Source organism: Eretmochelys imbricata, chromosome 2 (genome assembly GCF_965152235.1).
Source record: "Eretmochelys imbricata isolate rEreImb1 chromosome 2, rEreImb1.hap1, whole genome shotgun sequence".
NCBI classification, from domain to species: Eukaryota; Metazoa; Chordata; order Testudines; family Cheloniidae; genus Eretmochelys; species Eretmochelys imbricata.
The window spans coordinates 257,658,140-257,802,318 of record NC_135573.1 but is presented as its reverse complement, the minus strand read 5'-3'; the positions used below and the strand labels follow the sequence as shown (position 1 = coordinate 257,802,318).

Here is a 144,179-nt window from a genome sequence, read left to right as displayed (position 1 = left end):
TGCAAAATGTCTTTTAATTTTAATGCAGAACCCCAACGGCATAAAAGAAATGAAGTTAAATCTTATACAGCCTGCAGAGAGCTTGGATGTTGCCTATTTGTTACTTGGCTCATTTCCTTTTGAAGAAGCCTTGTGGGACGTTATGCTCGGGTAACTCGAAATCCTTTTCCCAGCCTTGCTTCTAGTGGGACTATTTCACCTGCTCTCTTTTAACAGCCTGATCTTCAGCGGGGCCACCGCACGCAGCTCCAGGGGAAGGCAGTGAGATTGGCAGGGGCTGAAAAACCAGGCCCTCTATTTTGGCTGTGACCATGATGCCTTGGTTTAGAGGGACGTGGCTCTGCTTGAGCTTCTGAAGGAGGCTCAGTGTATTCACGGTGAGCAGGAAGCACTTGCTCATGCTCACACTCTCTCCCTCCCCCTCCCACCCACTGCACTCCCGAATGGCTCAGCCCTGGGTGGCAATAACCTTTGGCCGTTCGGCTCAGTAACCATATACACAAATAAATCTCACCAAGGTGGTCGAGGGATACAGCCTTTTCCCCTAGGCTGTGCATGCTGCCGCTCTGATAAGAGGCTGCTGGGAATAATTCTAACCAGAACGGCTTCCGAGGAAAGGAGGAAGTGGAGTTAAAAAGAATCCAGTTGTGTTTCTTGCTGCATAACTTGGGCGACTCTTCCAGCCTGTAATGTGCCATGTAGTTCTGCCTCCAGATTCAGTCCGGGTACTTAGGCAGAACCCGTTCCATTACAGCAGAGTAGGAAGGAATCGAGAGAAGGAAAGATTTGTTCATGATAAATTGGCAGCTTTATTCATCTCCGAGTTTGCTGCTCCCCTGGAACTGATCTGTATCCTGTTACTGAATCAATAATCTCTTCTTTAGACGCCACAAAGGGGCCGCTACCCTACCCTTATTAGAGGTTAAGTCAATCTTCATCTCTCTGTGCATTTGAAAACAATGCACCCAGCAAAAGGCCTGGAGAGTCCTCACACCAGTACAAATGTTGACACAGAGTTTGCACAAGGCAGATTCTTGCCAGTGGCTCTCAGTGCCAATCTCCTCAGAGGCAGGCCTAGAGAAAAATGTGTCCCTGTTCTGAACACACCCCAGCCTTGTCTGCTGCTTCTGTCTGCTTTGACATCCAGAGAGCCCATGTCACTTCTTGCAGATACTTGTCACCACCCCACAAGGGCCTAGCATGCCCAGAGATCCCACGGGAGCGTGGGTGGCCAGGGCAGGGATGGTCATGGGGAGGAGCCCCCAACCAATGATCATGGGGAGGAGCCCCCAACCAGATGGTCTCTCTGCCTCCTTCCCTGGGTTGCAGGGAGGATCAACTGCTTCTCTCCTTGTCACTGGTGCTCTCATCCCAGTTGCGCTCCGGCCTGTGCTCCACCCTGGGCTCTACCTCGCCAGCTTCAGGACATGCTGATGGTTAATGGTATGGTGTCTCCACACAATGTCACTGACTGCCAGAACTGGGCAAACTCGTTATTTGAGACCTATAGCTCCTTTGTCTGCTCACGACTAGACTAGGTCAGGCTGCTAATAGTTGGTTCATTCTTTGATGCTACTGAATAGTGGCTACCAAAACCTCTGAGCCTGTAGAATGGCTCCAACACAGGCTATTGGCCAGGGCTATTGCTACAAGTATTCACGAGTTATAACTCATTATTGGTGCAATGGGGGAATCACCCAAGTCACATGGTAGGGTTCCTGCTTTCTGACAGGATGGTGTCCAATCTTCTCCAGATCCTCAGAATGGCCACATTAGCATGTCTAGTGTCAATCTGTAAGAACATTTCTAGCTCTTACCTTTTCCCTCAAACATCTTATGTACAAAAATGTTCCTATAGGAGTGTTTTCGGGAAGCCAGAAAAATGGGTCACAAATACCATCATCCGTAGTTTTCATTCAAAGAAATGCTGTACTGGCAAATACTGCAAACCACCCCTTCCCCCCCCCTGCCAAAAAAAGTGTATTCCCCAGATTTAATCATCACATTGCAGTGTGGTTTGGGAGTATGTTGAGGTCCAGTGTGCTTTGGTGTGAGTATTTGCCTTGCCTGTGGGAGAAGATATGAGGCCTCCAAAAGGTGCCTATTATATAGGTACCTTCTGTTTTCCCACTCCCTGCAACCATCCTCCTCAACGTCCGATGAAGTGAGCTGTAGCCCACGAAAGCTTATGCTCAAATAAATTTGTTAGTCTCTAAGGGGCCACAAGTACTCCTTTTCTTTTTGCGGATACAGTCTAACACAGCCGCTACTCTGAAACCTGTCATTATGCAAGGCACTGAATTTAGCCGTATGGAGTATCCATCAATTTCATGAAAAAACTCGTACAGATACAGACAGACATGGCATGCATCCGATGAAGTGGGCTGTAGCCCACGAAAGCTTATGCTCAAATAAATTTGTTAGTCTCTAAGGTGCCACAAGTACTCCCTCCTTTTTGTGTATCTTTTTTTTGAAGGGGTCAGGCAAAAAAAAATAGCCTCGGGGAAGAATGGTTGTTCGAGTCAGGAGTCGACATTGACCAGAGCCCCAAACAAAGCAGACAAACCCATTGCTGGACCTTTGTGCAGAACATTTCCATTTGGACTGCAGGCTGCTTTGTCTCCTTCTGGGACATGCTAAAAGCTAGACGAGGCGCAAAGAGGGTGGTCTGAGGGGGGGCGGTGCTCCACAGTGTGCTCGCGGGCTGGGGCTGGTTCACTCGACATCAGCACCGGTGTATTCAACAGACTCTGATTTATATAGGAATGCTCAGGTGCATAACACATATATGTGTTTGTAGGATCGAGGGTAAGTTGCCAACCAGCATAGACAGGGCGTAAGCAGTTCAACAGCCGAAGACAAGAATATCCAATACCAACTCAAATATTACCTATAATCCTAGCTTTCAAATTGGCACAGCCTGTCAGAAAGCACGCCCATGTCATAGTTTCCTAAGGCTTTACAGCACGTTAGTCATTTTGTTTGGGGCTCTTATTGTCCGAGTGCTGTTGAAATACAGAAAAGCCAAGTCGCCGTCAATTCAGACTGTTCTTTGGGTGTTTGACATGAAGCCCAGACACCTTTCTGGGGTTTTCATTCCCCCAGCATTCCATGAACCCTGGAGAATGTGCCAGGATTTGAGACTGTCTCTATGTTTTTACCAAGTAATACACCTCCCAGAATGAAAAAGTGACTGCCGGCATGTCCATTGAACTGTTATTTATTCACCGTTCTTGGGAGTGACCCTGACAGGTTAGTCATCTGCTCCTTCCTGGAGTAAAATCACACCCCCACACAAGGGAGGCACTGAATCTGGCGCACACAGCGATGAGTACTGCTGTGGTTCTAATGTTGTACGATGGGAGTGTACTCTGCTGAGACGTGTGCGTTACAGGTCCCCCGCTGGGCTGATCGGCAGAGGATGCAAGTTTCTGCAGCCCACAGCTAAGGAGTTTGGGCTGTTTAGCTCAAGCTGTAGCCGCTCAGTCATTTAATTCTGGCCGTCGCCCATGCAATCCCCCGTGTGTTGGCCAACAAGGCAGTGGCCGGAGGAGCATTAAGGTTTCCAGAATCTGCGGCCTCAGCCCGAGAAGTGTTCTGCAATTTTCTGTTGAATTTACTTATTCTCTACTATCTGCAGGGGTTGTTGGTATGTAGGTGGGGTGGTGAGTGCCGCTCACTATGCCAAATGGCAGTGGAACAATGAGGCTAAAACAGAATTTTTGGCCAAGTGGCTGAAGCTTCCTGTGGGCGGAGCAAGAGGAGACTCTCATCTGCTTCTGCCTTTTATGGCTGGCCCCTCAATGCTTGAACAATCCCTGCGCCACTTAGAAGAGCTGGGGTTGACCAAGGACAGCTGCTATTGGATGGTGGGTGTACTGGTGCTGCTCAGGGGGAGTGACTCAACTTCCCAGCCCTTGCCTTGCAATCTGGAGCTGGTTGTGGTGGCCATCGCCTCTTCTCTGCTACAGTCCATTTCTTCAACTTATATCGCCAGCCTCCTGCCATTGCTACTGTCACTGTGGCATTTACAGGACACGTCTCCTCTCTGTGCATTCACACAAACCACCCATCTGTAGGGATTGTATATGCCTGTGAGGAAGCTGTCCCAGCTGCACCTGGATCCCTCCTCCATCATCCATGCCAGGAGTGCCTAGTCAGGTCAGAGCTTCCAGACGTCACCTGTCTCTGGCCAAGGACACATGTCCCACTCCACTCTGCTGCGGGGGGCTTAAGGCCGCACAGCCCTCTACCATACATTGTGGTGTCCCCAGCAAGCCAGTCTGCCTCACGACCAGTCCCTGTGCATTGCTTTCTCTCCAAGGGCTATGAACAGTGCGCCAGCCGTTACCAGTCACCATGCGGCTCTTGCTCAGCAAAGTGTATTTCGTCAGGATTAAACATAAAGCACGAAAAGCATTGACACGCTCACTCCACAGATCAGAAATTGTCCATCCTCCACAGTGGGAGTCTGGTAGGCTAACATCCCTTTCCTCAAGGCTGGGGGCCTTTCCTTGGACAGAAGGTCCTGTCTGTTTGCTGAATGAAAAGACAGTCCCTGAGTCTCCCCACATTCAGCCGTTCTATGCCCCCAAAAGCCCTTTCTACATTTCTTAGGCTTCAAAACCCATGCAAATCGCCCAGGGGGTGGAACGGCTCTGGAGCTGTTTAAGATCTCAGGGGTCATCACCCCCTACTGTTTTTCGTTCCTGTAGGAGCTGTGGTAAGCCCCTGCTCCCATACACAATCCAGGCCATTCACAGGAATAAAAATTTCACTGCTTTTGAAGGGGCACTTTCTGTGCCCCCCAGCAGCCAGAGGGGCTGGTTCTCCCCCTCCCCCTCACTCTCTATGCCCTGGCCCTGGAGGGGTTCTGTGCCCCCACTGGTTGAGGGGCCCTTGCCCCTACTTGCCCCCCACTTTGCGCATGCCACAGCAGACAATCACACAGAAAACATCAATACATTGAATACAGTGGTCCTCAAAGATATTGCCTGGGGTTGCAATATCTGTGGCAGAAGTGCCCAGCCCTTCTCAAAAAGAAAAGGAGTACTTGTGGCACCTTAGAGACTAACAAATTTATTTGAGCATAAGCTTTCATGAGCTACAGCTCACTTCATCGGATGCATGCCCTTCTCAGTGACTGGCTTTTGCCCTTGAACAGGTGAAAATGCTCAGGGCTTTGAGGGATACTTTTTCCTAGTGGAGTTTACTCATGTCTCTTCTCAGTTTCAGAGGGGCAGCCGTGTTAGTCTGGATCTGTAAAAGCGGCAAAGAGTCCTGTGGCACCTTATAGACTAACAGACGTATTGGAGCATAAGCTTTCGTGGGTGAATACCCACTTCGTCGGATGCAGTTCTCAGTTTGTGTTTCATCTAGCATTGGGCAAAACCAGTTTGGGATACAGTAAGAACCAACTTGCATCTTCCCTCAATCCTCACAATTAAGCCAAATGTCTAGAACTTTATAAATGTTTCCATACTTCCTGCTTGTGGCAAAGACAAGACACAAGCAACTGGTTTTTGTGTCTGGACAGGGGTTGAGTTAATGGGAACACTCACACTACAACTCACATTAAATCACTAGTGAAGACAAGCCCCAGGACAGAAGGTTGTTTTCATGGTATTTCAAGCCTGACCACAAGCAGAAATAAACCTGAAATCTCATGAAAACAGCTGATCTTCAGTGAGGTTGCTATCTCATCACTGTTTCTAGACCAGGGGGTTGTGTTTGCTCTGGTCTTAATAGGGGCAGGGAGCAGGGAATAACAGAGGGGCTCAGTTTAGGAAGGGAGGTTCTTGGTGTGGTAAAGATTAAGCATCACTGTTTTAAACCAGGTTTCAGAGTAGCAGCCGTGTTAGTCTGTATTCGCAAAAAGAAAAGGAGGACTTGTGGCACCTTAGAGACTAACCAATTTCTTTGAGCATAAGCTTTCGTGATGAAGTGAGCTGTAGCTCGCGAAAGCTTATGCTCAAAGAAATTGGTTAGTCTCTAAAGAGCCACTAGTACTCCTTTTCTTTTTGTTTTAAACCAGAGATTTGGATTATAGTTTTTAATAAGCATCTAAGCTTCTGGATGCTAGTTCAAGCTGATTATCTGAGCTCAGCTGACGCCTGAGATCTTTTGAGCTAACCCGTTTGCTAAAGAGAAGTGAATATTGTCCAAACACCTGAGTTCTGCTGTGAGCTCTGTGGCCTATAATGTAAAACATTTGATGCTCTGCCAAATTCAGATCCAACAACAATATTCTGTGATCTGATATATAATACATGCAGCTTAACAAAAGACCAGGAAGCACACCAGGGGCAGGACTGGCTGGCTGTAGTCAATGCAGGCCTTTCATTCGGCAGGAAGATAGGCAGAGAATAAAATGCAGTCAAGGTATTTTTTTTAAACTAATATAATAATTAACTATGTTGTAACTTAATTGAGCGGAGAATTTGTCCCAAAGATTGTAAATACAGTAATGAATTGGCTGGTGCATGTGCATTCTACTGCCATCTACTGGAGAGCCTGAGAACTGGTCACCTGCGTGTCATAGATCTTATACTGATACGACACCGTTTGTTTTAACTCCGTGGTAATAGCCTGTGCTTACAGAGCAGGAGGATCTACATTCTCTGCCTCCTGCTGCTTGGATGTTCTGAATAACAACGATGATGGCAATAAAGCTCCCAGGTGTCTGGGTTTGTTACAATGTTCCAGCTCAGGTATTACTTGAAATAAGTGGGGGGTTAGCCCCAGTACCCTGGTCAAATTGCATTCTAACTTCCCCCTGCAGTGTCTACTGGCTCTTGTATCCCTGTTTGCTTGCTGCTTAAACTGTTCTGCAGTGCTGAACGGTTGATTAGCTGTTGGGTCCTACCCCAGAGGTGGCTGCATGTCACTGGTGGATTAAGTGAATGATCTGTCTATACACTGGGGAGCCTCCGGAATGAAAGACGTTTGATACATGGACATAATCATAAGGGTGCAAGTGCAAGACTTGGAGCTATTTTTTTTTCCTAAAGAGAACCACAGTCCTCAGCAGATGTAAATTGGTGTAGCTCCACTGGATTCGATAGAGCTATGGCGAGTTTCACCCACTGAGGATCAGGTCCCATAGCTTTTAACGTTACCCCGTCTCTCTCCTGGGAATCGCCGTTTGTTTTACTCACACAAAAGAAGGTTGAGTTAGTGCAGAATGGGGGCGAGGGGAGAGTCCTGGGTTTTGCATACAGCAGAAGCTCCTGTCTGCCCCGGGGGTGAGAAAACCTGGATTTGTGCTGGAAATGGCCCACCTTGATTATCATGCACATTGTAAGGAGAGTGGTCACTTTGGATGAGCTATTACCAGCAGGAGAGTGAGTTTGTGTGTGTGGTTTTTGGAGGGGGGTGAGGGGGTGAGAGAACCTAGATTTGTGCAGGAAATGGCCCACCTTGATTACCATGCACATTGTGTAGAGAGTTGTCACTTTGGATGGGCTATTACCAGCAGGAGAGTGAGTTTGTGTGGGGGGGGGGGGGGTGTGTGTGGAGGGTGAGAAAACCTGGGTTTGTGCTGGAAATGGCCCAACTTGATGATCACTTTAGATAAGCTATTACCAGCAGGACAGTGGGGTGGGAGGAGGTATTGTTTCATGATCTCTGTGTGTATATAAAGTCTGCTGCAGTTTCCACGGTATGCATCTGATGAAGTGAGCTGTAGCTCACGAAAGCTCATGCTCAAATAAATTGGTTAGTCTCTAAGGTGCCACAAGTACTCCTTTTCTTTTTGTAAGAAGCATGACGACTTGTAGGCAGGGCCAGCGTTCTGCTCCAAACTCCTTATTGTGCATTTGTGGGTACGATCCCCTGCTCATGTTGTGCCTGGCATCTTGTCTGACCCTTTGGCCCTGTTCAGTGTGGGGCCAAATCTGAGCGTGGGGCAGCATTTTATCTATCCCCATTTGAAATGACACCACAAGGTGAGGAATCAGAGCCACAATCTGTTGTTTAAATGGCTAAATCCAGCAAAAGTCTGCAGAGACTTTTGTTCTTATGGATGAATCCATGTTATAGGAGCCTCGCTGCCACTTGGCTTGGAGTTTTATCAAACTGGATAGTTACTCCACTCTTCATCTTTCTCCCCTTCAGTTCAACCAGCAGAATGACAGAGACTGACCTGGGCCTCCCCACTATCGAGAGAAAGCCGGGGCTGCAGATATGGACCATCGAGGTACGGTGAGAGGAGCGCATCCTTCGCAGACTGGGGGTGTATGGGGGTGTTTTACAAGAAAGAGATGCTGTGAAAATTGCTTGGTGAGAGAGGAAAGATGGTCTTGTAGTTAAAGACAAAGGAAGACTAGGAATCAGGAGCCCCAAATTCTATTCCCAGCTTTATCCCACTCAGTGTGCAACGTTCAACTCACGCAACGGCTCTGGGCCTCAGTTTCCCCATCTGTAAAACAGGGATAATACTGACTTAGGAAACAGGAATGTTGTGGGACTAAAGTTGATACTTTATTACCATAGCAACCAGAGACTCCACTGCACTAGATGCTGCTGGTACACTCTGTAATAGACAGTCCCAGCCTTGTACAGCTTTCAATCTAAATAGACGAGACCATGGATGGGAGAAAGGAAGCATTACTATTCCCACATTACAGCTGAGAAATAGAGGATTTAAGTGACTTGCCCAAGGTCCCGTAGTGAGTCAGTGGCAGAGTCAAAGACTGAGCCCAGCTCTTCTGAGACCACAAGACTATCTTTCCTCTCCAGAGCAAATACTGTTGTTCACAGCAGCACTGATATGACTGTAGACATGCCTGAGCCCTGTCTGCACTAGTGCCTTAGCCTTGGTACCGACGGCCTGTTGCCAGCTGTGACGGTAAGACAGGTGCTAGGGAGATGCTGCAGATAGCGGGTAGGCCTGACCAAAGGCCTTGCATTCAGTTCTGAACATGGCTAGTGCCTGGCTCGGCCTGTTTTCCCCAGAAGGGTGTTCCACGGCTGGCTTGCTGCTGCTGAGCATGCCCCAAACAGGAGCCCAGCCCCAGGCTTAGAGAGCAGAGCCCAAGGAGCTGAGCAGAGACTTAGTCGTGTGACTCTCGCTGGCAGGGACTGTGCAGTGAAACCTACTTGGTGACGATGTTGCCACTGGGAATGATCGAAAGTCATTGCAGTTCCCTGTTTGTTCACGTGGCATTGCGCCACTTTCCAGGGGAACTGTAATTAAAAGCAAGTCTGTTCCCTAGGGACATGCTGGTATGAGGGGAAACCAGTTGGGCCACCAGAAAAATGTATGGCTTGAATGCCACGGAACCGGTGTGAGCTGCAGGCTCGTGGAGCAGCTCAGCACAGCCATGTGTGTGTGTGTGTGTGTGTAAGTAATGTTGGAAGGGGTTCTCCAGCTTGTAGTGCCCACCAAAGCTGCTTGTTAAACCCCCTCTCCCACCACCAAAACTGAACGTAGGCCAGGGCCCATGCAAATGTGGGAAGCGATCGACTACTGCCTTGACCCTCAGATCACCCTGTCACAGAGCTGTGAGATTCAAGAGGCAGCTTGGAGCAGGAGGTGTAACTAACGCTCTGAAGTATGTACACGCACTGATCCCTCCGCTGCCTCGCCCATCCCCACCTTTAGTACGCTCATAATTTCCAGGCTACATACCGTGAGCAGAAGAGATTTAGATCAGAGAAATTGGAGATGGAAATGCCTCTTAAATCATCCAGTCCAACCACCACACCCCTTCCCCCCCCCACCCCCAAGCCCCATGCAGGCTTGGTTATTCATTCATTTGGCTTTAAAATGTCCCAAGCAATGGAGTCTCCACCGTTTCTGCACGGAATACTTAGTGGATCACATTGTCAGGCCCTTTCTCCTGGTATTCACCCCAGTCCTTCCTTTCTGAACTTCATTCCATTCCTTCTCGTTAGACACGCTTGTATTGCCCTGAATAGGTCGCTTTCACCCTTCAGATACTCGTTGACAGGGGAGGCGAGTTATGTGGACCATGGTGCCCGTGCTCCTGGAATATTCAGGGCCCAGGGGTCCGGGTCCACCACTGTGTGGGGCCGGGTCTCTCTCCCGGCCCCGCCCACCATCCCCGTGCACCTCTCCTGGCCCCACCTGCTGCCCCCAGGCAATTTAAAAAGCCCCAGCAGCCCCCAGCCACCACCACCAGCAGCGCAGCGGGGCTAAGGCGGCTTTCTGTCCGCCCTCGCTCCGCACCACTCCCGGAAGCAGCCGGCACGTCCCTGCGGCCCAGGGGGAGCAGGGTGCCTCCACGTGCTGCCCCCTGCCCTGAGCGCCGACCCCGCAGCTCCCATTGCCCTAGAACTGCAGCCAAGGGAGCTGCAGGGGTGGTGCCTGCCGGCAGCGGCACATGGAGACCCCCCCAGCCCCTCTGCCGGAGCCACTGCCAGAACAGTGTGAGGGTCGTTTTCAGGAGCTGCCCGAGATAAGCACCACATCCCTCACCCTCTCCCTCACCCCAACCCCCTGCCCCAGCCCAGAGCCTGCACCCCACACCCAAACTCCCTCTCAGAGCCTGTCCCCCACATCCCCTCCTGCACCCCAACCCCCTGCCCCAGTCCAGAGCCCACACCCAAACTCCCTCCCAGAGCCCGCACCCCTCCCGCACCCAAACTCACTCCCAGAACCTGACCCTTCACTCCTCCTGCACCCAAACTCCCTCCCAGAGCCCGCACCCCACACCCTCTCCTGCCCCCCATCTCCCTGCCCCAGCCCAGAGCCCGCACCCCAAACACCCTCCCACACTCAAACTCCCTCCCAGAGCCTTAGGTAGGTGTGGGGGGAGGGTAGCAGGACTTGGACCCATTTTGGGCACCACCAAAAATTATACAAACCTGCCGCCCCTGCTCATTGATCATAGTTTTGAATCCCTTGTGGTTCATCGATTCATAGAACTTAAGACCAGAAGCAACTAGTATATTGCCTCAACTTATCTACAGGCCATAGCCTTTCACCCAGTGCCCCTGCACTGAGCCCAGTCACTTGTGTTTGGCTAAACTCTTCCAGAAGGGCATCCAGTCTTGCTGTGAAGACTCCGAGAGAGAAACCACTGCTTCCCTGGGTAGCCTGGTCTAAGGGTGCATCACCCTCGCAGTTGTAAAAATGTGTGCCTTCTTTCTAACTTGAGTGTGATCCCCTCTTGATTGTCTAGCACTGTGTTAATAAAAGGCGTGATATGGAACAAACCAAACCAGAACATTTGTTTGGGAAATTACAGTAATATACCCTTGTGTACATAGTATGCAGTATGTACAGTGTACGCGGTCAATATCTGCCTACACCCATAGCACACAGAAATCAAGCTAACCCAGGACTGTGCTCTATAAATAGCGAGTGAGTCATAAACCACACATCACTGGTCTGAATTTCTGCCCAGTGAGTTTGTCCAGTTTCATATTTTTGTTCGAAGTGAACTGGAAAATTCAATGCAAATTTGAATGGAGCCCAGAAAGCCATGCTGCCTGTTCTCTGCTCATCTGAGTGAGAGGACACAAGGGGGCTCTCAGCATGTGGCTTACTGACCTTCCAAATGCTAATTCTCTGCCTCTATGAAGCCCTCTGTCTCTTCAGTGTTAACTAGGTAGGTGCCAGGAATGCTCCATTCTGGGCCGGCACTGCCCCAAGAGGTCAACTGCAGCAGTCAAATCCTCTGGAAATGGTGAGCCTGGATGCTGCTCAGGCCAACAGCAGGGTTTGGACTCAAGTCTTTCAGCCGTAAAAGTATGAAGCTCTGTCACTTGATTTAACAGACTAAGGGCCTGAGTCAATGCCTGTTGAATCACATGGGATTTGTCCCAGGCTTGAAGCAGTAGGAGACCTTTACTTCTGCTGATAATCATAGATAAGATGAGACATATACTGCGCATTGGGTTGCTTTGTTATTTATTCATTCCCCAGGCGCCTCCCTGGGCTGGGCACTGTACAAACAGCTAATGAGACAGTCCTTGCACTAAAGAACTTAGCAACAGCAACTCAGGGGCACAGTCGGGAATAGAACCCAGGTGTCCCAAATACTAGTCTAGCACTCGTCCCACTAGACCACACTGCCCCCGAAGGGAAGCGGCGTACTTCAACAGAGGCTCAAAACAGATAGAGAGATCTATTTTAAAGGTCCATTAAATCATAGAGGGAGAATTCAGGCTGTACTTCTGGGCTTCAGCTAAAACTGAGTTAAGTTAGCAGTCCATCTTTATTAATCCTTGACAAATTTAGGGATGGATTTTCCCAGCTAGGGGACCTAACAAATTTTCAGTTGCTCTCTGATCGTATAGCGATGGGTGGCATGTAAGAACTTAGAAACAGAGGCCAAGGCATGAGTCATTCACCCACCCTCCAGTTCAGAGATGAAGTCCTTTGGCTTGCTCTGCTCTGCACGTTAGAGACGTGCTGTGAATAGAATCTCCAGTTCGGCACCTGTTGCTAGCACTATGCAAAATCTTAGAGCCTAATATTTTCAAAAGGTGTTTGTTTTGTTCGCACGTGGTTTACCCAGCTTGTGTCTAGAGTACAACAACTGGTCTGGAAGCATCAAAGAATTTATATTCTGGGGTGTGGGGACCTGCTGGGGTGTCTGGGTAGGTGGCTAGAGTCTCAGTGTAGCGGCAATATGGTCTTTCTGCAAAGGTGAACTCAATGGCACAGGCCGTAAACAGCAGAAAGACATGATGGTTCTTGGAGCAAGACTCTTGGGTGCTTAGTGTGAAATCCTGGCTCCCCTGAAGTCAATGGCAAAATCCCCATTGATTTCAGTGGGGCCTGGATTTTGCATCTTTGCCGCTTCCCTCTTTTGAGCCAGGCTTATGGCATATACAGAGGAGAAGAGGATGCCCCATTTGTTACCGCAGCAAACTCACTGTTGTCTCTTGTCCAGGCCTTTTTTTTACTGTTGCTTTCTCCGATTTCTTGCAGAAAATGAAAATGGTTCCCATTCCCGAAAAGGCTTACGGGAGCTTTTTCAAAGGAGACTGTTACATCATATTATATGTAAGTCAGTCAAGCAGATGTTGGTAGGTTTGGAAATGCTCTGCACTGTTTCATTAACCTCCCTTGGACTGGAGCTCAAGTCACTCCTTTGCCTGGTTCCAGCAGCACTGTTCTAAAACATAACCTATTCGCCAGCCCATCAACCGCCTGATTTTAATGCCTGAAATTGCATATTCAGTATGAGAGAGGCCAGAGAAGCAACAAGAGAAGGAAGTGCATGAAAGAGACGATCATCTCTGTTATGGCCTCTTGAAATAACCCTCATGCTCTGCGCTCCTGCGGTGCATTCCACTCCCCCACCCCACCTCCAGGGATCGCGAAGGCGAAGGCCTATAGATTGAAAATGGACAAACTGGATTTTGGGTGTGCCAAGGGCCCTGTTTTGGCTACCTTAAAAAGGAGCTGGTTTTCAGGGGTCGGGTGATCAGCCCTTTTCTTGAGAATCAGGCCCCTCTAAGGTGTCTCAAGTTGGGTTCCTAGAAATTCAGGCAGCCAAAATCACTGGTGGTTTTTGCAAAAGTAGGCCTTCGTGACTTGTCCACGGTCTCTCACACAGTCCATAGCAGAGCTGGGAATAGAAGCCAGGTCTCCTGCATCCCGTCCTGTGCTGTAACCACAGTATTGTATAGTGGTAAGAAAACTGGAAGGGGAGTGAGGAGAGCTCATGAGTTCACTCAGAACTTGAGCCAGGCTCGCTTGCAATTTGACCTCAAAGGCTGAGGCACTTCAGAGAACCTAGGCTGAGCAGCTGGCTTGTAGCAGCAGAAGTGCCCTGCCTTCCCAGGGTGATATTCCAGGGTAATGTGCTGTACTGGGGCTTCTTTAATATCTCCCCAACTCTTCTTCATTTGCATAGACCATTCCAGGTTCAGAGCATAGGTGCTGGAGCTAGAGGTGCTGGGGGGACAGCCCAGTGGTTTCCATCATAAACAGTGTTTACAGTTTGGTTCACAATTCTCTCAACTCCCCGGCCATACACATTGTTCCAGCACCCCCAGTTCAGAGGCCTCCTTGGGTTCACTTTTCCATTTGGCAGCTGTTCTGAGCAGTGCTCCAGGTTGCAAAGGGATGAAAGCCTCTTTGATGGACTTAGCTCACGTCCTAAAGCGGGTGTGTGGGGGGGGGAGGGATAACTTCTCTCCTTCCTCCATCATCCCTGCAACTCAGGTCTTCCACCCTCCATACTGGGGGAATTGCTGGTAGACCCTCATGGTCAGTGGGCCACAGACCCACCCAGTGGTGAGCTGGAGCCGGTTGTTAAATTTAGAAGCCTTTTTAGAACCGGTTGTCCCACGTGGGGCAACCGGTTCTAAAAGGGCTTCTAAATTTAACAACCAGCCAAAAGTGGTGCCTTAGGCGCTGACTCCACGGGTGCTCCGGGGCTGGAGCACCCAAGGGGAAAATTTGGTGGGTGCAGAGCACCCACCGGCAGCTCCCCTCGTCCCCGTCTCCAGCTCACCTCCGCTCCGCCCCTGCGTTACGCACCGCCCCGCTCTGCTTCTCCGCCCCCCCCGACTTCCCGCGAATCAGCTGTTCGCGTGGGAAGCCGGGGGGCGGCTGAGAAGCAAGTGGCAGCTTCGCGCTCAGGCCCAAGGAGGAGGAGCGGAGGGGAGCTGGGGCGGGGGGGCATGAGGAGGGCCGCCCGCACCGCAGCAGGTAACTCAGGGGGCGCACAGAGGAACCGCTCCCCGCCCCAGCTCACCTCCGCCTCCCTGGGCCTGAGCACGAAGCCGCCACCTGCTTCTCAGCCCTCCCAGGCTTCCCGCACGAACGGCTGATTCGCGAGAAGTGGGGGGGGGCCGGAAAAGCAAAGCGGGGCGGCTCATTCAGGGGCAGAGGCGAGCTGGGGCCAGGGGCAGGGTGGGGCGGGGAGCTGCCAGTGGGGGCTCCGCACCCACCAAATTCTCCCCGTGGGGGCTCCGCACCCACCAAATTCTCCCCGTGGGGGCTCCAGCCCCGGAGCACCATCGGAGTCGGCGTCTAAGGTGCCACTTTTGATGTGATCGGTGGGGGGAGCAGCCGCTCCCCCTGCTCCCCCGCTAGCTATGCTACCCCGCCCCTAGGAGCCAGAGGGACCTGCCAAATGCTTCCTGGGAGCTGCCCCAGGTAAGCACCATCAGGACTCCTCACCTCGCCCCCCGGCAGGTCCCTCTGGCTCTTGGGGGTGGGGCAGAGTGGGCACCCACTACTGTGGCTCACGAGACCCTCCTGCCCCGTTCTGGGGGCAGTCAGAGGAGGGGGGTGGATGGGGCAGGGATCAGGGGGAGGGGAGGACTGCGACCCCCTCGTGGGGTGAGGGGGGAACCAGTTAAGATTTTGGCAGCTCATCACTGGATCCACCCCTTCTCTGCCAAGTCCTGCTCACATTGCACTGGTACATGAGGAGCTCAGACAGAGCCGTGTTTTCCCCCAGATCCTGCCCTGCCTTCCTTATGGAGGGGAAGCAGAATTATTCCTTTGGTTTATTCAGGGCCGGGGGTGGACTCAAATGGGTCTCTTCTTCCCACCCGTCAGGCTGATGCAGCTGCACATGGACTAAGCCCAGGTTTATTGGATGGAGGAGTGTTTGTCACTCCAGCATTAGAAGAATCAGCTTGTTCGTGCTGGGACATGTTTCATTTTCCTGGCCAGGCATTGCCTGAATACAGCCTGCCTGCTGCTCAGTGACTCATAGGGTGGCACCCTTGGGATCTTTAACAAAAGGGAAGGCCCGCTGTGCCCTGCAGCTAATCATATTTCTCAAGCAGATGCTTTATGAAAGCAAACAGCAAGGCTGGCTAAATCTCAAACACAGCCATGTGTGCTCGGAAATGAAAGCACCCAGCTGCCATTGACTTGAATGGAAATTCTGCATGAGGAAACAGAACTTAGCCCTTAGACAGGGCTAGGGAGGAAAAGTGGGGTTGTGTTGAAGAGTTTGTCTACACTGCAGTTAGACACTTACGGCTGGCCCATGCCAGGTGATTCAGGCTAAGGGGCTGCTTAATGATATAGACGTTTGGGACCCTCTTACCTCACAGGGTCCTAGAGCCGGGGCACCAGTATGGGCCCGAATGTCTACACTGCAATTAAACAGCCCCTTAACCTGAGCCCCACAAGCCCCAGTCCACTGGCACAGGCCAGCGGCAGGTTTTTTAACTGCAGTGTAGACATACAGATGGGCAGTAGACTAAGACTTTGTCTTGGGTATGGAGGTCGCAAACTGGGTACTGATTGTCTCTAGAGCAATGAAGCTCTGAGCTGCTTGCAGGATTGCACATTAAATGGAGTGATTTCATTGCACATTAAGCAGCTATATCTAAAGAAATCAAGTTCTTCTCTATTTGGGCTCTTAAACCGGTGCTCACCAGTGTTATCTGAGCACTTTCCACAGAACAAAACAGATCAACAGAACTTAGCTTCAAACCATTTTATAAAATAAGTCTCTATTAGCTTTCCTGCACAGTGGATGATGGAGTTTAGATGAGAAATGCCGGCACCATTCACAAAACACCTGCCTTCAGAGGGCTTGCCTTTTCTCTTTAGGCTATTTGGCTTCACACACCAGGAATCACAATAGGAGCTGTATGGACCTCAAACCACATGGAGTTAGACCTGTGTTTGAGAGTCAGCAGGGTTTCACATACCATTTGTAGTCACTTTGTATTTATTGTGTGTGTATAATATATATGTGAATAGAATCATAGAAGATTAGGGTTGGACCTCCCCCACTGCAACTTGAGAACATTGCTCCTTGTTCTGTCATCTGCCACCACTGAGAACAGCCGAGCTCCATCCTCTTTGGAACCCCCCTTCAGGTAGTTGAAGGCTGCTATCAAATCCCCCCTCACTCTTCTCTTCTGCAGAGACATTGAGCCATTGATCACCACCTGTTGAGCCCGATGATCTATATTGTGTACAAAAAACTGCATTCAGTGAATGTTATTTAGGCTGCAAAATCAATCACTCAAAAATTAGGAAATGCCAGATGTACAGATGCCCCTGCAACTGTCAGTCTGCCACCTTGTACTCGATGAGCCAGGGATCCTGTGGGGAAAAACAGTGGGTGATCATGTAATTGAAGACTGTATCCTCATAATGCACATGTGTAAGAGCGTTTTGTCCAGGGATCCAAAAGCACGTAGGAACATTCATTAAATAACCAATAGAACACTCACCAAACATGAGAGTAAGGGCAGCTCGCAAGTTGCCGCTCTCAGGCCCTGATCTAGGATAGGGAGGGAAAGGGTGGGTCTAGTAGTTAGTATTGGTCTGGGGCATGGGAAACCTGGAATCAAGGCATTGTTCTGCCACAGGCTTCCTGCGTGAATGTAGGCAAGTCACTGAGCCTGTGCCTCCATGAAATGGGGATAATAGCACCTCCCTACCTAGCAGGAGTGTTGTGAGAACAAATAAATTGAAGATTTTGAAGCACTCCGTTACTATGGTAATGGGGCCATATATCTACCTGAGACATAACCAGTAAGCACATGCTAAAAATGTAGGCACGTGCCTAAGTCCCATTAAGTGCTTGCCTGAATCAGGGCCTTCCAGCGTTCTTTATGGCTCAAATCCTGCTCCCATTGAAATCACTGGCAAAATTCCCAGGAGCTTCTGTAGCACAGGGCTGGGCCCTAGAAGGACAGCTTGACCTCAGGCAGGTTTTTGCATGCAGAATATTAAGGGTAAATCCTGTTTCCCTTGCTCGGGGAAACTTCACTGATTGCACGGGAGTTTGGCCTGAGTAAGAGCGCCGCGATCTGGCTCTCTAGTTTATACCAGTTCTCTTCTGTCAGAGGTATTATTCACAAGATGCCAATCACTCTTTCAAGCTGGCTTGGTTCCTGGATTGCAGATCTAAGCAGATCTGCGTGATTCCACTGAGTGAAGCCTCTCAGTGCAATGAATCTCACCCTGACCTCCTCTTTATACTTTTGTCTTTCCAAGAATAAGAAGACCTCAAACGGCTTCATGATGGACCTGCACTACTGGATTGGGAAGGATTCGTCTCAGGATGAACAGGGCGCTGCGGCCTTCTATGTCACCCAGATCGATGACATGCTTGGGGGGAGCCCAGTGCAACATCGAGAAGTGGAGGGACATGAGTCTGAGGTCTTCAAAAGCTACTTCAAAAGTGGCATTATGTGAGTGGAAATAAATGGAGACTGCCAGGCTGGTCCAAGCACTCAGGCTAGGCTGTAGGTCTGGTCAAAAACATTTTTTTTTTAATTTTTTTCCCCTGTTTTGTTCCAAATTTTCAAAAAATTTAATCACCATTTTAAAATCTGAAACATTTTGGCCAGCCTCAGAGCTGGTCAAAATCAGGGGAAATTTTCATAAACTCCTTCCTCAAATTTTTCTCCCCAGTTTTTTTATTTTGGAATGGGAAACATTTCCCCCATCTCTACTAAATCCTTTGAATCTTTACTGTACACGCAGGGTAAAAATTGGATGGGCCAAAACTACCTCTTTATTAAACCCCAGCAGGCCTGAGTCTCATCTTAGCTAACCAGAACACATCGTTAGGACCTTCATAAAACAAACTCAGCACAAGGGACAAGATTCTAATTTCACATTGGCAGTAATCAGGAGTAACTCCACTGGAGTCAATCTCTGTCTATTTTAGGCTTCTTTGTGACCTCCATTACCACAGTATATGAAAGCTTTACAATCTCTAATGTATTTAGACCAGTGGACCATCCTTTCTCTCCGGGACTGCCGCATACCTTGTGTAGTTAGCCATACCTGTGCAAAGCTGGGCTAAAATGCTATGAAATCTGAATTCCCGCTCACGTTGCTGATAGCATGTTATTAACTATGTTAATAACTATTATTAAATGTTATTAATTATTATTAAATTTGTGGACCAAGTTGAAATATTATGTTACTGGTGTGTTCCCAACGGGGCTAGAACTATTATAAAACCCCAAAGCTACATCTTTTCTTTCCAACACAGGCATGCACATTGCTGAGACTTAGTGCAAGGCCTGATACATGTATGTGAGGTGTTAGGTTGTGCAAAATGCATGGTGATCATGATAGGGTGCCACCCATCCCACTCCATGCTGGTGCACCCTACAAGCCAGGAAAACAGCTCAGGAATTGTTTCTGATCGCTTTGTCATCTTGGGATGCGTCTGGGTCTTCATCATAAAGTTTCAGAGTAGCAGCCGTGCTAGTCTGTATTTGCAGAAAGAAAAGGAGTACTTGTGGCACCTTAGAGACTAACCAATTTATTTGAGCATAAGCTTTCGTGAGCTACAGCTCACTTTGTGTTGGGAGGAACTAATGACATCATGCCTCGTGACAAAGATGTGGGGCAAGGGTACCCCAGTGTCATGAGGCACCTCGCTACCACCTGCCCAGGAGCATGGATCAGCGTTCAAGTCACACTCCTGGTCAGTATCTGGCCTGAGCCGGGGAAGCTAACGGTTCAACTAGTGGACCAAATTCAGTGATGAATCCTGGTCGCGTGCCAATTGAGGCGCGTTGTGCATACACTAAGAAGAAGAAGAAGAAGAAGCGAGAAGCAGTCAACAACAAAATAGGAACGGCCATACTGGGTCAGACCAATGGTCCACCTAGCCCAGTATCCTGTCTTCCGACAATGGCCAATGCCAGGTGCTTCAACGACAATGAACAGAACAGGGCAATTATCAAGTGATCCATCGTCTGTCGTCCAGTCCCAGCATCCGGCAGTTGCTGTGTATCAGCAACCTGAATCCACCAGTTTCTGTCAACACAAGCACTTCCCTCCAGGCCCCTCTCTCGCAGTACAGGTTAGCGGTAGGCACACACCAACCTCCAAGTCGTCCGAGCATCCCGCTGAAGTGCTCAGCCCCTGTTCCATGGAGCACGCATAGAAGTCTCAGATTTACTACTCCCAGAGCAGTAGTACACCAAGCTTGCAAGGTTCAACTCAGCATCACCATTTACTTTACACACAGCTCTCCACATATTGATAAACTTTTCAAAGAACAGAGATTCAAGTGGTAGAAAGTAAGAATATTGGAAACAAATGGTTGCTTAGAAAAAAATCATAAAACGCTTTCCAGAGCCTAAACTTAACTCACAAGACATTCCCTGTCTCCTACAGGGTGGCTTCCCCAAATTCCTTTTCCCAGCCAGTTCTCATAAGATCAAGTTTGCTGATGGCTTGTCATCACACATTGAAAGGAATAACTCGGGGGGAGGGGTTCCACCTGCATCCCCAGATCGAGTTTCAAAAGTTCATTGTCTTCAAAACAGGATAAACCCTGGCTGGGTTTGCTTTTTCCTGCAACCTCCGTAATCTATTGATTAGAATTTTGCTCAGACTGTAAATGGATGTGAACTGTACAACATTTAATTTACATGTAAACAGACCGAGAAACATTTCTTGCCTGAAAAAACACAACTGCTTTTCACCTTCCTGATGACCAGTCCCTTTGTCACAGACTTTAAGTATGTAATTGTCAGTTTATATATGTAACTCCTTACCCAACATCCATATGTACACCTCACAATGGTTATGATGACCAGTGTGACACAGGATTTAATTGGAAACCTTACATGACATTCTTCTAGTGAACCCAGTGGATCCTTGTACCCTATATGCCCCGGGCATTCAGTGGTTCTAGGGTCACACTAGGACCTGCAGTCAAACATTGTGATTCACATGTCCCACAGCACAAGCACAAATAGCTTACATCAGAGAGGAGGGTGGCATCCTGAGTCCCTGCAGAATGCTGTTTTAATTAGGGATGGTCAAAATTTTTCCATCAAAACTGTTTTTTGATGGAAAATTAGATTTTTTTCAATACAATGTTTTCTATTTGCAAAAAGCGCCTGGGAACTGAAATATTTCAATTCCGAAATGCCCCTGCAGTGCCTCATGGGAGAGACACTTCAAGTGGTCATGAGCCTATTCTCCTCTATGGGCCAGGTTCGCCATATGGATGCCACCTCCCATGATGCACCACAGCCACGCAGGACCGTCCTTACCCATATGCAAAGTACGCAGCTGTGCAGGGCACCTGGAAATTTGGGGCACCAAATTTCCGGGTGCCCTGCGCAGCTGCGTGCTGCTCCAGCCCCTGCTCTGGCTCTTCCCGCCCCTGCTCTGCCCCAGCCCCTCTCCCACTCCCCTGAGCATTGCAGCAGGGCCGGGCCTGCACTCACCGGTGGCGGGAAGTGCAGACACAGACCCAGCCACACCGCCAGTGAGTGCTGGGGGGTGGTTCTCCCTGACCCCCAAGCCAGCCCCGCCCACCCCCCGCAGAGGCCGGGGGACAGCCCCCCCGCAGAGGCCTGCCCCACCCCCCCCCCCGTGGGGGAGCTGCGTAGGGCCCCAGAATAGCTAGGGACAGCCCTGCAGCCACGTGAGCCCTAGGATACAAGAGGGAAGATCATGGTGCATCATGGGAGATGTAATCTGACCAGAGAACCTGGCCTGTTGAGGAGAATGGGAGCATGAGGATCACAAACTACAACTCCCTTGAGGCACTGTGGCAGCATTTTCAAATACAAACTTCTGGATATTTTGGATTTGGGGGGTTTTTTGCCAAAAACTTGACATTTTCCTGGGAAAAAACCCTCATTTTCTTACCTGCTCTAATTTTAACCCTCAATTCCCTGTTACCCAACAGCTACAAGAAGGGAGGCGTGGCTTCAGGATTCAAGCATGTGGAGATCAATATGTACAACATCAGACGCCTCCTTCATGTCAAGGGGAAGAAGCATGTGTCAGCCACAGAGGTAAGGGCAGAAGCGCTTGATTCGTATTAGTCACTCGTGGTGAATTTCATAGGAGCAATGCTGTTGGGTAATGGTCTGGCATACCATATGGCTTTCCAGTGGGAGAAAATCTGGGTCCGATTCTGACCTCGCTTCGGTTTTATACCCATGTCACTCAATAGGACCAAATCCTCAACTGGTGTAAATCACTCTGATTCCAATGAAGCCAATGGCGCTGCATCAGTTTGAACCAGCTGACTATCTGGGCCATAGATTTCAGTGGATTTACGTCTTACACCAGCGTGAGATCCAAATCAAGCCCTCTGAGCAATGGCTGCAAATGCAGAGCCTCATTCTCATCTTCTTTACACCAGTGTAACTTGATGTTGAAGACAATGGAGTGACACTGGTATAAGTGGAAGCAGAATCAGACTTGCAATCCTTCCAGCCGAAGTCATGGATTTCTTACACAATTAAAACCAAGCCAACGATTAACTTGATTTTGTAGCCGCCTTGTCATCTGAAGCTGGAGAAAAATGGTTCCAGTTTTTCTATGCATTTCCTTAGGGCCTACTGCAGGTGGTTGTAATAATAACGATTACATACGATGCTATCATGTTTCATTATGCATGATTAACATATTATTCAATACTGTAATATTATTGTATTTTTAAGACCGCATTGGCTTGCCAAGACATGCACATGTCTAAGCTGAGTCACCACACTGCTGCATTGCTGTAACCCTGGCTGTCCCTTCCCTCCCCCACTCAGCGCTAATATTCGGCCCCGATCCTTCAGAGGCTTGCACACATGCTTACCCTTGTGCTGTGCTAGGAGTCTCATTGGCACCAACTCACACAGTACGCGCAGAGCTTCTGACCCTGCTTTATGCAGGATCGAGACCTTGGCTTGTATATGTGCTGTTGGGCACTGCACTCTTAAATGGGTGAGCTTCCCAGACAGGGAGCCTGGGGGAGGAGTTCTGTGGAAGCCCGTGCTATAGAAGCCCATGCTCTGTCATGCAGAGGCAGCTGGGACTGCAGCACTGAATATAAAGGGTCTCTTTCAAGCAGCAGCGTTATTGCTCATCCCCACTGTAAGCTCCTTGGGTCAGGGACCGTGCTCTTTCTATTAGTCCTGAAACTTTTCCATGGGGGCGGGGCGAATCCATTTTCCGATCAACTCTACTCAACTGATCATCACCATTTGCAAATCCCTGCCTTACAGAATAAACAACAGTCAATAACTTACAGTGGATTTTACTATCCTGCAGAGAGAGAGAGAAGCTGGATATGAGTCAGCAGTGTGCTCTTATTGCCAAGAAGGCTAACGGCATATTGGGCTGTATTAGGAGGAGCATTGCCAGCAGACCGAGGGAAGTGATTATTCCCCTCTATTCGGCACTGGTGAGGCCACATCTGGAGTATTGCGTCCATTTTTGGGCCCTCCACTACAGAAATGATGTGGACAAGTTAGAGAGAGTCCCGCAGAGGGCAACGAAAATTATTAGAGGGCTGGGGCACATGACTTATGAGGAGAGGCTGAGGGAACTGGGCTTATTTAGTCTGCAGAAAAGAAGAGTGAGGGGGGATTTGGTAGCAGCCTTCAACTACCTGAAGGGGGGTTCCAAAGAGGATGGAGCTCAGCTGTTCTCAGTGGTGGCAGACGACAGAACAAGCAGTGGTCTCAAGTTGCAGTGCGGGAGGTCTAGGTTGGATATTAGGAAACGCTATTTCACTTGGAGGGTGGTGAAACACTGGAATGGGTTACCTAGAGAGGTGGTGGAATCTCCATCCTTAGCGGTTTTTAAGGCCCGGCTTGACAAATCCCTGGCTGGGATGATTTAGTTGGTGTTGGTCCTGCTTTGAGCAGGGGGTTGCACTAGATGACCTCCTGAGGTCTCTTCCAACACTAATCTTCTATGATTCTAAGCTGTTGGCCATTAGGCCCAGCTAATCATTTATTCCCATGCAGTGTCCTGCACAGAGGTTATTGTTGTTACCACAAAACTAGACTTTTAAAAGAAGAACAAGGAGATCCACACATGGGCCTGCACAACACATTCTTCCTTGAATTTTAAAAAATGCCTGGTGTTCCTATCCGTTCAAACAGGATAATAAATGATAAATCCCTGGTCATGTTATGGATAGTTAATGAATTTGCAGAGGAAAACAAGCACGTTGTTAATATCAGAGTGTTGTTCCTTCCCCAAGAGCCAGTTTTCTTTGACGATCATTGTTCCCTGGTAACATGCACTGTTTCGCTATCTCATGACAGGTGGAGCTTTCGTGGGACAGCTTCAATAAGGGGGATGTGTTCCTGATGGACCTTGGGAAAGTGCTGATCCAGTGGAATGGTCCCGAAAGCAACATTGCAGAGAAATCCAGGGTCAGTGTGGAAAACGCCATTGGATTTATTTGGGGCATTTTGAAAGCCTGAAAAACGAAGAGAAATATGACCGATGATGATTGCAAAATAGCAGCCTCCCCAGCACAAAATGAGTGATACACTGATGAGTATAAAACCCTAGCAGAGGGCTATTTTCCCATTAACAACTGCTACAGGAGTGGAAGAACAGTGTTGCAGTTATGACATAGGACGGGTTCAGGGGATGTGGGTTCAGTTCCTGGTTCTGCTCCAGATTCTGTGTGTGGCCTTGGGCAAATCACTTAGACCTAAATGATGTATAGAGAGGCTATGTGACATAGTACTTAAAAAGTCAGAAGCTTTGTCTACACTAGAGATCTCAGGGGTGGGGAAATTTGTTTTAAAAAAAGGTAGTGTGGACTAGTACAAAGTGACCAGTAGCAGAGGAAAAGCAGAAGCAGAAATAAGAAAACCAAGCTCTTACATATCAGCTTTCCTCCATAGATCTCAAAATATTTTACAAAAGTATCATTACCCCCATTTTACAGATGGGGAAACTGAGGCACAGAGCGGTGATGTGACATGGCCATGATCACCCTGCAGGGCTGTGGCAATGTTAGGAATAGAACCTAGTCCTCCCTGAATTCCTGTCCAGTGTGTCGTGTCCCACTGGACCCCACATTGCCTCTCTGTGGTTGTCAGGGACAATGCCATGGAAGGCCATCAAAAACCAGGAGGGCAATTATGAACCAGGTTCAGGGTGCATAGGGGAGGTGCCTGAGGTTGTGGGTGAACTCATGGCACCCCTTTATATGTATGAAAAGGCAGGCAGCATCTTTCTGCATGTTGTGGTACCCAGAGAGCTGGGCCTTGGGGACACCCTGGAGAAGATAGCAGCATGGTCAGGGTAAGGCAAGCCGCTGATGCTTTCAGCAGAGGTGGAGAGGAGGCAGGTTCCCCCAGGAGCAATGGGGAAGAAGGGCTGCAGGGCAGATCTGCAGGCATGGGAAAGGTGGCAGCAGGAGGAGGGTTTGCAGTGAGAGATGATGTCCAGATTTCCTTTGATGCTAGAATTCCAAGGCTGCTTGAAAACATTAGGTTTAAGCTATTTTGCAATGGAAAATTGGGTTTTCAACTCAACAGCTTTTTTCACACAAAAAAAGTCTTTCCGCAGAGAATGTAAAGATTTGGTTAAAAACCGAAACATTTCCATTTGGAAATGCTGTCGTGGTGCATCATGGGAGTTGTAGTTTGGGTGCCTCGTGCCCCCATTCTCCTTTATGGGCTAGGGCTGCCCAGGCAGACTGCATTGACCAAGATAATAAATTGGACTGAAATGTCCTGTGTGAGCATTGAAAGTCTGTCCTGACCCGGCACCTGCAGAGGTGAAAGGTGAGTCTTTTCATTGGCTAAATCAGGACCCATCTCTTGCAGGGACTGGCTCTGGCTCGTAGCATCAGGGATGGCGAGAGAGGCGGCCGGGCCCAGATTGGCATCATTGACAATGAGAAGGACTCCCCAGACCTCATGCAGATCATGAAAACGGTGCTCGGGGAGAGACGTGGGGCGCTCCGGGCCACCACGCCCGATGAGAAAGCCGATGAGCTGCAGAAAGCAAACGTCCGGCTCTACCAGTAAGTCTGGATTAGGCCTCCAAACCCAAGCCCTGGGAATGAGTATGTGTCCCCCAGGAGGATAGTCCCTTCTCCCCCAGCCCTCTGTGAATCTTTCTCTGCCCATTGCTTTCTCTAGTGTCTACGAAAACAACAACGACTTGGTGGTGCAGGAAATAGCCACCCGGCCCCTCACACAGGATCTCCTCCAGCACGAGGTAAGGTGCAGGGAAATGGGGGGAGATGCTAAGGTTGTCGGCTCTTTGTGATAAGAACTGTCACTTCTTGTCCTCTGCATGCACAGCACCTGCACAGTGGTACCTGGGTCCTTGCCTGAGGCCTGTAAGTTAAATGATCGTACAAATAATAATGAAGGCGGAGTATGGCAGTTGATGACCTGCCCGCCCTCGCAGCCCAAGGACCTGTTACCTCGGCAGTCACTAAAGGAACAGTCAAGTGTCTCAAGGCATTGTCAGAACAGAGATGATTAATAGCTCGTGTTCGTATACGTGAGGGAGGATCTGACTAAAATATGATAGTGAATTTGTTGCCACTAATTTCTTCACGCAGAAACCAGCCCACAAGATGTGGGGGTTACCATGAGGGAAACCAATATGTCTGTCAGCTGCCACCAACCCCTCTGACTAACCAGGGTTCTCGCCTCCCTCCCTCCCTCTGTTTCTAGCCGTAGAAGCATAAGGTGTTATCGAGGGTAGATCAGTGTACATGTCACCTCTGAATAGAAATAAGCAGTGCTTAATTTGTAATGAAAGAGGTGCTGGGGCTCAAGCAATTTTTTTACTTTCATAACTGATGCAGCAAGCCCAGAAGTGCCAGGCGCCAGGGCTATGAAATGCCAAGCCTAGAGGTGCCAGGGCTCAGCCCTGGCACAAATTAAGCACTGATTGAAAGGTTCTGCTTGCTTCTGGGTTGTTTCGCTTTTCCTTTAAAAACAAGAAGCTCAGTTCTCCGTCATTGTTTCCTGGTATGGTACCAGGATGCAGTTCGACTGTCAGGGATTTGAGGCAGAGTTACATGGCCCAGTTCTGATCTGGCACAGCTTGGTTCTGATGTTGCACTGATTTTACACCAGTGTACTCCTCTGGCTTCAGGGAAGTCACTCCAGACCTACACTGGTGCAAGAAAGGTCTAAGTCAGTCATTGCTTCGTACTCCTCTAGCTCCCAGTAGGCACTCTACAAATCAATACCACTCATTAGTCTGGCACAGTGGGCTGAGGGTTGAACTTTCAGGGCCTGTAGTTCTAGTCTCTCTCACCCCATGCTTTTGGGAACGGACCCATTGGTTGCTGATGTGTGCAAAGGACTCATTGCTGGGTTTGGAACAAGTGTCAGATACTCTCGGGATCAATTCAAGCTGGGTCTAGGGCAGAAAACATTGTACCCATTTTCCGGGAATAGTGCAGCTGCCTATGCTAGCTCTCAACCACCGCTAGCAACTGTGCACCCGACCCACTTGTGGAAAAGGGGCAAAACATTTTCTAGTCTAGACGTGAGTGCTGGGGACCCTTTGGATAAGGGGAGAAACCTGGCCCCAGCAGGATTTTTGATCTATCTATTTCCTGTGCTTCACTTCAGGACTGTCACATTTTAGACCAAGGTGGTTTTAAGATCTATGTTTGGAGAGGAAAAGACTCCAGCAAGGAGGAAAAGAAAGCCGCATTCAGCCGAGCTGTGGTGAGCCCTGTATTTAAAACAATCGGCCAGGGGAAGTAGCTAAGAACTAGCCCAGTTGCTGATAATTACAATGGAGCATTGATTGATGGGAGCTGGCCTGTTTTTTCTCGCATATTAACTGGATGAAATAAATGGGAGCTGTGGGGATGAGGCCACTTATTTAGGTACCTAAGAGCCCAATCCAAAGCCCACTGCAGTCGCAAAGAGTTTTTTCCATTGACTTCAGTGGGCTTTGGAATAGGCCTTAAATGGGAATTTGTAGTTGACATTTTCAAAGTAGCTAAGGGATTTAGGGCTTTGTCTTCGCTGGGGAAGAAGGTGTATTCATGAGTTCATGAACTTGAAGTGAAATCCTACTGAAGACAAGACAGTTTGTAGTTTTCACACAAATTAGTACATGAGGAACTGCAGCACAGAGAGGCTAAGTGACTCACCCAGGGTCACACCGGAAATCCGTAGTAGGGCAAAGAATTGAACCTGGGGCTACCAAGCGCTAGGCTGACACCCAAACCGCTGGATCATTCTTCCTCTCAACTCCTGGTGGCTCATCAGGAGCTCTATATGTCTATGAAGCAGGGGAAAAAGGGGGGCATTCCTAACTGGACATGGGCCCATGATGCCCTGGTCAGCCCTGGATATTGTACATCTCAAGAGTTTGTGGGTGTCTAGGTATGGGGTTTTGGCGCAGCCTTGTATTATAAAGGTCAGTTACAAAATTTAGGTCTAGCTCAGGGATTCACATTCCAAACTTCTTAAGGGTTTTGGGGGTATTTGGATCAGCGGGGTTGGTGTAGGTCCAGGCAACATTCAGTCCAGTTGTACTTCTGTACAGAGATTGGTATGAGCTAAGTGAAGTCCTTTTGGAATCCTCCCCCATAGGGTTTTATCCAAGCCAAGGGTTATTCTGCTACCACCAATGTGGAGGTGGTGAATGACGGCGCAGAGTCAGCAATGTTTAAACAGCTCTTCAAAAGGTGGACAGAAAAGGAGGAAACTCAAGGTCTTGGCAAAGTCTACACAACTAACAAGATTGGTGAGATCATCAAGAATGATGCTGATAAACTGGCGAGAGTTCAGAGAAGAGCCATAAGAATAATTAAAGGATTAGACAACATGCCTTGTAGCTATAGACTCCCAGAGCTCAATCTATGTAGCTTAACAAAGAGACGGTTAAGGGATGACTTTATTACAGTCTATAAGTACCTCCCTGGAGAACAATATTTGATAATGAGCTCATCAATCTAGCAGAGAAAGATCTAACATGGTCCAATGGCTGGAAATTGTAGCTAGAGAAATTCAGACTGGAAATAAGGCATAAGTTTTTAACAGTGAGGGTAATTAACCATTGGAATAATTTATGTAAGGTCATGGTGGCTTCTCCATCACTGATCATGTTAAAATCAAGATTGGATGTTTTTGAAAGAGATGCTCTGGAAATTATTTTGGGGAGGTTCTCTGGCCTGCGTTATAGAGGAGGCCAGACCAGATGATCACAATGGTTCCCTGTGGCCTTGGATCTGTGAATCCTCCAAGCCAGCAGTGGCTGATCTTTAGCTTACTTTATTGTCATTGATTTTGAGTTCTGTCTGCTTTCCTTATGAAAAATGAGGCCCAAGGAATATCTTTTACACTGATTGTTTCAAACCTTCAGTAGCTTTAAAGCCTTATTGCCCGTTCTTCCATAACCACATATCTTCCATCTTTGGTAAAATACAAAGGATTCAGCAATTTAGCAATAACAAAAATTGCTGATACTGCATGCTTACATAATAAAATAGCAAAACCGTCAGCTACGTCAAATGTAAATTGTGGCAATCAAGAAATCAGTTAGGAAACGAATCATAAAAATTTACAAAAAAAAAACCTTTTATCTTCAGAAATCAGTATCTATGAATCTAATAAGCAAATTTTGGATGAAAATCTGCTTTCATTTATACTGGCATAAATCTGATTCCGCTGAAGTCAATGGGCTCATTCTGGATTTACACTAGTATAAGCAAAAGCAGAATTTGGCTCACTGGCTTTTGTTGACATGAATATTAATTACAGTGAGTTGTCCCTCAGCTCAACGTTTTCCCTTTTGGAACAACAGACCTAGATGTGGACAGAAACATGAAGTGAATATGTGAATAGTTACATAGATATTGAATGTCATCTTCATAGTCCATCTCTCTCTCTCTCTCTCTCTCTCTCTCTCTCTCTCTCTCTCTCTCTCTCTCATTACCTTCAGAAATTTAACCATTTTTCCTTTTGAAAAGAACATTTAAAAGGAGGAAATAATCATGAATTGTTTGTTCAGGAGGTGAATAATACTTTGAATGGAACTCATTAGAGCCAATTAGGGTGTACTTTTTGAATATACAATGTGATTGAGTAATACTGGTCCGTAATTCTATTATTATTGGCCTCTTAGGAGGTCAACAAATAGAACCCCAAGCTCCATCAACAACAGACGTTTACTTTGAATCATAGAACCATAGGTTTAGAAGGGACCACAAGGGTCATCTAGTCTAACCCCTGCCAAGATGCAGGATTTGTTGTGTCTACTTACTCATGATATGATGGTTTTCAGATCATTACAAGCCAGGATTTTTCTCATGTATTTGCTAATTGTGTGTAGATATGAGGCACTGTACAGTACTTAAACTGTATGTTTATATGGTTGGTTAATGTGTATTCTGCTTATGTGTACAGCCAAGGTGGAGCAAGTGAAATTTGATGTCTCTCAGTTACATGCCAGACCAGAGCTAGCTGCAGAACAGAGAATGGCAGATGATGCCTCTGGGAAAGTTGAGGTGAGCAATCACTTTCCAAATCATTTTTCTCTTACGTAGGTTGCAGCCCTTGACATATTTCCAAACTGCTTCCATTTTTATGTGCAGCTGCTGTGCAGATCTCATGAGGTTCTGCACTAAGGCAGTGTGGCTGCAGCCAGAATGAACTCCCAGAATGCTGTGACTATTCAGAAGAGCTATTATAAATCCCCTCTCCCCCAAATATTCTTTTGGGGGAGGAGGGACATCTTATCCTATGGTCTTTGATCAGTGAGGCAAAAGAGTCAGCAGGTTTGTTCGTCTATCTCAGGTAAGGCACTGCGCGTTGTTAGCAGCCGAGAACGCACTGATAGAATAGGCTGTGGAAATCAGTGGACCCATGCAGCAAAACTGGAGTAACACAGCGGAGAAGTGGGCATTTGATATCGAGCCTACAGGCCTGAACTTCAGTGGGCCCCTGAAGAGGTGGCTCGTGTATATTTACACACGCTCACATTTGCACACACAAAATCCCACCTTTCTGACCAGGAAGTTTCTATGCAGGTGTGGCGGATTGAGGATCTGCACATGCAACCAGTGGATCCCAAGACTTACGGGCAGTTCTATGGAGGAGATTGTTACCTGATCCTCTATACATACCTGAAATCGGGCAGACCTCATTACATGATCTATATGTGGCAAGTAAGTAAAAGGCAAGCAGGAAAGGGCTGGATATAATTTGATAGAAGCTCAGAACCGAAGAAAATGCAAAAATAACCCAACCCCAAATGCTCACTCGCTCTTTGGAAAGCCCAGTATCTTTGGCTCTGTCTTGCACTTTCGAACCCCAGTTGAGCCAGCGGTGTGACCTTCTGCGTCCTTCCACATGGAGGTCTAGTGCGTTTCACTGAAGGGTATGATCGAATCAGGCTGCAAGTGGCAGCACTGGCTTCTACTGCAGTTCCTCAGAATGCAAGACCAGCCGAGGCTATCTGAAAGGAAGCCATGAATGCACTGCTTCCCTGAGACAATCAGAGGCTGCTGAAGAGCATGGTAGAGCTTGGAAAGGGGTGGGCATGCTACGCTTTGGAGGCATAGCAGCCCCATTCCCCACCATGCTGCCCATCAGAGAATGTTCTGTTCAGTCCTGGGCCTGAGGGGACTACAGATGTTTTCCTCTGGCAGGTGGGGCAGAGGGTTTCACTTGCATGACCTGCATTTTGTCTAAGCAACAGCAAGGATTGACCAAAAAAAAATTACCATTCCCCAACACACACACGCTTTTCATAAACCTGGGGGACCTGGCACCTTGTATAACCCTTTGTGCGCCAAATGAATGCAGAGCGTATGGCCAGCTGCCGCGCTCCACCCCAGAGGTGGCTGCAGGCACCCTCGCTTTGCAGAGAGGTACATGATGATACAAGATGCAAGGAAGCGGAGACTCAGGCCTGTGGTTTTTCTCCACAGCCACAACCCACAGTGGCAGTGTTGCTGATTCTCATGATTTGATAGCGAATCTTGCAATATTTCATGTTGTTCTTCGCAGCCCCAGTGCATGAGTCATGGGAACGTGAATCTCCGCTATCCCTTTTTAAAAAAAATATTTTCTATCGCTCATGGTTCTGGAGAAAAGAATGAAAACATGAACTCTAAAGGCTCTATGACCAAAAACCAAATAAAAGAATCCCTCATAGATTATTTTTAAAATCTCATGATACATAGACTCATAGATATTAAGGTCAGAAGGGACCATTATGATCATCTAGTCTGACCTCCTGAACAATGCAGGCCGCAGAATCTCACCCACCCACTCCTGCAATAAACCTCTCACCTATGTCTGAGCTATTGAAGTCCTCAAAGCATGGTTTAAAGACTTCAAGGTGTAGAGAATCCTCCAGCAAGTGACCCGTGCCCCATGCTACAGAGGAAGGCAAAAAAAACCCCAGGGCCTCTTCCAATCTGCCCTGGAGAAAAATTCCTTCCCGACCCCAAATAGGCAATCAGCTGAAACCCTGAGCATGTGGGCAAGATTCACCAGCCAGATACATAGGAAAGAGTTCTCTGTAGTAACTCAGATCCCACCCCATCTAACTTCCCATCACAGGCCATTGGGCCTATTTACCATGAATAGTTAAAGATCAATTAATTGCCAAAATCATGTTATTCCATCATACCATCTCCTCCATAAACTTATTGAGTTTAATCTTGAAGCCAGATAGGTCTTTTGCCCCCACTGCTTCCCTTGGAAGACTATTCCAGAACTTCACTCCTCTGATGGTTAGAAACCTTCATCTAATTTCAAGTCTAAACTTTCTGTTGGCCAGTTTATATCCATTTGTTCTTGTGTCCACATTGGTACTGAGCTTAAATAATTCCTTTCCCTCTCCGGTATTTATCCCTCTGACATATTTATAGAGAGCAATCATATCTCCCCTCAACCTTCTTTTGGTTAGGCTAAACAAGTCAAGCTCCTTGAGTCTCCTTTCATAAGACAGGTTTTCCATTCCTCGGATCATCCTAGTAGCCCTTCTCTGTACCTGTTCGAGTTTGAATTCATCCTTCTTAAACCTGGGAGACCAGAACTGCACACAGTATTCCAGGTGAGGTCTCACCAGTGCCTTGTATAACAGTACTAACACCTCCTTATCTCTACTGGAAATACCTCGCCTGAAGCATCCCAAGACTGCCTTAGCTTTTTTCACAGCCATATCACATTGGGGGCTCATAGCCATCCTGTGATCAACCAATACTCTGAGGTCCTTCTCCTCCTCTGTTACTTCTAATTGATGCGTCCCCAGCTTATAACTAAAATTCTTGTTATTAATTGGGGTTCTGCCTCATTGTTTGACTGCCTGGGGCAGTTTGTAACCATGAAACATTGCACGCGTTTAGCATCTCCTGAAATGCCTCTCCTGAACTGCGATACCAGGTATCTCTCGTTCGATCCTAGGGCCGCCATGCCTCCGTGGATGAAATCACTGCCTGTGCGTTCAATGCTGTGGAGCTGGACAAAAAGTACGGGAATGAGCCGGTGCAGATTCGAGTGACGATGGGCAGGGAGCCTCAGCACTTCCTTGCCATCTTTAAGGGCAGCCTGATTATTTATGAGGTAATAATGGCTTTGACTCCAGAAATAGCTGAAGTGTGTAAACACCAGGGTAACGCTGATGCCCCTAGATTGATGGTTAGTGGTGAGGATCACACCTGGGACCTCTGGATCATAGTGCATGATCCACTGCTGCCTGAGCTGAAAGACATACCTCTGTTAGCCAAACCTGCAGCTTGCTGATCAATTTCTAACTGGCCTAGCCGTCACTAAGAGAGGGACCAAGTACCATGCTGTGTAGGCATAGCTTACACCAGGAAGGAAGAGGAACTGTTTAGGGTGGTAGATGCGGGTATCCTGAGGAGAAATGGGACTGTTTAGGCTGAAATAGCCTGACAGTTAGGTCTATCTGGGCTGTGTCAGTCTCCCAAGAGAAGTGCTGGAAACCCATACTTCTGTCATAGGAACTTTTTCAGCCCCTGTTGCCATAATATCTTAGCCCCGCTCAGTCGTTAATGGATTTAGCCTCACAACCTCCTGGTGAGGAGGCAGGGCAGGGCTATTATCTTCATTTTGCAGAGGGGCAACTGAGGCACAGAGGATAAGTGACTTGCCCAAGGTCACACGCAAGAAGTCTGTGACAGAGCTGGGAACTGAAAAACCGCTGGGCAATGCTTCCCCTCTCCACCTGGCACATTTCAAACGAGGCTGAGCAAAGCACTAGTAAATATCTCCTAGGGAACGGGCCTAGACTAGACTAGTTTAAGCCCTCAGATCTTTTCCATCTCTAAAGTCTAATTGTTTTGTACAGCGTCTTGCATTCAAATTCTATCCCTGGATGCTCTGCAGAATTAAACACAAGACATTATGCCATAAATCACAGCAAATGTTCGTAGGCTGTCCGACAGCATCTTCCAGTATCCAGCCTCAAAATCCCCTGCAAGCCTTGTCCCGGCCTACGTGACTGCGGAGTGGTCGCCTGTTTCATAGGCTCTCTAGTTACAGCTACGCCTGCTTGGGGTTCCTGGACCCTGTGTCACAAGTGACAGATGAAATGGAGGCACGGGGAGAGCCCAAGGTAGCTCAGTGCTGGCCTAACGCTTGGCTTCGCTGGGAGCAGAGTTCAGCCAACACTGAGCATTGCTCATTAGCCCACCCAGGTGGCTTGTCCCTGGTTACACAGCAAGTCTGTGGCATGGCTCAGTGGTTCTCAACTAGGGGTACGTAGAGATCTTCCAGGGGCTACTACAACTCAACTAGAGATTTGCCTAGTTTTACAACAGGCTACATAAAAAGCACTAGCGAGGTCAGTGCAAACTAAAATTTCCTACAGACAGTGACTTGTTTATACTGCTCTCTGTACAATATACTGAAGTGTAAGTACAATACAGTACAGACCCATTTACGTGCAAATCCACTTAATGCGCAGTAGCGCCATGCCTCCCAGTGCTACCTATTTAACATGCGAGACTCGTTAACGCGCAGTACAGGAACTTGCTACGTAGTGCTACAGATTTGCTCACCAGCTCACTGACATAGAAATCTACAGGAAGTGCGGAGGGGAAACATGTTGTACGTCTTCACCGATATTGGTAAAGACGTATCAGGCACGCTTAGTCATTGTCATGCTAGAGGGAGAGATAATATATAGTAGTTACAGAGTAATATATACACTACATTAGAAAATTTTAACCGTAGGCCTAAAATAATGGTAGAGGGCAAGCGTCAGCGTTCCTACACTGTAGAAGAAAAGCTAGCTGCAACAGATCGAGTAAATAGCGGAGAAACCCAGGCCAAAGTTTCAAAAGCTATTGGGATTGCCGAATCTACTCTCCGAGGATGGCTAAAAACCTAATCTAAACTGAACGGCTTTGTACGAAATATCGATTCTGCCACGGGGCGTAAGCGAAAACATGTGCGCTATTCAGGAAAACCCACAGTAGACAAAGCCACGTGCACGGGGTTTGCTCGGGAAAGGCTGAAAGGAGTGCCGCTCAGTGGACCAATGCTTCAAGCCCAAGTGACACAGTTTGGAAATTTAATGGGGGATGAATCATTCCAAGCCAGCAAGGGGTTTATAAGTAATTTTAAAAAGCATCATGGCATAGCGAAGGTATCGATTTCTGGAGAAAGCCGATGAATCGGCCGCGAACCTGTTTCCCGCCGAGTTAAAATCTATTTTACAAAATGAAGACTACCACAAAGAACAACTTTATAATGGTGATGAAACAGCTTTATTTGCAAAACTGCTACCTGATTAGACTTTAGCCTGTAATTACGAGATACAGAAAACAGCTGAAAGAAAAGGAGTACTTGTGGCACCTTAGAGACTAACCAATTTATTTGAGCATGAGCTTTCGTGAGCTACAGCTCACTTCATCGGATGCATACCGTGGAAACTGCAGCAGACATTATATACACACAGAAATCATGAAACAATACCTCCTCCCACCCCACTGTCCTGCTGGTAATAGCTTATCTAAAGTGATCATCAAGTTGGGCCAGGATTTAAAAGGATAAAAGGTCGTGTGGCTCTTCTTCTTTGTAGTAATAAGACAGGCAGCCATAAGCTTGCCCCTCTTCTCGTTGGCCGCTTTCATAACCCTCGCTGCTTTAATCACCTCAATAGAGCGAAACTGCCAGTAATATACGCTAACAGCAAAACTGCTTGGATGACAAGACATATTTTCGACAACTGGTTCCACAACTGCTTTGTTCCAGCTGTTCGTAAGCATCTGCGGTCGAAGAAACTCGAAGCCAAAGCACTTTTGCTACTTGACAATTGTCCAGCCCATCCTCCAGCCGAATCACTGGTATCGAGCGATGGAAAAATTTGAGTACTATACCTACCATTCAACACAACATAAAAATTCAACCTTTAGACCAGGGCATTATTCAGAATTTTAAAAACAATTATCGATGGGAGCTGATTTCGGCAATAGTGTCATGCACATCTTCAGGCATTTCCGAATTCCTGAAACAGTTAAACATGAAGGAAATTATTTATTTAGTTAAAAAAGCTTGGGACGGAGTGAAACAAAAGTCCATTGAAAACTGCTGGATGAAGGCTCTCGGCGATGCCTTTTCCGTCAAAGACGGCTCAGACTCGGAAAACTCCAGCAGTGGCCCTGATTCAGAGCCAGACTTTGAAGGATTTTCGGAAGGAGATGTCCTACAAACACGCATGCAGACAAAAGAGGATAAAGGTAAACTTCTCTTTCAAATGATAGAAGATTTTAGTTTGGCTACGTCGCCGGAAATCATTACCAAGTGGCTGGAGATGGATGAAGATTGCCCGACTTCAGAATTTCTGTCAGAGGAAGAAATATTAACAGGCTGCGAGGCTACATCGGCCCATGAAAGTGATGGTGAAGATGTCATTGAAAAGGTCAAAATTTCACCCACAGAAGCTCTTAGTGCTGTAGAAACTGTAAGATTTATAGAGGAGCAATGTGCAGAAAATATCAAAATCATTCATTTGCGGCGAATGACAGACTTCATAAGACAGAAAAAAAAATGCAAGCCAGAAAGAGCAGAAAATAACAGCGTTTTTTTCATAGTGAATCATAAACACTTTTTTCAGCATGGCCCTCTTAACCCGCGGTCTGTTAACACGCAGTCGTGATGGCTTGACTCTCGACATCCGTGCGTAAACGGGTCTGTTCTGTATTTATATTCCAATCTATTTATTTTATAATTGTATGGTAAAAACGAGGAAGTCAGCAATTTTTCAGTACTAGCGTGTTGTGACACTGTTGTATTTTCATCTCTGATTTTGGAAGCAAGTAGTTTTTAAATGAGGTGAAACTTGGGGGTACGCAAGACAAATCAGACTCCAGAAAGTGTAAGTAGTCTGGACAGGTTGAGAGCCACTGGCATAGCTGAGACTAGAACGATCGGGGTCCTTATACTGACCTGATCGGGGTCCTTATACTGACCCGGTACAGCCTCCGCTCAAATCTGACACCCAGACCGGGCCTTTAGCCACTAGCTATGGCTTCCCTTTCAAATCAGCGCTGTACAGCCATTGTAGGGTGAATTAGCTCCATTCGTATGGTCAATAGCACAGGGCCAGGGAAAGCAAGAGGGAGGGGGCAAGGGAAAGATGAGCAGCTTCACTTTGAAGAAAGCACCTGCACTGACCTGTGGCACAGAGCACCGTGCTTGGAGTACTGCCTTCTGCACAGGGTGCTTAGTTGGGGAAACAGCTTCTTCCTGCTCTGCAAGGCAGGCTGGAGACTCCCTCCTCGGCCTTCCCCATTCCTGCTTCTGTGTTACTGGCAAATGCCTTGAGCAAGAGTGTAGCATGCTGGCTGTCTTCCTGGTGGGAGATTTGGGGCCCGGGTCAAAGACCACTGAAGGAGTGGAGAGGTTCCCAGGGAGTCCAGTGGGCTTTGGATCGGACCCTTGATCCCTCCATTCTGGCAGCTTGAAGGGCACGACGCCCGAGTCTGCTCTTCTCACCAGAGGCCTCCTGGGCTTTCGCACCCATCACGCCTCGTGACGTGATCTGGATTTTTGTAGGGAGGCACAAGTCGCACACAGAATAACGAGCCCGAGCCCATGGTCCGTCTCTTCCAAGTGAGAGGCACTGATGATATCAACACCAAAACCATCGAGGTGCCAGCCCGGGCCTCCTCCCTCAACTCCAACGACGTCTTCCTGCTCACGACCAGCCAGGTCTGCTACCTGTGGTGTGGGAAGGTAAGCAAGAGGATGAAAGGACCACTACAATGTTTACACAAGGCCCAATTCCACCACCCTCACTCCTGTTGACTGTTACCTCGTTACGCGAGTAGTCCCATCAGTTTCAATGGGTCCACTGGGAGAATCAGTCCCTAGGGCCCAGAACCTCAAAGGTACTGAGAAATCAATGGGAGTTAGGTGCCTAAATGCCTTTGAGGTCTGGGCCTACATGACTGCAAATGAGTCATGACGACTGACATCTCTGCTGTTTGCAATTCTCCCTGCAGAATTAACACATCCCCTTATTGGCCCAGCCACTGGAGGGGGGGACATAATCTCAAACATTTGGGCAGCTCTAGTTCTCTCCAGCAGAGGGCAGTGATGTACAGACACGTGGTTTACTGGCCATCTGGTCACAGACCTATTCTGCCAGGCCCCTCCTGAACCCCTCTGATCTTGTGCCGTGAATGCAGGGCTGCAGCGGGGATGAGAGAGAGATGGCGAAGATAGTGGCCAACATCGTCTCCAAACGGGACAAGCAGACCGTTCTGGAGGGGCAAGAGCCGGTGGAGTTCTGGGCAGCACTGGGAGGAAAAGCCCCCTATGCCAGTGACAAGAGGTAATTCATTAAGGGCTGCAGTGAGAGCATCCCCACACCCTGGATGTGACCCAATGCCCAGTGAAGTCCACGCAAAGGCTTCCGTTCACCCCCATGGGCACTGGGTCTGGCCCTTCTTGGGGAGCGGGGGTTGAAATCCAGATCTGAACTGGTCTGAGACTTGGGCTCTTCTGTCGGAGCTGAGAAGAAGGGCTGTGTGAACGCTCCGATCGGTTTGATTGTTACAAACGTGGGCCTGGGACACGGGAAGTTTCAGGAAGCTAAACCTGTTTGGAGCCAACTTGACCTCCCCATTCCTCCTAAGCTGAGTCTGGGCAAGGTAACAGGTCTCTGCGGAAGCCATTTAAAACCTGGTGGGTTAATGTGTCTTCAACTTGAAAGCAGGCAAATCTTGGTGGTTCGGGTGGAATTTTACTTTGACTTTTGGTGGGGGCGAGAGGGGTTCTGAACCCTTGGGATCAACTCCCAAAAAGATTCCAGCAACTCTCCCCACCCCTACCCCAACCTGCCAGCGTTCAGAGTTCAGTCCTTGAGGAGGCCATTTAGGGATCTGGGGCAAAAATTGGGGATTGGTCCTGCTTTGAGCAGGGGATTGGACTAGATGACCTCCTGAGGGCCCTTCCAACCCTGATATTCTATGATCACAGCTGATGGGTGCTGCCATGTACAAGTCTGACCCCCTAGTGGCCACAACTAGTGTCTACAATGCATATTAGACCCAAACGTGGGAAAAGATTTCACATTTCCTGGTTCTTCTCGTCCTGCCAAGATTCCAAGAGCCAACTGTCCGATACCAGCCCCGCCTATTCGAGTGCTCCAACCAGACAGGGCGGTTTATCATGACAGAAGTGGTGGGCTTCTGCCAGGATGACTTGGATGAAGATGATGTCATGTTACTGGACACTTGGGAAGAGGTCAGTGGAATTCCCTCCTCCCCCCTCAACCCTTTGTAATGGGAGCTGTGCAGTTTTGTTGGCTTGACTTATTTTAATGCAGTATTCAGAGTGAAATTCAGAACAGTATCTTCCACCCAAAGTGCTTTGCCAATATTTACACAAGACCCCAGTAATGCAGGCCAGCGTAATTAATAATACCTAGCTCTTTTACACCACTTTCCAGCAGGACATATCAAAGTGCTTTACAAAGGAGTTCAGTCTCATTAGAAGATTGGATGGGGAAACTGAGGCATGGAGAGGCAAAGTGACTTGCCCAAAGTCAGCCAGCAGGCTGGGAATACAACCCAGGTCTCCTGAGTCCCAGGGCAGTGCTCTAGCCACTAGGCAACGCTGCCCTGAAGAGAAATTACAATGTTAGATCCATTCGGCAGATAAGAAACAGACACCATGCTTGGGATTTTCAAAAGGGGTCTGAGTGAGCTCAACTCCCAAATTCGTTGAGATCAGTGGCAAAGCCCATACCAGAATCTGGTAGATTTTAAGGCCAGATGGATCCATTAGACCATCTAGTCTGACCTCTCACTCTAAGCAGTACATGTCAGCTCCACTGAGCTCAGGCTCTGGCGGTTTGGCGAGATGTTGCTCTTGCAGCTTCCTAAGTGCCCTGCCAGAAGGGAGGGAATTACATTGCAATTCTGAGAACCTTTTTCCTACTGGGGGATTGCAGTGAGCATATACAAGCCGCTATTCCCAGCCGGGCTGGATGATGGCTCCGGTGCCCCATAGCCAAAGTATTAGGATATGCCTTCGCTAACACATGTAAAGGGACGTGTTCTCTTTGTCACACTGGTAAGCAGTTAGTGTCACTGATGTGCTAGCCCTACGTCCCAATTCTCTTCCATGTGCTACAGTCAGTGTTCGAAGCCTGCTCCAAATTTTAGGGGACAGAAGGGAGTAGAGTTAAACTGAAAACTCAGCTCTGGCTCCAGATTAGGTTTGAGTTCTATGCCAGACTAGCACTAGGATTTGGGTTTGACTGCATTGGACATTAGGGATGTCTCCACTGCCGCTGGGACAAGAGCAGGTAGACTCAAGTAGACATCAACAAGTTTAGGCTTGAAATTAGACGAAGGTTTCTAACCATCAGAGCAGTGAAGTTCTGCAACAGCCTTGCAAGGGGAGCAGTTGGGGCAAAACACCTAACTGGCTTCAAGACTGAGTTTGATAAGTTTTTGGTGGGGATGGTATGATGTGAGACGGTCTACAATGGCATATAGCTGATCCGCGACTGCTAGCAGCAAATATCTCCAACGGCCGATGATGGGACACTAGATGGGGAGGGCTCTGAGTTACTACAGAGAATTCTTTCCCTGGTGGCTGGCTGGTGGGTCTTGCCCACGTGCTCAGAGTCTAACTGATGGGCATATTTGGGGTTGGGAAGGAATTTTTGGCTGGGTCAGATTAGCCAAGACCCTGGAGGGGTTTTGCCTTCCTCTGCAGCCTAGGACTAACCATCCAGGTCTCCAGTGGCTTTTACCATTCACTTGTCTTCTCCCTTCTCCCACTGTAGATTTTCCTTTGGATTGGGAAAACCTCCAATACATATGAAAGAAATGAGTCTATTTCCTCAGCCAAAGACTATCTGAAGACCCATCCAGCTGGAAGAGATTTAGCAACTCCAATAATAATGGTGAAGCAAGGCTATGAACCACTCACCTTCACTGGCTGGTTCAGTGCTTGGGATCCATATAAGTGGAGCGTAAGTTACTGGGAAATCTGAGTGTCGTGTCGTGTCTTGTCTGTCTGAATATAGATAGATAGATATAGATAAATATATATATATAGAGAGAGATATTGCATAGAAGTATCAGTGGGTAGGGGTCTACATATTCTCTACAGTGTGTAGAGTAAAAACTAGTGAGAACATCATTTGGATTGCATCCCAAATAGAACTAAGTGAAACAGTTGCTTTAATAAAAAAAATTTCAATTAAACGCCATTTTTTGACACACACACACACGTATAATCTGAAAATCTGAATATTTTAATCAAACCCTGAAACCCGGATTCCAAGCTTACCTAACTCTAGTTAGAGACCAGCAGTTTAGGCCCAACATCTAGATTGTTCAGAGGATTGTATGTGGTTGTGTCTTTAAGTTTTCATAAAATCAGATTGTTTCGGCTTTTTAATTAATTGAACACAATCTTACTGAAACACTGTCCTCCAGTGCTGTGAAGCCAGACTCCAGCCACCTGATGGCGCTAGAGTGCAAATGAATGGCATAGAAATAGCAAGTGAAATTGAGTAGTGTTGAAGAGATATTGGTAAGTGAAATGGGGGAAAACTATGGGCTTGTCTACACCATGCAGCTTTTAGTGACAAGGCTGTGTCGACATAGCCTTGTCGCTAAAAGTCAGTGTGTGTGTAAATGCTCTTTGTCAGTACTTTGTCGGCACTTTTGCCAACAAAATACTTCCAGCCCTGCAAGTGGCATTAGCTTAGTCGGCAGGAGAGTGCTCCTGCCGACAAAACTGTGTTCACACTACCACTTGCATAGACAAAACTTTTGTCTTTCCCAGGGGGGCTTTTTTAAGCCCCCAGGAAAGACAAAAGTTTTTTGTCGACAACTTCACAGTTGTCACAGACATACCCTACAAATAGCTTCAGCTAAACCCAAGCATTCAAAATCATGAGATTGGCTTAAATATCATAGGATTGTAAAAAGTAATAAATCTTGGGTTCTTTTTATTTGCCTTCTGGTGTTGGAGTCTTTAGGAATCATCTATTTTCAAGCTTTTCCTTGCAACCACAAAGGCTAACAACTTTGTTTTTCAATGACAGCTGAGATTCTCACATAATCCCATGACTCCAGGAGCTGGGGCTTTAAGGAAAACACCAGATGTCATAAGAGTTGGCATCCCTATGGCTTTCAGGGCCATGTGGTTCCCCTACACTGGTTATTCCTGTCCAGGGGATAGGGAATTGCTGCAATTCTGCACTGTGGGGGATTACTACAAATTCTCTCTTCAGTGGGGGTGGGATTTGCCCACCCTTGCAAAAGGGACAGGTGATTAGGATCCCATAACTAGCAGGTCCCAGGGAACCCCCTGGAGGCAGTGCAGAGGACCTGTGCCATTGTGTTTGTTCCCAGATCCCACCCATCCCCTGACAGATAGGCAGGAGATAAATGGAGGCCATAGCAAAGGTATAAAGTGCATTCTGCACCAGAGCCATGCCTTTCCCTTCATACTAATGCACCCAGTGATGCAGCATGAGCTCTTAATTCACTCGGAGACTGATGCAGATCTCAAAGTTGCATGTGGTTCCTATCTTGCAGCAGCAGTTCCTGGGATTCTGCATCCCAACTCATGTGGTATTGACCTAGATGCTGGTTTGAGGAGCAGGAGTACATTGTAACTGCAGTTTGAACTTGCTCACTGAAATAAACGTGGCCTTTTCGCGGAGTCTGATTCTCATAACTCTCTTTACCTTTAGGATGGCAAGTCCTACGAGGAGATGAAGAATAGCTTAGGAGATGTGTCTGCTATATCAGAGATCACAGTGGTGAGTGGACACAGAACTTGTGGCTGGAACATCTAGATTTTACCTGTGCTACCCTGGCTAAAAGCTTGTTTCTATTACCTGAGTAAAAAGGACCAGTTGCTGTTGGTAAACAAAAGATTCATAGATTCCAAGGCCAGAAGGGGACCATTGCGATTATCTAGTCTGACCTCCTGTGTAACACAGGCCAGAGAACTTCCCCAAAATAATTTCTAGAGCAGATCTTTTAGAAAAACATCCAATCTTGATTTAAAAATTGTCAGTGATAGAGAATCCACCATGAGCCTTGGTAAATTATTTCAATAGTTAATTACTCTCACTGTGAAAATTTGCACCTTGTTTCCAGTCTGAATTTGTCTAGCTTCAACTTCCAGCCACTGGATTGTGTTAGACCTTTCTCTACTAGTCTGAAGAGCTCATTATTAAATATTTGTTCCCCATGTAGGTAGCTACAGACTGTAATCAAGTCAGCCCTTAAACTTCTCTTTATTAAGCTAAAGAAATTGAGCTCTTTGAGTCAGTCACTATAAGACAGGTTTTATATCCTTTTTAATCATTCTCACGGCTCGTCTCTGAACCGTCTCTAATTTATCAACATCCTTCTTGAATTGTGGACACCAGAACTGGACACAGTATTCCAGAAGCAGTCGCACCAGTGCCAAATACAGAGGTAAAATAACCTCTCTACTCCTACTCAAGGTTCCCTAATTTATACATCCCTGGATCACATTAGATTCTTTGGCCACAGAGTCACAGTGGGAGTTCATGTTCACTTGATTATCCACCATAACCCTTGAATCTTTTTCAGAGTCACTGATAGTCCCTCATCTTGTAAGTACGACCTACTGTCTTTGTTCCTAAATGTATACATTTACATTTAGCCATATTAAAATGCATACTATTTGCTTGCACCCAGTTTACCAAGCAATCTGCATAGCTCTGAATCAGTGACTTGTACTCTTCGTTATTTACCACTCCCCCAATTTTTGTGTCATCTGCAAACATTATTAGTAATCATTTTGTTTTCTTGCAGGTCATTGATAAAAATGTTAAATAGCATAGGGCCAAGAACTGATCCCTGCGAGATCCCACTGGAAAAACAACCGCTTAATGACAGTTCCCCATTTACAGTTAATTTTGCCACCTATCAGTTAGTCAGCTTTTAATCCATTTAATGTGTGTCATGTTAATTTCATATCATTCTAGCTTTTAAGCAAAATGTCCTGTGGTACCAACTCAAATGCCTTACAGAAGTCTATTTTGTCAACACTATTACCTTTATCAACCAAACGTGATCTGATCAAAAAAGATATCAAGTTAGTTTGACAGGATCTATTTTCCATCAATCCATGTTGATTGGCATTAATTACATTACCCTCCTTTAATTCTTTATTAATTGAGTCCTGCATCATTTGCTCCATTATCTTGCCTAAGATCGATGTCTGGCTGCAGCTTACCCAGGTCATTCCATTTACCGTTGTCAAATATTGGCTCAGCATTAACATTCTTCCAATCTTTTGGAACGTCCCTAGTACTCCAAGGCTTACTGAAAATCAGCATTAGTGGTCCAGTGAGCTCCTTGGTTAGTTCTTTTACAATTCTTGGATGCAAGTTATTTGGACCTGCTGATTTTAAAATATCTAACTGCAGTAGTTTTTTGTCTTACATCCTACAGAGATACTAGCAAAATGGAAAGAGTATTATAATCATCATATGATGGGAGTATATCATCCTTTTCCCCCCAAATACAGAACCAAAATATTTATTAAACACTTCTGCCTTTTTTGAATTATTAGTGATAAATATACCATTTCCATCTTGTAATGGACCTGTATCATTGACAGGATTTTTTTTGTTCCTAATATATTTTAAAAACTTCTTGTTGGCCTTAACTCCGCTGGCCATAAATTTCTCCTAGTGTCCCTTTGCTTCCCTTATCAATTTTCTACAGTTTCTAACATGTCATTTATACTCATTACTATCAAGTTCCCCTTTCTTCTATTTGTTATATTCTTTATTTTTATTGGGGTTTTATAATGTAATGCACTGGTTAGAGCAGTAAATGTGAAGCCACAGTGTCTAGGTTATTGTATGGTCTCAAAGTATTATCCGTGTGTCTTTGTGTAACTCTCAGTGAAATAGGTATAATGATCTGTACCTTCTGTACTACACATAGCTCCCATAAGCTTCAACCACAGCTGCACAAAGGCATCTGATGGCATGGCTTGGCCTTCTGGACAGCTGCTATATAAGTTACATATACAAAAAAAAACAAAACAATGGGCAGGGATCTTTGGTGGAGCAGTTTGTACTGGCAGTGCAATCTCAGCACTATGCACTGCTATTAATGATGGTGAAGAGATGCCAAATACCAATGATAAATGTATGGATTCAACGGGGACAGTCTTGTTCTATATTTGTACAGCACCTGGCACTATGGGGTCCTGGTCTGTGACGGGCTCCTGGGTGCGACTGCAAAACAAAAAAATAAATAAAAATAGGATTACGGTATTAAAAATTTTAGCTGGATTGGTTAGCTGTGATTGGTCACATGGTATTGTTTCCATCCCCGATTGGATCAGTGTGACTTTTAGAAGGAGGGCAGGGAGACGCTACTGGCCAGCCAGTTTTGAGCCACACAGGGAGAGACAGCAGTCTGGGGAGAGGAAGTAGATGAGCATGGCAATTTAGAAAACTTCCGACCTTTTCCTTGATGGCTTACGCAGGCCTTTGCCAAGGCGTCATGAGTAGAAAAGCTAGGCTGCTGTAAGCGGTATTGACCGGATATTTATAAAGTTTACAATCACCATGGCATCTGGGTTCTAACACTATGACATAATGTCTGATGATTGAGGGGAAGCTGCTATATTGAATAATATTACGGGCTACCAGTTCTCTCTGCAGCTTGAGGGTCCTTAGCAATGGACCAATAGGTCCTGACCCCTCCCCTTTGATATTTTAACCCAACTTATCGCCTGCTAAGAAAAGACCCACCTGCCCCAGGCAGGAATAAACATTCCAGGAAATCACAAAGTCATCCACAGGTCTATTGCACCTGCCCAACTTCACTGTACTGACAGGCTTTCCTGTACCCCGCAGGATCTTAACAATGCCAGTCTAAACAAGAGAAATGCAAACAGTAAATCTGCCAGCCCCACTGGTTCAAGAATGGAGAGAACTTCACCTGCACATAAACGACACCCCAACAGCAGCGTCAACAGCACTAGCAACTGTCAGAACAACAATGCCCCTTCGGTAGTTTCAGCAGTAACAAATGGAAATGAAGCCTATCCCAGAGAGGTGCTGATCAACAAGACAGTGGATGAACTTCCAGAAGCTGTGGACCCCGCTAAAAAAGAGGTGAGAGAATTGTCTGAGCTTTGAGTGGATGTCGTTCCAGTTGCACATTGAACTTAGTTGAAATGATGGGCTACGTGAGACCTATTGCTCTCTAGGTTTATTAAGCTTTGCTTCAGGCTAAGGGAGTTCACTGGATAACTGAGGAAAGGATAGACAATAGAATTAGGGTGGTCATCATACTAAACACAAGGGTGATTGTTCAGTAACGCTGATTAAAAGCTGGGCTTTCTGTCTCATGGGAAATTCTAATAACTCTATACTTGTTTTCATCCCAGATTGGGACAAAAAGGTGAAATATTGAAACTTTCCTCGGAAGAAACGTTTCCAAAACTCATTGATTCAGAAATATGTAAATGTTTCATTTTGACACTTTCAGTTGAAATAAAAGATTTCTGTATGTCTATAGTCCAGCCAGGGTACAAGGCCCATATTGGACATGGGCACCAGGGATCCAGGACTACAACTCCCAGGAGGCGCTATGGCACAGAGATTAAGGTTGACCCCAAATGAAATGAAGAGTTTTGTTTTGTGTTGACAAAATCAAATGTTTCATTTAGATTTTCCGCCGCAGAAAATTCTGCAAAATTGGATCTCTTCCCTTCGAAAACAGATGGTAATGAAACCCCATTCTCGGATGGGCAAAGGTTGCATTCAAAATTTTTCTTCTGGCCCTAATATTTGTGCACCATCCCTGCATGATCCAGGCTCAACAAGGGCCTAATCATCTGGGGACAGCATGTCTGATAGCAATTGACAGTGTCGGAAAGGGGTATCCATCTTCATCTGAACTTTTAGCGCGACAGTGCAAGTGTAAACCTCCCCAAAATGTTGTCCTGTAGAAATTTCTATTTTGACAAAATAGCCATTTTCCGTTTAAAAAAAAAAAAAAAACAACAATGAACTTTAATGGAAACATTTCAGCCATGGGGGACATTTAGCTGGGTGCAAAGGGCTGGCGTGAGATCTATGCACCAATTAAGTCCTATTTGAGCTGTCAGTCAGGACCTAAGTGGTACATAGGCCTTGTATGAACTTCTGCAAAGGGATGAATTTCACCCACTTTGCATGATGGTTGTTCTGGGTGCATTGTGCATAAGGAAGCAGTAATGAAATGGGAGTGTGTGAACATTCCAAATTACTAGCTCCCCCTCACGCTTCTGGGCATGTCATAATTCTACTCTATTCAGCCCATCACATGTCTTTAGGCTGTAAACTCAGTGGGGCAAGGAAGTATGTGCTTGTCGCCCTTCTCTCCTTGTGTGGTGCTGTGTACATCAGTAGCACTGTGGAGGGCACCACAAGGACTATGCACCACTTCAATTTTAGGATTCTGCAAGGGGGTGTAAACTTCATCCTATATAAAAGATACTAACTGAGGGTGACTGTTTTCCTCTGCAGTTCTATCTATCTGATGCCGACTTCCACGATATCTTTGGGAAATCCAAGGATGAGTTCTACCAGATGCCCAGATGGAAGCAGCAGAACGAGAAGAAACAGCATGGACTGTTTTGAAGCAGAGACTGTCCTGCACCTGCTGGCTGTGGAATGAAATCGTGATTTCTGTAGCCACAGGAGGGGAATGCAGATACTTGTCAAAAAAACCTATGCAAAAACCAAAACCAATCCACCCAAACCAAGCCAAGCACAGCTGCAACCTCTAGAGTCAGAAAAGCTTCACTGAACTGCTCTTCCTTCCTCCCAGCAAACAGTGGAAATTAGAGAGCCATCTCCTGAAGATTTGACTCAATGCTTTGATATTTTCTTGCCAGTTTTGTACCATTATTGCCAGTAGCTGCAAAGACCTGTCAGTGTAGAATTAGTGCATTGTACACAGTGTGACAGTTGCCACATTTTCATTGTGGAATATAAATACTGCATGGTAGGTTGCTCAATTGTCAGGTTTGAGATGAGGCAGGACAAATACAAAGATGTAGTGGGAACGGAGTAGCCGAAGTAGAGTAGATGAGTGATACTTTCAGATTGACAACTTCCAGCTCCCACAAGTGGCTTTTTCCCAGTAAGGAATAAGGATAATAAATGTTTGAGTAAAATTCATCAGAACCTGGCTCAAAAAATAACATTTTTAATTTATTAAATGACTTAAATTTGAAAAGAAAGCAGAGACAGAGAGCCAGGGGCTGCTGTCAATTTCCAGAGCTGGGTCAGGCCCTGACTTTTACCATCAGAGCTGTGTGCTGAATCCTTGCTCCATACAGAGCCCTATTGACACCAGTGGATTCACGTCCTGGATTCACGCTGATATAAGGGTCTGCCCATGTGCATCCGATTGCAGGATTGGAGTCTTAGGGAAGCTATTAGGTTTTCACTGGTATAACCAACAGCAGAAAGTGGTCCTTCGATGCTTTTGTCTCCACAGGGCCTCTCTCGATCTCTCTGCCCCCACATTCTGCTCTGGGTACAAAGAGCACATTCCATATCACTTTTTGAATTTTGATTTGGGGCATGTGGGTGATTACAATTTAATGGATCCAGCTGTAAAAAATCAATGTGACCATGGCTCCAGTTTCAGCTTTGTTCCGTTCAAACCCAAGCAGTGATTGCACATAAACAACCAAAAGTCATGCTTTAAGGGTGTTCTTAATAAAAACGCGTGTGATGGGTTCATTTCAGTAGGGGAAACTCTGCCCATCTGAGAGAACTACTGGCCCACACCTCCCACCAGTAAAATAGCCTGGTGATTTTGTGGGTGGGTGATGAGATTTCTAAAAAATAATTTTGTAATCATGTCTGGCTGGAGTGTCAGCCCGCAGCTGGAAAACTTGTCTTTCCCCAGAACAGGTATAACACAGGTCATAGAATTGCAAGCTTCCCCTCCAATACTCTGCTAATATACCATTCGCCTGATATAAAGGAACACCTCTAGAAGCGAGAGGAGGTACTTCATTTCCCTTCGCTCCCATTTGGTAATTGGGCTGGTTTGATGGGGTACCTGGAGTGCAACCTGAACAAGGGATCACTGAGCCCTCTGTCCCCCCAACCTGGGCTCCCTCTCACACTGTGATGCTGTTGGCAAGCTACAAACCTCTGGCAGGTACGGCACTTACACAGACATCCTCAGGCAGGGACACGCCCAACTGAGTTACATGAATGCTTTTCCCAGCCACTCATGAACTAACAATAGAGAGGCTTCAGCCAATTCCCCTCCACTCCCCAGCCTTGCACATCAGAGTTGTGCTGCCTTGCCCCAGTCAGAAGCCTGACCAGTATAAGTTCATTACCCAGTCAGCCCCCTCCCTCAATGTGGAGAGGACACACACTAGCCTTTGTAAACTGAGATGAGATTTCCCAAGCACTTCAACCAAAACCCACGGTTTCAGGTAAAATATAAAACACATTAACTACAGAAAGGTAGATTTTAAGTGATTGTAAGTAGTAAGCGTAGAGATCAATGTTGGTTACCTAAGAAATAAAAATTAATTTGCAGTCTGAGTTCTCTAAACTAAACAAGATTTGAATCAAGCCGTGCCTTATCCTGACAGATGGTACAAACAGGTCACAGAACTTCAATACACAGGCTGGAACTCTCCTCCAGTCCGGGACCACCCTCCCCAGTTCAAAGTCTTTATCCTCCTGATGTGTTCCCAGGTGTTGAGTTGTGGGGGGAGTGAGGCCCAGTCATGATGTCACTTCCCCGCTTTATAATTTCTTCCAGTTTGCTGGAAAGACCTATGCTTGTGACGTGTGGGTCCGCCCCCCCTTCGTCATAGATAATGGAGAGTCCTATGTGTGCTATCTGTGGAGTCTTCTGGGATGGTCATTGGGAGCATGGATTCTCTTTAATGGGCCATCAGAGCATCTGGCTCCTCCACTGTTGTATCTGAAAGGCTGGTTGTGGGTGTACCCAACCTCATTATGTAGTTCAGTAACATGCACATAAAACTTCATAACTTCCCATACAACGGTAGTACATACAATCCAACAGGATATTAACGTTCAACAGATACAGATGTCAAATGGTACCTCACAAGGTGCACTTTGTACAAAACATATCATTAATTATATGACAGTGGTGAATAGGAGGTTTCCAGGGTGTTGCTTTGAGGTACAGCATGCCACACCTGGCTTCTACATCTGTACAAAATATGAGTGATTTTAATCATTTTTTATTTAACAAGTTTTCTTATTATTTATAGTAACATAGCTCTGGACCCTTGTCCATTTTAGAACTGGACTAAGGCCCCTAAGGAAATTTTAGTGCACACCAGCAGGGTCTACATGGGTCAATTAGTGTGCAACATGGTGCACTTTAGAAATCATAGTGTGCATTGGTGTACAGTGTAGACAATCCTTTAGGCCAACAACCCATATCATATAGGCCACCAACTAGCCAACAGACGGTAACAAATTTTGGTTGCTGCGGAGCTACGCTGGATTGGAATTTGTGATAGGTTCTAAACAGTCTTGTATTTAAGAAGTGGCAACATTCTTCATTCTGGTTTCATACTCAATACCTGAATATTTATTTTCTGTATTAGTGCTGTCCCTGTTTTGCTTCAAAAGCCTGATCCAAAGATCATCGAAGTCAATGGGAGGGGGGGGATCTATGATGCACAGGGCACAGCCAGCAGGGCTACAACAATACTGCACATTCAGGCATCAGACAATTGACATACAAATGGCCACACTGGATCAAACCAATGGTCCATCTAGCCCAGTATCCTGTCTTCCATCAGTGGCTGGTGCCAGATGCTTCAAAGGGAATGAACAGAACAGGGAAATTTATCAAGTGATCCATCCTGTCATCCAGTCCCAGCTTCTGACAGTCAGAGGTTTATGGATACCCAGAGCATGGGGGTTGCATCCCTGACCATCTTGGCTAATAACAAGTGATGGATCTATCCTCCATGAACTTATTTAACTCTTTCTTGAGCCCAGTTATACTTTGGGCCTTCACAATGTTCCCTGGCAAGGAATTCCACAGGTTGACAATGCATTGTGTGAAGATGTTTGTTTTTAAACCCACTGTCTATTAATTTGATTGGGTGACCCCTGGTTTTGGTGCTAAGTGAAGGGGTAAACTATTCTTCCTTATTCACTTGCTTGACATCGTTCATGATTGAATAAACCTCTATCAAATCTCCCCTTTAGTCGTCTCTTTTCTAAGGTGAACAGTCACAGACTTTTAAATCTCTCCTTGTATGGAAGCTGTTCCCTACCCCTAATCATTTTTTTGCCTTTCTCTCTACTTTTTCCAATTCTATTATATCTTTTTGGAGATGGGGTGATCAGAGCTACACACAGTATTCAAGGTGTGGGTGTGCGATGGATTTATATAGTGGTATTATGATATTTTTGGTCTTATTGTCTATCCCTTTTGTAATGGTTCCTAACATTCTACTAGCTTTTTTGATGGCCACTGTACATTGAGCAGATGTTTTCAGAGAACTATCCACAGTGACTCCAAGATCTCTTTCTTGAGTGGTAAAAGCTCATTTATACCTCTTCACTTGGTATGTGTATTTGGGATTATGTTTTCCAGTGAACATTATTTCACATTTATCAACATTGAATTTCATCTGCCATTTTGTTGCCCAGTCATCCAGTTTTGTGAGATTTCTTTGTAACTTCCCAATCAGCTTTGGACTTAACTATCTTGAGTAATTTTGTATCATCTGCAAACTTTGCTACCTCACTGCTTACCCTTTTTACAGCTCATTTATGAACAGCACTAGTCCTAGGACAGATGCTTGGAAGACTCTTCTGTTCATCTCTCTCCATTGTGAAAACTGACCATTTATTCCTACCCTTTGTTTCCTATTTTTTAACCTGTTCCTGATCCATGAGAAGACCTTCCCTCTTATCCCATTATGGCTTACTTTGCCTAAGAGCCTTTGGTGAGGAATCTTGTCAAAGGCTTTCTGAAAGTTCAAGGGCACTGGACCACCCTTGTCCACATGTTTGTTGACACCCTCAAAGAATTCTAATAGATTGGCAAGGCTTGATTTCCCTTTACAAAAGCTGTGTTGATGCCTCCCCAACATACTGTGTTTGGCAATGTGTCTGATCATTCTGTTCTTTACTATAGTTTCAGCCAATTTGCCTGATACTGAAGCTAGGTTTGCCAGCTAGTAATTGCCGGGATTAGCCCTGGAGACTTTTTTTAGAAAGGGGCATTACAAGAGCTATTCTCTAATCATCTGATACAGAGGCTGATTTAAGGGATAGGTTACATACCACATACTGCAATTTCGTATTTGAGTTCCTTCAGAGCACTTGGGTGAATGCCATCTGACCTTGGTGACTTACTACTGTTCAATTTATCAATTTGTTTCAAAACCACCTCTACTGCCATCTCAATCTCGGGCAGTTCCTCACATTTGTAACTTAAAAAGAATGGCTCAGGGTAGGAATGTCCCTCATACCCTCTGCAGTGAAGACTGTGGCAAAGAATTCATTTAGCTTGTCTGCAATGGCCTTGTCTTCTGTGAGTGCTCCTTTACCACCTTGCTCATTCAGTGGCCCCACTGATTATGTAGCAGGCTTCCTGCTTCTGATGTTCTGCTTCCACGACACCATATTGGCATGAAAAGTTCTGTAGGTGTTGCCAGGCTGTAAGAAGAAAGCCAGACTCGGAGGTGGCTCTGGTTCACTAAGGATGTGTGTGTTTATGTCATATGTCAGCAATTCCCCTTCCTGATCGCATGGCAGGTTGCTACCGAGCATGAGACTGTTTCCCCTTTCTCCCACTGTTTTTTCTCATTGCTTTTTGATACCTGCTGTGAATCACAAGCAACTCTGCCTCACTAGAGGCTAAACCCCATACTTGTTTTTAGATGATGGAATCTAACTTTTCTGATGTATTTAGAGTGGGCAGTGCCTCCATCACGTATGCCAGGACTCCAGACATTGTCTGACGGTTCAAATAATGGAAGTTAATGGGTGTTTTAGCTACTCACTGACTTCATCTCATTGAATGCTATGGTCAATCAGAAAGGCAGGTAATCATCAGCAAGGGGACTCAGAACAGGATAGAAGGGAACTTTTGACCCCTTGTCAAACCTGCTGTATAGTGCTCACCTCAGAGGAACTGATCAAATCGACCTAGCATCTACCTATGTAAAATCTCCCCTGGCTGGGACATAGGTGAGGCTCATACCAGCGACCTTCCTCATACCATAAGCCTCTACTGCTTGAGCGACATGGTTAGTTAGCATGAGAGCTGTAACCGACTCAACTGTTACATGTTCCAGCCCCTAGAGGGCGACAGAGCTACAGTGTTCGTTATACTAACACATTCTAACTTGGTAACACTTACCTCAGTTTTTTGTGTTTTAGCTTGTGGCTAAAGAAAAAAATCCAAATTATTAAGTAACAAGGGGCTTGGTTGGCTCCTGTGCTTGTTAGAGAAATTTCTAGAGCTTCTCTGGAGCTGGTTGAAAATGTCAGTGTTTCTTGGTTCAAAAAACAGTGTTTCACTGAAGACATTAAAAGAAAATTCATTTTTGATGAAAAAGTTGGGCTTTTCATGGGCAGAACTGAGGTCAACCACCCATCTGCCAGGGGTGGTCTAGGTACACTTGGTCCTGCCTCAGGACAGGGGGTTGGCCTAGATGACCTCTCAGGGGTCCCTCCACCTCTACGTTTCTATGAAAACAAAGTTTTTCAGCACCTGAAGACCAAGAGAGTCTTGGTTTTTCCAACCAAAGCCTGACCCTTTTAATGGGAACAACACCAACAAAAGAACCTTCCCAAATAGCTCTCAGTCACTGGTTCAAATCCAGCTCTTGTCAGGAGTGAGCAAAAGGTGTTGCCATTGGGGGTTCCAATCCCATTCCTGCTGACATCTGTACACCATGGTTGGCATCAAGATTGGCAGTTCCTGCTGGCAGGCCCAGCATTGAATGTACTGTGGTAATGGAACTACTAAATTGCACCTGGAGGGAGTCCCTCTAGGTCAGAGCTCGGGCACAGGGGTGGGGGCTGAGTGAGGGAGCTCATCCTGTTTGCAGCCCACAGCACCCACATTCTCTATAATACAGTGTCAGCTGGAGACCTCACAGCATGTTGCATAAAGGGTGATCGTCATTCTCCATCTTCCAGCAAGGTTAATGGAGACACAGAGGGTCAGAGTGAGAGTTGGGTATAAGAGCCCTACTTTGACTCTCAACACTGGTTCATTCCAGTGGATCATAACTGCCCCTTTCCATCACGCTTACGCAGCTTTATCAGGATGATGAAAGTGTGGCTGTATAATACACTGGATGATCATGTCTCCTTCCAGTGCCTGACTCCAGCAACGCTAGAAGCCTGCTATTTACTCACCCCTAATGCCCTCTCCTTTAGATCAGAGGGTGTTGAGGTGTCTTGCCATGAAGGTCCCATCCTCGCTGATAGCCATGTGTATATCACCCCTTTATAGTTAGACATGTCTAAAACCACATCCAGGTTCATGTTTTGACATCCAAATCAGCATCACCCAGAGCTGAGCTCTAAGGGCCAGATGTACAAAGGTATTTAGGCACCTAAAAATAGAAATAGGTGCCGAGCAGGTCTTATGAAAATACCTGCATTTGGTAACCAACTCCCCTTGACTTTCAGCACCTAAATACTTTTGTAAGTCTCGTCTTAAGTGCCCAGCACCAAAGCCAATAGGAACTTGATCAGGATCTAAACAACGTCCCAAGCAGAGTAGGAGGAAGAGCACAGACGATTCCCCAGAAGAATCTATTGGGGAAGCAAAGTGAGAGAGACAGTTTACGCAAGCAGCAAATAAGGAGCCGCATCAGCTAGACAAAGAAGAAATGGCAACAAGGATGTGGGGACAGCTACTGATGCATGAATAAGGAAGCAGGTGAAACAGAGGCACAAGTCACCCAGCTGTATAATCCAATTTTTATTGCATAATCATATCTATTTTGAACACCAAATATGATCAGTGTGTTTCATCCCTGAAAAGTGGTCAGACGGCTATGCCCAATTGTATTCCCCTCCTATACACATCACATTTGTGTGACTTGCCCTTTGCAGCTCCACAATTAATCAATTACACATTGCTGCTCAATAGAATGCAATGAATCTTGCCTAAAAGCTTTGCTTGTGGGCCATAAGTATATCATCTGATTGATTCAGGAGAGATAGACATGCAATAGGATTTGGGAGATCAGTCTATTTCACTGCAGGTCACCTGCACTCTCGCTCTTGTAACACACAGGAAAATCCCAGTGAGAGGGTTATTGCTGTCACTCAAAAGCTGGTAGGAGATTTTTACAAACAATAAATCAAAGAGATATTTTAGCTCACTGCAGAAACATTGTTCTTGTCTCCTTTGTAGCTTGAGTGGCTTACTCAGCTGTATGTAGTTCATAAATGCAGAGAGAAATAGTCCTTCATTGACACGCATCTAGACTTTATAACACTTCCCAGCAGTGTCTGACGAAGCGTTCCACTTTCCTGCTGCTAGCCCAGCGATGCTGAGCTGACATTTGTATGGCGCTTGTCATCACAAAGGATCAAGAGAGCTTCACAAAACACCCTGAAAATTAGCCAGCGATTACTTCCTTCATCGCCAGGCTGAACTGCAGCAGCTGTCAAACCGTGCACGGCCACGCTTCTGAACAGTTTTAGGGGAGGGAATGAACAACCCACGCAAAGGGGAACAAGATCAGGCTGTTAATCCCTGCCCTAATACCCTTACTCTTAAGAAAATCAGTGGGGTCTTTAACAACCCCAGGTGAGTAGGACACTGGTGTAACATCTCCCCTACCCGAGCGGCTCACTGCCCCTTACCCTTGAGATGGGTTGTCACTTCCTCCCCTGTTTATCCACAGAACTTGCAGAACACAGGCTGCACAAGCAAACCGGAGAGTACAGTGAGTCTCTCAACCAGAATGTTACTGCAGGGGGGTCTAATCTCAATCTTAACCAGACACCAGCACAAAGTTTCAGGAGCCCCCTGAAACTAGCCTTAAAGAAAGGGCTGGGGGCTGTGTAACCCACTGGTCAGTGTGTGTTACACATCCTGCTCTGTGCACGGTCCACAGACAGTGAATGTGGCAGCCCCAGCTACAGAGCCTTGGCTTTTTTAGCTTAAACTGTAGCAGCTCATGGCTTAGCTTGGGAGGTCCCAGGTTCAATCAGCAGATTCCAGGTGGCCGTTGTCAGAGCTGCAACCCTCTGGCCCTGTGTTGCAGTCCCCAATGTACTGCCATGCTAGTTATGATTTCCATATGGCTGAGAGTCTGCATTTCCTTTTGCATTTTTAGGGGCAAAGGCAGCAGCAGTATGTGTGTGTTACTTGGGACACGCTGAGTGGAACAGAGAGACGCTCCAGGTAGTCCCATGTCCCAGCTAAAAGCTTACACCCTCCTGGGGAGGCAAGTTCAGTGCCATATGCTGCATCTCTATAAACAGCCTAAAAATGATGCAGTCCCCCTAGATCAGAGAAGAACAAGCCACCAGCAGACATGTTCCTTCCTCCAACTAAGTTGACTATTTTCACTGCCCCATTAGTGTGGTATGAGGCCGCTTTGTGCTCAGTGAGTTACAAATACAGTGTCGATTAAGACTTATATGCCGAGAGTATCTGTGTATCTCATCAAAGAGCCACATGGCCTTAAGGACCGGCTTTTGGCTAGATTGCCTTGATCCTTACATCACTAGTTTGAACACAGCCCAGCTTGCTAGCTGCCTGTTTCTCTTTACTGACATTTCCCCCCGCATATGAAGCTAACTAATGGACACCACCATGTGTGTGGAGGGTATTTCACAGATCACCCCTTTCTCTCTTGGGTAAATGTTGTCCTGAACCAGCCACCCTATTGGTGGGAGTGTGGGGATGACATCAGTGCTTCAGTTACTATGATCCTTCATTGCTGACCATAGTTACAGCAGGGTGTTTGAAGTGTGCTCAGATGCCTGGATTAGCCATAGCTCTATGGAAGCCGCAGTCATTCCTTTCAAGCCCCTCCTTGCTGTGGACCCAATTAAGCCTAGCTACCTCATTCGAATGCTTTTGATTTCATTTTGGGGTTTGTCAGGATAAGGATCAATCAGAAACAGCTGAACCACCGAGTGATTTCAGAAAGAACCGGCACCGCCTCACCCTCTCATCTGGCTGAAGAGAAATGATCCACCAGGCTCCGGCTGAGCGATCACTGCCTTTGGCCTGAGACTTGGGGTGTCTGCACTGCAGAAGGGAGGTACGATTCCCAGCATGCATCAACTAGAGAGGCTACTTGCCTATTTTAAATCAGACAGTCCTCTTTGTGGGTGATTTGTCCCACATCCAGTACTGAAACAAACCAGACATGGTTTTGTCTGGTATTGGACAGGGGACCCCATTTTGAGGAGCATGACGCTCCAACCCAGCCAGTGCGACGGTACCCGTGCCTTAGTGGGTCACAACTGAGGATGTCAAATTCAGGACAAACTGCTGAGAAACAGGGCAAACACAACCCAAAACTGGTGGTTATTCTTTTATAAGATATCCCAAACCAGCCACAAAAGTAAACTCCTGTTTCACCACACTGCCTAAGAAGAAAACAAAGGCAGTTTCCTCAGGCATTCCAGTTCTTATATTACCACCAAAAACACTGGATTCAGAGATGAGTGGTTCTTTACAACCAGTCTCGTCAAATAAAAGGTTCCTCTGATCCCAAAGGACCAGCCACGCGCCCAGGTCAATATATAACTTAGCTCTTACCCAAAAATCACGCTGATGACAATCTTTTAGTATCTAAAATCTAACGGTTTATTTATAAAAAGAAAGAAAGGTGAGTTAAAATTGGTTAAAGAAATCAGTTACATACAGTAATGGCAAAGTTCTCGGTTCAGGCTTGTCGCAGCGATGGAATAAACTGCTGGCTGAAGTCCAGTCTCTGGAGAACATCCACAGCTGGGATGGGTCAGTCAGTCCTTTGTTCAGAGCTTCAGTTTGTAGCAAAGTTCCTCCAGAGGTAAGAAGCAGGATTGAAGACAAAGTGGAGGTGTTTCCAGGGCCTTTTATAGCTTGTGCCATGTGGTGGGCATCCCATTGTTCTTACTGTGGAAAATGACCGCAACAAGATGGCATTTGGAGTCACATGGGCAAGTCACATGTCCATGCCCAATTTTGCTCAGTCCTTTCAGGAAGCCTTTCCCTTCGCTCCAGACAGCACGTTTACATGACAGTTCACTCAGTGCAGACTGGCGTCTCGCATGGTCCATTGTCAACCAAGTGTCTCTTGATGAGCCACTTAATTTGAATAGCCCTCCGAGATGTGCTGGCTAGCTCCCTTGTGGGCGGTACCTCAGGAGCCAATATTTGAAATCCAGGTATAGAGCTGGATTTTACTTTTATCGCTTTTATCACTTCAAATACAAACATGATCCTTGCATACAGATAGCATAATCATAACCAGCAACTCATAACCTTTTCATAGACACCTCACTCGACAACCTTTGTACAAGATTTGCTGCAAATATATAACCGTGGGTGCAACAATGATTTATATGGTCATATTTTAATCCAAGAACCTCACAATCACGCACACTCACACACACCATGCATGCACGGGCATGCTCTTCAAAATGGCATTCCCCCATGTGGCCCAGCCTCGCACGCACCATCATGCCAGCCGGGGGGCGGGGGCCTGCTGTCCCCAGATATCCTGGAACGTCTGGTATTCTGGGAATGCGTCCGTGGCCACCCTAGCAGAGCCAGACATGGGCTAACTCGGCTCGTTGCTGCACGGGCGGCGGCTAAGGAAGCCCCTCAAGCCCAAGCCCGCCTGCCCCCTTGTTGGGTCCAAGCGTGGGTGGCAGCCCAAGCAACAGTGTCCATGCTGCTACTTTTAGCCACGTGAGCTCAAGTCTGGCTGCCCGGGCTGCCCAGCCCAGCCCGGCCCAGCCGCAGTGCAGCTGTACCCTTAACTACCACAGCACTTTTCACCCTTCGGGCTAGATTCACAAGGGGGATGTAGGCACCTAAGTCCAACATTCAGGCATCCCGTTCTTTCACTACACCACCGCTGAGCTGCCGCCTAACCCTCTAGTTGTCTGAAGTCCCCATCACGGCACTTACGTTTCTGTCAGTAAAGTCCCCATGGTGCCTACTATTCTGCTGGTGGGCAGGTGCGAAACCACCTGGCAGCTCAGTGCCCAGCTCACCTCTAAGCCCCAGCGGGATGCTCAAAGGAGGCTTCTCCCCGCACAGACTGCCTTTGCCGGGGCGGGTCGTCTCAGGCAGTGTCAGAGCACAGCGACTGGATTGGGGCCCCCACAAACCACAGCTGTGGTGGCTGTAGCAGGGCATTCTGCGGTGGGTCTCTCAAGTTCTCCTGCTGAAGCTGTTCCACTTTATATAAACAATTCAATAGCCAGCGGGGTCCAAGACCAACTTTACAGCCCAGTGGTCAGGGCCCTCACCTGGGAGATAGGAGACCTGGCTTCAAGTCCCTGCTCAGAGTCAGACAAAGCTGGGATTTGAACTTGGGGCTCCCACTTCCCGGCTGAGAGCTCTAGTCAGTGGGGCATTAGGTATGGGGGCACCTCTATGATCTCCTTGGTTTGCCTTGATAAAGGACTAACCTGGTTTAGCAGAAGTAGACACCTCCCTCTGGCCTGGAGTTAGTTGAGGGGCAGGGCTTCAGCCACTTCCCTCTCCTCAGCACTTCCTATTAGCTAGCTTCGGCAGTTCCCCCCTCAGCAAGCTGGCATCTGTGAATCCCTTTTAGGTACCTCACTGTCCCCCATGCATGGTATAGGGAGCCTGGGTGCCTGACTTGGGGTTGCAAATTCCACTAGGCGGGACTCCCTGGGGAGTCTAGCCCCCACTATACATCTAAAATTTATTCATTGGGGCCAGATCTTGCAACGTCTGCCTCACACGCGTCACTCCACTGAAGTCCATGGTATGGCTTGTGTGAGTACGAGTTCCTGTAATGAAGGAAAGTTTGCAGGGTGAGGGCACACAGATACAGGCTCTGCATAACACCACCACGTTGTGCTTACAGAGCACTTGTCAGCTCACAGCACTTTACAACCAAGGTAAAGTCTCATGAGCCATGTTTTATAAATGAGAAACTGAGGCACAGAGAGGCCATGCGGTTTTCTCACACGTCACTACCACGAACCATCATAACCATACCCAGTGCCAGTACATTACTCGCTCCCCAATAGGAGCCTCATTTGCGGTGGCACAAGGGAGCAGTTGCCCCACCCAGGACCTTGGTTCCCCTCTGACTTTTAGGCAGCTGCTATAAGCAGCAGATTTGGTCTGATTTCCTCTCCAACAAGACAGAGGCAGCAGGGCCAAATTTGCAAGGTGCTGTGACCCTGTGCACCAGGTCGCAACGCCACTCACTCAGATTTGGCCTGGCAAATTTTTGGCCTCATGCTAGGGGGGCAAACCATGCCAAATGCGCTGCCCCAAGCCTATGACGATGGGGCCGGCAGATTGCCTCAAGCAGCCGCTGGCCAGCCAAATAGAAAGTAGCCACCACAGCCTGGGCCAATGCTGAGTGTAGAGAAAGCAGGGATGCCCCAGGCTGGCTATTGGTGAGCCACCCCTTATCCTGGCCCCCCTCTAGGATGGGACTAGCCCCTCACAAGCAGCCACAGCCTCAGCAGGCAGGCGAAAGCAGGGATTCGGTTGTAGCTTTGGCTCTCCACTAACTTTTTTCTGACCCAACGCTCCTGCTCCCCAGCAGTTACACAACACCCACCTGGAATCTGAACTTCCTAAGCGGTCAAACACACGCGGTGGCTGCCAGTTTATAACAAATCCATACGCTACAGGATGCCAGCATGAAAGTCCTGCTCTAGCTGCTCCAAAAACAACTATTTGTCCTCTGGCTAAAAGGAAAGATTATGCTCTGGTGGGGTTGTTTAGGGCTAAGATTGCTGCCAAAGACCTGAGCAGGCACTTTGCAGCCTCTTTTATAAGAGGCACCTGGGAAACCCAGGTGGGCCCTCTTGATTGCCGCAAGACTATAAAAATGATCATGGGCCTATGCTCTGGGAAATTTTGGTAAGCAGCTAGGGAAAGCAGAGTGAGCGATCAGGGTACTCCTGAACAGGGAGTGCTCTATAGCTTGAGTGCATGCTATTAAAGAGACCTAGTGCGAAGAAGCTGTTAGCTCGTGTAGCAATCGATGACGTTTGTAGAAAACAAGGCTATGCTGAAATATAGCTTACCTGCTTGTACGGCTGGCACGAGCACTTATGCTCCCTTAGCTGCCAGTAACTAATTTAAAGTAAGGGTTTGGCTGGGTATTTTTAATGATTAGACACAAATCCGAAGTCCCCAAACAACAGTTAAACAGCTAATTGTTTAGAACACCAGCCAACAGCAGCGTCCAGAAGAACGGTTAACATATCTGCTAGCAAACACTGCAGCAAAATACATTCTCCACCAGAAACCCTAATGAATAGAGGGGTTTTGTTGTGTTGGCTAAAGGTCACTCACCTGGGCTATTTTGGGCCAAGGGCGTGTGGGGGAGTGAGTGGAACAGGACGCAAAGAGACACTGACATCTTTCCTTCACCCAATCGTTTTGTGCCTCTTATTGTGTCATGCATTAGCACAAAGTGAAGCTGACTGAATATGAACGATGAAACAGATAAGACTTACAATCTTCGGGCGTGCATTGCAAGACGTAACAAAAGAGGAGAAAGGATGAAAAATAAATCAGGCAGTTTTCAGAATGCTTTCATTTTTAATAGTCTGAAGTATGATCAGTAACTCAAGTGTGGACAATTTTTGAAAATATATTATTTTCTCTCTACGTTATTCCTCTAGCTCTGTAGCTGTATTTTGGAAAAAACAAAACAACCCACACACCTTCCTGCTTTCATTTTCAGAGACCTGCCACCTCTTTTTACTGTCCTATGATGTTCGGTTCCATCCAGTGAAATAATAACCAGATAAACATTTAAAATTATTCTTTCTACTGCCTTTTTCTCAGCATCTCCTTATTCAAAAAGATATTTTCCATACACACTGAAAATGTTTAACTTACTGTATTTAAAAACAACCTTCCATACCTTCACTTTAATACACTTACATTGTCTTTTGTGAAATTAAGTCTCTGTGGTCATCCTGTGTTTAAAAAAGACTCCCCCCACTTACAACTTCTTCTTTCCTTTGAAGAATGTGACTCAGCCCTGTTCATGCTGGATGCAAATAGCACATCTGTGGAGTAGTGTTCACATATTTTTTCATCATATTACAAAATAAAAGTGATCTTTGTAGTGTAGCTTTTTATACTGTAGTAAAGAGGACAGAACTGTGTCTCAATTTAGGATTTAAAAGAGTGGAGGACGGGCCTGATCTGAAGACAACTGACTTCATTGGCCTTTGGATCAGGGCTTATTTGTCCACCGTATATTGCTTATACAAAGTTTCGATGTGCACCCTTACAATGGCAAGGATGCAAGGGTCACATCTGCCCTCCATTGAACAAACACAATACCCTTAACTAAATCTAAATTCCATTTAAAATCCCTAAACTGCTCTATAAAAACAGAAGTAAAGTAATTAGAATTACCATTCATTAAAAATCAAAATGTGTTGAATAGTCTTATTAACAAAATCTCAACAGCAAGGTCAGAATATTTTCAGCATAATGAATGGAGGGTGTGTATAGAATAAAAGGTATTTTTAGCAGCATGGGAGTCAGGCTGCACTGACTTATACCTCTTCCAAGCCCAGAGAAGGCACTGGGGATTGCACAGGGTAGGGATGAGGACAGATTTCAGTTCATTTTTAGTCTGTAGCAGTGTCCATTGATTCTTGAAAGATGGGTTTCTCTGCTGTTTCTAATTATTGTCCAGAATATTGATGTGCACAAAAAGCATGGCTGATGGATACGGGTCCCCATTCTTGGTCAAAAGATGAATGTGGCGGTAGCCTGGAATGAGTAAATACACAGACACGAGCGTTCAGTTTCAAGTCCTGATGTGGTTGCTACTCTGAATGTTTTACATGCAACAACATGGGATTGGATGTAAAGACGTGAGAAAGCTGCTTATTTTTCATATGCAGGAGTAGGGGCATTTCTACTGCAATGCTAAAGAGTGACTGTCCCACATCACTTCCATTTCCTACGCCCGAGTCCTCTCCTTCCCTGATCTGTAACTTTGGGCCATATATAATAGGTACAATAGTGCACTGTGTTATGGTACAATACGGTGATATGATATGGCTCCACAATTACACTTTACGCCGCTTCTACAGCTCTTTCCATCTGAGGATCTCAAAGCCCTCCACAAGCATTAGCTGTTCAGTGAATACGTTAGGTTTAAGTGACTTGCCCAGCAGCTCACAGGCAGTGGGAGAGCCAAGAATAGGAACCAGGAATCCTATTACTGCCACCCTGCCCTAATCACTGCTTCCCTATAGATGCTACTCCATAAACAATATACGCTGATTGTTTTTAAAGGTCCCTATTTATCCAACCCTAATTACAGTGGTTATTAAGTTGCTAGGAATACAATGGGCAGAGTTCACATTTGACCAGAAACTGGGTCTGATCCCACTACGCTTACAATAGATCACTCATGATCACAAGTGTTCAGACGCTTGGTTTCGTATTGTGCCTGACCCTGACGGGAGTGAACTGCCTTCTGAATTAACACCACTGCTTCCTGTAGTACCTGGCCTTTCGGAGGCAGGCCGAAACCATGCTGAAGTGAGGCTGCTTTATTTCAGAGTATGCTCAAACCACATCCTGTTTCCTGCTGAATGAATGCGAGTGAATCCACTGTGCGTGTTTTCCTTTGTTACAATGTATTACTTGGGTCTCCAACACAATGACACCATTCCGCAGAGGCCAATGTACTGGTTTATGCTGGGCCTTTAAGGGAAGTCTCTGGAGGCCACGTTACCCTAATCCTAACAAAGACTCAGGCAGTCACTGAACGAGCAAGTGGTCCCAGGGTAACAGCTGGTCGTGTGGGAAAATCCAGGCCGTTAGCCTCTCTAGGGCACCGCTTGTTTTTAAAGGGCCGAGCCAGTGTGGCTTGCTCTGCTACAGACAAAGCTCCTTACCTTGTTTTAGACAAGTAAAGGGGATGGTGTACTGTCCAATGAAGTCATTTTTGGTTGATACATCGAAGTCTTCCACCACAAAACGGACCAGAGCAAGTTCGGGGACATCAATGTCAAATTCAAACTCTTCATCCCAGTTTGGGTTAAACCCTGAGCAAGGGAGCAGAAAAATAAAAACAGTCATGCCAAGTTGAAATAAAGATGGGCTGTCATGCTGGGAGATATGCTCCCGCTCAGCCACAAGCTAACACGGGGTGAAATTCTCTGGCCTGCATTATGCAGGAGGTCAGACCAGTTGATCTGAACGGTCTCTTCTGGCCTTAAAATTCATGCATGAAATCTCAGTCCCACAGAAATCAATGAGCATTTTGCCACTGACCTCAGTGAGGCCCAGATTTCACCCTAGAAATCTATGAACTGATTGGAACAATGTGAACCACAAAATAATCTGACTGAAATAAGCGTTTTCACTCTACTGGGGCATTTCTGACCATACTTTGGCTCATGGGGTCCCCTCTTCTGCCACAAGACCCAGTGGCTCTCTTCTAGTTGTGGGGGATTTGCCTTCTCCTCTTGGTACTCTGCAGAAGCCCTTCCATGGTGAACTAACTCGGAGGCTGTAAATTCCCATTTAGGAATAACCAACATTGACTCCGGTTGAGTGTTGATGTCAAGTAGGTCACCAAGGTGAGCAGAGATCTGCAGGATCCAGTGCTGCACAAGTATTCTCTGAATTGACCCCAGGAATTCAACAGATAAATCTTAAGGGGAAAGAGAAAATCCCTCTTTCATCCAAAATTCCCTGCCTACCTGTTGTGAGTACATGGCACGGCTACCTGACCTAGCACAAACTGTGGTTCATAGTGTGTCTTTTCAGAAGCAGCAGGATACTTCTCCAATGATGTAGTGGGTGGTTCAGATGCAAATTGCAGCTGAAATCAGCAAAACAGTTGTCCCATATGGGGTTAAGTCTAAGACGAACAGGAACAAGTGCAACAGTTCAGGAGAACAGCCCTGAGGGCCAGGGAGAATTCAACAGGCCCAGCCCTGCAGTCTTGACTCAGGCAAAGCTCCAACTGACTGAGTAAGCAGTTCTGCCCGAGGTAGGATTAGGTCTCTGTCCAACTGGTTTATAGTTTTGATTCGGGATTTCTTTTCTGCATACGGACAATACCACTTTGTCAGTGATGAAACCGAGTGAGATCTGCTGCAGCTTTTCTTTGTTAGACCCTTTTTAACAGAAAGAACTGCTGAAGTTTCATTCACCAGTTAGTAAAAGAAATAGCGCAGCTGGAAGGGATTATCGTCATCTCCCCTCTCCAGTGATAAAACAGCGTCAGCTTTTCACAGAGAGGAGCCCTACCATAAACACAGCTCTGGGCCCCCACCTACACCCTGAGAGTGGGCTGGTCACTAGCTGACCTGAGATCCAGGTCTGGAGTTCAAAACTGGCCCAGAGAGCTGGAACAAACCCCAGATCTGAACAGTGGATCTGGAGCCAAAGGTGGTACCTCTGGGGTTTCTCTCCATCTTCAAGGGATTGGACAATCTGGTTGTGAGGGACACAAGAGCCACCCCCTCTTTTGGATCACTGATCATTCCCAGCGTCAAACTCAAACCACACGTTACCCTTTGTTTGACTCAGGCCTCTGGTTCCATCCAGGAAATGCCAAAAAGAAGAATAGAGGCTGCTCTGGCCATATTGCGGCCTGAGCAAAAGCAGCAATGTCTGGGGATCTGGTAAGAGATCCCACAAGATCTCCAGCCCAGTCTGATCTGTTGTAAAGGTCTGGGTCAGCTGGAGATGAGGAAGTGTGGCCGAGTGCATAGGGACCTAGGCTGACAGTCAGAAGCTTCCTGCCCAGCTCTGATACTGACTCACTGTCTGATTTTAAGTAAATCACTGAGGCTACCTTGTGACTTGGACAACACATCTATGCTGTGGGATAAGAGGCAGTACGAACTCCCCTGCGCGCGATACTCAGATCAGCTACCCAGACCCAGGAGCAAGTAGATGGTGAATGGAGTGAGCTTTGGCTCCACCCATAAAGCGCTGACCAGCACAGCTGTGCTGGTGCAGGGGGTGTCAGAATTTGCTGCTGGTTTGGGTCAGCAGCACATGGCTGTACCCCCAAAGCTAGAGGGAAGCAGAGAGGGAATCATGCCTCAGCAGTGTGGTTGCCTCCTAGCAAGGTGCATAAGACAGGGCAGCGTTAACAATTAAGGTCTCATCTATGGCATTCGGTCCATTTAGATTTTGTGGGAAGGCAAGATAGTCAGCGACGGGCGGATGTGACAGCATTAGCCCCAGGACTATGCTTTTGTCACTAGGGGATTTGCACGTGCAAAGCAATAGCTCAGCATTGTACTCTATGGCCCCTACCTGGTAACAGCCTAATACTCAGAAATCCTGAGCATTCCCAGCTCCTATTGAATCTGTTCCCTGATTTGGGATTTGTTCCTGCAAGGTGAGAATACCCCACTGACTTCAGTGGAAGCTGAGGGCACTCAGGCTCAGATCCGCAGAGCTGTTTAAGTGCTGATGGGGGTTAGGTGCCCAAATACCTTTGAGGATCTGGGCCTCAGGGCCATGCAGGACATAGCCCTTGATGTAACTCGTATCAGATTTCCAGCTCAAATAGTGACAACAACAAATGTGGAATTCCCATCCCATTTTGCAACATTCACTTAGAAGTCCCTGTTTCTGTAAACATTCCTGCCAGTAAGCTCCCCGAAGTCACCGGGAGCGGGGTGGGGGGGGGCACAGCAGCTCTGTAGATCCAGACCTTGTGATGGTATATGCACAGTGCAGAGTTTGGTGGGAAAGTTACTGACGTGGTTCTAAACTCACAGCCATGTGCCTGAAAGGAAACGGACAAGAACTTTTGCAGCGGGGCCATGTTTTACTAACTGAAATCTAAACCAGGAAGAAAGGAAAGGAGGAAAAGGGAAACACCGCTAGCCCTGGAGAAAATGTACACGGTGTTTATATGCACTTGGCTTTGATCCCACACAATAATGTAGTCTCTGTGTGTGTTGTGAGCGGCGTATTTCCCTGTCTCTGTGAGGAATGTGTGTGTTGATTTGACAGCTATTTACTGCCTGGATCAGTCTTGCAGGAAAGGAACCTAAGTTATTTCTTGCTCTAGGTATTTATATGGCCCTCCTCAGTGCAGTATCAGATAGCCTCACTGTTACTAATGATCCATCATCACAACAGCCCGTGAGGAAAGAAGTATTATCGTCTCCATTTTGCTGATGGGGAACTGCATGTAGGAGAGAATAAGTGACTTGCCCAAGGCTCTGAGGAAGTCTGTGGCAGAGCAGGAATTGAACCCAGCTCTCCAGGGTCACAGGCTGTAACCACAAGGCTTTTCATCCTTCCTCCTAGACATCCATGATGTATGTGAATTTAGCACCAGTGAAAGGTGCCAGTTTGGCTTCCCTGGTGAATTAAGTCCTGTATTTATCCACAGGACAGATACGAAGCTTTCCCCAAAGAGTGTAAGCTCCGTGCTATGAGGAGGGTGGTTCAGTCCACACGGCCCATTGAATGGGTGACACCAGACTCGTGTACAGAGGGGACAGATCCCAGCAGACAAGTCCAGGGGCAAGGGAAACAGTGGCATAGCCAGTGCAGAAGCATACGACTGTGGCCTCTCATGAATCCTCTCCGGGCTTGAGAGCAGGCCGCACAGTAGCTTCCTTGCAAAGGACAGGCTGATCCCGCCAGAGGAAATTTCTTCCCTTCTGAAAAGCTATTGAGGCCTGAGCCCAATGGAAACAAATCCATGAACTTATCCTGTATTTGCACCAGTGTTAATGAGCTCAGGATCTGGCCCACTGTCCATAACCAGGAGCTTAGGCATGGCAGCAGGCCCAGATCTGAGCCTGCTGTTCTGTACCATGAGCTGTTCTGGTTAGGGGAGGCCACGATTAGCTGCACTTTGGAGCATGTCATCACATGAAAGCATGTTAGAGTGTGAATTACATGACATTACTTGCGTACAGAGTGAAACCATGCCAGCAAGGTCTTGGGATGCTCTGATGGCGTGTGAAGCTAAGCTGTGATACAGAAATCCCTCTTACCGTTGTTTTCAATTACTTTGGTTTGTTTCTTGTCATTGTCCCGCTGGACCCCATGGATCTCGACTGTCACCCTTGCATCAACGATGGAGTTTTTGCTTTTGTTCACCTTGGGCAGCTGCTGGCCGGAGATGATCTGCAGAGGAAGCAGAGGGGACAGTAGCACACGTTCAGGATGAGACTTGATTTTCAGAACTGTCATCTCTTTTCTCTAGGCAATATCCTTTGGGAACACAGGGTCTGCCATAGCAAGTCAGACCACAGTTCTCTCAAAACTTGCATCCTGACTCCAGCACCTGATGCTTCGGGGAAAGGTGTGAAACGGCCACAGTATTCTTGGTCAACTGTGCAATGCTCCAATAGCCCTGGCAAGGGGCAGGGAGAAGGAATTCCTAATGGACCCCTGCTGATGAGCGGTTTATACCCTGAACTAATACTGAAGGATGTTTGCCAAATAAATGCTTGTAACCATAACAATAAATAATGACATATGAGCCTTGACTACCCTTGTTTTATCCTTTTCACACGTTTTATACTAAACCAAGAAGGTGAAGTCATGAAAAGAGAGTGCTTTCTGTGAGCTGGGCTCTGCCACCCCAACGCATTATTATTATAATTTATTATTTGAATTGTGATTGTCTTAGCAGCTGCAGTCACAGATCAAGACCCCACTGTGCTAGGCACTGTTCAAACACAGAACAAGACATCCCCTGCCCCAAAGACCTTATAGTACCATAGGCCCCAATCCTACCAAGATTTACATATCTTCTTCCCTTTAGGAACACTGAATAATCCCAATGACTACTCTGTGCATCAAGTTAAGCATGTGCGTGAGTCTTTGCTGAACTGGGGCCTTACTTTCTGAGTAGTCCCTTTGGCTTTGAAAGGAATTCTCGCAGAGGCCCCAATTCAGACTGAAGTCAATGGGATTCATGCACATGATTAACAACTTTGATGACTAGCGCTGGATTTAAGCAGGAGTTTCAAACTTGGTGAATCGGGGCTGTGAAGGTACTGCTCAGTGTGGGTAGAGGTGGCAGAATTTAGATCTGTAGAAGCACACAAAGTTGGCGTTGCTGTTACAATTTTCCTACTCCAATTCTTACTTTAATCTGGAGTTTCTTCCGCATCCACCAGACTCCTTCTGTGATGGATTTTGGATTGAACTTGGATTGCTTGTCCCGAAGGAATTCTGGCTTTAAGACATACCCAGAAAACCCATTGTCCTGGAATCGACCCTGATAAACATCCATTTCTGGGCCTGGCGTCTGGAAATTCAAGGCAACTGGAACAAAAAAATAAAATTCACCTTCCTGTAAGCCAGCACAAGTGGTTTTCTAGTGATTTTTCACACAATACAGCTACCTTCATGCATATAAAGATTTGCCTTCGTGATCTGCAGCACAATAGTGATAAACTTCGCTTCCTACAGCCCTTTTCACATGAGGATTTCACAGATTTTAAAGGGACCATCCTGACCATCTAGTCTGACCTCCTGCATAACACAGAATTTCACCCAGTGATTCCTAAACTGAGACTACACCGTCAGGTTGAAATGGAGTGTATCTTTTAGAAAGACATTCAATACTGGTTAAAAGACTTCCAGTGCTGAAGAACCCACCACATCCATAGGTAAATTGTTTCAATGGCTAATTAACTCACTGAAAACTGTACTTTTCTTCCAGTCTGAATGCATCCAGCGTCAGTTTCCAGCCATCGGAGATTTTTAGGCCTTTGTCTGCTAGATAAAGAAGCTCTGTATTTTCAGAAATCTCCATGTAATTACTTAGACCCAGATCTTCAAAGGTATTTAGACACCTTTGGGGATCTGAGCCTTATAGACTGATCAAATCACCTCTCAACCTTCTCTTGGCTAGACTAAATAGACTGAACTTCTTTACTCTCTCACTATACGGCATGTTTTCCAGACCTTGAATGATTGTGGTAGCTCTTTTCCGAGCCCCTCTCCATGTTCTCAACACCTTTTCTGAAGTGTGTACACCCTATCCAGTAGTGGCCTCACAAGTGCCGCACACAGAGGCAATACAACTCCTCTGCTTCGACTCGATATTCCTCTGCTTATACATCCGAGGATCGTCTTAACGCTCCTTGCCACCACATGGTAGTGGGAGCTCATGTTTAGCTGGTTTTCCACCATGACCACTAAGTCCTAAGTGCCCTACAAAAATTAAAGACAAAAATGATCCTCTCATTCACGCCTCTATTTTTCCTCTGATAAATAAAACACAAATAAATTAATACAGATTTCAGAGAGAGCTGTGTGCACGCTCAGCACCTTTGAAATCTGCCCACTTACTCGGGTTCCCAAATATGGATGTAGGTGCCTAATTTTCAGCACCCATGTTGGTCTCAGTGAATTCTCCAAAGTCACAGCGGTACTTGGGAATAGAACCCAGAATGCCAGACCCTCAAGCACTTTTTCTAACCATTGGACCATCTTCCCCCCAGGGGGGTGGGGAATGGGCAAAAATATTTTATTTCATGAGTAGCTTCTTGGAGCCCTTGTTTTCACAATTTGTTTTTGAAACATTCGTATCTCCTCAAAGTTTCAGTGTTCCACGAATTTTAAAAGAGTGTTACTTTGTGTTAGATCTGCTACATTTGGACCCAGGAGCTCACCAGCTAAGGCACAGACAACGGGGTAAATAACCAGCTTGCTTATTCAGCTGCTGTTGCTGCTTACTCTGCCACACTATATTCCTCCACTACTGTGGGTCTTGAACCATACTGGTGCACTCTAGTGCAGTGTTTCTCAACCTTTCTGATACCAGGGACTGGCTTGCTGCCTTCCTGAACTGTGTCAGGGAGATCTCAGGAACCAATGCCAGTCCAGGAACCGGTCATTGAGAAATACTGTTCTATCAGTTAGGCATGGAACATGCACAATTACATTACCTACATTAGGTTTCAGAGTAACAGCCGTGTTAGTCTGTATTCGCAAAAAGAAAAGGAGTACTTGTGGCACCTTAGAGACTAACCAATTTATTTGAGCATAAGCTTTCGCGAGCTACAGTACAGCTGTTGTTCACAAAAGCTTATGCTCAAATAAATTTGTTAGTCTCTAAGGTGCCACAAGTCCTCCTGTTCTTATTACCTACATTACGCTTTGAATACAGGAAGCAGCTACAGGAAATGAGGAAGTATGGAGCTTCAGAGTGACAGCACAACACTGGGACTCAGGGGATCTACATTCATTCCTAGCTAGCTACAGGTTTTCCGTCTGACCTTGGGCGCGTATCTTCTGACTCTCAGTTCTCCATTTGTTAAACACGAATACCAAGAGTTCACTATCTCACAGAAAACAAACAACTCACGACAGATATGAATCATGGTTGTTTAATGCATTGCTAGAATGTGCTCAGATACTGCAGCGATAAGCGCAGTATAAGAACCTGCATAGCACAGCATAGCGTAGTATACTAGAGCAGAGGTGGGCAAACTACGGCCCGCAGGCCACATCCAGCCCGGCCCCTGAGCTCCTGTCTCGGGAGGCTCGCCCCCAGCCCCTCTCATGTAGTTACGCCACCACGCGGGTAGCGGGGCTGTGAGCTCCTGCCGTTCTGAGCGGCATGGTAAGGGGGTGGCGGCGGCGCGAGGGGCAGTGGGGGGTTGGGTAGGGGGTCCCGGGGGGCAGTCAGGGGACAGGGAGTGGTTAGAGGTGGGGGGTCCTGGGGGGCAGTCAGGGGACAGGGTGCAGGGGGCGGTTGGATGGGGCGGAGGTTCTGGGGCAGTCAGGGGTCGGGGAACAGGGGGGGTTGGATAGGGCATGGGAGTCCCAGGGGGCCTGTCGGGGGCAGAGGTGTGGATAGGTCGGGGAAGTCAGGGGACAGGGAGCAGGCAGGGTTGGATAGGGGGTGGGATCCCGGGGGGGGGGCGGTTTGGGGCGGGAGGTCCTCTCTTCAGGGACTGAGGCCACACACAGGTCAATCAAATACTAACAACATTTAGGTCCCTGTTGATCTGGTTCCGATTTTCAACCTGGTAGCTTTCAATTGCACTTACTGATCTGACAGCCAACGTTCCACAAGTCAACTGGGTTATAGTTGGAAGAATCTGTCCTCCAGCCAGCAGGATAGACCCGGCTCAAATGCCTGATGTTATGATGAATAAAACTGGTTCCTAGAGAAACAGATACAAACACCCTTTTGAGTGATTTGTGCTATTTCTATTCCTTTTTAATGATATGCAGCCCCTTTACTTGCCTACTTAGCCTGTCTTTTAACTTTGCATAGAACTCTTCTGTGACATACCAGGGTACAATCCAGACTAATGAGCAGCTGCGTCACCCCACCCTGTAACCTGGGGTGCCCTTTACAATGCCTCGCTGCTGTAGCCTCCAACCTAGACTGCTCAGAAACAGCCTCCAGCATGTAAGTCACGCCGAGTTACATCTGTGTGTGCGCTGCAGCCAACCAAACAATGGCTCTTACCAGCCTGATTATATTGCAGGGTGATCCCAACACCCCCCCACCATCCTGGATTTCCCCCCAAAAATGTATGTCCTGTATGGCCCAGCCCTCGCCTGGACAGTACAAATATTCTGAGTCCATTATTCCTTTAAGGGAATAATATGCACACAACTTGTTACCCCACAAGGAGTTACCCAGACACTTCAACTTGAACACACTGGATTAGATAAAACAATAAAACAAGTTTATTAATGATAAGGAGATAGATTTTAAGTGAGTCCAAGTAATGAGGCACACAAGCCAGAAATGGCTACCAGAAAAATAAAGAGAAAACACTTCCTGGTGCCAAACTTAACGTATTCTATTAGATTCGAAGCAGAGTTTTCTCACCACATGTTTTAGCAGCAGTCTTACCGACCAAACTCTTCAGGTCAGGACCCCTCCCCCAGAGTCCCATGGTGGCTTCCTTTATCTCTTCAGGTGCAGTGAATGGGATGGGTAGGGAGAGAAAGAAAGGAGTGCCTTGGGGTGTTTGTCCCTCCTTTTTAAAATTTCTTGAAAAACATTGCCAGCTGAGACCCAGGAAACACAGAGCCTATGTGGAAGGATATTCCCTGCTGGGTTTTTTCACCTGTTTGAACTTCCTTTGCTGTCCCTCCCTCCTTGATGACTCAGCTTACTGCTAAAATACATATTAAGGCAAGCACATATTCCTTTGTTTAGGACTGACCTGACTTCTGCATGGGCAGGGCTGTGGGCTTTGGAACATGTGTTAATAACATCATAGAGGGAAATCTTATCACTTCTCAATGTTGCCACACATACTTTACCAGGGCAATATTGACCAGCAAATTATGAGTTTATAAATGATTCCTCATGCGGCACACCTTGTACAAACGTTATTACAATGGTGTATAGAGTGTGAACACAGGAGTATATTCTGTCACCACTTCTTTCCCTTTATCAGACACACTGTCACAAAATCACTTCCACTGCTTCTTTCGGTGACATACCCAGCCAAAGAGACCAAACCTTTTAGGTGCCTCCTCATCCACGTTTGATCACTAATCTGGTGGTGATCACTCCAAAGTGGACTCTCATTTACTAAGTAAATTGAACCCTCGCCCAAACCTGCAGTCACTTTGCATGCAGTTCCCATCCTGAGCCACCATTGCTGGGAACTAGAGCAGAGCAAGTATTCGAATTTTTCAATGAAGTGGTTCTGCCTTGTGAATACTAAAGCAGATGAATATTCTGGCAGGAATGCTGACCGAAATAGTTAATGTGACAGGGATAATGCAGAACATTCACAGAAAGCAGAATTCAAAGAGCAACTATTCACACAAGAAACTTGATTCTGAGAGCTAAACTCATCCAATCAGGCAACAGAAACAGCCCCTGTGACCTATGTGTCCATTCAAAACTGCTTGAACAGCATATGCCATAACGACACCATTTCTGCTCCCACATTAATATGAAGGGATATTAATGGAGCAGGAAGTTCTACAGTTCAGTGCAAGAAGATATTATAATAAATCTCTGGCCACCTTGAAGCTTCTTGGGTGTTACTGCGTTGTACACAATGACCACTATGCTGTATGCTCAGTATTTCACAGTGACAAAGGGATAGAACCAAGAGTCTCCTACTCTAAAGGAACAGGCTCTTTCTGCTTCAGCCTAAATGGGACTCTCTATTGGGTGCATGCAGTATAGGGCCTATGAAACCCATCTGTGAGACATAGCTGAAATAATTCTGTCCAGCAAACTGCAGTGGGGTACATACATTACACACACACACAAAATTCACCACATTACAATATCTGTTCATGATTTTTACTACCATGCTTAAAGCATGTAAAATGCTGCTCTGGCTAAAATACCCTTAAGGTACCAGTTGTGGACTACAAAAGAGATCCAGGAGACAGCACTGAACGCAGCACAAATACTTAATGGTGGGGTAGGGAGGGAAGTTGCCATTTATACATAGAGAGACAATGCAAAGTTGTTTTTAGATTCTAAGGTGCTACCAATCATGTAGGAGAGGACTCTCTTCTTCTGGACATCCTGCCTTTAAAAGTGAATCTTCGCATGGAAAGACTAGAGAAGGAAGTGAGCACCGAATGTGTGGGTTCACGGACAAGGGGACTAGCAAAGCCTGTTGACAAGGCCGGAGGCACGTACCAGACTCCTGCGCCAGTTTCTGGGCTTTGCTCTCGGTGAAGGACGACATCTCATAGAAGGCAAGGGGAGAGGTGGCGCTGTCGAAGCCCTGGAAGTGGACGCTCTTGCAGTAGATGATGATGTCCGATAACTCCTTGGCCAGCTTTAATTTGGTGCTCTGGAGACAAGAAAGCAATAGGTTTGGCCTTCCCTCCACAAACCCCCTCACAACTGTGCAGACTATGCACTCTAGTGATCACCGGGGAAGGACACCAGGGCCTCATTCCTGTCTCCTTCACAGAGGGATCCCCCAGTTTTTAGCACCCAGAACCTTTCGTGCAACTGGGCTGTACCCAGCTTCCCCTCCTTTCCCAGAACAGGTTGCTTTCAACGCTGACCACATGAACAGGCGGATTCCTGGTTGCACATTTGGTCTAGGAAAACCCTATCCCGGTTAAGAAAAGACTTGGGATGGCTGTGGGATTGGTGTTTGCATGCTGTTACCCAGCTCACCCTTCTGGCTCACAGGCTGCTAGTGGCAGGAGGTCTGGGAAAGATCTGGGCTGTGTGTGTGAGCTCTAACTGGGTTTCATGCAGCAGCTGCTTTGTCGGCCAAGTCCCATTGTTGCTCAGTGTCACAGCATGATGGACCCCCACATTATGCAGGTGGAAAGCTCTGCGCAAGGCTTTCTGCAGCGCAGGACCAAAAATGTTTTGTTTGCACTCTCAGCCACAGCACTCGACTCCAGCATTCAGACTTTTCAGTTGAATCTCAGAAATTGATTGTCTCAGAGCCAGCTGTGCAAACCGGAAGATCTACCCTGGCTGGGAATAAGGGAACAGAGAGGGCAGGATTCCCGGCTCCACAAAGCTTGGAGCTCTTCATTCTGGGATAGACGGGTTCTGATTTTGTCATGTGATGCTTTGGCCCCTGTTGCTGCCACAGCCACCGTAATTACTTCAGGGATTTAACAGGAGCAAGCAGCTCCGGTGAGGGAAGGAAGCAGGAAAGAAAAATAACCAACATCCAAGGAAACACCTGCTTGATTCCAGACTAGACATGAAATATAAACCTCTGGAAACTAGGGAAAACGCATGATGGACCAGATCCACAGCGGGTGTTCATCTTCAGTGGAGCTACACTGTTATACACTCATAGTGAATCTGGCCCATAGTGCATAGGGACATTCACACACACCCGGAGGCTGGGAAACATCAGTGGTCTAAGATAAAGGGCCAAATTCTGCACATGGATGCTTCAGTGAGTTAAGCGCATGTGTCTAAGGGCAGAGCTTTCAAAAGCTATGTTTGAGTCTAGGGAAGGACCAAGATTCTTATAGTTTGGCCCTGCCTCGCCTGAACAGATCAGACCATGCCCCTTGGTGTAAATCAGCAGAGCTCCATTGGAGCGACACTAATTCATACCAGTTGAGGACCTGGTCACGTATTAGAAAGTGGGTTCGTTGGACCTACACTACGTTCAAAGCCCCATGTAGAAGGGTCGACTTTTCATAGCCCTATGAATGGTGCAATGGGATAAAGCGCTAATGTAATTTATTCACCTTAATTTGGGTTATTGCTGATTATGCACTATATGTATTTTATGTCTTTTTAAAACAAACTTTGTATTGTGGATCATCTAAGCACTATACCCAGATGTATAGACACTCTTTTCTCAACCTGTGTATTACATAATTTTAACATCAGCTTTAATAAAATGTTGAGGCCTTCTGCAGGCTGGACAGCCAGGATCTAGCTTATGCCCTTTCCCTCTCCACATAATTCTTCCCATTCAGTGATCTGGTCAGAGCTTTGACTTACTGTCCTCTTTTGTTCTACCTCCTTCTTCACAGACTCATCTTCCATTTCGGCTGCTTCATCCTCATCAGAGACATCTTCAGCCTCTGTGCTACTGTTCCCGTTCATCCCTATGGTGTCCTCCAGGCTGTTCAACTTCTTTCCCTTCACAAGGATCTTCCCCTTTAATTGCTGCAAAAGGAGTTGTGAAAAACGGGTGTAAGTCAGAGCAGAATCTGGCCTGATCTGTAATAAATCAGAAGGATGCTTGGCAGGACCAAGGCCCATTTGAGCTTTACCAGTCACCGGTTATTAGCCAAAGGAATCCAGTTAATGGACAAAGCCATCAGCCCACCCAGGCTGTACCCTACTCCCTGCAGTGGCCAATGCCTGAGATTTCAAAGAATGGCAACCACCTCCCAGCCCATCTGCAAAAACCGATGATAAGAAAAAACTCCTGTCTGAGTGCCCCAGGTAATCAGCGCGCTCTCTGAAACATGTAGTGAGATCCACCTTAAATTACTAGACATAACTACGAGTCCTATCAAAGGCTACAAAATTATCCAACTCTTTTTAAATATCTAACATCGCCCAATGGCCACAGAACAAGACTGAGAGTTAGGACAGACGGGATGTATTCCTGGCTCTGTTACTGCCTCACTGAGTGACCTTATGCAAGTCACTTAAGCTCCTTCAGCCTCTGTTTCCTCATCTGTAAAATGTGGATAGGGAAACTTACACCATTTTGTAAACTGCTTGAGAGCCATGGTGAAAAGTGCTATATGCCAGTAAGTGACAGCATGTATTTGACCAAAGGATTCCACATGATCACTATGCACTGGTCAGTATCTTGGACAATGTTCAGGGCCCGCTTTGAAGATATTCTGTGCTCAAACTCAAGGAGAGCTCTGGGCTTTTAGCACATCTCAGAGACATACTCTTTATAAGCAAAACAAAAAGATTAGGTGCCAGATCCCCCACTGGAACAGATCAGCATCCTCCAATACAGCAATGCCAATTTGCACCAGCTGAGGAGCTGGACCAAGACATTCAATTTTTGTATTATATGGCTTATCACAATCCATGAGAAGGTCCCGGGTGACTTGACCATGGTCTACAAATACCAATACGGGGGAAAGATTTCTGATAGTAGAGGGCGCTTTAGGGTCGGAAGTTGAAGCTAGATATATTTAGACGAGAAACAAGTGGCTAACATTTAACAGTGAGGGTAATGAACCATTGGAACTATTTACTTAGGGATGTGGTGGAATCTCCATCACTTGCTGTCTTAAAACCAAGACTGGACATCTTTTTACAAGTTCTCTTATGGCTCAAACAGAAGTTATGGGCCTGATGCAGGGATCGCTGTGTGCCACTCTCTGGCCTGTGTTATGCTGGAGGGCAGACTAGATGACTGCGGCTTGTTACTTTTTTACTCCAGTGGGCTGGGATTTTCAAAATCACTTAGCACCGGCCCACCTCTGCTTCCAGCGAACACGGTCGGAGATGTAGCATTGACTCCAGCCTGGGTGCTTAAGTCAGTGCTGAGTGTTAGAAAAATCCTACCCATAGTGCACAGCACTGTCCTTATCTTCCCAAGGAAAGATGGAATCTGCAAATTAACCACTCTACTTGCTTTGCTTTGGTATGACATGCACTCCCGCACTCTTTTACATCCTGCCAAGCACCCACAATCTGTAATGTATTTATTCTCTCAACACCCCTCTGAGGCAGGGCAATCCTCGTATCCCCATTTTACAGCGGGGGAACTAAGGGGCTACGTGTCTTGCCCGTGGTCACACGGGATGATTGTGGTGGAGCAAAGAATTGAACTTGGGTCTCCCAAAGCCTCAGCTAATGCCCTAACCACTGAACAATCCTTCCTCTATATTTCTGAGTGCTGTAATGGGAGAGGCAACAGTCATGTTGTTCTTAAATGACAGGGCTGTAGTAAACCAGGGAGATTTTAAAGCAATCAAGCAGTTTTCAAAGAATATTATACTCTCTTTGTGGGTGACAGCACATTGTAACAAGTCTCAGCAGAGACCAGCCTGACACATCATGCAGTCAAGTTGCAGTAGATTTTGCTGGCCTCACCGCAAAGTCTGGCTTGAACTGAAATTTGCCATTGGAACCTGATAAAGGAGCCAAGCTTTTTTTTCTTTCCCCCTTAAGATATCACAAATAAGCTGTTTACTTTGGAACAACTCCCCTGGCACTCAGAGTGCACAAAAGCTGCCAGCAGGAGGGTACCAATTATGAGGCAACATATGGCAGGAACAGACATCGCCAGTCCTCATCTGGGTATATCTCACTTAATTTCCTGCCACTGCCGGGGCCTCAGGGATTGGTGCACCCCAGCCCCTCCTATTCTTTGCCTTGGGCATAAAATAGTTTTGTCTCCGTAGGGGTGCAATACTTTGGTCTAATTGCAGTTGTTGGAGTGAGTATGCGGGTGCTGGTGGCCTGTGGTATACAAGAGGTCAGACTAAATGAGCTGGTGATCCTTTCATTTCTCTGCATTCATTTCAGGAGCCAGTTGAAAACTGTCCCTCTTTTTTTAAACACTCTCCATAGAGCTGCCCTCTCTTTACACCTTCCCTATGCCCTGCAGTACTTTAGCATCCCCCTGTTCCTCTCTGTCCTTCCATAACATCTAGACCTTGCAGGAGAAATTCATCCCTGCATAGAGGCCTATGCACCACTTACATCCCACTCAAGCCTTCAAACAGAGGGACTGTCAGGCCTCATGCTGGCACTCTCCACAGGGGTGGAGAAACTTCATCTCACTAGCGCAAGAGCCTTCTCCCAGGCAGATTCTGGACCAGCCTTTCCTGTATCTACTGCATATAAAAGCTGTGTGTTGCTATTAGTTATTACGTCTCCGCCTCATTGGTACTTTATCTCTGTGACGCTGCCTTTTTATCACAGAGCTCTCTAGGGAAAGGCACTTCAGACCTCCTTGCCACCGCCTCATTTCTGGGCCCAGAAGAAAGAAAATGGATGGGCCATGGCATAAAACGTAGGAGATCTAGATTTAATTCCCATCTTTGCCACTGACTTTGCATGACACCTTAGGCAAATCACTTAACTCCTCAGCTCTCCGCCGGCAAGAACAGACAAGTAATCTTTTCCCATTTTTTGAGTCTTTAAATCAAGACTGGATGGTCTTTCTAAAAGATACGCTGAACCTCACACAGAAGTTATGGGCTGATGCCAGAATCAATGAAGCTCTCTGGCCTGTGTTATACAGGACGCCAGACAATGGTCCCTTTTGGCCTATCAATACTGTCCGCCCCACCCCCCCCTTGCCTATACCTCTTGATTTCTTTCTAATTCTGCTGTGATTTAGTATTTATCAGTGAGGGTGAAATTCATTGGTAGGTCAATCTTAAGCCCTATTCTGAGAGCTTAAGTGGCACACTGGTCTTGATGCAACCCTCTTGCACGGGATGAGGTTCATAACTGAGCTGTGTGAAGAGTTTCAGGCTCCAGTTTCTGTAGAAGATGCTGTACTACAGTGGTCTTCAACCTTTTTATGCCCAAGATCACTTTTTGAATTTAAGGGCAACCCAGGATCTACCCCGCCCCTTCCCCAAAGCCCCACCGCACTCACCCCATCCCCCGCTCTCTCCGTCACTCGCTCTCCCCCACCCTCACTCACTTTCACTTTCACGGGGTTGGGGTTGGGGTTTGAGAGGGGGTGCGGGTTCTGGGCTGGAGCTGAGGGGTTTGGAGTGTGGGATAGGGCTCTGGGCTGAGCCTGGGGCAGGGGGTTGAGGTGCAGGAAAGGGTGAGGCGTGCAAGCTCCGGGAGGGAGTTTGGGTGCAGGACAGGGCTCTGGGCTGGGCCAGAGCATTGGGGTGCAGGAGTGGGTGCGAGGTGCTGGCTCTGGGAGGGGGCTCCGGGCTGGGTCAGGGGGCTGGGGTGCAGGAGGGAGTGGGGGTGCTGGCTCTGGGAGGGGGCCCAGGGCTGGGGCTTGGGGTGCAGAAGGGGGTTCGGGCACAGGAGGGGGTATAGGGTGCTGGCTCCGGGAGGGGGCTCAGGGCTGGTTTGGGGTACTGGTGCTGGAAGGGAGCTTAGGGCTGGGGCTTGGGGTGCAGGAGGGGGTTTGGAGTGCTGGCTCAGGGAGGGAGCTCAGGGCTGGGGTGCGCCCTCCCACCAGGCAGCACATACCTGCGACAACTCCCAGTTGGTGGTGGAACATGGCTGCCACTAAGGCAGGCTCCCTGCCTACCCCGGCCCAATGCCGCTCCCAGAAGGGGCCAACAAGCCCCTGCAGCCCCTGGGGGGCAGGGGCGGGCAGCATGTGGCTCCGCGTGCTGCCCCTCTCTGCAAGCACCGCCCCTGTAGCTCCTATTGGCCACAGCTCCCCATTCCCAGTCAATAGGATCGCGATTGACTGGGAGATCTAGGATCAACCAGTTCATCACAATCGACCGGTTGGTGACCACTGCTGTACTACAATAAAAGTTGCATTGAACCTTATTTCCATGTGGCTCGTGGGCTGAGCATTGGCACCCATCAGTCAGTATGGCTATCTGGAACAAGAGATGCTGACACCCTGATTTTCAGTGGCTTTCCCCCAGGATGAAGTTTAAAAAACTAAACTCTCGTTATGGCAGTCTCGGTTTCCCTCCATGTGATACTAAGTAGTTCCTGCCAAACTACGCCTGAGGGGAAAGAGAATCCACTCATTACTTCAGCTCTGCTGAGCACGTCCTTTGTGCTGTGTAGAAGCCCCAGAGTTCCTGAAATGCCTCAGTAAGTAACGGCAACTGGCAAGACTTGACCACAAAACCCACTTCATTTACCTGTGGGAAGCACAAGGGCGAATACAACACAATATATCCTGAGAGGCAGCAGGACTGGGAGTAGATGGAACTCTGGACTAGAAGCCAGGGATAGAGAGTCACGGTTGCAGAGCTAGCCACATCTCTGCCTGCCTTCTGGTCTCTCCGAGTGCAGCCCTGCCTGTCTCAGCCCTCGTGCCTTTAGCCTTCCCTAGGGTGGAATCCTATGATTCTCCCGCTTTCAGACCAGGCTGCGTGCTGCGATACCCCGCCTATCCACCATGCTGAGCCAGCAGGTCCGACGGACTTCAGGCACCAGCGGTTCTACCCTGTGGGAGTCTGTGACCAGTGGCATACATGACCAGACAGCCTTTTCGAACCAAAGTACTGATTATTTTAACAACAGGAACAAAGCATTTGTTGTCTTAAAACCCTTTTTCTCTAAACAGTCTACACGCGCATCCATCTTACGTAAAGCCCTATCATCCCCTGATGGTCATTTAGGCAGCCCTAACTTCTTCAGACTCCCTAGCAGGTCCCTGGTGTCTCAGTCTGGTGCCCTCAAACACCCCCCCAAATATTCCTCCTCACCCCCTTTGACAGAGTGCTCCCTTTTAAACTTGCCCGGCTTCTTCTGATCTCCTGTGGTCCCAGCCTTCCCCTGCCATGGTATTGTCTCTTAACAACTCTCCAGTGTGCTGAGAAGTGTCTTATCTTCAGCCATTTGTTTCCATCCTGCTTGTTTTTTCGCAACAGCCCCTTTTAAACTCAACAAGTCTATGCACAAAGTAAACATCCCAATTACGCGGTTGACACACAGTATTCGTAAGTTATTATAGAATAGCTCCAAATGCATCACACACAGTTTCATAGATTCATAGGGACCATTAGATCATTAAGTCTGAGCTCCTGTATAGCACAGGTCAAAGAGCTTTATACAGTTCTGCCACTGACTTGATACATAGCCTTGGGCACTTTACTTAACCTCTCTGTGGGCAGGATCCTGGTAGGGGCTGAATTCAGATGCGAATTAAAAGGGCTCAGCACCATGTCCCAGTTTCCACAGTGTGCAGAATAAGGATACTTTCCTACCTATCTGACGGGGAAGCTGTGAGGGTTACTGAGTTAATGCTTGTCAAGGGCTCTGAAGATCCAACACACTAATACTTATTACACCCTTATTTTGTACAATGTCTTTCAGGGCAACTGTCTCCCGAGCTGCTTTGCAGGGTGAAATAGCAATAACTGAACAATGACGTTAAAGGAGAACCGATGGCAGAGGATGGGAAAAATTAAGGGGCCCCAGCAAGAGAGGAGAAGAGACATTTTCCAGTGAGGTTATTAAGAGAGGCAGAGAGAGAGGAAAGCTATCCCAGAAAGGAGGGGCTGCAAAGGCGGCTCCCTCCAACACTGGAATAACTATGGAAAAAGACACAGAAGAGAACCTGGGGGAGGAGGCAGAGGACCAGACCTAGATTCACTAGTAGGGAGCAATTTGCGCTCCACTATACATGCAGTGGGGGCAGGACCCAAAAGAAACACTGATGGCAGAGGCTCTCAGGGTAAGTTGCTTGACTCAGTGTATCTTCCAAATGGCCCTGATCCTGCATCTTTTGGGGCAGCACCGCTACTCTATGGATGGCAAAAGCTCACTCCAGGTCTCACAGGCTATGTCTGCACTGGAATTAAAAACCCGCAGCTGGCCCATGTCTGCTGACCCAGCCTTGCAGGGCTCGGCCTAACGGGCTGTTTAATTGCGGTGCAAACGTTCCAGCTTGGGCTGCAGCCCGAGCTTTGGGACCCTGCCACCTTGCAGGGGCCTAGAGCCTGGGGCTCCAGCCCGAGCGCCAACATCACAAACTGCCCCTTAGATCTGAGCCCAAGTCAGCTGGCATGGACCATATGCGGGTTTTTTTATTGCAGTGCAGACACACCCACAGCAGATGGGGGATTGCAGCAGACTTGTGCAATGATGGCTCTGACTCAGGCAGACTTTCTGCCACTGAGGAGTGAATCGAGCCCAAAGAAGGTGAGATGGGCAGGGGGCCACTCCATGGAGAGTTAGCAACTCTGAAGTGTTGAGAGGCCAGGGGGACATGGTCACGTCTTACTGTATGTGAGATGATGGGCAGCAACACTCTTGGCACACCAGCCCATACAGCAATGGCATCGGGGCAGCCACTGAGAAGGGAGATGCGGTAGCCAAGGTGAGAAGCCATTGATTAAATGCCTGAATGGGGATGTCAGGGTCACAGCAAGAGCTATCCACTCTATCTATCTGGAGTGTTTTATGAGGACTCTCTAATATTTAACCCATCTGATTCCTCTAGTCACCAACAACTTTAACGAGTGCTTTATTTCAATTCCAGTGCTGGGCTGGCTAGGCTATTTTCTGCATGCTCTGTAGTTAGGATCACCCACCCGTGAGTTATTGTTCCATTCTGATCTAATTATTTCTTCCACTTGGCTCCCGAATGAGCTTTCTCAGAGACAGGGGGAAATAAAAGGCCAGGTGCCTTTCAGAATGGCAGTGAAGCGACTGGATCACGTGCAATGTGATAAAGAACAAGAGAGACAAACTTAGACAGCCTTACCAGGGAAACATCCAGGGGAAGATGGTTTCATGGAGAAGGAAGTTTCCATGGAGGGTGAACTAGTGGGGATGGGATGGGATCAGACATACCATGTGCCCAGCAATGCAAATCAGTCATCCATCTGTATAAAGCCTGCTAGGAGGCTGTCTGTGCTCCGGGATGGTGGAGTGAAGAGTGGCTGAGGAGGTCAATCCCCCCCAGCCCCATATGTGTAACTCTAGCCTCTCCTTTCTCCTCCCAGCCCCTAAGCAGCCTTCTATGCTGGCCTATGCAGGGATGTTACACAGACTGGTTCCATGGCCCGTGGGAGTGCCCTGGCACCCATGCAGCCATCTGCCAGTGGACCTCCCTGGGCAACCCCTGGGCGTAGCTTAAGTGGTTCACAGGCTTTTGCTGTCCCTCGGCAACCGGGTTAATTGCCCCTGATGTGAGTAGGCAATGAGATTACTCACGTGCATAAGGACTTCTCACAGCAGTAACGGTTTGCAGGATTAGGACCTACCAAAAAAGATACACACCCTAGACAGCACCGTAATTTATTAGTGCGAATCTGAACTGTGTCAACTTCCCTTTTCCTGCAGTGCGGTATATTTCTTTAAGTCCTAAAACTACCCAGCCAACAGACTCCATAATGATGCTTCTCCTGCTTTGCATTTTGTTTACCGCCTTCCAGCAGCTTGCCAGGGCTGGATTCCAAACTGAGAAAATAAATGGACACACTTTTTTCTCGTAAAAAATTCATTGCCCCCTCCCTCTTCCCTCGTCAGCTTTACTAGGAAGTGGAAAATCAAGGATGGTGTTTTACGTATAAATTATAAATGAAAGTATCTACAACAGTCAACAATTTGGTCTTGAGAAAAGATTCTACTAGGCACACATGTTAGGCAGATGGAGGAATAGTACAGGAGGGAAAAAGTGAGGAATTATTTTTATATCACTATTTTTTCCCTTTTTTAAAAAGCTGACTCGACCAGATCTTTAACTGATATAAATCAGCCTAGCCCCATTGACTTTAATGCAGCGACACTGATTTACACCAGCTGAGGAGCTGGCCCACTGGCTATTGGAGGAGCCAGAGGGCATATCAGGTAGATAGCAGGAAACAAAAATGTGCAAAATCTCGTTGGTTTTTGTTTGATTTATTATTTCCCATTTTATTTTTCAATGATTTTTAAAGATTTATATATATATATATATATATAATTTTACTGGGCTACGAAGAGTTAACAGCCCTTGGAAAAGCAATCAGCTGATTTCAGGATTTTTCACTGAGGGCAAACAAGGGGAGGAAGTGAGGGGAAAGTCAGTAACACGATCTCTCAAGAACTTGCTTGTCCAACTCAGTAAAATCTTATTCAATCCCCAGCCTTGGGGTGTGGCCTATTCCTGCACGAGCCACAGCACAGTCAGTGCTTAACTATGGAGTGAAATTCTTTTCCCTAATGCAAAGGTCCTAGTGGAGCAGTGGTGCATTTATTCATAATAATAAATCCTGTTTATTATAGCAATGCCTAGGGATCAACCAAGAACAGGGCCCCATTTTGTTAAGCACTGTACAAACACAAGGTAACACTCCCAAATGCCTTAAAATACAGCAGAACACGAGAGACGCCAAATTCCTATGGTATTTTTGACCGCTTTTCCCCCTCCCCTCTCTCCCACACTGACCATCAGATTTTCCCCATCCACAAACTCCTACCAGCACTTCCTGGGCCAATGAAGCTTTGGGTAAAAATAAGAATTTTAAAAAGCATTCAGAATGCCCTAGTTAATCCAAGGTCATTTTTGTCGCTGTATCTTCTCCTCCACGTGCTCCTATTTTGGAATCAGGCTGAAGTATCATAGAGCAGGACAGATTCTCAGCTGGTATAGATCGGTGTCATTGGCATCCAGGGAGCTACGCTGCTTCACTCCCAGCTGAGTGAAACTCTGGCTAATTTACTGCAACAGTCCTAATGAGTTCAGATCTGTATTGAATTTATTAGCAGCATGGATAGTAGCCAACCAACGGCTCACAAGTGTTAACTCACTGAGTTACCTCATCAGTCTGCTGGGTCTCTCCCTCTCCTATCAGGCCTAGGGGTCAGCTCCCCAAACTCATTGGCTGCACTGATGTGCAAGGATCTCTAGGCACATAGGGGCCTCCATGCAAGGGTCCCTTGCCTCTGCATTGCCACCCAGCTCTCTCCCTACTCACAATCCCTTGACAAGGCAGCTCCCATGCTCTCTATTACTCCTCAAGCTACCACTACCCTCAGAATCTCTCTCAGTGGGAAGAGAGTCTGCAATATGACATGGTTTGCAGTAACCTGCACTGATTTTCCCTAATCACGTTGAGGTAGGGAAGGGGTAGGGGAAATCAGTGCAGCATGGCTGTCTCAGTTCTATTCCCTGGGAACAGGCCAGAATCCTCATGGAATAGCTTCCCAGGAACTGAAGGGCAGCGGAAAACAAGCCAGGGAGAGCTTCCTTCCTCTTTCAGTACAGAACAGTGCTGCTCCTCTATATTATAATCAAGCAGTGGTCAATTCTGCCTATTCAGAAGCATGGAGACAAATCCCCTAGCTACTTCTCCCAAGGAGCTAGTCTGCCCCTCATCTACACTAAAACTAATTAGGATAACTCCAGCATCCAGAGGACTTTAGGCCCCGGAAGGTCATATTAACCAAGTTCTGTGTAAGGTGAGCATATAAAAAACAGACCTGTAATATCCAGCTAACTGGACGTGCCCTGTGAGAAAGCAATTGCTAACAGGGCTGAAGACATTGTCTGGCCTCTGGATCAGAAATTCCCTGAGTTCCACAGAGCCGGTCTTCAAGTGAGACTCCTCAGTGACTCTCCTTATCACGGTGAGTGATATTACATGAGTCTGATAAGAACACAGGCAGTGTAACAACACACAAAGCAGTAAAGTAGCTCCACTCACCTCCGGCGAGGGGAAGTCTGATGTATTTCCATCAAGTGGCATTACCAGCAGCATGTCCCCTAGGATCGTCTTCATGTGCTGAGCCATCATCTTCTGCTGTTCCAGGCTACAGTGGTTCTCCAAGGAAATGATTACTGGGTATGGCGAGGTCTGTGGTAGGACAGCAACATACATCATGGTTTAACTCTGGCAATCGCTTCCCTCCGGGTGTTATAAAACCAATGTGCTGCGCAGTTTTCAAAAGGCACATCTCATTGGAAACCGGGCCGTTAACACAGACGAGTTCAAATACACAGTAACTCTACACTATTTAACATTACACATTAATAGCACTATTTTGGTAGCCACCTACTGAAGCCTCCCAGGAAGCGTAATCTAGAGGCTAGGACGCTGGACTGGGAGGCAGGGGCTCAATTCCCAGCTCAACTGGTCCACAGACCTTGAACCAGTCACTTAACTTTCCCTGTGCCTCAGTTCCCCGTCTGTAAAATGGGGATAATGCTTCCTGACCTCAGGGTGTTCTGAAAGTAACATCCATTAATGCCTGTGAGATGCTCAGATACTAGTGTGACAAGGGCTAGACAGATCCTATATCATCAAGTCATTTCTTCCTTTCCTGATAATGCATCTAACAGGTTTTAGGACCTCAGGAAAGTGCTACCCACTGTACACCCCCATGGATATTTCCTTGCAATGTAGGCTTCTGATTTCTGCATCCTAAAATCCTGGGGAAAACAGGATGTTGGCTCTAAAGGCAATTTAACTGACGAAGAAGGAGCAAGCCTGAGTCCCCAGTGAGTCTGGAAGAACAACAGTCTTGATATAAAGGATGACAGCCCGGGGCTGCTATTCAAGGCACCCAGGTTTGATTGCTACATCCTGTAATTTACTCCCAGTAGGAAGAGAGAGGGAATATCTCCCATCAGTCCCTCACATGCACACACACGAATTTCTCTAAAACCTCTGGATAAATAAGGCTGAGCCATCAGACATCACAGCCAAGCTAAGCATGAAATGAACAGCTGAGTTAATTGGACTGCCTACATTTCCCATTGCCTACATGTATTATTGTTCTAATTTCTGGTTACTGTCTTCACTGTGGTAGGGGTCCAGGTCCCATCACGCTAAGTGCTGCGCCCATGGACAATGCAAAGACAATCCCTGCCCCAAATGGCTCAGCATTTCAATAACCCTCAGCTGCTGCTCACTGCAGAGGGCAAGGCACAGGTATGGCAGCCCAGAAAGGGACCAATGAGAAATGCAAGTATGCAGGTTTCATTCTGTGCGCACAATGGAAAGCTGATTATTTCACTGGAGCAGAATGTCTGCCTGTTTGTTCTCAGGGAAAAGAAATGAAGCTGCAGGATAACACCCCCCCCCCCCAATCCTTTGTTCTTACTTTGAAAGCATAGTTCTTGATGGCCTTTATGGCATCACTGAAGAGGATCTTGGAGGTGAGTGTGTAGCCATGATAAATAACAGGCTCTGAGTTAGGACCATCCCAGCAGTCCAGCTCCACACAGCGGCAGCCTTTGGTCAGGGCTCTGGAAACAAAGAATGGAGGCATTTGGGTTTTTCTCCCCCCTCCCCTCCAAAAATGGGACGATATTGTACATGAGCATTTCAATATACGCTCATGGATGGCTTTGACAAGTGCACAGTAAGTGAAAAAAGGGGAATCTGTAAAAAGTGCAATGGGACTGAGGAGCGGGGAGCTCAAGAGAGATCAGAGCAACTGAAAGGAGAGGAACTCAGAGAAACTGATGAGCAAGCTCAGAAATGCATAAAGGAATCTGAGGAGAGGGGAGATGGGAAAAGCTCAGGGCACCTGAAGATAACGGGGATCTGAAAAGCACGGGGTGGGGGGGGTGTTGGAGAGAAGGGAGATTAGAGAAGCCCTGAGATGGCGAAGAGCAGATCAGGAAAGGCTGACTGGGCATAAAGAAAGTGGATCAAAGAAGCCATGAGTAGCTGCCACAATCAGAGAGGCCTAGACCATGTGCATTCTTCATGCAGATTTGACAAGGAATTGGGGATGCATTTTCAAAGTTGTGCTCACTGACGTAGCTATGCGAACTTCACTGTCATTTAATGAGACTAAATCCCCTTTAGAAAGTTCACCCCACAGATTATACATCTTGAATGTATGCTCAGAAAGCCCCTGCCCTGCATTGTCTGGTTCAGTCATTTCCTGCCTTCAAACGTAAGTTCTTGTCTATATATTCATCACTGTGGGCTTCTGAAGATGATCTTTCCACTTTTCTCTACAGAGGCGTATGTGTACAGTAGGCCGTGTGTAGAATAATTCCCCCATATGCCTAAAGAGACCCATCTCCTATAAGCACTGCTACGAGACTTGTGGGAACCACCGAGTTAACCCCAATGGAAACAGGATTAAGTAATTTCCTGATATTGCAAAATGCACTCAAATAACTAATGAAAGCAATTCACCGAGCTAAACCCTCTGCCCCTCCCTGTCGCTTTTGACTCGCTAGCTGCTACTCCCCAACAATTCCATCGGGTAGGCAAGGAGCCATGGTAGCAGAGCACCTGCTCAGTGGAACTAGGGTTCACACTTTGATCATGACTCACGTGACTTGGGGGGTTTCCTCCTGGAATCATGCTATTGCCTGAGAATTCAGATTTCACTGAAAAAAGAGTAAATGTCCAGCCCTCCTGGCTGCAAAGAAAAGCTTGAAAACATAACCCGTGAAGTCCCCAACACCAGAAGACAAATGCAAAGCATGTTACATTTATTAGTTTTTAAATCTCATTCCTCTGGGGGCCTGACTCAAGATTATTGCACGCTTAGGGTTGGCAATACTGTCAGCTACAGGGAAGTATCTTGTTGCTGGTCTGTTTGCAGCTGTTTGAGGCCACTTCAACATTTGGCCACTAGCTGGCAGACACAACAATCAGCAATAAGGTTAGGGTCAGTTCAGGACAGGGTGGAACTGAACATTCAAGGGTCAAGTCTGCCTGTATGTGTTCTGTATCCTTGTACAATCTGTGTTGAGAGATCCCCCTTTACCTGATATAGGCCTCTGTGCTACTGGGCCCTCTGAGCTGGTCTTCCATTAGATAGGTATTGTGCGAAGATGACACCAAGTAGTGACTGAGGGGCTGAGTCATGTCCTGATAAACTTTACTGTGAGAGGAGTTGAATATGTTCCCCTCTGCAGACAGCAGATACATCAGGAAACCATCTTTGGTCATGATCTGTTGCTTCTTGGCTACCAGATAAAAGAAACATAAACCAGCAGTGAAAATATGACACCTTGGTACTGGAAGAATGTGAAACACCCTGAGCTGTGAGGCCCCTCAACACCACCTGCCCTAGTGTGAGGAAGTTTTATCTGTGCCTTGCTGTGCGTCAGCACTCTGACACCACTAGGTTCTGGCTACACAAACACTGCCTTCCATGCCTCCACTCTCTCTGAACAGGTTAACTAAAGGCACACACCAACCCCTGAGTCTTCAGAGCACTCCTTGTAGTGTCCAGCCCCTCCTAATGCCCAGGCCTGCTGTTCCCAAAACAGCAGTACACACCAGCTTGTAAGATTCAACTCCGGATCACCACTTTGCTTAACACCACAGCACTGAGATCTATTTACAGTGAAAACAAGAATAAGTTCATTCTCAAATACAGACATTCCAGCAATAATGAGTAAGAACACTGGAAACAAATGGTTACATATAAAACAAAATCATAACATGCTTTCTAGAGACTCAACTTAACAAATTACCCTCCTGTTTAAAGAAGCTTATCTCACCAAAAGTTATCTCCAGTGGTTTCAGCCAAGCCTGACTGAGACTCCACTTTCATGAAGCAAACTTGCTGTCTGTTTATGTCCTAGGTCAGGGGTGGGCAAATATTTTGACCTGAGGGCCACATCTGGGTATGGAAATTGTATGGTGGGCCATGAATGCTCACAAAATTGGGGGTTGGGGTGTCGGAGGGGGTGAGGGCTCCAGCTGGGGGTGCGCACTCTGGGGTGAGGCCAGAAATGAGGAGTTCAGAGTGCAGGAGGAGGCTCCAGGCTGGGGCAGGAGGTTGGGGTGCGTCTCCAGCTGGGTGTGCGGGCTCTAGGCAGAGCTGGGGATGAGAGGTTGAGGGTGCAGGAGGGTGCTTCAGGTTGGGACTAAGGGGTTTGGAGGGGGATCAGGGCTGGGGCAGGGGGTTGGGACACGGGAGGGGGGCAGTGGGGCAGGCTCCGGGTGACGCTTACCTCAAGCAGCTCCCAGGAGCAGCAGCATGTCACCCAGCTGGCTCCTACACGGCATGTCCCCCCGGCAAGTCCCCCCACTGGCTCCTACATGGAGGCGCAGCCAGGCAGCTCTGCACCCTGCCCCATCCGCAGGTGCCGCCCCTGCAGCTCCCATTCACCATGGTTCCTGGCCAATGGGAGCTGTGGAGGCAGTGCTTGCGGCAGAGGCAGCATTCAGAGCCCCCTGGCTGCCCCTTCGTGTAGGAGCTGGAGGGGGTACACGCCGCTGCTTCTAGGAGCTGCGCGGAGTGAGGCAAGCCCTTGACCCCGCTCCCTGGCTGCAGCACCAGAGTGGGGAAAGCCCTGGACCTTGCTCCCCAGTGAGAGCTCGAGGGCCTGATTAAAACGTCTGAAGGGCTGGATGCAGCCCCCGGGCCATAGTTTGCCACCCCTGTCCTAGGTGAAGGATGACAGATCTTCTCTCCCAAACATAACAGACCAAGCCTTTGATGTGCACCTCCAGATAGGGTTTCACTCCCCACCCCCCGCTGTTCACCTCTTCCTGCTCTTCTTCTTGCTTTGAAGTTTTCACTATCCTTCATTAGTATTCACTTCAGACCAGTGCCATGAACCATACAGTGAACAGTCAGATAAACACTTCTTGTCTGACAGAAAACCTGTTTTTCACCTTTTCACCTGTGACTAGTCCCTCGACATAGGATGTAATTTTCAGTAAAATATTATGCATAAACATAGCTCTTTACACAACATGCATATGTTAGTTCATGATATCGATGACCAGTGTGACACTGGCTTTTATTTGAGACCTCACAGGACATTCTTTGGTGAACTACCACGTACATACAAGACCCAGGGGATTCCTGGAGCCTCTCAGCCACAGACACCAACTTTCTTCTTTCCAGGTGGGTGCTCCACCCCCACTCCACCCCGAGGCCCCGCCCCCACTCCACCCTTTCCTCCATGACCCAACCCTAGCTCCGCCTCTTCCCCCCACCTTGTCCCCTCCCCCTAGCACCTCCCGCTTGCTGCTGAACAGCTGATCGGTCGTGCCTGCCAAACAGGTGATTGGCAGGTGGCTGGTGGGTGCTGAGCACCCACGATTGTTTTTCATGGGTGTTCCAGTCCCGGAGCCCTCACGGAGTTGGCACCTATGCCCTCAGCACCCCCTGGCCAAGAGACATTAAGAGATTTTTGGGTCACAAAGAACTAAATCTGAAAGGATTAATAACTGTACCCACAGATGCCCGCCTACAGCTCCCACCGATTTCAATGAGCTGCCTATGCTGAATTTGGCCTTAGTGATACTAACGATCTTAGTGTTGCTCAGCAGCAGCTGATAGCCCTCTTTGCCTGACAATGCATTTAGAATAAAAAATGAACATCTAGCTTTATATCCCCTTCACATCCCTCAAATTCCCTAGCAAACACTAATAATGTATCGTCTGAGCAAACCAAGATTTGCAAAAGGCAAAAGCCAACGACATACAGCTGTACTGGCTTGACTAGAGGGTGCTCTAACTTATGCTGGAAACTGAACTGGTCCCCAGGCCAGGCCCCAAACCAGGGAACTGCACAGCTACTTTCATCCCCACCCCATTCTTGAGCTGTGCCAATGACAGCAGAGACATAGCCCAGGAACATGGCCTTTCAGCTGTCTTGAACATTCCATCTAAGAGGCTGCACGGTGGTTACTCATTTAATCTCCGAGCAGAAATAAAATAATTCTGCATTTGCTCTATTGAAATGCAGGTCACTTAACTGGCCGCCTAAATATGGATTTAGGTGCCTAACTATTTTTAGGTACCTAAGTTTCAAAAAGTTCTCCTTGGGCTAGATTGGATAAGAAATGCAGACGTGGCGACACTGAGCGTTACCGAGTTTTTCAGGGGCTTGGAAAATCACTGGGATTCACAAAGGCTGAGTTGAGGAGCCTAAGCTCCCTATGCAATGACTAAGGAGGGCTAGGCAGTGGGGCCTCAGAATGGGATTCACAAAAGCCAGCATGCTAGGTGGCTACTCACCTTAGGGTTGCCCCCCGTCCAGTTTTCACCTGGACAATCCAAGTTTTGGCTTGTGTGTCCGGGTGCCATTTGACAAACCCTGATGTCCAGTTCTTTTGATCTGTGGGGGAAGAAGCGGAGCAGGGGCGGGGCCTTGGGAAGAAGAGATGGAGAAGGGGGCAGGGCCTTCGGGGAAGAGGCTGAGCAGGGGGCAGCACCACAGGGGTCTGGTTACCAGCCATTAGAAATGTGGCAAACCTACTTCAGCTATACAAGCCGATGGGAGATGCCAGCAACAGGAGTGTGTCCTAAGCCCCACTGCTCTCACAGAGATGGGCCCTAAGTGCAGGCTGCAGAAAGGCACCTCCCTCTGCTTGGGATTCTCAGCTGTGAACCCTCTCTTGGCATGTGGCATCTATGCTGTTTTTGCAGGCGGCCAGGGGAGGACCAGAGCCAGCTCCCGCCTAACTTTTAGCCCAGTGGTTAGTGTACTCATATGGGATTTGGAAGACCCTAGCTCAAATCTCTCTTCCTCATGAAGGGAGTACAGGGATTTGAACAAGGATCTGCCACCTCTCTGGGGAGTGTCCTAACTGAGCTCTGGGATATTCTGAAGCGGGGCTCACTCAGTCTCTCCCGCTGAAGCAGTTCCTCCGTGGATAAATCATATAAAAAGCCATTGGGGCAGGGGGACTGGATCCCAGGTCGCTCACCTCCCAGGGGAGTGCTCCAACTGCCAGGTTACGGAGTCATTCTCAGACTTGTGGAGGCAAAAGACCTATCTCGCTTTAAGATTAGACTCAATAGGTTTATGGAGGAGATGGTATGATGGGATAACATGATTTTGGCAATTAATTGATCTTTAAATATTCATGGTAAATAGGCCCAATGGCCTGTGATGGGATGTTAGATGGGGTAGGATCTGAGTTACTACAGAGAATTCTTTCCTGGGCATCTGGCTGGTGAATCTTGCCCATATGCTCAGGGTTCAGCTGACCGCCATATTTGGGGTCGGGAAGAAATTTTCCTCCAGGGCAGATTGGAAGAGGCCCTGGGGTTTTTTTTGCCTTCCTCTGTAGTATGGGGCACGATGAAGTGAGCTGTAGCTCATGAAAGCTTATGCTCAAATAAATTGGTTAATCTCTAAGGTGCCACAAGTACTCCTTTTCTTTAAGTCTAGATGGTCTTTCAGGTGGGACTCTGAAATTCTAAATTCTTCCCACTCTGCACAGATCTCAAAATTCCCATAGTACTTGGTTTGCCCCACAGGATCTTACCTAGCAATTGTCCGAGTTTGCTAACATCTGCCTTCTTGAAGTCCATTGTCTTTCTTTTGCTGTCTTCCTCCTGACATTCCTTAGAATCATGAGCTCTGTCATTTCATGATCCACTGTCACTCAAGCTGCCTTCCACCTTCCAATTCTCAACCTGTTCCTCCCTATTCGTCAGAATCAAATCTGGAACAGCCTCTCCCCTAATCACTTTCTCCACGCTCTGTAATAAAAAATTGTCTCCAATGTATTCCAAGAACTTGATGCATAATCTGTGTCTCACTGTACTATTTTCCCAACACATCTCTGGGTAGTTAAAGTCCACCATCACCACCAAGTCCTGTGCTTGGGATGATTTTGTTAGTTGTTTTAAAAAAGCTTCACCCACCTTTTCTTCCTAGTTAGGTGGCCTATAATAGACGTCTACCATGACATCACCCTTCTTTTTTACCCCTTTTATCCTTACCCAGGAAACTTTTAAGAAGTCTGTCTCCTATTTCCATCTCAACCTCAGCACAAGTGTATACATCTTTGATATACAAGGCAACCCCTCCTCCCTTTTCTCCCTACCCGTCCTTCCTGAGCAAGCTGTACCCTTCTATACCAATAGTTCAGTCATGTGTATTATCCAGACGCCTGGCCTGGGGCTGCAGTGGGCATGCTCAGAGGCAGGAACATAGGCACCTAGGGAACTTTTACTCCAAAAATTTAGGCTCCGAGTGAGCTTAGGTGTCTACAGGGTTTGGTGGCAGCTGAGAAGGAGCTTTGTGAATCCCAGTGGGGCCTGATTCTGGGATTTAGGAGCCTAAAGTGGTAGTTAGGTGCCTAAATCCTATTATGAATCTAGCTCTTTGTGACTCAGTTTCCCCATCTGGAAAATGGAAATGACAATACAAATCTGCCTTTGCAAAGTGCTTTGAGACCATCAGATGACAGGTGCTATAGTGGTGCTAAATATTATGCAAGGACTATTATTAAATAAACCATCTGTTGCTTCCCCACAAGGACTACAGCAACCCTTAAAACTCTATATATCAACCACTTTCCTGCTGGGTACTGGATCAGAGGAAAGACCTGAGAAAAAAGACACTTTCCAGTCCACCCAACACATCCTTGTGGAGCTGCTAACATTCTTCTGGAATATTGACACATTAGAGATGGCTGCTGCAATACAAGGTCATGCAAGACTGCAGAAGGAAACAGTAGCAAAATAGTTCAAGGAATTGCTCTACCCAGAGCAAGCATTTTAGACTCTCACCCAAACAGCAGCCAGTGCTGCCAACTCACCTTTTTCGTTGGGTTCATATCTGTCAATCAGGGAGAGTGCAGATTCAGGGACAGCATGCTCCTCCTGCTGCTTTTCTCGGAGGAACCTCAGCAGGTTGTCCCTGGACATGATCCCTTCAGCACTGGAGTATTTTTTGAAGATCTCGTCTATCTCCACCCGCTCAGTCAGCATCTTGTAAAATGTCTCTATCTCCTCATCTTCCAAGGTCTCTGTCTTGGATTTGTCACACTGCTGTAAACGTAGAGGGGAGAAGGAGTGAAAACCTTCTTTCCTTATAGCATATTCCAGCCATAATCTGCACCAGCTCTAAACAGTGTAGAACACAAAATAATTGGAAAGTTATTTCCTGCCTAATGAGAAGCCCTTGATTGATGGCTCTTACTGACCTGTCCAGGGTCATTTTCTAGCGCTGAAACATCAACAGTTATTATTATTTATTATTTTTATTACTGTAGCATCTAAAAGCACTAATCATAGAACAGGACCCTATTGCGCTAGGTGCTGTACAAACACAGAGCAAAAAGACAGTCTCTGCCCCCAATAGCTTACAATCTAAGATACAACAGATGGAGATAGACAGACCAGGGAGTACAAGGAAACAGTAAGTGAAACCTGTGTTAAGCAAGTAATGAAGGGACTGATGTACAGCCAATTAAAGTCAATGGAAAGACTTCCATTCACTTTAATGGGTTTGGGATTCGGCACTAAGAGACTAGCAAGCACTGGCAGAAATGCTGGTTGAAGATAGTCCATAAAAACTGCTTTTGGATGGAAAATTTGGGTTTTTCAGCAAAATGAATTCTTTTGTGAAAAGTTCCTGCGTTCTGTGGAAAGTTTTAATTTCTCCTCAGAAAAACAAATGCCCCCACACCCAAATATTTTGATCCAGATATCCTACCTTGGTGCCTCAGGGGCACTGTAGTTCAGTTTCCTTGCGTCCCCAGTCTCCAATATGGGTTGGGCTCCCCAGCTAAACTATGTCTCCCATGATGCATCACAACCAGAGACTCCCATGAGGCCACCACCTCCCATAAGGGGAGACCAGGATGCATTATGGAAGATGTAGCCCTTCCAGAAGCCTAGCTCATTAAGGAGAATGGGCACATAAAGCACTCAAACTACAGCACCTTTGAGGCACTACAGCAGAATTTCTGAATGGAAACGTTTCAGTTTCTGGCTCAAATACTTCAGTTTTTGATGGTTTATTAAAAGTCAAACTTTTCCATGAGAATGAATGAGTTTTCATCAACATTTCCAAAGGGGAAAAAGCCATTTTTCCTACTAGCTATAGTTAGCAGCTGACTAGATATGATATAATGGTTGCCCCCGCAATCTTCACAATGTTGCCTCTGCAAGCAATATTACAGCAGTTTTCTCTATCCCGCCCTAATGTTAATTACTTTGGTAGGATTTTTGTTGGTAAACATTTTAATTAACTAAAGGTCAAACAAAACAAACTGTAATGGAAAACATGGGCATACGTCAAAGTGGTCGCTTAAGACACAGAGTCTCTTATTAGGATTGAGGGATTTTTGGTGCAGGTTTCTCTGTACCTATCTTATCAGTTGATGCCTAGATATTTTGATGACTGGCTCTCTATAAATATCTAATATAGACAGCCAGCTCTTCCATAGCTGAGGATCTGGCCCACTGAGTTCAATTAAGTCTAGATGGTCTTTCAGGTGGGACTCTGAAAACTAAGTCCTGCCCTCTCTGCACTGATCTCAAAATTCCCATAGTACTTGGTTTGCCCCAAGGTACTTGGCCAAAAAAGGTCCCATCCCCCAGCCCTGAGTGCTGTAGACCATGCTGTGTGCCATTTGGTGGTCACCACCCACTGCAGAGGTGGCAACCTTTCAGGGGTTCTGTACGTGCATAGTGTATAACTGGCTCTGGGATCCCTAGGATGGTAGACATGGTATAAATGCAAGATATGGTTATATTCCTGATTCCTAGAAACAAAATGCACATTTTAATTTAACCAACCATCCTATTAGGACGCAAGCCAAGCAGTGCTAATCACACAGAAGACAATCATGATGCCCCTGAGGTTTCCTCTAGCAAGATGATAATGAGGTCTTTGGGGCACTGATATCATTGCTCCCTATGGAAAGTCACTGCAGGAACACTTTGGGAGCCATTGGGCTGCCTAGTTATGAACGAACCTAAACTATCCAGTGGCTCGTTGCATTCCACAAGTCAAAACTATGATCTCACAACTGGCATGCTCAAAGTGACAGAGGTGGCATTTATTCACCTTAATGCTGAGAGAAGCTGAGAATGTGGCCTACTTACCGCTCAGTTGTTTCTCCTGACATGCTTAGTCATTTAAAGGATACCCTCTACATAGGTTTCAACTTAGTTGCTTTTATAGTGTAATATTAAGGTTGTTAAATGGATTTTGCAGGTGCATGTTAACACTATGCTGTACGGTACAGATGGTGTCGTTACAAGTTTATAATGTTTTTCATTTTCTTTCTGTATTCAGATGTGTGTATCGAAAAGCACAAAAACAATAACAATTTTAATCCAACAAGATCGTTTTCTACACTCTTGAAGCAATTATTTTGCTTGCTGCTGTCTGTGTCTATACCATCCTGTGATGTCACCTTGGTAAAGCTTGTCACCTCAGCAGTGTCTGATTTGCTTAATTCTTGGACAAGAAGCACAAAGGCAGACTGGCGATAGTGGGGATTTGGCCAATGACGCTCTTTCCTTTGAGACAGAACTGAGACAATACCCCAGTACAGCTGTATGGAGGCCTGTGCTCTTGTAAGGGCCACCTCTTGGAAGCCTGGCCCTTAGTGGCCATTACATAGACTTCGCTGCCCGTTCCAAAAGAACAGGGGTGTAAGTGCTGCCATCGTGGCCAAATTCCAGTTTGGGTTGCTCTGTGTGTGTGAACATGTTCTCTGAGTTTGACCTGTATGGCGTGGTCCCCTCTGAGATTCACTTTGGGTTTGAATGAGCCCCAAATCACAGAGAGAATCTTGGTCCAAACTGCTGGGTTTTACCTGGCTTTGATGCATCCTGATACCCTGAATCAGACTGAGTTTGCCAGAAAGCGTGGGGAAACTTTGTGATGGAACAGAGCTGAGATCAAGTTTGAAATGAAATGCCCAACCAGGTGAGTTTTATGTGGCTTCTGGTTTCATTGGAGACATTGTACCCAGGTCTACTTAGAACTTATAGCAGGACCACACAGGTATGGGAGGCCACCTTGATGGAAAACAGGACTAATTTAGGAAAACACCCTTTTAGCCACCGTCTGATTGATCGATCATCCGTCATTACTGTGCCTGTACGAAGAACAGCTCACTGCTACATGAACCGACACTGCCAAGTGCTTAGTCTCTCTTTATAGCTTTACTTTATAGCTTTACTTCATTGAGCCCAATGCTCCCCTATGCAGGAACTGAAACGCTTCAAGTCTCCTTGAAGACTCCCAGTGTCTCCTTCTAATTACTCCATTGAGGGAGGGGGTTCGGAAGTGGCAGGGGATTATGCTCTCTAGATCTGTCAGAGACAAGCCTGTCTGTGTGGCGGTCTCTCACTTCTCCACTGCCAACCCTTCCCCGCCTCTCTCTATTCCCCTGGACCCCCCACAGAGCACAGCCTCTGTAAGAGCAGCTCATTATCATTACTGTAATTTGCATTTCAGCTGCACCTACAGGCCCCAGGTTAGGTCCCCAGGGCTAGGTGCTGTATACCCCACAGAGCTCACAGTCTGAAAGCTGTTCTTCTGGGTGCTCCCTGACTGCAGCTGCTCCAAGAGGAGTCCCCTCAGAGGAGCAGGCCTGTTCGACTGTGTGGAAAAGGAAGGAAGCACATGTTACTGCAGACAGAGCTTGTGTTTATGCAGCTTTATTCTGGGGCTTCTGCAGAAGGAAATCAGTAGAGATATGCTGGCCAACCTCCCCTCGAATCCATGTGGAGCTCCCACACAGAGAGGTCTCCACAGATCTAGGGTTAGGGGAACACAAAGAGCTGGCATGCCTCCCTTCTATGCAATCCCCAGCTAGGACCTGCAGTCTGAGGCTCCCCAGAAGAGCCCTGCAGCGGGATTGGGGTCCCGCAGGACCCGCTGCCATAAGAGTGGGAGCGGGTAAAATGTACTTTGTTGCGGTTGGGGTTGGGTGGGCAAAAAAACCTGACTGTGGTCATTTGTGGGACAATACTAAATCTCTCGCCAGTTTGTCATAATAAGAAAAGGAGTACTTGTGACACCTTAGAGACTAACCAATTTATTTGAGCATGAGCTTTCGTGAGCTACAGCATCCGATGAAGTGAGCTGTAGCTCATGAAAGCTCATGCTCAAATAAATTGGTTAGTCTCTAAGGTGCCACAAGTACTCCTTTTCTTTTTGAGAATATAGACTAACACGGCTGTTACTCTGAAATTTGTCATAATAGAAATTCAGCAAGTTTGTTTTTTGTTGTTGTTGTTTTAATAAAGGTTTTAATACTTAACTTTAAGCAAGGGACAGAAAGAGATCTGATGTCTTATAACAGGAGTTAAAATATTTTTTTACATGGTGTAATCAAGATTTGTTTTATTCTTTTAGTGGTAAAAACTGTGTCTGAATTCCATTTATATATAATATATATTAACCGATCTGTGGTTTTGTGTTTGGTTTGTTTTGTTTTTAGTAGCCTGGGGGGGTCTGTCTCTCTTGCGGGATTTGTGGGATCTAAGGTTTCCATGGGTGGGAGTGGGATAAAAATGCAAGAGACGATGCGGGAGTGGGTATTGCGGGATGGGCGCAGGATTTAAAAAATAGCCCTAAGCAGGGCTCTACCCCCCAGCCCTCCACTTGCAGAAGCAGAGGGGAGCATGAGAACCACTACTGGGTTTTGACAACTGCGTGTGCTTTTACCATCTAGTAGCACTCTGAAGGGAAAAGAACAGTTCTTTCCGACACTGCCCACTTCAGTGAAGTTAAGTGACAGATGTGATGAGGGCCTACAAATCAATCCAATGGGCTTTATCTCATGCAAGCAGGAAGGCTGGGTTTCAGGAACACTAAAAACTCAACAACTAAGGACTTCTTGTCACCGTCATTACCTTCCCACTGGCTCTGCCAGCAAGTCGAAGCACAAGAAATTAGTAGTGCATATCCCTGAGCGGAATTCGTGTGTCTTGGGTCATTAAAGCACCATAATTGCTCCTTGCCAGTGTGCAGTGTTGCATAACTATTATGATTGTATTCCTTTAATTCACGCTTTCCCCTATCTTGTATAACTTTCCTTGATTTTACAGAAGCCACTTGGCATTTTACTCCACTGTGTTAGGGTAAGTAACTATAGCAGAACTTATTCCAGGGGGGACTTAACTTTTCGGCATGTAGTCATTACACTCTGAAGTCCTGATCCACCAATGCCCAAGGGTACCTGCTCTCTCACTGATCTTATCCATTTATCTTGCATTATCCATATCAGTGACTGATCCTTTTCTCCATCCCCCTCGGTTCTTGGACTCATTTATACCTTTGGGACAGTTAGGCCAACAGTGAGCACTTTGAAGATCCTAAGGCACATGCACAATCCTAGGGCTCAGTCAGCATGTTGAGCGTTTGTCTCCAGCTCAGTTGGTGTGAAGGTCAGGGACTGTGACCCCAAACCAGCCCATTCGCTGCCATGCTAATTGTGAATTCTCCTTACCTGAAAGATCTGCTTGGCATAACTGTCATCCATTTGAATGTTCACTTCTTTCAGGAAGTTCTTGAGCTCTTTAAAGCTCATCTTGTTGTCTTTGTTCTTATCGGCTTTCTGCAAGCAGGAGTGAATCCAGCTGCAAGCTGATGTAAGGAAATCACTCCAGATCGATTCCTTCCCCCATCTATCATCCCTCCCCCTGGGAAAAAAAACTCACCTAGAGATTCTGGGCATGTCTTCAGCTGGTGTAAATCAGCATAGTGCCATCAAGCCAATTTACGCCAGCTGAGGATCTGGCCCTCTGTTTTTAAAGAGCATGTTAAGGGTTGCTTCGGTGGCAGCAGAGCGCTCTGTCACATAAGAGTCCCCGGCCGAGGAGAGCTCTTTCACCCACTGGGAGTGAGAAAAACATTATTTGCCCCATTATTAGCTTCTTGCCCCAGCTGAATCACAAAACATTTTTGCAAGAGAATGAGCATTGCATTCAAGGCCATTAACAGGGGATTGGGGGTGAGGGAAGGAGGGCAAAGAGCTCCCAGAAGGCAAAACTGATGGTTTCCTACATGGATAGGCGGGATTTGATCGAGATCCAGTATATCAACTAGCATTTGACTGGAGCTGGGGAAGACACTAAAGAACCCAGCCTGGATATTGGGAAAAGATTCCCCAGCAGAAACATTACTGTTCATCTTGTGAAAGCTATACGCCGTCTAATGGTTGAGCATTGGCCTGCTAAACCCAGGGTTGTGAGTTCAATCCTTGAGGGGGACATTTGGGATCTGTGGCAAAAATTGGGGATTGGTCCTGCTTTGAGCAGGGGGTGGGACTAGATGACCTCCTGAGGTCCCTCCCAACCCTGATATTCTAGGATTCTGTGATTCTACTCTAGTATATATTTGAGGATCTGTTCCTATATTTCTTACCATTTTTTTTAAAAGTAGAACTGGTGTTGCTGGTAGGTTCCAACGTTCCCTTGTAAAACACATAAGTTATATATCACTGTATTCTGCACTGCCCTAACATTACAGCATACGATGTTACTGTACTGTTTCAGCCGATTACAATAAAATATCTGTCATTGATTCCACTGGCATTCCTATGTCTTTTCTGGAAGATCACGTCAGACTGTTAAATATCTTGGCGTTTTTTTTCAAAATAGGAATGGCTATTACTGCAGCAGAGCACCCTCTTTCTTTCTGCTCGTTTAATCATCAAATGAATGAGGTCTTCAGGGAAAGCATTCTACTTTTAAACTAGGAAAATCATCAAACTAAGATCAGGTCATCAAATCTCTATGGACGTAGTCCTCACTGCCATAAGCGGGTCTAGGGCAGAAGGCACTGTTTCAAAAATCATTCCAAAAAGACTAAAAAATGCCCATTCTGGGAGATGAGGGCGTGAGCTAGAATATATATAACTGACCCTAAGGGACAATACACAATATTTTAACTGAGCCCATCATATTTTCCCTGAGAAAAAAGATGTTTACGGATACCATTAGCATCCGCAGTGGTAACCCTTAATATGTAAATATTTCCCTACAATTGCCACATGTGTATCTAAAGCAGTGGTTCTCAACTCCTTTAGCATTATAGCACTAGTCTCTAAGGTGCCACAAGGACTCCTCGGTTTTTTTGCTGATACAGACTAACACGGCAGAAACCTGTCACCATGAAAGGCACTGAATTTAGCAGTATGAAGTGGAAATCCATCAACGTCATGAAAAAACTTGTGCAGATACAGACAGACATCATCTTCCTTTCCCAGTGCAAACAGATGGACATAATACCAAAAGGACTGAAGGTAAAAAATCCATTACAATCAACATACCATACAGATTATAATGAGAGATTATGCCACACACACGCAAAGAAACGCAGAACCACCTGATCAACATCCTATACAGCAAACAAGAGAAGATTAAGAATGAACTCTCAAAACTGGAAACTCTCTTAAAAAAACAACCATTCACACAAACGCTCTCGTGGCTGGACTTTACAAAAACTAGACAAGCAATTTACAACACACACTTTGCATCTCTACAGAGGAAAAAGGACACTAAACTATTTAAACTCCTAAATGCCACAAGAGACCACAACAGTGCTTCCCTTAACTCACCTAACAATATTGTTAATCTATCCAGCTATACTCTTAGCCCAGCAGAAGAGTCTGTCCTATCTCGGGGTCTCTCCTTCTGCCCCACCACCCCCATAAACATGATACAGTTCTGCGGTGACCTAGAATCCTACTTTCGACATCTCCGACTCAAGGAATATTTCCAACACACCACTGAAAAGCACACTAACACACAGGAAGCTTCCTACCAACACTACAAAAAGAAGGATTCTGCATGGATTCCTCCTGAAGATTGAAACAACAGACTGGACTTCTACATAGAGTGCTTCCGTCGATGTGCACGAGCTGAAATTGTGGAAAAGCAGCGTCACTTGCCCCACAACCTCAGCCATGCAGAACACAATGCCATCCACAGCCTCAGAAACAACTCTGACATCATAATCAAAAAGGCTGACAAAGGAGATGCTGTCATCATCATGAATAGGTCAGAATATGAACAAGAGGCTGCTAGGCAGCTCTCCAACACCACTTTCTACAAGCCATCACCCTCCGATCCCACTGAGGGTTACCGAAAGAAACTACAGCATTTGCTCAAGAAACTCCTTGAAAAAGCACAAGAACAAATCCGCACAGACACACCCCTGGAACCCCGACGTGGGGCATTCTATCTGCTACCCAAGATCCATAAAACTGGAAATCCTGGACGCCCCATCATCTCAGGCATTGGCACCCTGACAGCAGGATTGTCTGGCTATGTAGACTCCTTCCTCAGGCCCTACACTACCAGCACTCCCAGCTATCTTCGAGACACCACTGACTTCCTGAGGAAACTACAATCCTTTGATGATCTTCCCAGGGCCGCCTGGGGGTGGGGAGGCAAGTGGGGCAATTTGCCCCAGGCCCAGGGCCTCATAGGGGCCCCCACGAGAGTTTATGGCAGCACTTCGGCAGCGGGGGGGCCTTCAGTGCCGCCGAACACACCACATCCGAAGACCCGGAGCGGAAGGACCCCTGCCGCTGAAGACCCCAGGCCCCCTGAATCCCGTGGGCAGCCCTGGATCTTCCAGAAAACACCATCCTAGCCACTGTGGATGTAGAAGCCCTCTACACCAACATTCCACACAAAGACGGACTACAAGCCGTCAGGAACAGTATCCCCGATAATGTCACAGCAAACCTGGTGGCTGAACTTTGTGACTTTGTCCTCACCCATAACTATTTCACATTTGGGGACAATTTATACCTTCAAGTCAGTGGGACTGCTATGGGTACCCACATGGCCCCTCAATATGCCAGGGACAATGCCAGAGTAAGTAGCATGAATGGCTCTCACCCACTCTCCTGGGAAGCACCGAGTCTGAACAGGTCAGTGAGACTGAGGGTATATCTCTATGCTACAAGGGCATGGTTGTAACACTGCAGCTATGCCACTGTAGTGCTGTACTGTGGACACTTGCTATGTCGACAGGAGGGGTTTTTCTATCACTGTAGTAAACCTACGCCCTCAAGAGGCAGTAGCTAGGTTGCCAGAAGAATTCTTCCATCTGCGTCTAAAACGGGGATTAGGTTGACCCAACTACATCACAAACGGCACGACATTTTTCACAGCTCTGAGTGATGTAGCTAGGTAGACCTAAGTTTTAGGTGTCGACCTGGCCTGAGAGACTCAGACAGGGAGTCAACCATGTGATGCCATATGGAATATGGGTGACCATTTATAATATTATGGACACCAATATTACAAAATTGCAATGAGTCATATGCCAAAATATGCCATGTAAGGTATCAGTGGAAAAGTTATGATTTGCTAAATATGATAAGCATATTTATTATGTGTATCGTCTTTGTATCATGAGTTATAAATCATAGAATCATAGAAGAGACCACTGGAGGTCATCTAGTCCAAGCCCCTGCTCAAAGCAGGACTAACCCCAACTAAATGTGTGCACTATATCTGCATCTCAAACCTGTGCTGGGTTTCTGGGTTTCAGCACTATCCAGCCTGCTTACTGGCCCATCAACGGCAATCAGTTGTACAAAGAACCCATTAAGAGAAGCCAGAGGCTACGCCTACGAGTCAGTTGGACATGTAGAGACATGCCTTGTGGCCAGGGGACTCTAAGTGCTTTTCCATGCCCATGTGCTGTGAGCTTGTGTTTGGGACAGAGGATGTACACGCCACATAGCAAAGGATATAAAAAGGCAGCTACATCATCTCCATTTTGTCTTCAATCCTGCTTCCCACCTCAGAAGTAACTTCTCTACAAACTGAAGCTTTGAACAAAGGACTGACACAACCATCCAAGCATTGGATGTGTTCCAAAGGGTCTTTACAAGCCAGCAAACTCACCAGTGTTGCTAAGAACCTGATATATGGACTCTGAAGTCACATGTATGTATCTTATTGCTTTGACCATTTAACAGCTCTCTTTTCATTCTTTTCTTTGCTTTTATAATAAACCCTTAGTTTTAGATACTAAAGGATTGGCTGGCAATGTGGTATTTTGGGTAAGATCCAAACTAGTATTGATCTGGTAATGCGGCTGGCCCTTTGGGGACCAGAAGAACATTTTGTACAGTGAATAGAGTTTTAAATAACTTCTCACTTTACTAGACCTAGGTGCTGATTGGGAGCCAGAGACTGGAATGCAATAAAGAGAGCTGTGTGATTTCTTCTGATAACCAGTGGGGGGATCAGGAGCACAGTTGGTGACTGGTTGGTGAACTACAGCGTTAACCACCAGTTTTGGGAGAATCTGCTCTCTTTTTTGCAGCCTGCCCACACCTTGGCATTTTCAGTGTGGGCTACCCTACACACCTTGGGTCACAACCCAGACCTACAGGAGGATCTGGGAATGCAAGAGATTATGAATTACTTTTGTTCTCCTCCTGGAACAAATCCTATCTAATTTAGATGCTAGCGCAGCATGAAGTTAAATGAAAGGAACTACGTCTGTTATTTTTTACTTTCAAATCCCTTTTTTCTAAAATGCTTAGTTCCAACTGCTAAATAAAAATACTGTCTTTTTCAGAAGGCCATTGCTCACTATATCACTGATCACATATTTCTGAAGGGAGGAAATGCAAGTACCGGAAACCCAGTCAGACCCTCAGGGCAATAAGCGATTGGTATACACAGGGCAGTGTTCCTGTGATGGGGTGTTCACCCCACACAGGATTGGAAGGGGTTATGGTCTATTAACTGTAAGGCTGCACCTGGAATGAGAGCCAGGGAGCAGGGTATTGATAGGAAGCAGGTTCAGCTGTGCAGGTACAGGCAGGGACTACAAAGACAGGAAGCTGGACTGGGAAAGAGCAGTCACTCCCTGGGAAGAGGGAGGAGGGTTTGGAGCTAGTACTCCTAGAGAAAGGGGGGGAACCAGGAGTGGTAGGAAGCCATCCAGGGAAGGAGCAGTGAGGGCTGGGAGGGTAATGCACAGAACTGCTAGGCTGAGGGTCCCTGGACTGGAACCTGGAGTAGAGGGTGGGCCTGGCTTCCCCTACCAGCCACTGAAGGAGTGGCACCTGAGGCAGTGAATGGGAAGACTACCTAGGACTGCTGAAGGAAAGACTTTTATATATCCCAGAAGGGGGACACTGAGTGACCTAGCTGAAGAGGACACTGGGATGAGAGAGAGAGACGGTGTGACAGCATGCGACCATGGGAAGGTGCACCCCATCACAGTACCTGAGTCCCCGCCCAAAAGTAGAAGATCCGCAAAATTCCACCGTGAGAGAGGTGAGGACAAGAGGCCAAACACTCAGAGACACCAGAAAGAGGGCAGAGACACAGCTAGCCATCTAACCACAATGGTCACACAACCATTTAACAGTAGAGCCTCAAACACAACTGAAGATTTCCTGGGCATCATCCTACCTCTGACATATCCCTCATTTCAGTCCCAAGGTTAACTATGTCCCCTCACTTCTGTTGTTAAAAATGATTTACATCAGAAATAAAGAATCGAGGATCAGAGAGATCATATAGAAACCATCACTCATGCTAACGGGATGAATCCTACAACATTAGAAGTGTCCTGCACGGCTAATGGTTTGTGCTCCTCATTTTGGATCTTTGTCGCACACTGCATCCTAGGTTGGGCCTTAGCAGGTTGAGAGTAGGCTGCTCGAGTGGTTGGGGCACTAGCCTGTGACTTGAGAGACCTGGATTTGATTTCCTGCTCTGCCACATACTTCTGTGTGACCTTGGGCAGATCACTTAGCCATTCTGGGCCTCAATTCCCCATCTGTGAAATGGGGCGTATTGCATTGCCCTAACCTCACAGTAATGTTGTGAGGATACATATGATAAAGAATGAAGTGCTCAAACACAATGGTAATGGGGCCATTTAAGTATCTACGATTGATGGAAAGCTATGGCTTTCATTCCTGTCTGAACAGGGAGACAATATTGTCTCACTGCTGTTTTAAAGAATCTGCTGGCTCCTGAAGCTACCATCTTCCACTAGAAACTAAGGAAAAATGACTGAAGAATAATTCTAAGGCATCTAGTGAGTTTGTTCAAATTAGAAATTCAGGGGATGTGATTCCAAAGCAGAAAAAAAAAAAACCCCAAAAGCAAAGCTGCTGCATTTCTCACAGCTTAGATTGAAAGTTCCTATGAATTCTATGGACCAAAGTCATCCCTGGCAAAACTGTGTGCAACACTGTGTGTGAAATCATTGAAGCTATGCCTGCTTGCTCTAGAGCTGAACTGGACTGTTAGTCGGGCACTACCGTATATACAGAAGCATCAAAAAACATCTGTCAAATGCCTGACTTTATTCCATGTTCATTTCTTTAAACTAGGGTGGCAAGCACAGGAAAATGTACTGCAGAGAACAACCCTGCCCTGCTAGGGAGAAGAATGGACCAAGAGCCCCCAACACTTCTTTCCTATCTATCTGTATTCATATATGATGCACATTTCTTTTCAAGAAACTTTCACATCAAACCACACTTCCAGGCACATCCACTGAAGAAAGACTAAGTTTAAATTCCAGGCTTTAATTAAACATCAGCAAACCTAAAATGAGAATCTTGCTGTTCTGTAATTCCAGGTTGGGTTAGACTGATAGTAACTGTTCCAGACTGGACGCCAACAGGCACCATAATTAGTCTTCCAGAAATACTGTTTGCCTCCCCACCCCATTTAACTTGGATTCTGACTAGGAGTTAAAGAGAGAGAGAGGCATGTTTCCACTTTGGAAATTACAGCCTTTGCCCCAAACAAATGTTATTGTTATTTTGATACAATCATCTCTACTCTTTGATGGAAATTGTTCAGTGGTTTAAATTGGACATGCTCCAGAGGTGGCTTTTTGTAGCCGAGACACCCACAGAGGTGGTGGTGGAGGGGTGCAGTCATCACAAATGTTAACTAGAATGAAAACAGTCAGGCAAATATTATTTCTGGCATGGCCATGGGTTTCTCCAGAAAGGAGGGCTCTAGAAGGCAATAACCTTCATGACCCCTAGTGAAGGCCCCACCCCACCCTACCCATGAGTACCAACAAGGCATAGAGGAGCCAGTGTAGCAAGATGGTGGCCGCCGAAGTGAAACCTAGCAGCGAGATGGTGGTTTGGCTGCAGGTGGGAGCATGAGGCACAGTGCAAGAGGAGGGGCTGAACTGAGCTAAATTTGGGGGTCAGCCCAAGCGGTGAGGAAAGTCTCAAATGAAGTGGCAAACCAGTAAAGTGCCTGAAACCACTATGGCTTATTGATAAAAGCAGCCAAGTCAGCAGGCTGTAAATTGTCCATTCAGCACTCTCACTTTGACCAAGGCACGAGCGGAGGTGGGGGGGGGGAGTTTTGGGAGCCACAGAGAGGGCAGCTTGACCCCGCATCCTTCCTGATAAGAATTGTGTTGAAGTTGCTGATACATGCATCTTAGAAGAGCAGGATGTGCCCCAGGAATGTCTATTGAGGCCTCAAGGCTGCAAACTCTGGAAAAACCCACACCTGGTTAATCGATAATCAGAAAGAACCTCTGGCTTGACCATTGAAACTGCTTACTTAACAAGTTTGCTTTAAGGGACATGTCATTCTATTACTAATGTATAAATAAGGGGGAAAAGTTTGAGGTAGTTGGACTCCTCAGGACTGGACTTTCCCTCTGGGTGCATCTTTTGTTCCCCAGCGGCAGACGGGCTGCCGCTGTGCCACTCGAGAGCCACACTCAGCTTTGATAATTATCAAGGGTTGGGGGTGTTTTACTAACCTGTTACAGACGTGTGTATAAGTGCTCGAGTCTAAGCACGCCCTGATCACTAGCTGGGCTCAGGAAGAAATTCTGGTGATCCCGTATTACATGATACAGTACAGTAAATTCCCTCTCCCTATGTTATGATATTCTACAATATTGCAGTTAGGTGCAGCTTGGGGTTTCCATCTGCCTCTGAAACATCTGGCCTTGGTTGCTGTTGAAGACAGGAAATTTTGTCTGGTCCACTATGGCAATTCCTATAGGTATGTTCCTAATGAAAGCCAAAGGGAGGTAAAGTAGGAGGGGATGGAAAGTCACCGTAAACCAGCGAAGACATGGGAGAGGAATACATGGTATTAAAAGCTGGAGGAATTTGTACTTAATAGATCCCCATGTACTGTGAAGGTCACAAGAAAATGAATGACCTTAGCAGGACAGGAGTCAGGGAGGTCCCTCATTATCAAGGGCTAACTGGATTAGGGAAGTGCCAGTGGCAAGCACTAAACCCCTCATTAGGCTCAGCAAACACCTCAGCGCCAGAGACAGGCAGATTCAGAGCAATGTCAGAAGAAAGCCAGGCAGGGGTGCTGCACTGTGACGAGAAGACCAGAACTTTACTTACAGGAAAAATAGTCCCCAGACTGTGAGCACTGGGACAGACTAGCTAACATCCAGGTACAGAGTCCTCCAGCTGAAGATGCTGGGGCCAGCAGCAGAACCTCTGGTATATCCAGAGGTTATGAAGTAGTAGAAAGACCTAGTGAAGGTCCCCCACCCATGAGTGACAACAAGGCACAGAGGAGCTAATGTAGCAAGGTGGTAGCGACAGAGGAGGAAGTACTGACCCAGCCATGGGTTGGGTCCAGATGGGAGCCCAAGGCACAGTGCGAGAGGAGAGGCTGAACTGAAATAAGGAGGGAGCTAAATTTGAGCTTTGTTGACCCAAAGAGTGAGGCTCCTCCCAAGAGGATGAGCTACATCATTCACTCAACTGGCACTGTGGCAACAATTCTGCACTGTTTGGTCAGTGCTGGTCAAGCCAGTAACTTCAGCCAGACATGCCTGCATAGATCTGAGGGCAGAATCTGGGCCGAAGTGTTGAAAAAACACACAATCTCCTAGAGGCTTTAAGGACCTTGGCGCTGGTGGTAAGCAAAAGCTATTTGGTTGCATCTCACCCTCTTGAAGTATCACGCTGTTCAGCCACAACCGCAGACTGCTATCAGACAAGGGCACGGGATCCCTCGTGATCTGCAAGTCACTAGCTTGCATGCACTGGGCTGCAGCAATAGATGCAAAAATGAGAGAGACGAATGGCAAACTTCCCTGTTCCTGATGACTGTTTTGCCACTCCAAGAATATTTAAGCCTCTCCCTTCTAGAGTAAAATTTTCCAACCAACTCTCATTAGTGGCAGAAAACGACAATAAAACCTCTGTCTGCCACTGTTTTGCCACCAGATAAGAAGTGCTGGCTCCTTTTTGTCTCTCCAGAGCTGGTGTTTGTTTCTGAATGGCAACCAGAGCCTGCGCTTGCCACACAATAACAGTGGAACTAGGACGCCGAGTCACCCACAGTTTAAATGCAGTAAGGGTTTGTGGGAAATTCTGTGTCTTACCAAAAGCTTCTGTCATGAGCTTCCGGGGATGCCCTGTCTTCAGTTAAAAGACAATGCAGGTTCCAGTGAGAAATACAGCTTCCACAGACTTAACACCCCAGGTGCTAGTCAAAGCACAACCTAGGGGAGAGAGGGATGTGGCAGGCTGACTAATGCCTAATTCAACTTGACCATCCTGCTGGTGGTACCGAGGGACCTCTGTGGGGAGAAAAACCTGTCCCCCTCTCCCTGACAGAGTGTGAGACCACAGCATGCATAAGTATGTTGAATAACGTATAAAAAGACAAGGGATGGTGCGATGTCTGTAAAGTCCATCCAGGTTAGTATGCTTGGCACTCACCAGACAACCAGTAGGTCAGCGCCTCTCAGGAATCCCAGTGCCGATTCAGGTAGGTTGCTTTAATAGCAGGGAGACCCACAGAGCATCCAAAAGGCCAAATGTGGTTCAAATAGTTTAAAAAATGCAGCCCAACAGCGAAGCCTATGGATGCTCAAGGATCTACAGCCCAGTGCATGAAATCCTGGCTCCATTGAAGCCAGGGGGAAAACTCCCATTGACTTCAGTTGGGCCAGGATTTCAGCCAGTGACTCACTGGCTTTGCTTCTCTGTTGCATTCCTTTCCCCCTCTCTTTGTCTGTAGTGTGTCTACATAGCGAGCAAGCTCTTCAGGGAGAGGTATTCCTCCCATGCTGGCATAAATGGGGAGTAATTCCATTAAAGTCAGTGGAACTACACTGATGTAAAATTGGTGCACAAGAGAGGAAAATGCATTACCTTTCTATAAAACATCATAAACACGACAAGCCTTTCATTAATTGCCAAGAAATTCCCAACCTGGAGATCATGGTGAATGAAACAAATCCCTGAAGAATCTAGGAACTAATGGATTTTTTATCTTAAGTCCTCAGTGAGACAATTCTTTGTTGAAAGGACATCAGTGTAAATCAGGAGAAAGTCCATGGAGTCATAGAGATGTAAAGTCAGTGTCAGAGGAGACACAGTGCCCTGTTCATAGTGCAGTTTTACAACTCCGCACACACATACAAATACCCCAACTGAGACAGACAAGTGCATCTTTGTTGTGGTTAGATAATTGATCACTTTTAAAATGCAAAGGATACTGTTGGAGTTTCTGCCTCTGGCTCATGGAATTGCTCTTGGCTATGATTTTCCTCAGGCCTGCAATCCAGTGGCTGGCATCATCTTCAGAACTGGCAATGAGATCCAGGTTTTTCCGCTGGTCTTTAAAGATGATGGAAAAACAGCGATGCTCAGGGACATCTTTGGCATACTTTTCCATCCCCTCTGTCTGGTGACCGGGCCTCACATCCCGAATATCTTCAATGGAGACTGTGGAAACAAAGGCTCCTGCTATCAATGGGGGGGTTAGCCAGTCTTATCTTTGCTCTGAGGCGGATATTAACAAATAACTCTTTATTTTCCTTTTCCAATAACTGCTCCCTGCAATGCCCGAAGGACTTTTCCCCCCACCTCTCACAAACAGAATGATCAAAAGGAGGAAGCAGCAGTATCAAGAGAGGAGGAAGCTCTCCTTTGTTCTTCACTTTTATCACCATTTTAACAAATAAACAGGACTCATACTGGAAGTAGCAACGTGAGACTAGCGATGTCTACTGTTTAGAGCCCCGGACTGACTGTCAGGAGGCCTGGGGTCTAATATGACTCTGCTATTGACTTGATGTGGGATCTTGTCATTAAGGCCAAGATTTTTCAAACGAAACTAATTATTTTGGGTGCACAGCTTGAAATACATTTACAGGGGCTAATTTTCAGAGAGAAGGCGCTCATCACATTCTGAAGATTACTCTTTAGGTGTCTCAAATGGTGCCCAGAAACAAACATGCAAAATCACTAATATGGCCTTTGATACCCCATCTGTCAAATGCTTTGAGAGCTTCAGCTATTTGGAACAGCTAGACTATTCTGATGTGTACATAGAGTTAGGTGCAGTATATTTAACAAATGTTGGGCAAGTGTTACCTCAGTGTATAACAATATCTCAGCCTGCTAATCATATCAGCTTCATCTATTCTTATCACAGAAGAACTGATTAAAAAAAACAACCCTAATAAAATCAGAGGGTCTAATCTTTAATGGGAGCAGGATCAAGGCCAGAACACTGGTCCCTTCTGTTAACACCGTCTGCCTTCTGTTTGAAGGCTATGAAAAGGGCAAGTGTTTTGGCCCAGATTCTCTTCTCACACTGATGTAAATCAAGAGTCAAACTAGTGTTAAACTGGTATAAGGGGGAGGAGAATCAGGCCCACTTTCTTGTTTGTTCAAGATAAAGAGTCAAAACAGTTGGCCAAAACGGGCAATAACAGGCCAAACTACGGGCCTCCGCTACACCCATGCTACTCCAAATCCATCATTGAGGGCAGATTTGATCCCATTTGCTGTAGGGAATCAGGCCACCCAGTTCAAATATAAACCACACAATCTGATCTGTGTGGCATCATCTGGGGGAAATTGGCCCCAGCTGTAGAAGCTAAATCCATGCCAAATAATCAAGGTGGATATTGGAGAAAACCTAAATAAACAGAGACACAGATGCCTGTTCAATATGTGGACAGAAACACACATTATTAAGCAAATCTGTGTAACTTGAGGCCCTAAGCGCTGAGTAGCTTCTCAGTAGGGAGGGAGAGACCTGCAGAGGATGCTGGGTTAGAGGAAAGGACCTAGTTTATCTGTTTTATTTATGCTGGACTCTTTTGGTTTGGAGAAATAAACCCATCCTGAAGAAAGGAGCTGACATTCTGCTGCTATTAGGAGATTTATTTGATACTCTGGCTCGTGAGTTGGCCCACCAGTGAATACGTGGAGGAAGTGCCATGGATTAAATCTCAGGCTTCATATGCACTAAGCCTGTGCCCTACCACTTAGCTATGTCCCCAGCCACTCCACCCCATATGAACCAGTGGCTGGACAGCGGTAGAACACAGAACACACTTACTCCTAATGTGTCACTGCAGAAGTTTTAACTGTCGATTCCTAGATGGTTAGGACTTTGGAAAGGATGGCTGCTTGTGCAAACAATAAATAAAACTTCAGAAGTTTTTAATCCAATAGGAAATCTAGAACTGATTCTCTGGAACCCATGGTCCAGAACCCATGGTATAGCACAGTGGTCACCAACCGGTCGATCACGATTGACTCGTCGATCGTAGAGAATCGACCAGTCAATCATCACAGAGACCCCCTTGGGACTGTCACCTGACGAGCTGAGATTACCTCTGAGCCCATTTTCTCTGCCAGCTTGGGATTCCAGAACCCTGTCTTGTTGAGCCAGACACGCTAGCCTGCTGCAACCCAGACCCAGGTCTGGTCCACGCCCCCAAAGCTGCAGACTTTAACCAAAAATTGCTCAGCAGGTTACCTATCTCCAGCACCCCAACACCCAGTTCCCAATGGGATCCAAACCCCAAATAAATCTATTTTACGCTGTATAAAGCTTATACAGGGTAAACTCATAAATTGTCCGCCCTCTACTACACTGATAGAAAGATATGCACAGCTGTTTGCTCCCCCAGGTATTAATCACTCTGGGTTTATCAATAAACAAAAGTGATTTTATTAAGTATAAAAAGTAGGATTTAAGTGGTTCCAAGTAATAACAGACAGAACAAAGTAAGTTACTCAGCAGAATAAAACTAAACACGCAAATCTAAGCCTAATACATTAAGGAACTGATTACAGGTAAATCTCACCCTCAGAGATGTTCCAATAAGCTTCTTTCACAAACTAGACTCCTTTCCAGTCTGGGCCCAAATCTTTCCCCGGTACAGTCCTTGTTAGTTCCAGCAGGCATTGCAGATGAAAAGCAGGGGTTTTCTCATGACTGGGACTCCCTTTGTTCTGTTCCACCCCCTTTTATAGCTTTGGCACAAGGCAGGAATCCTTTGTCTTTCTTGGTCCCCACCCCTCCTTCTAAATGGAAAGGCACCAGGTTTAAAATGGATTCCAGTATCACGTGTCATGTTCACATGTCCTGTGAGACCCCTAGTCTCCATTCTTCCAGGGCTGGCCCGCATGTACCCCAGAAGGTTTGCAAGTAAACAGAGCCATTTACGATCAATTGTCCTAGTCAATTTTCAGAGTAGCAGCCGTGTTAGTCTGTATTCACAAAAAGAAAAGGAGTACTTGTGGCACCTTGCAGACTAACAAATTTATTTGAGCATAAGCTTTCGTGAGCTACAGCTCACTTCATTGTCCTAGTCAATGTGAGCCATCAAGATTCTAAACCACCATGAATGGCCCACACTTTGCACAATTACAATAGGACCTCAGAGTTATATTTCATATTCCTAGTTTCAGATACAAGAATGATAAATTCATACAAATAGGATGAACACACTCAGTAGATTATAAGCTTTGTGATGATACCTTACAAGGCACCTTTTGCATAAAGCATATTCCAGTTACATCATATTCACACTTATAAACATATTTTTATAAAGCATATGTAGTGCAATGTCACACCATGGTCTAGCACAGTGGTCACCAACCGGTTGATCGTAATCGACTGGTCAATCCTAGAGGATCTCCCAGTCAATGGCGATCTCTGGTGGTGTAGCGGGGCTGCTGCTAAGGCAGGCTCCCTGCCTGCCCCGGCCCCACGCCGCTCCTAGAAGTGGCCAGCGTGGTCTCATAGCCCTGGGAGGGGCAGGGGGTCTCCCTCTGCATGCTGCTTCTCCCTGCAAGCACCGCCCCCACAGTTCCCATTGGCCAGGAATAGGGAGCTGTGGCCAATGGGAGCTGTGGGGGTGGTGTTTGCAGAAAGGGGCAGCACGTGGAGCCACATGCCCCCTACCCCCCCCAGGGGCTGCAGGGGCACGTTGGCCCCTTCTGGGAGCAGTGTGGGGCTGGGGTAGGCAGGGAGCCTGCCTTAGCAGCAGCCACGTTAGCTGCACCCCAACCCCTAGTCCTGAGCCCCTTCCTGGAGCCAGCACCCCATACCTCCTCCTACACCCGGAACCCCCTCCTGCACCCCAAGCCCCAGCCCTGAGCCCCCTTCCAGAGCCAGCACCCTGTACCCCCTCCTACACCCTGCCGCAGCCCTGACCCCCATCCCAGAGCCAGCACACCACAACCCCCCGCACCCCAACACTCTGCCCCAGCCCGGAGCACCCTCCTGCACCCACACTCCCTCCGAGACCTTGCACCCCTCACCCCTTCCTGCACTCCAATCCCCTGCCCCAGGCTCAGCCCAGAATCCCACGAACCCCAGCCCCGTGACAGTGAGTGAGGGTCAGGGAGAGCAAGCAACGGAGAAAGGGGGGAATGGAGTGAGTGGGGTAGGGCTTTGGGGAAGGGGCGGGGTAGATCCTGGGTTGCCCTTAAATTCAAAAAGGGATCTTGGGCGTAAAAGGTTGGAGACCACTGGTCTAACAAGATGAGTCCATTGGGGAAGGACACAGGTGAAGGACTTAAAAACTGTCCCTGAAAAGACTCTATGGTACACTGCAAGGGCTACTGCTGAGACAAGGGGGATTGGGTAGAGAGAGCTGTTATAGTTAGAGAAGGTAAGTGGGAGGCTGGAGACAGCATATAAACTGATTACTCCTGAAGGAATTCTGCACCACTGTGCGTGCACAGAATGTATGTCCCACACAGATTTTTTTGCTTCCATGCAGAAAAATGATTTTCTGACAGCAAAGCTAAGGGAAGCTGCAAGAGCAGTCACACGTCCCGCCCCAGCAGCGCGGGTCTGTCATTTTGGGCGCCCAGAGCTGTCAGCAGAGAAGTAAATCACTGCCGGGGGGGAGGCTGGAGACGCTGCAGCTGGTCCAGGCCAGACCCATCTCCTGTCCGCCCAACCCCCCATACCCAGACCCCCCCATACAAGCCTCACTCCCCGCACCCAGAACCCCACAACGAACCCTCAGACCCGAACCCCCAACCCACCAAGCCCCTCCCCCCGCACCTGGCCCTCCCCAGCCCCACACCGGCCGTTGGCTCCTACCAGGGCTGGCCCACACGTACCCCGGAAGGTTTGCAAGTAATAACAGAACCACAGCGGGCTCAGCTGCTAGTTCCAGCTGGGCTGGGGTGGGGAAGAAGCACTCTTCCCCTACATCGAGCATCCACCTCCAGAAACCTACCCCGGCTCCGCACTCGCCCACACTTCCTGCCCCCATTGGTCCTCAGCCACGGGACGAGGGGTCACTGTACGGGAAGCTGCTCCTCCGTCTGCCCAACCCCTGGGCATCTGTATCCCCCCATACTCAGATCCCCACACCGAGCCCCAACTTCCCTGCCTCTGGACCTCCACCCCTGCACCCAGACCACCCTCTGCTGAGTCCCTCCCCCTTGCATCTGGACCCTCAGAGACCACCACCCACTGAGTTCTCCATACTAGAACCCCTATACTGATGAGCACCACCCCCATGCACCTGGACCACCCCACAAGCCCCGCCCCGCACCCAGACCCCAACCCCACTGAGCCCCAACCAGCTGCAGTCAGACCCCCACCAAGCCCCACTTCCCCAGCACCCAGATCCCCCCTGCCGAGCCCAATCATCCCCCATCCGGACCCCTCTGCTGAGCCCCAACCACCTTCAACTGGACCCCCCTGCAGAGTCCATTGCCCCTGCACCTGGAACCCACCCCAGTGAGCCTCTGTGCATCCACATCCCCCCGCACCCAGACCCTCCACGCACTGAGCTGTCCACACCCAGATTCCCCACCCAGAACCCTCTCACCCCACACCTGGATCCCCCCACACTAAGCCCCTCCACACTTGGATCCTGCCGGGCTGAGCCTGCCTGCCCACACCTGATACACCTGGTGTGGCGCTGCTAACCCTGGTGAGTTGCTTCACCGGCTACTCCTGAGGGAATTCTGTACCAAAAAAATAACATTCTGTACATAATGTTTTAAAATTTTGCAAAAATCTGCAAACTTTATTTGTCAATAAATAAATGTGGAGGCTCCAGCATGGCAGTGGGGAGCACAGGCAACTGGCTGCACAGAGGTGGGAGATCATTCTGCAGCCCCCCAATCCCCAGCCACCCCCTCCCCAGACACAGGCCTCTGAGGCAGGCCCAGCACTTGCCCTGTGTCAGGGTTGGGCGCAGCCTCACTGCTGAGTCCATGTTCCGGGAGGGGGGGGGTAGGGTCAAAAGAGTTGCTCTGGTTAGAGAAGGTAAGTGGGAGGCTGGGGACAGGATACTGGTCAGCATATAAACTCATTACTCCTGAAGGAATTCTGCACCACTTTTGAGTGCACAGAATTCATGTCCCGAGCAGATTTCTTTGCTTCCATGCAGAAAAATTACTTTCTGACAGTGAAGCTAAGGGAAGCTGCAAGAGCAGCCACATGCCCCTCCCCAGCAGCACGGGCCCGTTGTTTTAGGCGCCCGGAGCAGCCAGCAGAGATCTCCCACCTCTGTGTAGCCAGTCACCTGTTCTCCCCACTGCCACGCTGGAGCTTCCAGATTTATTTACTGACATATAACATTTGCAGAATTTTACAATATTGTGCGCAGAATTTTTAAGTTTTTGGTGCAGAATTCCCTCAGGAGTAACTAATTAAGCAAGAGCTCAAGAGAGCTTGGGAGTGTGGAGATTTTTAAAAGACATTTATTGGGTGGATGGGGATTTTTTAAAAAGCTTTATACAGCTCAAAGAATGCATTCATCTCTAAAGACAAGAGCTGAAGCAAAGCAACTGGGCTGGTCTATTTCCAAACATTATCTCTTTGCTTCCATTGGAAAATCTGGGATCAGGCCTAGTGCAAAAACATTATCTGCTGCCACAGAATAGGGAGGCTACTGTACATGAACAGCTAAGGCTGAGACCCAAACTAAGCAAACACTGTATAGCAGGGACACACAGATCAGCTGACAGTGAAAAGGAAAAAGAAACAAAGACTTTTATAGCAGAGGAACAAAAATGGGACAAATTTAGCAAACAGATCGACCCAATGAAAGTTCATGGAGCTGCATGGGTGTAACTGAGAACAGAACAGAAAGTTTATCACTGCTTCCTGCTTTGCCTGGATGTTAATATCTGCTAAGGAGTTGATTTGTATATAGACAAATGCCTGCAGCAAAACACAGGGAGACTTGCATAGTTCTGGCCCCGGGCAGTGCCGGGTTTACAATGGCGCCATGGAGCTGGGCTCATGCTCAGAAGGGACCCCGGCCTGCTCTGCTTGCACTGTGCTCTGAGACCCCACCAGCCCGCAGGCTCCCACCCTACCTCCCCCCTACCCCTTGCTCCTCTCGACCTACCTGCTGGCCAGTCGAGGGCTCCTCTTCACCCCTTGGCCCCACCCGCCGGCTCCTCCCTGCCCTCTGGCCAGACTCCAGTGCACCTCCGACTCTGGGCAGTCTCTGCTTCCCATCACCTGTGGGGCCCCCCTGTCTCCCCGGAGCTGAGCTGCCTGGGACTGGTGCAGAAGCCTGGCGAGTCTCAGCCAGTTGTGGCGGGGGGGAGTTTGGGGGGCTTGGCTGGGCCCCTCCAGGCAAGTGGGTCCTGAGGGAGCCCATCCGGGACAGGCCCTGGCCTGGCTGATCACACCACTCCCGAGGGGCCGGAGCGATTCCCCACCCCGGGACCAACCCTGGCTGTAGCTGGAGGCACAGCCCGGCAGACACAGTCGCCTCGCAGAGGGCCAGTGAGTGCAGCCAGGAGGCAGGGCGTGATTGAGCGGGTCTCTGGAGGGTCGGGGGGTGGTGCTGGGCTGTGAGGGGGCGGGAAAGATCTGTGTGTATTGGGGCACTAGGGAGTGGAGGTTCTGAGTGGGGCACTGGGCAGTTGTGGTGGGGCTGTGGGCAGGGGGGCGCTGGGCAGGGGTGGTGTTGGCCAGGGCACTGTGCATTTGTGGCAGGATCTGAGGTGTGTGTGATGGGCATAGTGGGTCTGGGGGGGGGGGCTCTGGTCTTAGGGAATGGGGGAGAGGTGGGGGTTTCCAGTGTTGGGCAGGGGGGAATATGTGGCACGGCACGGCCTGCCCCTGAGGGGAAGGGGCATGCTGGCAGCACAGGGCCAGGCAGGCCACTGTGCGTCTGGCAACTGCCGGTTTGTAAACAGTGACCTCCCACTGGGCTTAGCGGAGCAGGGCTGCCCCTCCCACACCACGTCCCTGTCCAGCCCCTCGCTCCTGAGACCGACTCCACCGCGCCAGGCTCCACTGCCCCCACGGGCGCCCACAAATATGTTTGGAGCCAGGCCCACAAAAGGTTAATCCGGTCCTGGCCCCGGGACATCAGTTCAAACAGATAATCTGCCTTACATGTACACCCTACCTTTCTACAGATTAACGTTCATGTGTAGACAAGCCCTTAGTCTTCAAACATCCCTGTGCACCAGGCTTTATTATCCCTTCTTTTCAGGTGGCTAACCTAAGGAACAGAAAAGTTAAGTGATTCGGTACGATCACACGACACATTAGTGTGAGGGTTGGAAATGGAAACCAGGAGTCACCTGCTGTAGCTGCCAGACACCATTCCTCTCCCTATTAATTAGCTGACAGTACTATGTGGTACTCAGTGACATTGAGTTATTCTCACACACTGTAATTGACTCAATGAATCAGATCTGTTTACTGCCAGAAAATGTAAATGAGAGGTTTAGCCACATGCTAATAGCTAGCCGCCATATTTGCATACAGAACTGTCTGTCAAGGTAGAGCTCACAGTTCTCTATCCAGCTCCCTTTCAGTTTAAACTCTGCAAGATCTGTCTGGCAGACTGTCAAGAGCAGACAACAGACACTATCCAACCACAAAGCCACAGCATCAGCTAGGACATCTGCAGTGAGAGAGCCTCCATATCACAATAAACACAACGTGCTGGGCACAACAAGCATCAACATTATTTTGTTTGTTTAACAGGGTAACATAGTTTCTTTCAGCTGCACTACAGGTGATTAACAATTAAGGGCTAAAAGCTAAAATGATTATGACTTCTGTACCAATTCAGTCTAGAATTCAACAAATCTCCCTTCACAGGGAAGGTCCAGGGTTGTAAAACGCTGCTCCTCATTGTGGGATCATCTAAGATATACACACGTTTTACAAGAATCTGGTGCATAAATTTTAAGCATATTATAAGATTCCCTCTATAATCCATTCATCTAGATTTTTATGTCATACTCAGCACCATGGTATGGAGAACTGTTTAGACTGCCTTTAGAATATCTTAGATCTAGTTTTAGGCTCACACCCACTTACCACTACTGCCCCTTACACATAACCTCTGAATTTGGCCCTAAAACATGACATGTGGGGCCTGTCACAATCCACGCAGAACATGTGCTGTGGAGAATAGGGATATCTTGCAGACCGCCCAGCAGGCAAATAGCCCGAGATACGCAACAGGCTGGTTTAAAGTGCAAAGCTGGGCAGGTCCGCATTTGATAAAACTTAAGAGACTTTGATAAACACTCATTATCAAGTTTCAGAGTAACAGCCGTGTTAGTCTGTATTCGCAAAAAGAAAGGGAGTACTTGTGGCACCTTAGAGACTAACCAATTTATTTGAGCATGAGCTTTCGTGAGCTACAGCTCACTTCATCGGATGCATACCGTGGAAACTGCAGCAGACTTTATATACACACAGAGATCATGAAACAATACCTCCTCCCACCCCACTGTCCTGCTGGTAATAGCTTATCTAAAGTGATCATCAAGTTGGGCCATTTCCAGCACAAATCCAGGTTTTCTCACCCTCCACCCCCCCACGGTATGCATCCGATGAAGTGAGTTGTAGCTCACGAAAGCTCATGCTCAAATAAATTGGTTAGTCTCTAAGGTGCCACAAGTACTCCTACTCATTATCAACAGACTTATTAGTCAGGTGGTTTTGTTTTCACAGTGACTTGAGCTTTGCATAATACATTCCCATCAGCACATATTTTCAGAGACAAAGACATCCGGCTGTGGAGCCAAAATTCCTGAAAAACTGTACAGCCAATCAGGGGGGAGAAGTGGTCATTTCAATGGACTGGTTGTTGGGTGTATAGTTTTGCCATGTCACCCCTCTCTTTGCATCTCTCCACTGGCTCCCTCTTATCGATCACAGTAAGCATGAGCTACTTCTCTTCATTTTTAAGGCCCTTCACAGCCTAACCCCACCCTACCTCTCAGCTCTTATTCAGTACTGAAAGGTCAACTACTGCCTCTGAATCCCTCATGCCAGCTTCCATCACCCACTTGTTAAATGTTCAATCAAGCACCTTGGTGCTTTCTCCTCTGCTGCCCCACATGCTTGAGAGGAGCTTCCTGTAAACATCTGTAAAACGAATGCATGATCCTCTTTCAAAACCCTCCTTTAAGCTCTTCTTTTCTGTAAACCCTACAAAGATCTTGACAACAGTTAGGCTGCTAGTATTCTGAGTCCACTGTGCATCATGCTGACCAATATTATCTCACTGTTTCCTTGTCCTCTCTCCTCTGTCTGTCTGTAGCTATCTGTTTGTTGTCTCTTGTCTTATACAGTACTTGCGTTGTAAGCTCTTTTTGTTCTGTTTGTGTACAGTGCCTAGCACAGTAGAGTCCCAGTACATGACTGGGGCTAATAGGTGCTAGAATAATAGAAATAATAAATAATAGTAATTAATAATTATGTTGACTTCATTGTCCTAAGCATTTCATTCATTGGCTGGCAAAGAGTAAGCTTGGCACCATATCACACCCTTTCCTTTCTTCCTACAGTAAATTTAGCTGGGTTGATGCATCGGAGATTCAAACGTTGCATCCACTCACTTGGTAAAATCAGAAACCCTGATTTGTAACCCTTTTAACTTTACACAAGCATTTTAAAGGAAATGCCTAAACCCCCATAATAACTCAGTCATGAATGGCTTTCTGATAAACACTGTCTCTAAGGTGCCACAAGTCCTCCTTTTCTTTTTACTGATCATTCAGTCCATCAATGGAACAGGTTTTGCACTAATCATGCACTGTGCCCAAACTATATAAAAAAACATCCTTTATACAGCTTGAAGTTGAAGTCAGCAAAGTTGAGTTGGAAATGAGGCATTTTTTAAACAGTGGGGATAATTAGCTGTTAGAACAGATTCCCCAGGGATATGGTTGATTCTCCATCCTTTGGAATCTTTAAATCAGGACGGGATGTTCTTCTGAAGCATACACTCTATTTTAACCACAAGTTATTGAGCTAGATGTAGAAATCATCGGGTGAAATTCTTTGGCCTGTGCTATGCAGGAGGTCAGGCTAGTTCAGGGGTTCTCAAACTGGGGGTCGGGACCCCTCAGGGGGTTGTGAGGTTATTACATGGGGAATCGGGAGCTGTCAGCCTCCACCCAAAACCCCGCTTTGCCTCCAGCATTTATAATAGTGTTAAATATATAAAAAAGTGTTTTTCATTTATAAGGGGGGGTCGTACTCCGAGGCTTGCTATTTGAAAGGGGTCACCAGTACAAAAGTTTGAGACTCACTGGGCTAGCTGATTATAATGGTCCCTTCTGGTCTTAAAATCTATTACTTCTAATGGCTGGTATAAACTGACTTCACAGGAACTATCCTGATTTACACCAGCTAAGAATCTGGTTCTTTGTGTGTTACTCCCATTGGAATTAATGGCAACTGTAGAGACTCAGGAACTTTGAAAATTAGGACACTTATATTTACGTGCCTAAACATGGGCAGCCACATTTTCACCAAATTTTGGGCTAAATCTTCTGCAAACCCATATGGAAAAATCCTGTAGAAATTAACAGGGACTAAACAGAAAACAAGGAAAATAATAGGGCTCTTTAGAATTATTCTGCATACCTATAGAATTTGAAAAGGAATTAGATCTTTTCAGTAGGTTGTAAACCATGCATGGGATTCAGTAGCCAGTCTAAAGGACAGCTCAAACCTTCTACAGGAAAGTTACCATTTTGTATTCAATTCTATAGGGCTTTTCAGTGAGGGTAAGTAGGGATAATATCTATCTACTACACAAGAGTGTTGAGAGGATTAATGAGTAATACTACTCTGGACTTGTAGAACACCTTCCAACTGAAGACTGCAAAATGCCTCAGAGACCTGAATCCCCACAATACCCCTGTTATTATTCCTATTTTATAGAAGACGGAACTGAGACATGAAGAGGTTAATGCCTTGTCTATACTCAAAGAGTTGCTCTGGTTGAAGTAAACTGATTTAAATTTGATCTAGTTAAACTGGCACAAATTCCTATGGTAGATGCACTTAAAATGTTTTAAGCTGTGCTTAAGTCGGTTTAGCCTGCATCAGTAAGTTACTTTTTCAATCCAGTCCATTAAACTCATGTACTAGAGCTGATTGGAAATGGGCTTTTTTTTCTGTGAAAAATTAAAAAGTTTCATCAAAAAAATTGAAAGCTAAAACTGTTAAGCCAAAATTAAAATTTTTCAGTCAATACCCAAACAATTTGATTTGAAAATGCTGTCATGATGGCTCATGGGAGTTATAGTTCATGTGCTCCATACCCTGGTTTTCTTTTTTGAGCTGGGCTCCCTACCTGGACTACATTTCCCATCTGGCTGAGCCGCTGCAGTGTATCATAGGAGTCCCTGGTCGTGTTGCATCATGGGAGATGTAGTCCAGCTGGGGAATCCAACCCATAGAGGAGAATGGGGGAATAAGGTACCTGAACTGCAACTCCCATGAGGCACTGCAGTGTCATTTCTTGATCAAAATTTTTCAGCCAAAAATTTTTAGTTTTGGGGTGTTCACAAAAAGCCATTTTCCACAAAAAGCAGACACTTTTCATGAAAAATATCATTTACTCAGAAAACAATTTCACTGTCAAGTTTTCGACCAGCCCTGTTTAGACAAGGCCTTACTGAATTAATCTAAACCAAGTTAAGCAGCGACTACACTGGTTTAGGTGAGTCTACATTAGGGATTTCCACTGGCGTAACTAGATGGATTAAAAATCAATTGTAGTTAAAGAACTGCAACTTTTAGTATGGCCAAGGGCTACGTGATTTGGCCATAGTTTAATGACAGGACAGAATCAGAGCTAGCAATAGAACAAATATGTCCTGAGGCCTTCACCTGAGGAACATACTACCTCCTCCATTCAGTGCGGTGCGGTTTGTAACGTGCTTTGACGACGGAAAGCGCGAGGTATTGCTCTGACTGGCTATTTGCCAGCTTCCCAAAGCAGACATTTCCTCTTGGCCATCTGTTAATCCAGTCACTTCAATGACCTGTTATCGAGAGACCAGCATAATCTCTCTCCCTTTTCCATTGAAAGCTGGGAGCCGATGTTTGGGGTTTTTTTGTTCCCAGACAGAAAGCCTTCTCATGAGCAGAAGCCTGTGGGAGAAGATAAGTGGCAGCAACAACACAGGCTCCACGCTGCCGCTGTAGCTGAATGACAAGTAACACAACACAGAGTACCAGGTCTATAGACCTGACCTCTCTGGAGTGAATAAAGCACACAGGGGACTCCTGGCCGACCTGGCAACTTCCAAAGTGTACAAACAAGAAGCCCCCATGCTATGTGCTGCGTGTGGAGGCCTGGAGCCTACTGGAGTAGTGTGGAGGCCTGGATACACCATATTGGCCCTGCATCTGTGTTCCATCTCTAAGGTATAAACAAGGAGTCCTGCTCTCTCTGTTATATCTAATGCAGGCTGCACATCAAGAGGCCGGACTGTGACAGCCCTGTGGATGGGTGCACTCACAAGGCAGGAAAGGTGCAAAGACCCTTCCTTCTCATCACATTCCCACCCCTGTGCTGGGTTCAAGAGCAGCGACAGCTCCCAGCTAGTGCTCCCAGGACACAAGCCACCCCAATGGGGGCAGGCAATGTGGCTCTACCAATCCAAATCGACCAGTGGATCAGACATGCTGCAAAGGAGTGCAAAGAATGCACTATCCTAAGAAATCATGCAGCAGGCCTGTTCCATCTGTGCACGGCCTGAAGTGCTGAACCGTTCCCTACTCCTGCCAGAACCATGTGGCTTCAGACCAACCCAACTGCAGGGCAGTTTACCACTGCGACCATCTGGCCCCAAGTGCAGTGGGCTTGAGACGGCGCAGCAAAAGCTGTGACAAGGCTAGGATGAGCCTGGTGTCAGGGCTCATCGGGGTCACCACAGATCAATGTAGCACAAACCAGTCTCAGACTGGGACGATGATTCAGAGGATGTAAAACCTTATAATGCACCTAAACCTGGAACACTAATTCCTGAGGAAACATCTCTGGTTGAAGAGAAGGACGGCCTTGCAGGACTAAACTCACACCTAGGGGTTTGACCATCAGGGCAGTCCCCCTGCTTCCGCCACAGGCTTCCTCTGGCACTTGGGCCAAATCACTCACATCCAGATTTTTTGCAGCCCCACACCTGGCCCTGGGTTTGGAAGGTAGAGGTCAGCTCCTGGATCTCCCACACTCAAAGGGCCCAAAAACTTGGGCTTTATATGAGCGGAGTGAACTCACCCTTTCTAGGTAAATAGCTGAACTCAATGCTGTCACTCCAGCCCAGCGTTTGTTTTTAATTCTGAACAACTACCCACTGCCATCCACTATGCTCGAATGCTGCGTCCAGTTCTGACGCCCACAATTCCAGAAGGATGTTGATAAATTGGAACAGGTTCAGAGAAGAGCCATGAGAATGATTAAAAGATTAGAAAACCTACCTTATAGCAATAGACTTCCTGAGCTCAATCTATTTAGTTTACCAAAGAGAAGGTTAAGGCCTTACTTAAACACATTCTATAAGAATTTACCTGGGAACAAATATTTAATAATGGGCTCTTCCGTCTAGCAGAGAAAGATATAACATGTTCCACTGTCTGGAAGCTGAAGCTAGACAAATTCAGACTGGACATAGGGCCCAACTTTTTCAAGGCAGAGAAACTGATCATTGGAACAACCTATCAAGGGTCAAAGTGGAGTCTCCATCAGCGACAATTTTTAAATCAAGACTGGATGTTTTTCTATAAGATATGGTCTAGAAATTATCTTGGGAAGATTCCATGGCCTGTGTTATACAGGAGGTCAGATTAGTGGTTCTCAAACTGTGGGTCAGGACGCCAAAGTGGGTCGTGACCCCATTTTAATGGGGTCGCCAGAGCCAGCATTAGACTTGCTGGGACCCAGGACTGAACCTGAAGCCTGAGCTCCACCTGCACCTGGGGCAATGGGGCTCGGGCTACAGCCCCCTCTCCCTCAACCCAGGGCAGCAGGGCTCAGGCTCTGACCTCCCCTACCCCAGGGGTCAAGTAGAAAATTTATTGTCAAACGGTGCAATGAAGTTTGAGAACACCTGGACTAGATGATCACAATGGTTCCTTCAGGCCTTGAAATCTATGAATTTATTATGCTAGCTACTAACGAAGAGGAATCTCTGCCAATTCATTATATGAAGGGGGGATGGTGGTAACTAGAAATACAGTCCCATAGGGTCAAGGGTTTTTCTCTCCATTCCAGGAACAGGCTGCAGGGAGCTTTCTAAACTCTCTCTCATTTCTGCCATCCAACATGTACATCTGTTTGCTTTCAAAGCTGTGTATCATACTGAGAAGACACAACTCCCAACTCCCTCTCCCTGCTGCACTGGGGGGCAATGTTTCTGATGCCTGCTGCGGCTCTGCGGCTCGCCCTTGTACAGGGCAGTGCGCAGGAAATCACCAGAGCTCCTTTCCAGTGAGATTTTGTAGTGAACGAGCAGGAGAGGAGTTCTGGAGCCACACTGCCTTCAGGCTGTGAGCCAGCTCTCGTGGGCCTAGCAGCACCAGGCTGGGGCAGTGCCGGGACAAGTCCAAGAGAAACTCAGTGTGCTGCAGGAAGTGGTGCTGGGCTGGGCCAGCACTAAACTGATGCCTCATTATGGTGCTAGGCCTAGGATCAACAGAGGGTAGGAAGACATAAAAGCTGAGATCGTGGCCATTTAGGGCCTGATCCCGCTACCACTGAAATCAGAGGCAAAATTCAGGGAGAGCAGTGTCAGGCCCCATGAACCTTTAAGAAAAGCATAAGGACTAGTCCCAAGGATCTTCCCAAATCCTGATGTGGAGCCAGGGCCTAGATTCTCAAAGGGACTTAGGCGCCTAACTTCCATTGAAATCAACGAGAGTTAGGAGCATGAATATGTTTGAAGATCTGGGCCCAACTTTCTAAATTCCTGCTGTACCTTGGACTGGATAGGATATTCCCCTTCACTTCTCGTCCTAGATGGCTGCGTACAGTGTTTCAATGTGCTATGAAACATACACTGGTGTCAAAATATCTGAGTAGCAGCTGACTACAGAAGATTAACAACATTCAGGATTTTCACTCCTGCTCCCATCTCTCTCCCATGAGAGCTCTCACTGGTCACATGTCTGTATGAATTTACTAGGCCTCTGTGGCTTTGACTTTTATGATTGCTGTTACAGAAACGAATGAGAGGGTGATTGCAATGTAATCATTCCAGCTTCAAAGCAAAAACAGGTGAACCAGAATGCCAGGCAGAGCAAAAGGGCTTGGGCATTACGGGCCACATTTTCACCCACAATTAGGGCCAGTTTTTCAAAGGCGCTCGGCACTAGTCAGCTCCCATTGCAACACTCATGACCAGGTTTCCAAAAGAGCCAAGCATCCAATGTGCACCCAATGTACTATGCTCCTTGGAACATCTGGTCCTGTAGGCCTCACTGAACCATGCCAGAATCACAAAAATCAATGGGCTCCTGTACTAGCTGGCTCCACAGGGAGGGCAGATTAGATCCAAGATGAGTTCTGTAAACAGAGACATCAGTCTCCCAGGATGTCAAGCCAGAATCTTTCAAGTGCCCATAATTCACAACTATTTTAAATGTATAATCAGAACATTTAAAATATAAAAGACCATAAGGTCCTTGGTCGATAACAAGTGTTTGGTTTGAAATCCAATATTATTCTTCGTGACCAGGAGGAGCAATTATAACCCACTGATGTGTGTTACAGATCCCCCGCTGTGCCTGACCCACATAGAGGATGTGAGTCTGTTACAGCCCTCAGCTACAGCTTGGCTTTGCAGCTCAAGCTGTCGAGACTCATGTTGTTCACCATTGGTGGCCACCACACAATGGCTTAAAACAAAATTATTTCTGTGTGACTATACATCCAGTAGCCACTCTAGCAGGAAATCTCTCAAATCAGAAACACGACCGGTGCCCTCCTGAGAGGTTATTGTGCTGTGGTTCCTCTATCTCACTCTGCTTAGCTATGCTCACACTTCACAGCTTTCACATGATTGATTCTTTTTTCCGCCTGGAAAATGGAGTCTGCTTGTATGGATGCTAATCCTGGGATTTTATAGAGGTCCCAAACTAAAATCCAAAGTAACAGTCACCTAAAAGCAAAATGTTAAGCACCTGACACAACACGTTTACTCTTGTGCTCCTTGTTAGCTTTCTATGTTCCATTATGTTATATTTTAAACGATGACCCTATTATGCACTTCCTTGCTGTTGAATGCTTACCAATACAAGACCAGAGAAAGAAGACAGCTGTAGCACAATGCCTGGTACAGGGAAACTACACCAGCTAAGTGTAATCCACTATATTCCCAGGACCTTAAAACTAAAGCTAGTTTATGCTGTGATCAGGAAAATGTACATTGATATGCTTGTGCAAGCCCAGATGCACACAGATGGTTAATCAAACTCAAACCATTACCAGCTCTAACCCAGCCAGCACCACGAGGTAATCATTCTGAACCCCCTGGGATGGAATGCGAACGCTGAACACAAAGACGGAACTGGGCTTCTGGTTATGGCTCCAGACTGGAATTCCGGAATTCTCAGTCCAGATCCCAGCTCTGCTGCAAACTTCCAGTATGATTTTGGGCAAGCCACTGAATCTGTCTGTGCCTGAGCTCTCCCTTGCCATGTCTATTTAAGCCCCTTGGGGCAAGGACATCTCTTACTAAATGCGTGTACAGCACTGTAGCGAGGCAGTTACCCTGCTCCTGGGAGAAAAGGTAGGCTGACTGGGGAAGCGGCCACAGCTGGCCCTGATATAAGGGCTAAAGGGAGAAGCTGGGTTAGTCTCACTCCAGCTTGGAGTACGAAGGACCTGGCTGCCTGGGAGCACAGGGTACCTGAAGCAGAGCAGTGCTAGGGAGCTCCAGCTGGGCAACTCCCCAGGCTGGGGCCTTGTTAAAGGCCTAAGGAGGTACTGGGGCTGCAGAGGTGAAGCCCAGGGATAGGCAGAGGTAGCTGGTCCAACCCCCTTGCCAATGATGAGTGGCCATTACAGACTGCAGTTTGCCCCGGAGAAAGGGGGCTAGATGATGACTGGCAGTAGCCACTGAGGCAAGGTGGGCATAGAGGAAGGGGGTTCCCCTGGGAAGGGAGACCCAGAGTGTGGGGGCACTGCTGTGGGGCAGCACCTCAAGGTAAGGGGCACTGGGGTCTGGGAGAGACCCGGGGGCCTGAGGAAGGAGAGACACTAGCCAACAGGAGGTGCTCTGAGTGCTGGAATCAAGCTAAGTCCCAGATGACCAGCAGGAGGCACTGCAGTGGTGAGTCAGCGATCTGCTACAAACAGCTAGTATATGGGGACCTGATCTAGAGAGACCCACTGAGATGTTACCTGAATATATCATATAATATTGTGGATAGTTTGGTAATCTGTGTCATGTGTCCAGATATTATGGTGGTGGCTTACAACATTAAAGAAACTAAACACAAGTAAATCAATAGATCAAATTATAATACAGTTCCCTAAAACCCTTAAAAGGCCAGTGCATTCAGGGCCTCAGCAAGCCTGGAGAATACTCACACACATTACATTTGCCATTTCCTTTTTCCTGTTTGAACGGTGTGCTATTTTAATTCACACCCTTGTTTGTTTTCAAAGTAGACGTTATCTGGGCAAGGACTTTGATAGTTACTTTCATTTGCGTCCATAACCTATATAGAATGGGACTTAACTGGAGAGAGAGAGAGTTAGCTAGGGCCTTTATTATTATTTCAATTACAGTGGTGGTTGGAAGCTTCCATTGAGTCTGGGGCCCTGTTATGCTAGACACTGTGCAAACACCTAATGAGACAGTTCCTATTCTGAAGCGTTTACAGCATAAACAGGGTAGGAGAGGGAATATTATAATCCCCCATTACAGATGGGAATGGAAGCACAGAGAGATTGAGATACACACAAGGCGTCTCTGGCAGAGCCAGGAATTGAAGCTAGATTGCTTGAGTCCTAATCCAGTTCTTAAACAAGACCACCCTTCCTCTCCAGACCCCAGTCCTATTTGAACCCTCACTCAGGTGCGTAGCCCTTACCCCGGGTGTAATCCCAGACACTGCTCACAGGAGTAAGAACTACTCACCTGAGTTTGAAGGTCTGGGCCCTTAGCTTGGTTAGTTTCAACTGTAACAGTCAAACGTTCTACAAACAACCTGGGCAATGTGACCTTGCACTGCCGCACACTATAAATCTATATTTGGTATTATTCACCTAGCAGCTTATAAAACAAAGATCCGTGCAGGAGAATTGTATCAGACAAACCCATGGCCAGCTGAGAAGGAGATAAAAAAAAAAAAAACACAAATTGCCGGGTGAGCCAGTAAACACACATGCCTGATGCACTCCTCCAAGCACAGGCATGCGAGCTTTCAGTTGTTAACAACCAGCCACCTTTTTCCCCACCCAGCCTCTGCCAGGGCTCGTCACCCTCACTTGTTACAGCATGTAGTAGTTCAGGATCTCTGGTCACCCTCAGGTGTGTGTTCTGAGCGGTGAAGCCCAGACTGGCCCATGACCTGACAAACTCAGAGTTTCTCTCTCTCCACTATGGCCTTTCTAGCTACATTTGTCCCCACGCAGTGGAGCTCTTGCAATTCAGGCCCCTGGGCATGTGGCAGATGTTAGAGTGGAGGCGGAGGGCAACTGTTTGAGCCTCTTCCTTATAGGCTCAAGGTCCAGGAGAGCATTTATTATCTGTGGGCAGGAGATTACTTAGATTGTAAACTCTGGCGGGCAGGGACTGTCTTTTGTTCTATGTTGATATAGCTCCTAGCACAATGGGGTCTGGGCCTCATAGGCGCTACAGTTATACAAATAATGAATAACAATGTCGGCAGGGTGATTGTGACACAGCTGGGTTTTCCCTGCACTCATTCAATACCAATTGTGGCGCTGGGGTGTTTTATTACGGACAATGATGGGCAGGATTCATGTTTCTAAATCAGTCATGAGAACAACCTCAGCCTCGCAAAGCCAGAGGAACAACAATGCACACCTGCCACCTGCCCTTTCCCTTTGATCCCTGCAGCTCTCCCTTTCGTTCTGGGGCCTGACTCTGAGCCAGCAGCTCCCACTATCTCCTCTGCCCCTCGCTCTACTTTCCCATGGAGATGCTGCAATTCTCAACAGCTGCAGTAAAAGGGAGCCCCTTCAGTTTTGTGCTGGGTTTTCCCTTGTCTGTGTGTGTGTGACCCGGTCCATACCCAGAAGTATCTCTGCCTGTCCTCACTGGCTGCAGCCTTTGCTTGCTTAGGTGGGCTTGGTGTAGGTGGAGGGGCTGCAGCCCGGTCTCATTCTGAAACAGTTGTTTTACACCACTCTGGGCGCATACAGCAACCATCAACAGCCCACAAGGCCTAAGGGAGAATTCCTACACTGGCCTGCCTCTCAAGCACAGGGCAGTACTGGGGGACACAAGCAGCCCTCAGAGCTGCCTAGGTTATGCCGGGGCCATTTCAGCCCCTCAAGTAGCCTTGAATCTAGAAGGCATAAAGTTGGCTTAAAGACACCAGGAGTCTGAGCACTGGATCAGACTCACTGACTGTACGTGGAATGCCTACTTCCTGCTTTTACTTTCCTGTCTCCTGGGCCTACACTCCCAACCAATCACCTCTCCAGACACCGTACCACTGGACATTATGCTGCCCCTAGGATAAGGGGATGGTCACTTACAGAGCTGTGATTCCGGAGACCTCAACATCTTTTTGGATTCCTGCCATATGGTTTTGCAGTCTTCCTGGAGCTTGTAAAACCTCTCCTTTCTCCAAGAGCTGGACTTCACTTTCAGCAGCTGGCTCCCCTTGAGGAGGAATAACAGATCCCTGTCATCTTGCAGGCCTGCACAGAAGAGCATTAGCATTAGTATAATAATTAATGTCTATTTATACAGACCTTTCCATCCAGCAGAGTCCCCAAGTCATATACATACACCAATGAAATGCAGCCAGCTCTGGGCTGGACACCAGAGGATAATTATTAGCACAATGTAGAGGGAGAGCGCATTTTGCAAAACACTGGGGCAAACTCCTCCCTTACAAAACAAAAATCTCCAGGATCTTTTTTTCTTTCCCAGACAGAGAGACTGGACCCTTGCTTTTATGGTCTTGTCCAAAAGATCACCACATAGTAAACCCCGTGATACACAAATTATGTTCTTCATAAGAGTTGTGTTAATGCAGTTGAGATCTTAAAAAGCCAGTGATTAGCATCCAAACAGGGGAGGTATTGGGATCCACTAGTATAGAAGCGGAAGTAGGGTCTTGCGGTTCAGGCACAGACCTGAGACTCTGGAGATTTATGTTCAAAACCCCACTCTGCCACTCTTCCTGTGTGAACTTGGGCAACTCACTTAATCTCTCTGCGCCTCAACTCCCCTGCTATGCAATGGGGATGATAGCATTGCTGTCCCTCATGTGGTGGTGTGAAAATCAATACAGTAGAACCTCAGAGTTACAAACTGACAGGTCAACCACACACCTCATTTTGAACTGCAAATGCTCAATCAGGCAGGAGCAGAAACCAAAAAAATAAAAAAATAAAAATACAGTACGGTACTGCGTTAAACGTAAACTACTAAAAAAAAAAAAAGGGGAAAGGTTTTAAAAAAAAAAAAGATTTAACAAGGTAGGAAACTGTTTCTGTGCTTGTTTCATTTACATTCAGATGGCTAAAAGCAGCATTTTTCTTCTGCATAGTAAAGTTTCAAAGCTATATTAAGTCAATGTTCAGTTATACACTTTTGAAAGAACAACCATAACGCTTTGTTCAGAGTTACGAACACTTCAGAATTACGAACAACCTCCACTCCCGAACTGTTCGTAACTCTGAGGTTCTACTTAAGGCTGTCGATTCATCACAGTTAATTCATGCGATTTAACTCAAAAAAATTAATCGTGATTAAAAAAATTAATCACGATTAAACACAGTTTTAACCGCACTGTTAAACAATAGAACACTGATTGAAATGTATTAAATATTTTGGATGCTTTCTACATTTTCAACTATTTTAATTTAAATTACAACACAGAATACAGAGTATACAGTGCTCACTTTATATTATTTTTTATTACAATTATTTGCACTGTAAAAATGACAAAATAAATAGTATTTTTCAGTTTACCTCATACAAGTACCATACGGCAGTCTCTTTATCATGAAAGCACAACTTACGAATGTAGATTTTTGTTTTGTTTTGTTACATAACTGCACTCAAAAAAAAAAAATTTAAAACTTTAGAGCCTGAACTCCTTGGGGGAGACTTGTATGTCCCCTGCTCTGTGTTCTACCCGCATTCTGCCATGTATTTCATGTTATAGCCATCTTGGATGATGACCTAGCATGTTGTTCGTTTAAAGAACATTTTCACTGCAGATTTCACAAAACGCAAAGAAGGTACCAATGTGAGATTTCTAAAGATAGCTACAGCATTCAACCCAAGATTTAAGAATCTGAAGTGCCTTCCAAAATCTGATCGGGACAGGGTGTGGAGTATGCTTTCAGAAGTCTTAAAAGAGTAACACTTCGATGTGGAAACTACACAACCCGAACCACCAAAAAGAAAATCAACCTTCTGCTGGTGGCATCTGACTCTGATGATGAAAATTAACATGCACTGGTCTGCACTGCTTTGGATCGTTATTGAGCAGAACCCATCATCAGCATGGATGCATGTCCTCTGGAATGGTGGTTGAAGCTTGAGGGACATATCAATCTTTAACCCATCTGGCATGTAAATATCTTGCAATACCAGCTACAACAGTGCCATGCGAACGTCTGCTCTCTTTCCAGGTGACATTATAAATAATAAGAGGCAGCATTATCTCCTGCAAATGTAAACAAACTTGTTTGTCTGAGCGATCGGCTGAACAAGAAGTACGACTGAGTGGACTTGTAGGCTCTAAAGTTTTACATTTTTTTTTATTTTTGAATGCAGTTATTTTTTGTACATAGTTCTACATTTGTAAGTTCAACTTGCATGATAAAGAGATTGCACTACAGTATTAAGAGAATTGAAAAATACTATTTTATTTTTACAGTGCAAATATTAAAAAATATAAAGTGAGCACTGTACACTTTGTATTCTGTGTTGTAATTGAAATCAATATATTGGAAAATATGGAAAACATCAAAAATATTTATATAAATAGCATTCTATTAGTAACAAGTGCAATCAATCACAATTAACTTTTTTAATCGCTTTACAGCCCTTCTTCTACTGTACAATGAAGACTATGACATACTGAGATATTATAGTAATGGACAGCCACATTCATATGAAGATTGAGCAGGAAACACCCTGTCTTTGTTTGTGCAGTGCACAGTGGAGCCCTGATTGTGGTTGGGACACGTAGTGAACATTGTAAATGAAAGTCATAATAATAGGTTTCAGAGTAACAGCCGTGTTAGTCTGTATTCGCAAAAAGAAAAGGAGTACTTGTGGCACCTTAGAGACTAACCAATTTATTTGAGCATGAGCTTTCGTGAGCTACAGCTCACTTCATCAGATGCATACCGTGGAAACTGCAGCAGACTTTATATATACACAGAGAATATGAAACAATACCTCCTCCCACCCCACTGTCATAATAATCTGAACCTGGGGTTCCAGAGACAGTAGAAATTCTCAACTTAATGCTTTGACCACTAAGCTATTTCCTTTGGGGGAAACCAGATGGCAGAACATTATAATGAACAATATGGAGCATGTGCTGGGAAGAACATAGGAATGGGAGATGATGACAATAACGTCTTACTTCTCCAGACACAGTATGTGTCAGTTTTGAGGTATCATGCACACCTCTTGCCCTATATAAAAAGCCACAATCCAGAGCTGGTTAAACACCACTTAACTCCTTGGCACTAGTCAAATGCACCCCATTAAGTGGAATTTTTGCCAACATCTTCCTGATTAAGCAGCACGCGTTGGTATTCACAGTCATCAGGATAATTCAGTTCCCTAGGACACTTCCCAGTGTTACATAATGCAGCATAAAGGTCATTCCTGCAGTGTGATTCATAACAGATAAAAGGAATTTGAGCTGGGCTAGGGGATAGTAATGTGATTGTTGTGCAGATTTCCATTGTGTCATTTATTTCATTCCTACTTTAAACATACAGCTGATGTGAGCCGCTACCATCTGGAAGGGGCTGGTAACAGGCTACTTAGGGACCATTTCAGGCATGAAAATCCACAGCTGATTAGTACACAGTTTGTCTGCAGCTAAGAACCTCCTGTGACACATCAACAGCAAACACCTGACGGGTCAGACAGGAAACCTAACTAGGCTTAGCTACAACTGAAGGAGGTATAACAGCATCATACTTAGAGCTGAAATGTGTCTTTAAGCTACAGGCTGAGCTGGGGATAGGGGGAGGAACAGCTGATCACCTGAGTCAGTGTTGCCAACCCCAAACATTCAGAGTTTATGAGCCAGCCCCCAAAACTGGTGTGGCCAGCTTGAGATAGCTGTCTTTTTTGTTCTGTGTTTGTAAAGCTACTAGCACAGGGGTGCCCTGGTCCATCACTGGGACTCGTAGGTGTCATGGTAATACAAATAATATATAATAACAACAACAGCAGGGCCAGGAGCATGCGGACAACTGCACCGGCGTGTGCTTGTAGGCTAGAGAAGAGGCAGAAAGACTGTGCTGTAGTGGATCAGACCAAAGGCAACATTTTAGGTTGCTAAGCACAGCCCGAAATCTGGGTAAAAATAACTCTGGATTTTGGGATTTCAAGTACCTTCCTAGCAAGGCTCTCACAACACTTTACAAACATTAAGTAACTAACCCCACCACACTCTGTGAAATGGGTATTATCATAGCCACTTTACACAGAAACTCAGGCCTTGGGACGTTAACGCGCAAGTTGTCCAATATCACCCTGGGAGTTTATAGCTAAGTGGGAACACAGTCCAGGAGCCCTGGGCCTTAATCTCTCCGGGATCCCACCAAGTCATTGCTCGGTGATCTCCTCCAGGGCACAGCACCTGAACACTTCCTCCATACACCTCTGTCATGTTGCCTGTTGCCCTGTGGAAAGACAGCAGACTTCACTCTCCAGGCGTTTTCCTTGTAATAGATTTCACCAGCACTAGATTACTTTAAAGAAGCCGAGAAGTAGGCCGAGATCCTCAGGCTGGCTCAAGGAGTCAGAGGCAAAGGGTATTAGAGGAGATGAGAAATGAGATGGAGATCCTGGCAAGGTTATCGAGGTCTCTCTTTCCCCAGCACTGCCTTGGATATTACATTTGTTACACACCTCTCTGTCTGAGAGCACCACTGGGCCTCTGAGCTTTCTCTCATAGGGTGGTGATCAAAGTTAATTAAACTAGGACCTGATCACCATGATAAAAAAAAACATAAAAATCAGCATTTTTCTGTGATTAAAACGAAACGCTGAACTTTTGTTTCCCAGGCCACAAAATATACAGGTATCAGCTGAACACAATGTTTTATTGATATTCAGTTGAACCTCATTTATCCAAGTTCTCCATTAACAGAATCATCAGTCTGACAGTGGCAGGACTCAGGTGGTCAGCCCCAGGTGAGTGGGCTCCAGCTGTCAGCACGGCAAGGGAATGACCGCTCAAGCCCCCCTCCCATCTTAAAATAAGGGACAGAAAGCTCTTTGCCAGTTCTCCTGATCATTCCAATTTTTGATTATCCGATCTGGCTCCGGTCCCAATTAAATCAGATAAATGGGGTTCCACTGTAAATTTAAAGCCATTCAACAATCAACCACCAGTGGAGGAGGTCGCACGCACTGAACAAGCGTCTCTGGTACTTTCAGTAAAATTTAGTTCATAGTTAATAGGTGTTTTTATTTTTTTCACAAAATGTAAAAACTAAAGATTTTCTGTAAAAAAGCAAATTCTGCATTTTTTCATGGGAAACTGATTTCTAGGATACCTGCTGATCACTTTCTTCTTCTAGGAAACTCCCATAGGAAAGTTCTGGGTTTGGGGGAGAACATGAGCCTTTCCCCTCAAATCATTCCTGGGTAGGGTTCACTCTACTCATGGAACCAGCAATTGCCGAGATCCCCCAGGCTCACAGATGGATGAGATTCATGCAGCTCCGGGGAGAATCTACGGAAGCCCAGCATCAGCCAGGTGGAGGTATTGTGCCTCCATCCCAGCACGGCTCTGGGCTCTGCTTCCAGCTCCACTGCTGCCTCTGTCACTATGAAATGGGTGGGAAGGGATTTCACACAGTGGAGAAGATAATGCAGATCTGAGCATGGAAGGAACTGATCAGTACATGAATGCGTAGTGAGTAACACCCATTAACCGTAACATGTTCCATTACACACATGCACTGTATTATGCACAAACTTTACATCCTGCTGCCACAATACATTAAACACGGGCATCAATGGAAAAATAATGTCAAGTGCTGACAATATGCTTGGCGCTGTACGAAACCCAGTGGAAGACACAATCCCTGTCCCAAGGAGCTTGAAGACTAAGGGCCTGATCCGACAGCCTAGCGAATACTCCCGCTGCTTCCAGCGGGATCACGGAACACCAAATTGCATGTGAGGACGCAAGTCTCTACGGACACACATGATCTGGGTGTCCAGAGAGAGGCTACAGAGCCCTGCATGGTTTGCTAGTAGGTGCATCACAGTTCTTCCAACTAACACTGAGAGGCTGGGCAGAAGACATATGGACTTTAGGAGGAATCTGAACCAAAAAAGCAGTCACCTTGGATGACCTGGGCAGAGGGAGGTTCCAGGGAAAGAGTCAGCAAGGAACAGGATGGGAGAGAGCAAGGAGGCAGGGAAGCTAGGAGGAAATGAGAGCAGAGACGGCAGGACCAGTGGACAGGGAAAAGGCAAGGCTGAGAAATTCAGGAAAGAAAGGGGAAGCTGATAGAGGGGTGTGACTAGCTCCCTTCTCCTGCCCCCCATGGGCACTGGAGGCTGGTATAGGAAGGAGTACTGCAGAAAGGGATCTGGGGGTCATAGTGTATCACAAGCTAAATATGAGTCAACAGCGTAACACTTGCACACAAAAAAAGCAAACATCATTTCGGGATGTATTAGCAGGAGTGTTGTAAGCAAAACCCAAGAAGTAATTCTTCTCCTCTACTCTGCGCTGATTAGGCCTCATCTAGAATATTGCGTCCAGTTCTGGAAGCCACATTTCAGGAAAGATATGGACAAATTGGAGAAAGTCCAGAGAGGAGCAACAAAAATGATTAAAGGTCTAGAAGACATGACCTATGAGGGAAGATTGGAAAAATTGGGTTTGTTTAGTCTGCAGAGTCCAGAGGGGACATAACAGTTTTCAAGTACATAAAAGGTTGTTACAAGGAGGAGGGACAAAACTTATTCTTGTTAATCTCTGAGGATAAGACCAGAAGCAATGGGCTTAAATTGCAGCAAGGGAGGCTTAGAGGTTGGACATTAGGAAAAACTTCCTGTCAGGGTGGTTAAGCACTGGAATAAATTGCCTAGTGAGATTGTGGAATCTCCATCACTGGAGGTTTTTAAGAGCAGGTTAAACAAACACCTGTCAGGGATGGTCTAGAATGACTGATAACGTTTACTCTGGTCTTGAGTGCAGGGGACTGCCTAGAAGACCTCTCAAGGTCCCTTCCAGTCCTACACTTTTATGATTCTATATTGACACAGGTCCTTTTGGCTAGAGAATAGTTGTTCAAATCTCAGCCATATCAATAATGACACAAAGTCCAGAGTGAGCTACCCTCTTTTCCAAAGCTATCCTCTTTCCAGTGGAAGCACACTGGTATAGATGAGCGGGCACTGTCTGCGGTATAACTGCTCTGAGGATAACTGTGGGTTTTGCTCTCCAGAAGAAGGATGGTCCAGTGGTTAGGGCCCTAGCCTAGGTGTTAGGAGACCTACGTTTGAGTCCCTCTTCCATCACAGACTTCCTATGTAACCTTAGATACATAGGTGCTGGAGCTGGCGGTGCTCTGGTATCCCCGGGCTTGACATGATTTCCATCATATACAGGGTTTACAGTTTGGTTCAATGGTTCTCAGCACAAACTGTTCCAGCACCCCTGCTTAGGCAAGTCACGTCACTCTTCTGTGCCTCAGTTCCCCCTCTGTAAAATGGGAATAACAGTCCCTCCCTACCCCACAGGGATGCCACAAAGATAAATACATCAGAGACTGTGAAGTCCTCAGATATTATGGTAATAGATCCCAGATAAATACCAGAGAGAGACAGCAATGCCAATGGGACAACACTCCTAGGCGTTTATTTGAACTACTTTCTATAAACAAATCTTTTCTTAGCAGGCTCTTAATCTCAGACTTGATTTTCCCATTGACAAGATTTTCTTGTCTAATATCCTGTTTGGAGCTAATGGGATTTGCTTTGAATATCTACTTTCTGCATCAATGGGAGATCCATCCACTGTGGCTTCAGAAGTTTTTGCATGAAAGAAACCACAGTCACAATACACACCAGTTTTATTACCAGGTTATTTAAAGATCTTGCAAACATTACAGGGTATGCTAAGGACATTTCTTTCCAGTTATATGATAATAACAGAACTTAAATTGGGAAAATAGTAGGCATACTTCGCATTGAGGACCTTTACCAAGCCCTCCACACTGGTCGATTTCCACCTTAGGTCCTAAACCTGCAAAGATTAGGCTGCAGGACTGGGGCCTTACTTAGTTAGCGGCCTCTGCATTATACAAAATATATTTTGAAATTATCCACATATCTTTGTATGGGTCAAAAAAAAACTTTTTAAATCTCCCTAAATATGGTTTCAGAAAGGCAGCCACCTTCTGATTTAGTTGGGGATTGGTCCTGCTTTGAGCAGGGGGTTGGACTAGATGACTTCCTGAGGTCCCTTCCAACCCCGTGATACTATTCCGCTCTCCCCAGTAAATACCAACCACATAATCCTGGGCTATTTAATGTACAATATTTAGAGTGAAATGTGTCATATTTAATAATGGTAAAATAGTGTCCCGACAACATACAATACTACAGAGTAGATGAGCCTTCACAAACAAAGTCCCTGACCAGGAAGGATTACAATTTAAAGACCCTAAAAATGACACCCTTTGTAACCCCAACACATGATCGGTCCCAACCTTACAGTGAAAATTTCAGTGATGGCGCTGAAATAGAGACCCAGAAGACAGAGGCACTCATGAGATGTGTACATGAGACTGTAACAATAGGCATCTCCATATCGTCTACAGATGAGTAAGATTTCTATGCTTTGACAGTATTTTAAATTTCAACTACTGTAACACACCCACACCCTGTGTCTACTATCTGCAGTAGCTCAGATCTAATGGTGTTAGTGTAAATAAGCAAACAGGTCTTTTGGATAAAATTCAGAGCAATACTGCAGTAAAGTCTGAAACTCCTCCAACTTCCACCAGCACCCTTGTAGCCAGGGTATATCTGCTGAGAAGAAAGACGCTAAGACCAAAATCATCCCTGGTGTAAATTCACACAACATTAATCAGTGATCGGTGAATAACGCAGAGGTTAGGAAACTTGCTCTGAATTTCCTCCGGTTTTTTGTAATCAATCTAATTCAGACCCTTGAATGCAACTTTAGACTCCATCGTAATAATAATAACTAATAAGAAAATAATAATAATTAATAATGTAGTCCTGATAAGTACTAAAACCAGAGTGGAAAATCACTGTGCCCTATACATCCACCGTACAGCCATCAACAGCTCAGTTATATTTCAGCATAAGGGGAACAAGAAGTTTTTGATTTCGAAATGGCCTCTTTGCCCAAAAGATCCAATCTTCCTCCATGCCTGAAACCAACCAGCTTGCACATCTGGAGGCCGGTGGTTAGCGAAAAGAAACCTCCGGAGTTTAAAAATAGTTTCGGGGGCTTACTTTTGGGTGGGGTCGAGACCAGGGCCCCTGCCACCGCTAGGAAGAGAGTGCCAAAGACCAGATTTAGACTGGCCGCCAGGAACCCAGCACCGAGGAATTGGCTCTGACTCGCCCCTTACCCAGCCGGATGCCATTCTGCCTTGCCACTCTCTTGCTCTGCTCCTGCGAGACGCTGTCCTGGGATTTGCTCTGTTTGGGCTGTCTCCAGAAGCACTGCATGGTCCAGCCTGGGATCCAGGGAGAGGCACGGGGCTGCTGGAGCGGACTGGGGAGCAGTCAGCCGCCCTTGTCCTGCTCTGATCCGGCAAGTCCCCCCCCCCGCCAGCCCCCAGAGATTGTTATTAAACAACGTCCCAAGCTTCAGGAAGCAACAGCGGCAGGAGAGGGAGGAGGCAGGCCGGGGGTGTGACGCTGGCATGTCTCTCCTCCCGGCTTGCTCGCAGGCAGCAGAGATTGGAGGAGAAGTTACAGCAGCTCCCGCGGTGGCGAAGGGCCAAGTCGCCCCGCAATTAAACTCTTTGCGCGTCACCGCCAGGGGGAATAAAATTCCCAGGTGCCCCCCCCCCCCCCCCCCGCCGCCCCCCGCCGCTGCTCGGGGCGCGTCGGCTCAGCGGGCTCAGAGAGGCACCGGCCGCAAAGGATGGTTTGGAGCCAGCCTGACAACGTCGCCAGCGCGGCTGGTCGTGGGCTAGCAGCCCCTGTGGGTGAAGGGGGGCTAAAGCACATCCTTCAGCGCGTGAAAATAGGGGTACGAGAGCCCCCGTGCGCCCGTGCCCTGTGCATTTTGTGCAGTGGAACCGGAACAGTTTGGATAGCGGGGGGGGGGGGGGTGCTGAGACCCACGGAACAAAACTGTAAGCCCTGCCTATGATGGAAAGCACTTCAAGCCAGAGGGTGCTACCGTACCCCCAGCACCCCTGCGTTTGCATCCGTTGTGCTTCATGCGCTGGAGTGGGCATCTGGGTCCAGGGCCCAGTTCTGCCAAAGATTTCCTGTGTGACCCCAGGCAAGTCACTTACTCTGTGGCTCCGTTCCCCATCTGCAAAAGTGGGATAGTATTTCCCTTCTCCCGCCCTTTGTCTGTCTTATCTACTTGTACCGGGAGTTCTTTGGGTCACTAGCACAGTGGTCCCCATCCTTTCTGTGGGAATAGCATATTCCTATTCCCAGAAGACACCCCGCCGCTGAAATGCCTCCCAGAAACATTTCGGTGGGCGGCTGTACGGCAGCCGTGCTCGGCGGCCGCATTTCGGCACCGCGGTGTCCTGCGGGTGCACACAACTGCCTCGGCAGGCACCATTGCGCCCGCAGGCACCACGTTGGGGGGCCCCTGGCCCAGCACAATGGAGCCATGATCTAGCTGGGGCCTCTAAAGACAACTGAAATATAAGGCATAAGACAAGCTCCAAAAGAGCAGAGCATCTTTCTTTTCTAAATCCTGGCTGCCACTTTTAGAGGTGAGGTCTTCGCTACACTAGCCTTGTTTCCCTAAAATTTCCTACAGTTCCTGCCCCATGAGCAGCTTCTTGTGTGGGTAACAAGGAGAGGAGCAGTGCTGCCTAGTGGACAGAGAACTGACTGGGACTCAGGAGAGCTGGGTTCTGTCACTGTCCTGCTGGGTAACTTTGGGGAAGTTACTTCACCTCTCTGCATCTTCACTTCCCCCAGTTGTAAAGTGAGGGCAATGCTACTGACCTCCTTCCTTTCAGGCTTTGAGATCTAGCGGTGATAAGAGTA

The 144,179-nt window shown here is 46.9% G+C and overlaps 2 protein-coding genes across 2 annotated transcripts; one reads left to right on the top strand and one right to left on the bottom strand.

The window, feature by feature from the left end:
* Positions 1-8,128: 8,128 nt before the first annotated feature.
* Positions 8,129-47,782, top strand: VILL (villin like). Its single transcript, XM_077809516.1, has 19 exons — positions 8,129-8,197; positions 12,905-12,979; positions 17,906-18,102; positions 21,585-21,693; positions 23,950-24,060; positions 25,474-25,673; positions 25,792-25,870; positions 27,250-27,348; positions 28,228-28,381; positions 30,043-30,143; positions 30,666-30,803; positions 33,052-33,210; positions 37,672-37,851; positions 38,307-38,452; positions 39,222-39,366; positions 40,919-41,107; positions 42,845-42,913; positions 46,010-46,270; positions 47,669-47,782. Exons 1-19 carry the CDS (start codon positions 8,129-8,131, stop codon positions 47,780-47,782), a joined length of 2,595 nt encoding a protein of 864 aa, XP_077665642.1.
* A 15,148-nt stretch (positions 47,783-62,930) lies between these two features.
* PLCD1 (phospholipase C delta 1) lies at positions 62,931-142,692 on the bottom strand. Its single transcript, XM_077809515.1, has 15 exons — positions 142,562-142,692; positions 133,253-133,417; positions 112,508-112,736; positions 101,493-101,622; positions 95,832-96,063; positions 90,076-90,277; positions 88,444-88,588; positions 87,045-87,194; positions 76,756-76,923; positions 74,956-75,112; positions 72,368-72,484; positions 69,451-69,629; positions 68,348-68,480; positions 64,259-64,408; positions 62,931-63,119 (listed from the first exon to the last, which is right to left on the bottom strand). The coding sequence occupies exons 1-15, from the start codon at positions 142,659-142,661 to the stop codon at positions 63,028-63,030; spliced, it is 2,349 nt and encodes a 782-aa protein (XP_077665641.1). The 5' UTR covers positions 142,662-142,692; the 3' UTR covers positions 62,931-63,027.
* Positions 142,693-144,179: the final 1,487 nt, after the last annotated feature.

Excerpts from the sequence above, each read along its gene's own strand:
- PLCD1 (XM_077809515.1), bottom strand. The coding sequence starts at position 142,661 with ATGCAGTGCTTCTGGAGACAGCCCAAACAGAGCAAATCCCAGGACAGC. Across the intron at positions 133,418-142,561 it reads GCAGAATGGCATCCGGCTGG|GCCTGCAAGATGACAGGGAT; the intron begins GTAAGGGGCGAG and ends TCTTCTGTGCAG. Across the intron at positions 90,278-95,831 it reads ATATGAACCCAACGAAAAAG|CCAAGAAGCAACAGATCATG; the intron begins GTGAGTTGGCAG and ends TTTATCTGGTAG.
- VILL (XM_077809516.1), top strand. The coding sequence starts at position 8,129 with ATGACAGAGACTGACCTGGGCCTCCCCACTATCGAGAGAAAGCCGGGG. Across the intron at positions 33,211-37,671 it reads GCAGCCTGATTATTTATGAG|GGAGGCACAAGTCGCACACA; the intron begins GTAATAATGGCT and ends GGATTTTTGTAG. Across the intron at positions 42,914-46,009 it reads CTATATCAGAGATCACAGTG|GATCTTAACAATGCCAGTCT; the intron begins GTGAGTGGACAC and ends TGTACCCCGCAG.